The 141840-nt window shown below is 45.9% G+C and overlaps 7 protein-coding genes and 2 pseudogenes across 23 annotated transcripts; 3 read left to right on the plus strand and 6 right to left on the minus strand.

Annotated features, from left to right (window-relative positions):
* Positions 1 to 7879: 7879 nt before the first annotated feature.
* LOC127678876 (N-acetyltransferase family 8 member 2-like) lies at positions 7880 to 12939 on the minus strand. The gene is made up of 3 exons (XM_052174201.1): positions 12605 to 12939; positions 10254 to 10394; positions 7880 to 9907 (listed from the first exon to the last, which is right to left on the minus strand). Exon 3 carries the CDS (start codon positions 9831 to 9833, stop codon positions 9153 to 9155), a length of 681 nt encoding a protein of 226 aa, XP_052030161.1. The 5' UTR covers positions 9834 to 9907; positions 10254 to 10394; positions 12605 to 12939; the 3' UTR covers positions 7880 to 9152.
* Positions 12940 to 17915: 4976 nt separating this feature from the next.
* LOC127678870 (probable N-acetyltransferase CML1) lies at positions 17916 to 75166 on the minus strand. 13 transcript variants are annotated; one of them, XM_052174182.1, is made up of 4 exons: positions 74949 to 75166; positions 23567 to 23603; positions 22830 to 23378; positions 17916 to 18777 (listed from the first exon to the last, which is right to left on the minus strand). In XM_052174182.1, exons 3-4 carry the CDS (start codon positions 23165 to 23167, stop codon positions 18036 to 18038), a joined length of 1080 nt encoding a protein of 359 aa, XP_052030142.1. In that variant the 5' UTR covers positions 23168 to 23378; positions 23567 to 23603; positions 74949 to 75166; the 3' UTR covers positions 17916 to 18035. The 13 variants fall into 13 exon arrangements, 11 of the variants coding, with proteins under 11 accessions (XP_052030142.1, XP_052030153.1, XP_052030149.1 ...); XR_007976634.1 differs by lacking the exons at positions 17916 to 18777; positions 74949 to 75166 and adding exons at positions 22342 to 22419; positions 49290 to 49414 and having other exon boundaries at positions 22841 to 23378; XR_007976633.1 differs by lacking the exons at positions 17916 to 18777; positions 74949 to 75166 and adding exons at positions 22342 to 22419; positions 49290 to 49414.
* On the plus strand, positions 23726 to 37984 carry Tprkb (TP53RK binding protein). Its single transcript, XM_052174202.1, has 5 exons — positions 23726 to 23822; positions 30838 to 30997; positions 34578 to 34700; positions 36089 to 36265; positions 37483 to 37984. Exons 2-5 carry the CDS (start codon positions 30857 to 30859, stop codon positions 37567 to 37569), a joined length of 528 nt encoding a protein of 175 aa, XP_052030162.1. The 5' UTR covers positions 23726 to 23822; positions 30838 to 30856; the 3' UTR covers positions 37570 to 37984.
* Positions 23750 to 64974, plus strand: LOC127678878 (EKC/KEOPS complex subunit Tprkb). Of its 2 annotated transcripts, none has more exons than XM_052174203.1 (5): positions 23750 to 23822; positions 56465 to 56624; positions 60188 to 60310; positions 61727 to 61903; positions 63131 to 64974. In XM_052174203.1, exons 2-5 carry the CDS (start codon positions 56484 to 56486, stop codon positions 63215 to 63217), a joined length of 528 nt encoding a protein of 175 aa, XP_052030163.1. In that variant the 5' UTR covers positions 23750 to 23822; positions 56465 to 56483; the 3' UTR covers positions 63218 to 64974. The 2 variants fall into 2 exon arrangements, with proteins under 2 accessions (XP_052030163.1, XP_052030164.1); XM_052174204.1 differs by lacking the exon at positions 23750 to 23822 and adding an exon at positions 49432 to 49511.
* LOC127678874 (probable N-acetyltransferase CML1) lies at positions 42225 to 74996 on the minus strand. 4 transcript variants are annotated; one of them, XM_052174199.1, is made up of 2 exons: positions 74912 to 74996; positions 42225 to 43081 (listed from the first exon to the last, which is right to left on the minus strand). In XM_052174199.1, exon 2 carries the CDS (start codon positions 43036 to 43038, stop codon positions 42340 to 42342), a length of 699 nt encoding a protein of 232 aa, XP_052030159.1. In that variant the 5' UTR covers positions 43039 to 43081; positions 74912 to 74996; the 3' UTR covers positions 42225 to 42339. The 4 variants fall into 4 exon arrangements, with proteins under 4 accessions (XP_052030159.1, XP_052030160.1, XP_052030158.1 ...); XM_052174200.1 differs by lacking the exon at positions 74912 to 74996 and adding an exon at positions 74569 to 74588; XM_052174198.1 differs by lacking the exon at positions 74912 to 74996 and adding an exon at positions 49253 to 49337.
* LOC127678873 (probable N-acetyltransferase CML1) lies at positions 67883 to 68759 on the minus strand. The gene has a single exon (XM_052174195.1). It carries the CDS (start codon positions 68757 to 68759, stop codon positions 67998 to 68000), a length of 762 nt encoding a protein of 253 aa, XP_052030155.1. The 3' UTR covers positions 67883 to 67997.
* Positions 75167 to 78840: 3674 nt separating the features above from the next.
* On the minus strand, positions 78841 to 79553 carry LOC127678881 (probable N-acetyltransferase CML1; annotated as a pseudogene).
* Positions 79554 to 83421: 3868 nt separating this feature from the next.
* LOC127678879 (prohibitin 1-like) lies at positions 83422 to 85414 on the plus strand (annotated as a pseudogene).
* A 1362-nt stretch (positions 85415 to 86776) lies between these two features.
* Positions 86777 to 104164, minus strand: Dusp11 (dual specificity phosphatase 11). Its single transcript, XM_052174194.1, has 9 exons — positions 103920 to 104164; positions 101920 to 101995; positions 101277 to 101408; positions 96323 to 96446; positions 95246 to 95306; positions 93659 to 93705; positions 93145 to 93241; positions 92766 to 92945; positions 86777 to 90385 (listed from the first exon to the last, which is right to left on the minus strand). The coding sequence occupies exons 1-9, from the start codon at positions 104015 to 104017 to the stop codon at positions 90214 to 90216; spliced, it is 987 nt and encodes a 328-aa protein (XP_052030154.1). The 5' UTR covers positions 104018 to 104164; the 3' UTR covers positions 86777 to 90213.
* Positions 104165 to 141840: the final 37676 nt, after the last annotated feature.

Consider the following 141840-nt stretch of genomic DNA (forward strand, 5'->3'; position numbering starts at 1 on the left):
AGGGGAGGCCATGGCTGGGGGGAGGCCATGTTTGCAAAACTCCTGGCTTGTCTGTCAGTGCTGCCTTCAGCTTTCTTCCAGGTGGCAAAACAGGAGCTGGAACCCAGGCCCTGGTGGATGCTGCTGTTACCGACTGAAGGCCAAATGTTCCCCATAGGTTTAAGTGTCCAAACATTTGGTCTCCAGATGGCTTCACTGTTTTGGTAGGTTGTAGACTTTTGAGGCCTAGGTAGCACTACGTGGAACCACAGGGGTAAGCTAGAGGTTATAGCCTCCTCAGGTTGGGACCTGAGTTCTGTCCCCTGCTGCACCCAGATATAAGGACACATTCATGCGAAAGACAGTAGCTACTCCTGCTATGTCACTCCCCCACCCACCCCACATCCCACCTACCCTAGCTAAGTCAAACCCCAGGAAAAAAGCCTATTTGTGGTCTCTTGTGCTCCTGGAATTTAGTCCCTGCTGCCGAATAAAGATGCAGAACCTGCAGTGACAGGTCCTTGCTACCTGTCACCCTCTCTGTTCCTCAGTGGCCTCCTTAAGAGCAGTGTCTTCATCTTAAGCCATTCACTGCTTCCACCATGCCAAAAGCACATGAGGTCTCACCTCAGTCCAACATACCATCCTGGAAAACTCAGCACCCCGAGGAATGCTCGGCACGGATGAGGGGGTGATTCTGGCTCCAGGCTTCCAAGCACTCCGGGAGCTCCTTCAAAGAAAAAGCTTCCATCCCCACGGCGATGCCTCCCTAATTCCTCCTGACACCCCATATGATAAGAGTCAGAATGTTCTTGTAATGGACAGTGAATCTTCCCATGGTGAGTATCTCTCTCCACCCCAGGGAGAACCTGAGGTCTCTAAGGAGAGCCATGATGTTGTCTAGAACAAAGGCACGACTCAAAACACCATTTCACTTTCCACCTCTGTTGGAAGAGCACCTGTTTTCCTCTATGTCCACAACCCAGGCTCCGAGGTGAGGAAGATTCATTGGAAGGAAAGGGGGAGGCAGAGGGGACGCCCACCACGTTCTGAAAGTCTTCCTCAGCACCTCAGCAGCCTGCTACCTGGGCGAAACTGGGTTTTCCTGAAGTGGCAGACTTGTTTCCTTGGGGAAGATCTTCCTGGGCTGACTGAGAATGAGGGTGAGCTCTCTTCTCAGGAATTGATGCAGCGAGTGCTTCTCCTGTCATGTGGGCACTTTTATTGTAAGATGGCATGGTGACCCCTGGCCCAAGTTCACTCCAAGGCCTAGGGCAGAGAGCAGGTGAAAGAGAGGCTTGGTCAGTGCTGCTCAGCTCTGGGCCTCACCCCACAGCACCCTCTAGAGGCAGGACCTGAGGCTGAAGCAGGAGGTGAGAGCAGAGGCCACTGAAGATCTTGTGCTTGCTAGAGACTGGGTGGGGGTTCCTGCTGCTCCCCAGGGTTCCTGCTTGCTGGGTATTCAGACTTTCCCTCAATCATATTGCCTTTAACTTAAAACAAAACAAAAACCAAACACTAAATGATTTGAGAGTTTATAATTCTGTGTATACATGTCACTTGAGGTCCTGAAACTATAGTCCTTTAAGAGTCAAAGAAAACAGCCGGGCGGTGGTGGTGCATGCCTGTAATCTCAGCACTCTGGGAGGCAGAGGCAAGTGGATTTCTGAGTTCGAGGCCAGCCTGGTCTACAGAGTGAGTTCCAGGACAGCTAGGGCTACACAGAGAAACCCTGTCTTGAAAAAAACAAAGTCCAAAAAAAAAAAAAAAAAGGGTCAAAGAAAATTAAAACAACTGGATCAGTGTTACCTGCCCTCAAAGCACATATTCCTGTAAATTATGAGTATGCTTCAGGCTCTGAGTAATTCTTATGATTGTTGACCCATGTCAGACCTGGTGGTTACCATCAAATTTCCCACTACAGACTGGAAAATGACAGTGAAAACCACCAAAAGTGTGTTCAACCATTTGAAAGGAAAACTTGTATCTGGAAGACAGGAATCACGTGATTGAGGAAGAAGGCAGTTCAGGAGATGTTTCAGACATAGAAAACACTACTTCCTTGATTTGCTTTGATATCAGGGGTTTTGAAAGATGCCTTAGCAAATGTCACTTCAATTCTGATAACATTGAAGAATGATGGAATAAATGTCCCCTAACATCTCAAATGGAAGGTCACGAGGTTTGTCTAGAAATTCTTCCTGAAATAACAAGTACCTAAGAATCAAACCCGTTAGGGGCTGGGAAGATGGTGCAAGGAGTAATGCTCTTGCTGGACAAGCATGAGCGTCCTGATGGTGAGAACCCCACACCCAGATTCTACAAACCTGGGAGATGGCAGGGGAGCCATGATGTACACATTCAAATCAGAGGAGAGCCTTTAAGAACCGGTTCCTTCCTTCCACTGTGGGATCCTGACACTGAGCTTCCCTTCCCACGATGGAAAGAGTGGGATAAAGAGGTGGCAGGAACTGCTCAGTGGACTGTGGTGTGAGCCTGGTACTGCCCACACTATAATGCCAGTGCACACGTTAGCCAGCTCCACAGCCCCTCTGATGCCTGCACGGGGGAGGCTGCCCCACAGCGCTCTGAATGCCAGTGAAGGGTCGAGCTGCCCCAAAGCAATCTTGCAAGCAGTGCCAGTTACTAAAGACATCCTCCTCTTTGGACTGCACACTGCGGTACAGTTTATTAATTTGTGTGTCCTGAAGATGATTTGTGAAGCTCTTATTTTTCTCCTTGGGATGTGTTTCATCCCTGTGAGCCTCTGACCAAGAAAACGAATAAAATATGCCACCACCCTCAGAAGTTCCCGGAAGTGCCCCTGTGTGAACAGGGTCCTCTACAGTAACCAGTTAAGTCCACAGCCTGTGCTGTGGGGTGGCAAAGCTGCTCACTTTTAGCTGGAATTCAGTGCTGTGAGAAAAGGGGGTGGGGGAGCTAGGGCTGAGGCTCAGTCAGAAAAGCGCTTGCCACACAAGATGGCTAACCTTCCTTGGTCCTTCAGTTAAGATTTGAGTCTGTGTCCATGATTGGAAACTTGCAGTTGAACTCCAAGGGAGCCCAGGACTCACAGAATTGGTACTTCTCAGGCATCAATAAGTGACGTGATGTACATGTGACCAATAGGCTCACTGGCGTTCTCACCCCTGTGGAGGGGACACATTCACTCTGATTTGTTCAAGTGCCTACTTCACCTTCAGGTCCCTCTCAGCCTCTACTGGTTCTTCCAGTGAAGCCTGATGGGTGTGTGAGGTATTCTCCTCAAAGGAATCCAAACCGTTCATGCCTCTGGCTCCACAGACTGAGGTGGATCCTAAGGACAGAGATTCTAGGTGCACATTTTACATTAAACACTCTAGCGTTGCGGCCTCGTTTTGCCTCCATTTGTATCTGTACCTCTGTTCCTGGGCTGGTTGGTAAGGATACATTCAGTAGGACTCAAAGTGGCACCGCCATTGCCTCTGGCCAGAGTCACTCCATGATTACAAAAGCTCCACCCACAGTTTGCTCTTTCCTGCCTTGGAGACCCTAGCTCTTAGAGTTTACACCTTTCCAAACAATTCTCTTTCCTTCATCATTATTTCTGAGACAAAAGGTATGCAACATGAAATTAGCCTATGGTTACATGGTAAGACTGAGCAGTCATTGCTCCATCAAAAAAAGTGTTGTGCATAACCATATTTCTCAAATCACAAACATTTCCAGCAGACTTCCTATATGTGCCTCCCCAAACTCTGGCCACCTCCATTTTCTCAGGTTAAATCTGAGCAGCTTGGCTCAGAGCTCCCAGCACAATTTCCTATTTATCATGAGGACTTCCAAGCTTCCTTCTTGTATTAGCCCCTCGGACTCAGTGATGCCAATCCCATCCACAGATCCAGGCAGCATCAGCACAGCATGGGCTCCATCTCTGCAGCCCTCAGGAGGAGGTGGGGAAGCCTTACTGACTTATGTGGAATTCTTCAAGACAACTGGAGACTTCTGCTCCCCTCCTCCTGGAGATGGCTACATGGTGCCTGCTTAAGGCACTGTTTAGGGTGGATATTTAAGTGCTGGCATTAGCCTTGAGGGTGTGAAAAGCACCATGTCCCCTCTTCCATTCATCAGGCAACATGGGAGCTGGTGTCCCCCTGTGGGAAACACAAGCCATGGAGCACAGACATAACTCTCCATGGCAGACAGAATATCAACAGGACAACAGGTCAGCCTGTCCCCTTAGCTGAAAGCACACTTGCTGAGCTCCTAATGATAATGGCAGGGGGAGCAGAGAGTGAGAGGATGTCAGTGGGTATTAGCCTGGCGTGTTTGGATGCTACTGGCAAACGTTGCTGCCCCTGAGCTGCTGCCATGCCTGTAGAGGAAGGGCAGGGGCAGGGGCTGGGCAAGGAGGTCCAGTGCAGCTCTGAGGCTGTGTCCAGGAGCAAAGTCCCTGAGCAGGAGAGATGCCGGTAAGGAGGTGGGGGTCTCAGAGCTTTCCGGAGGCCAAGGACATGGCAGTCGTCCACCCTGGCCTTGCTTGGCCTCTTTGTTCCTGTCACTTGGCTTCCCTCCCAGGGATGAAATGAGCAAGACCATTGGTTTTGTGCCTGTGTCCGTGTTTTGTGTCTGAATTCTCCTGGGGATGTGCATGAACATCTATTCACAGCATCCAGGCACTATGACAGACCCAAGCAAACAAGCAACCAAACAACTAAACACAAATCCACTCAAGTCAAGTTTGACGAAACAGTTTATTGGAGCTACAGGAACACAGGTGAGGGATCAGTTCTAGGAGCAAGGTCACCCAGGCAGCAATATCACTGCATTGCTAATGAATCACCAAATCTACAACACTGACTTCCTAAGAGGATTCTCCCTGCTGATAGATGTTTACTGCCTGAGTGACTTCAGAGAGGTGCCCTCTCCTGAGGCTTCTGAGGCTCTGTCAGCTCCCTCAGAGGATGTTTCAACTCAGACGAAACAGATACAGGAGAGTCCACCTCTCTAGAGCTTACATCTCCATGTGTCCTCTTCCATAACTCTTCTAAGCCTTGGGGTAGGGGGCATGTACATCTATTTTCTTCCATTTATGACCCAATATCAGGACATCTCAAAGGATCAGTCACCTGTTCTCAGCAACTGGACAAGTTCTGAGTCTCCTGGGTGGCCACCTCCCACTGTGCAAAGGCTACCTTTACAAGTGATGCTGGCACAGCAGTCATTGGGCATAAACACAAATGCTTTGAAGGTGAGCTAACATACTATACTGGTTTAATAAAAACTAAAACAAGAGTAGTTGTCCCTTGTTGAGTACAGCTGCTACATTCTAACAGCGGGTTCCCTGGAAGGAGAGATGGGTATAGGAACAGGTGTCAAGAGAAAACATGTGGAGACAGACATGGCTTCTAGTTCAACTCTCCCCCTTTAATGCCTCTCTCCCAAGATACATGGGAAGGCCAGGCCCCTCCCCTGAAGGCTGGAAACCAGTTTTGCTTGTTCTGCGGGAGGCGGGTGGTCAGGTTGCTGGTTGCTATTCTTGAGAACAGTTTTTTTTTTAATTAATTTTAAGGAAAACCAGTGGATAAATATCCGTCAAAAGATGGAGAGCTTTGACCAGAGGTGTAAAGCATTGACCTTGACCCCCTTAAATATTATACGATGTCTTATGTAGAGGAGGGGAATAGACTTCCTTATTATTATTATAAGGACAGTCTCTCAACGTCAGCCCCTATGCAGTCAGGTGTGCTTTCAGGGAACTCAAGAGCCAGAAAACATGGTCCTTCCCTTGCAGAGCTTTGCCTTGCACCTCCTGCTGGTGCCCATGTTTGTTTAATTAACAAACACGCAAAGATCTGAGTTCTATGGGGCTCCATTTTCGGAGATCCACTGGTAAAGTAAATGCCCTATGAATATGAGCTGGCTGGCTTTCATAGCAGCCCACCTTCGAGTCCTGGAAGCCATTGCTGTAGCAGCCCACCTTCGAGTGCTGTATCTGAGAGATACCTGCTTGAAACACAAAAGAAGAGATTAAAAGGAAAAAACTGCTTGGACTGTTTCTGGAAGGCCCAAGATATTTAATTTGATTGTAAATTAGTAGTTCAGGAACAAATCCTGGCTTATAAATTAACGGCTAGAGGAAAAGGAGCCTTGTAGGAAGCTGCTAAGTGCTGCACCTTAAAGTTTCCGCCTTCTGCCCCCTCGCTGGCAGAAGGCCCCTGAGATGAACAACACATTATTTAGAAAGCCTGCTGCTTCTTGTCCCTTCCACATAGAGACAGCCTACCAGCAGTTCCCACGGGGCTTAACCTGATTTGATCTTGGGACAGCATAAAAAGGGTTGGTGGGCACTCCCCAGAAGAAGAAGAAGCTTTGTTCAAGGTTCCCAAATAAACTGTTTGAGGAAGGAAACTCCCTGGTGTCGCGTTATCTCTTGCTGGACAAGGGTGGTCACGACAGAGCCTACCTTCCTGGTAAGAGAGAAATGGCTTTAAGAACACTATTGAATTAGTCATACTTACCAGCTGATTCAGGGTCTCTATTTACCTGCCATACCAATCTTTCTGGCAGCCATCGGGCTCCATCTTCTTTTTGTGAGAAAATATAAATAGAACATCTTCTCCATATTAAAACAGGGTCTGGACTGTTCCATGTATTGGTTAAAGAGTCCTGCCATTTAACCATGGCATAGGAATTAGAAATGGCAAAATGCCAATAGCGATTTGCTGCAGACTGACCTTTAAGCATCAGTTTGCAAGAAATTCAAAACAAAACAAAAGCAAGGTGTGCTTTGGGTGGTCTAGAAAGGTATAGTTTCCCCTTCTTTGTTTTAAAAAGCCAATTTTTAAAAGTGCGATGTGCACATTTAACAATTCCTTGGCCCATTGGGTTATAAGGAATTCCAGTTTTATGTTTAATGCCAAATTCTTTACAAAACGAGATAAAGTTATTGCCAATGTAGGCTGGCCCATTGTCCGTCTTAATGACTTTGGGTAATCCATATGTAGAGTCCAGCTCCCAGCACCTATGGCTGTCTCTCTAACCTTTGGGTTAGCTTTCAAATATCTAAAGGACAGTCATTTAGAGAACATATCCTTTGAAATTTGAATTACATTTGCATAAACAATTGTAAAATTTAAGAATCAGCAGTATTAAAAAGGGAACAATTTTAGGCAATTGTAAACCAGGAGCTATATATTTACTATTATTAAAAGCTTGAATTTTAACATTTTAAAAATACCTGCTATAGCACCCAAGTCAGTTATTTGTGCTGAAGCAGGGAGAAACTTAAAGGAATAACATGTGATCTAATTATATAAACTTTACTCCCATAGTTGATATAATCTTCATGGGAAGTATGTATAGAAATATAAAGCAAATTGCAACAACTTATTTTTTGGATAACAATTATTAAATTTGCCTAAAAAGGCTTGCCATGTAATAGATCAGCCATTGATAATAATTAATTTGATTGCTGCTTGAAGCAGGGAACAAATGTTTTATTATGTTCTTAAAACAGCTAGGAGTTCTCCAGTTCCACCATGCAACCAAAAGGAGTGGAAACCACATTTGTGATTCATTGGCCCTCAGGGCCTTTGCTTAACTATTCAGGAAGGCTGCATGTGCCTCATGTTAATCTACACCCAACAACCTCATTAGTTCTAAGACTGCTTCTTTCTACTCTACAGTGTCCATTCCAACTCCTGAACTACCATTTTAATGTTTTACAGAGGAAAACCTGGAGTATTGGAAGCCCACTGCTGTCCAACCCAAACAAGTGCCAACTGGTCCTGGGGTTCTCTCTAGGGTGACATATTCATGATAATTCCTGATCCTGTAAGCCCCGAAAAAACGAGGGCACCCTAGCACCCCACGTCTCAGAAGGTAACACCCATATCACTCGCAAGAAACGGTCTTGATGTAATAAGCAAGAGGATTTTTATTCCAGAGGCTCTGGAATCCACAGTCATACACTGCGCAGGGGTAGAGGACTGTGGGACCCCAGTGCAGAATTGGGACAGCTTTGATAAGTTTACAACAAAGCCCTTGAATCACAAACCAATCATTCCTCAGCATCGAGAGCCCACGTAGTGCGAGCCAATCAATTTGTACCACTCCACAGTTTTTAGGCCACTCAGTTTAAATTATCCAAGCCAATTAGTTTCCAATTTTCTCGGAGGTCTATAGAAGCACGAACTCCTGGGTGGGGGTGATGGCATAAGCAGTTTACAGAAGCAAGATAAGCAACTAATTAGGTCATTTCCCTTTACCTTATAGGGTCAGGATCACCTACCCAAAGCCCTTTTGCTTAGCTCCTAACAAAGGGCAAGCTCTGGAATGCAACCTTTCACCTAGTTTCTAACAATGAGCGGGCTCAAGGAATGTGACCTTTCTAACATGGCTCTGGAATATGAGGTGTTTGGGACTCCTTAGAAAGCTGGCTTTAGAGCTTCTTTGGAGCGAGATAGCATTTTAAACTTCTGACTTCTTGGGATCATTAGACAGTTAGGCTGTATCCTTTCAATCCCATATTGTCTTCCTGCATCCCCAAGAATGTCTCATCTTTGGCATCCATTTAATTCTGCTTTTCCATAAGACTGGGACCAAAGCAAGGCCAGGGAGTCACTCCCCGCAGGAGAGGCCATTCACAATTGCTCTCACTGCATCACAGAGGTCTCCTTCCTCCCTGTGCACAAAGCTGACTTAGGAGTAAGTCCTAAGCGTCCTTGCTCCAGCTCTCGTGGGGCGCCCACCCTGACCTATGACTGCTCTGTCTCCACCAGTGGAGGCTCCACTTCGCCAAAAGACTTAGGTTTTTCAGTAATCAACAAGTTAAGTGTGTCAGAAAAGTCTTTGTTCTGAATTCACTTTAGCTTCTCTGCATAGATCCTAAATCCTATGCCTTGAGGTCTTGAGACCACCTAGCAGAAACTGCTAACTAACAGACTTCTAAGTGACATGTGTGCGGGGTGGACTCAGTTGGGTTTTGTGCTATCTTATCATGGCACTAGAAAGATGAAAGAGAGACACTTAAAAAAGCAGAAGGGAGCCAACACCCGCAGGTGACCACCAGCATGGCTGCCTGAAAGGAATGGTAAGGGAGCCCTTGGGATTGGCAGCAGGAAACTGCCAGGGAGGGCTTGTTCCTACAGCACAGTGAACTGCAGCCTCCCAGACAAGCAAATCAAGAAAGGTCAAATCCCTCGTCCCCAAGAAAATGGGAGAGAGTAGGTGAAATGAAGGATAGAGAGACCCATTAACCTCGTGGCTATGTTGACAAAATACTGGCCTGTCTTCTGGAAGCCCATGGCCTGGTAGAGCGCAAGAGCGCTATACTGCACAATGCTGGTCTCAAGGACAACATCACTGTAGCCCTGGTCCCGTGCAAACTGGAGGACAGTTCTGACCAGTGCCTTCGCTATCCCCTGTCCTCGGTGCTGTGATGACACAGACAGGCGAAAGAGCTGCAGCTGCTTCCTCCTTAATGGAGGGTCCTTGACTGGACAAGCACCCACCATGCCCACTACCTGTTCTCCAGACTCAGCCACCCAGAAGGAGCCATGGACATCCAGGTAAGACTTGGTGATATCAGCCAGGTCTGCCTGCAAACTTGTAGCCACATAATTTCTCCAAGAAAACCAGATAAGGAGCCACAGGCAAAGGAGAAAGAGCAAGCTGCTTACTGTGGCCAGGAGCCAGGAGCCAGACACCAGCACCATGGTCACAGGCACCCCGGGTAAGAACAGGAGAGAATGAGGCAGTGTTAGCATATGGTAGAAGGCGGCAGGGACATGCTCCTTCATGCCCCTGGAGAACAATTCCAGGACCCTTTTGTGGTCCCTCTCCTGGTACTGTCGAATGTGATAAGGAGCCATGAGGAGACTTCCAGCTCTCAAATATCAGTGATCACAAGGGACATCCAGACCTTCCTGCACAGCTTCCCTGAGCCCTGCAGGAAATAGAGGAAGCCAGGTCAGCCCCCAATTCCCTCCCAGACTCTCAGAAGCCAAGGAGAGGGCACTCACAGGTGTGCCTCTGTTGACACCCATGAGGAAGCAGGACCGTAGTGCTGGGAGAAGTGTCAGGTCATCCTCACCTAATGACCCCATTTCCTCCCTCTTCTAGCCGTCTGTTCCTGGGACATGTCCCATGACTTCTCTGAGCCTGTGTGTCGTCCCCCTTTAGCCCATGGTACAACAACACCCAATTTCTAGGTGGCTTTGTAGATTTAATAAAGGCACCTGTGTGTAGAGCCCTCCCTGTGATCCTTCTTCCCCAGTTACAAGTTCTCTGACCTTTGGGCACTGAGGTGGCACACTGTGGGAAGATGTGCTCTTCTGAGATCTTCTGCTTCCTCTTCAGGGTCCAGACACTGAAAACTTCTGTGTTCCAGGTGCAAGTGTCAGCAAACTTTCCAGCAACTGGACAGATTCAGTCTACAGAAAAGCAAAGGATCAATGCAAAACCTCTCCATCCACAGGTCTTCAAGAAGGTTGTGGGAATCCAGATCTACAGAGAACCAAGTCTCAGCTCTCTGTCCTCTTGCCTAGTACCAAAAACCCAAGTGTCCAGGATGGCCTTTGTCTCTGATGGCATCCAGGAGAACCTACCAGGGCCTGGTGAATCTCTATGTCACAGGCCTGGCCTAGCATTTCATTGGCTGACTCCTGGACAATCATAAACCAAGAGTCAAGAGCTGACATGTGCCATGGGAGGGAAGCCTTGTCTATTTATCTCTGGATCACCACAGGATTAGCCTGGAGGGAAGCTGGTTCTGGCTGGCCCTGAGCGCCTCATCACTACAGAAGCTGCTCCTTCCTTTCCATCCCTTTCATAACATAACCTCTCACTCCCAGGGTACTTTACCACCTCTGCTTTCCCGCCTAGGTATTGCCATTGGCACATACTTCCTGGGAGAGGTCAGAAAGACAGGGATGACAGGTACAGCAAAAGATCATGATGGTGCTGTTACATTTGTAGCATTTAGCCTGGGCCTATGGTCCCCTAGGGGTGCACAAGAGGTCTAAGGAGAAAGGGAGAAGGCAGACTTTGTGGGGTCTTATACTGAAAAAGATTCTCAGAAGTTTGTGGGATTGAGGGACAGGGAGAAGCCTTTAGAAGTTTCCAAAAATTAATAATAAAGACCAGAGGATGTGAGGGAGATGAGAGGTAGTGAGGGTTTCCAGGGAAGACTTTGGATCAAGGCTCTAGGAGAGCTTAGTTAGCCTCTTGCCATTCGTGAGGGAGCTCTCAGGATGAAGGTAAAAAACAGAGATTCCCGGGAGCACTACTAAGGAGAAGAATACGGTCAATAATTGAAGATAATATGGTTGTAGTTTTGTAGGAAAGACACCCGGCATAGAGCAGGGAACATTAGGATGGTGGAGATTCGTGGGAGGGAGAGAAGAGAGAACTTCAAGTGCATGAAGCATGGAGTCTTACAAGGAGCAGAGAGATGTCCTTTTAATTAGTGGGATGCATGTACTGTGTGTATGTTTATATGACTTCATCCACATGTGAGAATCAATCAGGACAGAGAGAAAGATGGCAGCAGACTTCACCAAAGGCAGGTGTAGCCTCTGAGCTAGAGAAGGCCCAGGGGCCAGGGTACAAACTGCTCACAAAGCAGCTGGGCAAGGACAGCAACCTTGCTTCGAAGAAACCAGGCTGCCTGCCTGCAAACAACACTTGAGGTCAGGCTCTGAAGAGAGTTTGGCTGAAACAAAAGGCATGACTCATGGTGAATTCACTCAGAGGTGTGATTTGCTACCATCTTGCACTCCATGGTCTGTCTGGCATCTCATGCTTGTATGGTCTGAAGAAGAGTCTTGTCTGAGTTGACAAATTAATTGTTTAGATTGGCAGAGAACCAAGAGACACAGGGTAGCTGAAACCTGAGTGAAGCCATCAAGACCTCTGAGCCTCCACCATGTGGACATACATTTTGGAGCCAAGGTGACAGTAGTTTTGACACAATTCAGGTGGGGATGGGCAACCCAAGCACACGCCTATGGCAGAGCAACTAAGATCCTGCTGGGGGGAGGCCATGGCTGGGGGGAGGCCATGTTTGCAAAACTCCTGGCTTGTCTGTCAGTGCTGCCTTCAGCTTTCTTCCAGGTGGCAAAACAGGAGCTGGAACCCAGGTCCTGGTGGATGCTGCTGTTACCGACTGAAGGCCAAATGTTCCCCATAGGTTTAAGTGTCCAAACACTTGGTCTCCAGATGGCTTCACTGTTTTTGTAGGTTGTAGACTTTTGAGGCCTAGGTAGCATTACGTGGGACCACAGGGGTAAGCTAGAGGTTATAGCCTCCTCAGGTTGGGACCTGAGTTCTGTCCCCTGCTGCACCCAGATATAAGGACACATTCATGCGAAAGACAGTAGCTACTCCTGCTATGTCACTCCCCCACCCACCCCACATCCCACCTACCCTAGCTAAGTCAAACCCCAGGAAAAAAGCCTATTTGTGGTCTCTTGTGCTCCTGGAATTTAGTCCCTGCTGCCTAATAAGGATGCAGATGTCACCTGCAGTGACAGGTCCTTGCTACCTGTCACCCTCTCTGTTCCTCAGTGGCCTCCTTAAGAGCAGTGTCTTCATCTTAAGCCATTCACTGCTTCCACAATGCCAAAAGCACATGAGGTCTCACCTCAGTCCAACATACCATCCTGGAAAACTCAGTACCCCGAGGAATGCTCGGCACGGATGAGGGGGTGAATCTGGCTCCAGGCTTCCAAGCACTCCGGGAGCTCCTTCAAAGAAAAAGCTTCCATCCCCACGGCGATGCCTCTCTAATTCCTCCTGACACCCCATATGATAAGAGTCAGAATGTTCTTGTAATGGACAGTGAATCTTCCCATGGTGAGTATCTCTCTCCACCCCAGGGAGAACCTGAGGTCTCTAAGGAGAGCCATGATGTTGTCTAGAACAAAGGCACGACTCAAAACACCATTTCACTTTCCACCTCTGTTGGAAGGGCACCTGTTTTCCTCTATGTCAGCAAGCAACCCAGGCTCCGAGGTGAGGAAGACTCCTGGCCAGGAAGGTGAGGGAGACACCCACAAGAATCTGAAAGACTCCCTTAACAGCAGCTCTCTTCCTGGGCAGGAAGTGTGTCTTCCGGAAGTGGCGGACTTGTTTCCGTGGGGAAGATTTTCCTGGGCGGACCGAATCTGAAGCTGAGCTCCGCTGGCTCGCAGGAACTGATTCAGCAAGTGCCTCTCCTGCGCTGCGGACACTTGTGAGCGCGGACTCCGGGCTCCGACTCCTGTGCGCCCTCCAAGGCGGAGCTGGGGCTGAGAGCAGGTGAAAGAGAGCGGTGCGCGCCTCAGCCCCGCTCAGTCCGCCCTGCGCCCCCTGGAGGCAGTGCTCGAGGCCTAAGCAGGACGAGAACCGAGGCGAGTGAAGAGCTGGTGCGTGCGTGCGTGCGTGCGTGCGTGCGTGCGTGCGTGTGTGTGTGTGTTGGTGCTTGTGTGTGTGTGTGTGTGTGTGTGTGTGTGTGTGTGTGTGTCTTGGTCTCTAGGGCTTCATGCTCAGGCGGTACTCAGACTTGTGTGTGTGTGTGTGTGTCTTGGTCTCTAGGGCTTCATGCTCAGGCGGTACTCAGACTTGCCCTCAGTCACGTTGTTTTTAATTTAAAAAAATCACGCATGTCACGCCTTTAAGAATGTATAATTCTGTGTATACAGTATCCCTGGAGGGCTGTAGTCCTTTAAGAATCAAAGAAAATTAAAACAACTAGGTCAGTGTTACCCACCCTCAAAGCACATATTCCTGTGAATTCATGAGAATGCTTCAGGCTGTGAGTAACTCTTATATTGTTGACCCATGTCAGACCTAGTGGCTACCATCAGATTTCCCACTACAGACTGGAAAATGACAGTTAAAACCACTAAAAGTGTGTTCAACCATTTGAAAGGAAAACTTGTATCTGAAAGACAGGAATCATGTGATTGAGGAAGAAGGCAGGTCAGGAGATGTTTCAGACATAGAAAACACTACTTCCTTGATTTGTTTTGATATCAGGGGTTTTGAAAGATGCCTTAGCAAATGTCACTTCAATTCTGATAACATTGAAGAAGGATGGAATAAATGTCCCCTAACATCTCAAATGGAAGGTCACGAGGTTTGTCTAGAAATTCTTCCTGAAATAACAAGAATCTAAGAATCAAACCCGTTAGGGGCTGGGAAGACGGTGCAAGGAGTAATGCGCTTGCTGGACAAGCATGAGCATCCTGATGGTGAGAACCCCACACCCAGATTCTACAAACCTGGGAGGGGTATCAGGGGAGCCATGATCTACACATTCAAATCAGAGGAGAGCCTTTAAGAACCGGTTCCTTCCTTCCACTGTGGGATCCTGACACAGAGCTTCCCTTCCCCAGGATGGAAAGAGTGGGATAAAGAGGTGGCAGGAACTGCTCAGTGGACTGTGGTGTGAGCCTGGTACTGCCCACACTACTAAAGCCAGTGCACACGTTAGCCAGCTCCACAGCCCCTCTGATGCCTGCACGGGGGAGGCTGCCCCACAGCGCTCTGAATGCCAGTGAAGGGTCGAGCTGCCCCAAAGCAATCTTGCAAGCAGTGCCAGTTACTAAAGATATCCTGCACTTTGGACTGTGCACTGCGGTACAGTTCATTAATTTGTGTGTCCCGAAGATGATTTGTGAAGAAAGGGGGTGGGGGAGCTAGGGCTGAGTCAGAAAAGCGCTTGCCACACAAACATTAGGACCTGAGTGTGATCTGTAGCATCCACATTTAAAACTGCGGCATGGTGGCTAGATCTTGTAATTCTGGTTCTGAAGAGGCAGAAACCAGAAAATCATTAGGACTCTTTGCAGCCAGTGTAACCTAATAGATGAGTCCCAGGTTCCAGTGAGAGACTTTCAAAAAGAGGGTGGTGGGCTCCTAACCTCTAAAACAGTGCACCAACCCCCATGGGGTGAGGGGTGGAGAAGAGAGAGAGAAGATGTGTTTTTGCAGGTCACACACATTTACCTCCTTGGATAAGAAGCCAGCAGGGACAAGGCAGAGGAGGGGCTGTGTAAACCAGGGTCACTCTTGCTCCGGGATTGGCAATGACAAGCAGGGCTTTGGGTCAGTATGGAGGAGGTGGCTTCGGCACCGCCCATCCTCCATCCAGAGCCCAGGCCCTCAGCCTCCAGCTGCATTTAGGACCCAGTGTCTCTCAGGCTCTGTGGCTCCCCTGCTGCCCACCTCCTCCTTGCCCATCCCAAGCTGTCTGCTCAGCAGCCAGGAGCTGTGCTGGCTCATGGCCACCCTGGCTTTGTTGTTCTGTTTGTCCTGGCTTTGCTGCAACTCTGTTCAGTCACCCCAGAGAGTGAAGCATGGCCTTCAGAATTTAGATGCATCACAACTGGCTGTCCTAGATGCTTTCACAGCCCTTGTGCCCAGGTCAGCACTTTCCCTCCCTCCTGCCCTCCGCCCTAGAGGCTGGCCCTCTGTACTGCCACAGCCAGGGTTTGGCACTGGGGAAGGGGTGGGAGGCCTGGGAGAGTTTGGAAGATGGCGGGATAGGGAGTGAGCTGGTGCTTTGTCTGGGGCCTCTTTGAGGACAGGTTCCCCAAGCCTTCCTCCCTTCCTGTCCAGAACAGGCAGCCTTGATGACTTCAAACTTGTACTCATCCTGTTCAGGCCCTTAGTCACAGCATGCTGGCTTTAGAGCGTCCTGGGCGTGCGTCCTGCCTGTCCCCGTGGTGCTCCACTCCACACCACTGTCACTCAGTCTCTGAGGTCATCTACTGGCAAATTGAAAAAGGCTGTTGTGGCTCAGAGGTTCGGAGGGTCTAGCCTAGGGTAGACCTGGCTGCCCTGAGAAGGCTCCGAGGGAGGGAGCCCTGCAGGCTCACAGGCGGCTCAGACACTGGTCAGGAGAGTGTCTCTAAGTCCTTGGCCTGGATGGGCAGGGAAGAGATGAGTCCTGGGTAGGTGGCCTCTGGGTTTCTCTCAGCAGAGCCCCAAACTAAGTCCATCCCAGCATCACAGCAAGGGCTGAGCAGTGCAGAGCTGCCTCAAGGGCAGTGGCTATAGCAGGTGTTCTGTCCCTGCAGTTGGGATGGACACCTTGGCAAGGAGAACCTAGCATGCTGTTCTTTGTGCCCTAGAGTAGAGTGGGTGGAAGAACCTACCTGAGAAGTCTGGGGTTTAGGTGCAGAGGCAGATCCTATATGGAGGCTTTTCTCAGGCATAGCTCTGTGTGTGTGTGGCCACATAGACCAGAGCCTTCTTTGTCCCAGAGGCCCAGTGAGACACATGGTTTTGGCTATCTGGAACATCTGTTAATTTGTATTCTAGCAGTGCGTGGCCATCCTTAATGAGACTTAACTGTCACACCTCCTGTAGCTACACCCACCCCATGCTTCTGCAAACAACAGACTGTGGTGGAGGGTAGCATTCACCTTGATTTATCCACGGCACCCACCAAACTGTGTGAAGCAAAGCAGCAAGAGACTGGAATCTTTACAAGTGAGTTTTCAGAGTCCTACTTAAGAGCCTGAAGTAGGCTTCCAAGGTCCCCACAGTCTGGGAGATAGGCACTGACCCTCTTGGTGACTGCATCTCAAGAGGGTGCCACGGATCTTGAGAAGAGTGCTAGTGTGCAGCTTGTGAGTTCTGTTAACTCTTAAGGATTATACGCATCTTCAAAGAGGAGAGGGGGCATTTACAACGACAAGCTTCATGAGGCTTTTCTTGCAGAAACATGAACAGATCAGATAAATTATACCGCCCAAGTCTAGCTTAGTTGAATTGGAGAGTTTATTACGATATGTATAGGAATGCGAGCAAGGAGCTACTTATAGGATGATTCAAAGGCAACTTCATCACTGAAAAGCAACAAGCATGACTCAAAAACCGTTGGGTCAGGAGGCCTGCACCACTTGTAAGCACCTCTGAAGGTGAGTCTCTTCTCACCAGCAGTTGCTGGTAAGAGAACCTTGGGGTGGGCCTCAGTGGATGCTTTACGTTTTGGGTGCTTCCTGATCTTGTAAGTTGTCTCACCTCTTGGGCTGTTTCACTTATTGCACAAGTCTCATGAGCTTTCAGAAAGTAGCTGTTTCCTAGGAGATATGTAGCTGTTTCCTAGGAGATGACGCTCTACTTTCTGAAAGGCCTTTACTACAGAGAGTACCACTGTAAGAGAAAGTGATAGAGGCACATTTCCCCCTAATTTCCAAATAAGAAGACTATAGTGACTGTGCACAGGTGTGTGCACACCTATACTCTGCTTGTGAGGAGTCAGAGCTCTCCTATGGGAAGATAACAGGGCTTCTGGCTCCCAAACAGAAGCAGCAGTTAGAAATGTACTTTGACTGAAGTTTCAGGGGTAAATGAGCTCTTTTAGTATTTTGTATAATTCACATGTCTCTTTAATGAAAGTCTCTACTCTGAGGATGTGAACACGATCTAAAACAACTCAGGGCCCTCAGATGCTGATACTTTCCCCCAATGACCTTCTGATACTTGCATCAGTATCCAGCACTGGGGAGCTCCTATCTTGTTTGTGGGCTGGGCTTAGTTGTAATGATAACCTGGGTGAGTGAAGATAAGTACAATAAGAAACTCAGTGTATACATGTGTGAAGTTGTGAAAGAATTAAAAAAAAGTGGACTCAAGTTATCATTCACTAAAGTTTGAGACGGTCAGTGGCCACAGGTCAAAGCTCATGGCTTCCTGGGACACAGGAACAGAGAGAAAAACTATATGTTCACTTCCCATGTTCATATTTAACCAACTAGGTGTCCTGGGGCTAGGTGAGCTGCCCTCTCCCGCCCTACAGAAACTTCTGGTCCACTCAAAAGTGAAACACATGCATTAGTATTTTGCACAGTTTCTAATACAACAGTAATATGGGACTAGGTATATGAAACTGAGACACCTCAAACACCTAGAATGTAGCACAGCCCCCAAAATGCCACTCAGCCATCACATGCATTAAAATCTTGTGTGCACCAGCAAGCTTTTATTGTTAATCACAGGGACATGACAGGGTTCACTGGTTCCTGTAGCAGAGTACAGAGAAGCCCGCCTGCTGCACAGGTGCATTAGGTCACAGCCCCCTTCTAGGCAGAAGGGAAGGAGTACTTTAATTGAATTGAGTAAATATCCACTAACCTCCAGAACACACTGATGAAGTACTGGCCTGTCTTCTGGAAGCCCATGGCCAGGTAGAGGGCCAAAGCTCCTTGCTGCAAGATGCTGGTGTCAAGGACAACATCAGTGTAGCCCTGGTCCCGAGCAAACTGGAGGACAGTTCTGACTAGTGCCTTCGCTATCCCCTGTCCTCGGTGCTGTGAGGACACAGACAGGTGAAAGAGCTGCAGCTGCTTCCTCCCCATTGGAGGATCACTGACTGGAAGACCACCCACTGTGCCCACCACCTGCCCCCCAGACTCAGCCACCCAGAAGCAGGCGCCATGTCTATTCACGTAAGACTTGGTGATGTCAGCCATGTCTGTCTGCAAAGACTTGGCCACATACTCCTTCCATGGCTGTCTGACAAGGAGCCGCAGGAGTAGGAGCAGAAAGAAGACGCACACAATAGCCAGCAGCCAGGAGCCAGATGTCAGGAGCAGGGCAAGGGCCACCCCAAGTAAGAGGAGGAGGGTTCGGGGCAGCAGCAGCATGTGGCGAAAGGTGTCAGGGATGTACTCTTCCATGCCCTTGGTGAACAGGTCCACGACAGTTTCACGGTCACTGTCCTGGTACTGGCGGATATGATAAGGAACCATGGGAGACTTCTGCGTCTCAAATCTTGGCATCCAGGAGAGACAGATATACCTGCCTGCACACCTTCCCTGTACCCTACAGAAGAGAGAAATCATGTGAGTCTCCTGAACTTCCCCCTCCCAACCTCCCAGGACCCATGCAGGCTCTGATTAAAGGTGTATTTTTCTGCTGTCACTAACACTGAAAAGAAGTATCGTGTTAGCAGGACCTGTGTCCTTCCCCTTTAGCCTCTAGCCACTGGGTGCTGTATCTCTCTTATCCTCTCTGAGCAGGTGTCTTCATCAGTAGATTAGGAAGGAGGGACATTTGGTTTTAATGCTCTGGCCTGAATGCAGCAGGCATAGCCACTGCTCCCTCGTTACCCAGTGACAGGATCTTTGGTCTTTGGTACACAGATGGCAAGAAGATGTGTCCCAAGTACTGTTTCCTAGTCACGGTCCCTGCACCACAGAGTGTGTTTCAAAGCTCAAGTTCCATCCACAAAGCCTCTTTCCCCTGACTAGAAAGACTTGATGTGGTGAAAGGCCAAGGGTTAACCCCAAGCACCCACCCTTAGCTATTGTGTAATACAAGCCCCAACCTCGCCTCTCTTCCTCTCACCTGGTACCACAGAGCCAAAGGATCTGGAATGGCTCCCAGTCCTAAGTAGCATTAAGAAGGAACTGCTGGCGCCTGCCCTCCCTCTGGGCAGTAGACTCAGGGAGGGAATTCCATACATGGGTCCAGAGTAATTGCAAACCAAAGTCCAAGACCTGGCCTGAGGCTGGCACACATCCATGTCCTCGTGACCCCATGGCACTCACAGGGACAAGCAAGCTCTGGACCCGTACAAGGAGTCCCACCCTTAGGACGCCCACCATCTCCTTCCTGCTTCCTTCACCTCTTAGTGCTTGCTTTTCTCAGTTCCCAGCCTGCTATCTGAATGCACTGCTCAGACAGAGGTTCTTAACCTGGGGGCCAAAGAACCTTTACAGGTTCCACCCAAGACCCTCAGACATGGCAGGTATTACATTATGATTAATAACAGTAGCAAACTTACAGTTTGGGGGTCACTACAACTGGAGGAACTGTATTAAAGTGAGAGCCACTGTGTTAGGGTGATCTTGTGGTCAGGTCACTAGCTATGCGCTCACACCTTCTGCCTCAGTACGGGCCTTTAGAGCACTGTTCCTCCCTGCCTCGGCTGTAGCTCCTTCTAAAATGGATCTGCAGTCCACACTGACCTCCCCCTCCTTAGCCATAGTGGTAAGGGCACAACTGTTGTGTCTCCTGGGCCCCTTTCCATCCCAGTAGATCTGCTTTCCAAAGAACAGGCCGCAGGTAGGGCAGCCGCTGGAGCTGAGCCATGCTCACATCCAGGGACCTGCTCACACCAGCTAACACCAGCACAGCTCTACCATGTGGGCAACAGTGGCGGAACTGCCTCTCTTCTCCACATAAACATGAGGGATTTTATTTAAAGAAAGTATGAAAATATTTTTAAAGGACAAAATAGGGTGTATTTTATTTTTATTATTTATTTTTTAACACAGGATTTCTGCCTATAATTACCTAGCTTTCCTGGAACTCATTATCTAGACCAGGTGGCCTAAAACTCAGATCTACCTGCTTCTGCTTCCCAGGTGCTGCAATTAAAGGCACTGCCACCATGCCCAGTGAAAGGGAGTGTTTTAGATAATGAGGGATTTTTGTTCAGTAAAATAGGATTTTTGTCTTGGAGAAGATGACTACATTTTTTTTCCCAAATGAAAACAAAACAAAAAATGAAGGTAAAACCAGTAGGTTGAAGTGAGTGGGAAACGGTAGTGCACAAAGTCTTTTGGAACAACCCATTATGATGTACTCCCGAGCTGGTACATCGAAAAGCTGGCAGGTTAGAACAGTGAGTTCTTCTAAGACTCGAAGATATCAATGTGCTCTCAGCATTTGCAAAAATACTTAAAAATACAAAACATTTGAACTGATTACTTATGCTTTCTGTTAAGTTTGTCAGAATTTCAACTACTTAGGAAACCCAGTCTTAAAGCTGATGTTCATTAAGTTCATTATGTTAACATCTTTAAATAACCACTTTTAGAAATAATTTTTTGGCCGGGCAGTGGTGGTGGATGCCTTTAATCCCAACACTTGGGAGGCAGAGGCAGGCAGATTTCTGAGTTCGAGGCCAGCCTGGTCTACAGAGTGAGTTCCAGGACAGCCATGGCTACACAGAGAAACCCTGTCTGGAAAAACAAAAAAACAAAAATAAATAAATAAATAAATAAATAATTTTTCCCAGGTAAATGTAATAACCCTATGTATCTGTGTGAGGCAATCTATGACTGAACTTGTTTGCAGTTAAAGACATTTTATTCATATAGAATTACTGTCACATGCTCTCTTTTATACAGAAATCATTATGGCCAATATAACTCTTTTAATATCTCTACTATTTCTAAGCAGTACCATTCAGAATTAAAAAACAAAACCAAATCACAATTGGTACTGTTATTGAAAATCCTGGTCTATATGTCTTCACCTTGACAAAATCATTCCTTGTTGCTGTGTATATATAATTCACTTATTACATCTGTGTATGATCATTAACACTGTTCCCCATTATGGGTCTAAAGGCTATTTTTAAAGAATTAATGCTGTAGACCTTTTACCCTACTCAACCAAAGAATATACATTTTGCTTCAAAAATAAACCTAGGCAGATTGATAAATAATGGGGGGTCTTTAGTTTTGTGTTATTCATCCATATGGTGACACAAACTATTGTTGGGTGCGTGTGTGTGTGTTTGTGTGTGTGTGTGCCTCTTGTTCTAAAATACAGCAGCTAGAAAGCACTTGGAAAACTGCTTTTCTCCAAATCAGAACTGTTAATACTACACACTTTTCCTAGACATGTATTCACGAGCTCGTAACTCTTCACTATTGTCTTAAGCAATGATAATTCAAGATGCTCTAATAGTGTACATTCTGAGCAATGCTTCCTAATGAGAAAAGGTATTACATATTGAGATGTAAAAACATAAGTAGGTAATTAGATTTAAAAGCATTTATAGCTAACTGATTAATTTTTAATTTGTATTACTATCGTGTGTGGCCTGGCCAGAGAGTGGAGGTTAGGAGGCAGCTGGTGCAGTTAGTTCTCTCCACCCCCACCCCGGGTGTGTCCAGGGGACTGGATTCGGGTCTCAGGCTTGCTGGGCTTCCTGGATGGACTGCACACTTAATTTTAACACTAGCTTTCCTTAAGCATTTGCTCATTGGTTCTGTTTTGTGTTCCTCCTTTAAGAATTATATGGCTATTGCCTACAGATATTCTAACAGACATCCCCATAGTGATTTTAGAGCTGCCAGGACATCACCAACTGGATAAACAAAATGTAAAAAAGAGACAAGGTAGGCTCTAGGGTTTATTTGCATTAATTCCTTGACATCTGTCACTCATTCACACCTTCAACACAGAATCAGATCTGTTGGGACAGATCTCATCCCAGGGATGAGGGACAAGCTCAAATCTCCACAGCCAAGCAATAGTATCTTCAGAGAACATTCTTCAGGGATGTGGAAAGGTGTCAGAATCAAGTCACACTGTCATGATGTTGCTTGTCTGCAATTCCAGCACTGGGGAAGCTGAGGCAGAAAGGCTGACAAGTGCCAGGCGGTCCAGCCCTCATGTGTAAGACTGGCCTCACTGTGATGGGCTTCCCGAAAGTAAAGTCAAGACCTTGAAGAGAAACGGTCTTTACACATGGTTTCCTGACATTGTTTTCTAACTTTGGTCCAGACTTTTACTGTTTATATTTGTTTCAGAACAAAGCAACTTTCAGAAATTCTCTCTCCAAGTCACAGCTGCTCCTGCTACATATGGTGTGTCCTGACATAAATTCTTTCTGTGCCAGAGAATTCACTTACAAGTAAAGAAGTCATTCTGACAACCAACCAGGTGCATGGTATCAGGATGTCCTCTTTCCTATGACACAGATCTCAGAGTTGCTACTGACAGTGAGCAATGATTGGGGACAGATAGGGACACAATCATTCATATTCTGTATTATGAAGACAAACTTGTACTTTACACCAAGGACAGGAAACAAAATGGACATATTGCTAGCTTAGCATTTGTTTTCAGCTAACCTTCCAAGTACCTCTGAAGAAGTATAAGGTTGATGTTGGTAGAAACGAATTAGACTCTGAGTTTCACGTGCCTGAGTCCAAACATCTGCAGAGGAGGACAGAGCGAAGAAAGTAACAAAACAAGCAAACACCATTACATGAGAAGTGTAGTCATGCTGACCGCCTGACCAGAGAGGCAACGGAGCTCCAGGATTATTGGCTATCTTTGCTTGTGGCCCTGTCTGCACCTTATATATCCTGCCGGGTTGAGATGGTATGGAACACATGTCTTTTCGGTGATTAACCTGCTTTCTCAGCCTGCTGGCCCTCTCTGGATAAACTGTAATTTTAAGATTCATGCCCTTTATTCCTTGGGTCCTCTTGCAAGGTGGCAAGAACCAAAATCCTCTCTCACCATCTTGGAGGCCATCCTTCCCCAGGAGCAGTACCTGGTCTTGCACGCCTGAGGCAGATGGCTTCTGGGGACTTGATCTCAGGGTCTGCTCAAGGAATTTGCCTCTTTCCTCTGTCACAGCTGTGAGCGTCCACTTGTCTCTAGATCTCCAAGCACTGGAAGAGTTCCTTCAATGTAAGACCCAACCACGACACATCCCCGTTTCCACCCGAGAGCACACTCGGTAAACTGAGTCTCAAAAGCTCTGATAAACTGTGACCCTCATCCTGGTGAATATTTTTCTTTTCACAGGAAAAGGGTGTTGAACACAGGCTAAGAACAAAGCTGACACCCAACCCAGTACCTTAACTTCTAGGCCAGACCCGTGGGGTCCCTTCCACCTCCGAAGCCGGGACAAAATAGAAGCTCTCCTTGGCTTCTGCCAGCAGCTCCTAGCAGTAATGGGAGCATGCTGAAGTTCATATAAACTTAGCCTGGAGCACGCCCACCGGAAACAGAGAGCGTGGGAGCCTGTCCACCTGATCAAACATTCTGCACTCCCGGAAGTTGAGGGCTTCGGTTCCTAGGGGACGATTTTCTGAACGGACTCGGGACTGGGGGTGAGTTCTACCCTGTAGCCCTTTCCCTGAGAATAGTTTTGTGGACGAAGTGTGCGTGTCTTTGCCAGTGTTTGTCGCGAGCCCCCGCAGACCTCGGGTGGAGACCGCCGCGGGCTCCAGAGCTGTGCGCGCCGGCGCGCCCCCTGCAGGCGATCCCGACGCTGAGCAGGAGGAGCCGCGTGCGGACCTCACAGCCACAGCCAGGCCCAGCGCTGGGAGGGGGGCGCGTCGGAGAGTCGGCCCCACCCCGGGCTTTACCCAGGCCAGCCGCCTCGCGGGAGGGACCCGGGCAGGAAGCCCTGAGGACAGGGACGCCCTGTTGGAAAGCCTGACCTGCCTAAGCTGAGGGCAGGCCCTGCCATCCGGGCTGGATCGGAGTCAGGCAGGGTCCGGACTCTCTGTGCTGGTCCCAGTGACATAAAGTTAGTGCTCTAGCTTCAGCTCTGACTTCCTCCAGAAGGACCCTGTGACCATCGGATTGGTTAGAATGGCATCACTGGTGACCAGCACCTGGATGAGGATGCTGTTTGGGTGTCATTGATGGCAGTGCCTGTGACAAGGATGAATCAGGATAGCTGTGGATGTAGAGTCCATGAGAAGCCATCTGCCTTAGACCACCTCCTGTTGCTAATACCACAATACCTCATGGGATGGGTGTGTGTGTGTGTGAGGTGTTTTGTTCTGTTTCCTAGACAGGGTTTCTCTGTTTAGTACTGGAAGTCCTGAACTCACTCTGTAGACCAGCCTGGCTTCAAACTCAGATCTGCCTGCCTCTGCCTCAAGCCAGGGAGCAGGTTAAGGGGCCAGGCAAACTTGCATTCATAATAGAATCGTTTTGGAGATATGATTTTATTAATAAAATTTTGAGTTCAAGGCCCTAATTGTCCCAGAGGCAAACTATTAACTTTATAGTCACAAGAATGGATTCATGATTTTTTTTTTTATCACAAAGTCCTAATCACCTTAATTTCCTACTTGACCTCACCTTTTAACATCTCACACTGGGAACTAAATCTCAACATGACTCTTACAGGTATCAAAAGAGATCAGTACAAGTGATGATTCCAAAGTTTCTGATTGAAGCAACTCTTTCACTAAACCAGAACAAACTGTACTGAGGCATTCTAAAGCCCTTTTTCCTACTATCAAATATCAGGCCAGAGCTTTGATTCCAAGAACCCACATTGCATTTCACAAAAGTCTGTAACTCCAGTTCCATGGAATCCAGCCCTCTCTTCTGGTTGCCACAGGTACCGGGCAAGAATGTAGTACGCAGACATACATGCAGGCAAACACTCAGAAATGACTTTTTAAAAGAAGCTTAACACACACACAGACAGACACACACACACACAGAGACACACACACACACACACACACACAGAGACACACACACACATGGAACATCATTTTCTTTCCTTGTAAGTACTTAAATTTTGTTTGATGTCTGTAGAAGTCCAGACCATGCACTGTAGAATAGTTTAAGAGTAAAATAAAAGTCACCAGATGATGTCAGTATTCAGGATTTCTGCATTCTGTTCTGTTTTCTCCTTTTGTTGTATGCATGCTTTTACATGAGAGCTTACTGATCATGCCTAGCATATTCTTTATCAATTAGATGCTAACCTGAAAAAGACTGTCAGGACATCATTTATAAAACTCTTGTTTTTCTGTAGCAGAAATCCTCAGACATAATTCTACAATTCAGAGGTAACTTTCTGTTTTGTTTAAGTTTTGTGGGTTTTTAAAGTTTTTAATATTTATTATTTTATGTGTATGGATTTTTTTTTTGCCTGTATACATGTGTGTATGTGCCCCTCGTGTGCCTGGACCCGTGGAGGTCAGAGGGCACTGGATCACTGGGACTGGAGTTACAGATGGTTGTGAGCCACCTTGTGAATCCTTGGTCCTTGTTGTGTGCAAGAGCAGCAAATGTTCTTAATGTCTGAGCCAACTCTCTAGTCAGGTGCTTTTTGTCTTGTTTCCTGAGGCAGGGTCTCATAAACCCAGGCTAGCCTGGGACTGGAGTCTTGTAGTTGATCCTGGTCTTTGATCTCTTTTCAGAAGAAAATGTAGCTTTACACACATTTAATAGGATAAATTAGACTAGTCAAAACCAAAGAAGAAACCCAGAATAAAGGGTCAGTGCCATTTTGTGAGCAGGGAGGAAGGCTTAAGGAACTGGAACAAACCAGGGTGCTGAGGTAAACATCCCAGGCCAGCCTCCCCAGGATCCAGGGAGCAGGAAGCCAGGATTCTGGTGCCAGAGTTAAGCAGTGACTGAAGCACACGTGTAACAGAGAGAGTCCAAAATTCTGTTTGTATAAAAAGATTTTCATTAAATATAACAGTTTGTTTTTCAGAAAGTAATAGGTCAACCTTTAGAAGTGGTTTCAATTATGCAAGGACTAGGAAATCTCAAGTACAAATAACCAGATATGCTGATTTAGGCAAATGTAACACAGAACCAATCTTTTAGATCTTCTTCTCTGGGTTATAAGCCATCTCTCCAGCCAACATTTTGGACTTATAAACGGCAGAAGTTACTATATTTTGGGTTTTATTGTATATGTCACTATACCTTTTTTGTTTTTGTTTATCTTTGAGACAGGGTCTCACTGTGTAGCTCTGGCTATTCTGAAATTCACTATGTAGACCAGGCTAACTTCAGTCCCACATATACCCACCTGCTTCTGCCTTTTGTAGGATGGAATTAAGGGCATGTGCCACTATGCCCAGCTGGTGTTCACCACAGTTAAGACAGCAGTTGACACACATTAAGTGAGGATAGTTGAATTTTAATGATAATCATAGTAATTCTTGAAATAGTGCTTATATAGAATGAACTAGTATTGATTACACGCCCCAACTGAGAAAATTTAAAACAACCACCTAAGCAGTCTATACTAAGTAGACTATGGTAATTTCTACCATTACATATTTAAAAACGGATGCTAAAATAATACAAAGAGCACTATAGTTCACTTGGAGTAAAAATAGCCTGTCAGTCATCCTAATCAGGATCTTACAAAAGCATCAGGTTTCCAGGAGCAACATTATTCTAGAGTAGTCAGTAAATCTTTTGATAGTTTTACATCTGTAAAATCAGGAACAGGCTACATCTTCGAATCTGCAGAAAATAGCCAATCACACCATGACAGGATTCCAGCCATAGTGTAAGATGCAAAGGCCTCCCTTCAGCCATGTTTCCTGGCTCTACAGGAGCTACATGTGTACAGAGTAGAGCTGTATCCGAGCCCTAGAAATAGTTCTTTGTAAAGTTTAGTAATTTGCACAAAGATAAAGAAGGTAGGTGTAAATGTGATTGTCACCACACTTCTGGGTGTGCCTTTGAGTCCACCTGTCCACTTAGGGCTTATCTTTGATTTCAAAGAAGTTATGTTGAATGAGGAGGAATGGTTCTGTCAGCAGGACTGTTTTTCTTTCACTGAGGATGATTTTTTTTTTAACTCTTTTAAAGATAAAACTAACACATACACTAGTATCCTTAGACTTAATGATTATGTTTGAAGGATCTGTCTCAAATAGCCATCTTTTTGTTTTTGTTTTTATTTTTCTAGACAGGGTTTCTCTGTAGAGTCCTGGCTGTCCTGGAATTCACTCTGTAGACCAGGCTGGCCTTGAACTCAGAAATCTGCCTGCCTCTGCTTCCCAAGTGCTAGGATTACTGGCATGTGCCACCACCGCCCGGCTTCAAATAGCCTTCTCATTTATCTTCTCTCTAAAGCCTGCTTTGAGCATCTTTTGTGCTTTATCAGACCTCCAGCCTAGAGAGGTTTCACCGTGTATCTGGATCACCTCTCTTCCCAAATCTCATACCAGCAGTGAAGTGTTCGCCCAGACTAGTTGAACAGAAAGACCATCATTGTTTGATTTCAGCCTGAGCCCAATTTTTCTGTCTTGATCTTTAGAGACAAGGACTTTTGGGATCCCTCCTTTAATTCCTGCTCTATGGGTCCCCACACCATTATCTGATGTGGGTGTCACTGCATAGTTCAAACAGAAGATCCTGCTTCTAGCCACGTCTGGGTGGGTGATCCAGGAACCAGTGCTAGAAGTGCACAAATCTCTTTTTCATAGAAGCTCAGCCTCATGTATTTGGAAGTACTTTGGATATGGATTAAAATAAAGATTTCCAGATTGAATAATGGATGCAGAAGCCTCTGTCAAAATTGCTGGACTGGCAGGGTTGGTGGAGAGGGTAGTTTGGGCTTGGATCACCTATGGTCAAGAGGTGAAATACACCTTTTGTTTTGTTTTCAGACATTTTCTAGACTGTGAAGACCCATGCTCCCAATCTCCTCCAACCCTGAACTTCTTTTTTTTTTTTTAAAGATTTATTTATTTATTATGTTTAAGTACACTGTAGCTGTCTTCAGACACCCCATAAGAGGATGTCACATTTCATTACGGATGGTTGTAGGCCACCATGTGGTTGCTGGGATTTGAACTCAGGACCTTTGGAAGAGCAGAGAGTGCTCTTAACAGCTGAGCCACCTCACCAGCCCCAACCCTGAACTTCTGACCCTCCTCTTCTGAGCTCCCCTGGCCTGGACTCTAGGTGTACACTATCACATCTGGGTTTCTACACTGCTCGGGACTGAATTCACGGTTTTGTGCATTCTACTTGAGCACTCTACCAACCCAACTGTCCGCTCTGCCCCTTTCACTATCTTTTCTTTGTGAGCAGCCTTTATATTCAGACTTTTCTTTTCATTTTGTGTGTAAATGTGTGCCTGCAGATACATGTGCGCACGTTGCTGGGTGTCCATGAGGCCAGAAGCAAGTGTCTGATCCCTGGGGATTGGAGGTAGACGTGGTTGTGGGCCTCCTGATATCAGTGTTGAGACCCAAACTCAGGTCAAGAACAGCAAATAATCAAGAGTGCTCAGCCGCCTCTTCAATCCCAGGAGGAGCTTTTCCAAAAACTCCTCAGTTAGGCCGAGCATAGGCTGAGCATGGGGAACAGGCTGTGACCGCACTGCTGGTGTGGGCAGCCGTGGGACCGGGAGTTCCAGGCCAGCCGGGCTCAGAGCGTGGGAATCGCACCAGATTCAAGTGACACATGGAGCCACATTTTGTTTGTTTTTCATCCCTGTGTTTTTACTTAGTGTTATTACTGCTTTGACAGATCAACACTACAGCACTGATTCTGTGTTGTTCGGGGGCTGAGGCTGTGGTGCTGAAAAGTGACCACACCCATCACTAAGCCATTATCCCTGCCAACATGAGAACTTTTTAAAAAGTTTTTTTAGTTTATTCTTCTCTCATACAATATATCGTGATGTAAGTTTCCACTCCTTCTGGTCCCCCTACCTCCCCTCTACCCTAGATCCATTCCCTCCCATTTCCCCCTAGAAAAGAGCAGGCTTCCCAAGGATCATCTGAACATGACACAGCAAGATACAATAAGACTAGGCTGAAACTCTCACATCAAGGCTGGGCAAGGCAACCAGTAGGACCCAGTAAGAGGAAGGGGGTCCCAAGAGCAGCCAAAGAGTCAGACACGCCCACTCCCACTGAACTTGAGGGCTTTTAGCCCTATTTAGTTACACCAAACATTGCCATGGGTTGGATATGTTGTTCTCCAGCTTTTAAGATGATAAAAACAGCATCTTAGTTTATCATCATCAAAGTTCCAATTAGTTCCTCAAGAAAGAAAACTAGAAATGGATCGAACAGATAAAAAAGATGACTAGAGCCTTGATTGGCCACACCTAAGAGTCAGTGAGATGGCGGTGCTGGAGCTGTTGCTCACTAGTAGCGTGTGAAAGCCTTGGAAAGGCCCTGACTTCAGTGTCCAACATTAAAAAGAAAATTGGTGGTTGAAATTTTTCTTAAAATATATTTATTTTTTTGTAATGTATAGCATGTCTGCTATACCAGGACATCATTCACAATAGGTGTGGCCTCGAGCTGAGCACAACCGTACAGTTCCTTTACATTACATTGTAGATGTGAGCCAGCACAGCTGGGGAGAATTACTCCACCAATTGTATGCTCTTGGTCAATTCCATGTTGAAATATATGTCTGAGTAAGGTATGATATTTGAGTATTATAAATTATTTTTCTTAATATTTGTGGCCAGGCCTTGTTAAAGAATAAATATAATAAATTAATAATCTAGGAAGGATATGGTAAATTAAGGTCTCATTACTGCTCTAGGTAATCTATGATCTGTCATTTCCTGGCATCCTGCATCTGGTTGTCTGTGAGGAGAATAGTCTCTTGACCATGGACAGAGGCTGCCATCTTTCCAAACAGGGCAGCAGCCACTTCCTTTGGCCTTTCCCCGGAAATGGGAGAACTAGAAACAGCTCAGCACAGTTAGAAACACACCTTATAAAGATGCCAAAGATGCTCTGGAAATGGACTTTTCTACTTTAGGAACTACGAGATTAATTTGTTAGCTCCAACTGTCAGCCTGACATAGTCTTCAGAATTTTCTGAGAAGGGACTCTCAACTGAGGGATTGTGTAGATCCTACTGACCCATTAACTTATATGTGATGGGCTGCCTTGACTCTTAATTGTTGTGATGTAGAAGGCTTAGCCTGCTGTGGGCAGCGTCATTCCCTGGGCAAGTGGCCCTGGACTATTTTAAAAATCTAGATAGTTAAGCAGAAGCCAGCACCTGAGTGAGCAAACAGTGTTCCTTTGTGGTTTTGAGATCCTGGAATTATAAGTCAAGGAAGCCCTTTCTTCCCCTAAGGTTTTCCTTCTGGTCAGAATGTTTCATCACAGCAATAGAAATAAGGCTAGAGCAGAAGCAGGAAAGTAGACTGCAAGGATTGTGTTAAGATGGTTACATCTGAGTGTGTTTTCATATGCAATTCTAGGGCTGGCAGGTGCAGAGGCAGGAGGATAGAAGTACAGAGCAAGTTATAGGACAGTAAGACTGACAGATGAGAAAGACAGACGAGGAGAAACTGGGTGGGAAAAATGGAGACAATCTTTTGTATATAAAACCTGTTGATGTTTTGTTTCTGTCCAGGAGAGTCCTTGTCTATGAAATGCAGTTATCTCAGCAGCTGGACTTGTTTCCGGAGTGCAGGGTGACCCTTTTGTTGTTTAAGGATGTGAAAAATGCAGGAGACTTGAGAAAAAAGGCCATGGAAGGATGTATTGATGGTTCTCTGATAAACCCCAGTGTGGTAAGTACAAACTATGGGAAGGAATTAACCAAGGCAGACATGTAAGGATATGCTCATTTTACCTTCTAATTCTTTTATATTCAGGTAAAAAGTATTTGTCCGAGTCTCACTTGGGTGTTTTAAAATAACACATGGAGTGCGAAGTGCTGTATCCTGAGGAAGGGCTGTGGCCTAGCGGTGAGCACATGAGTGTTCAGGCAGATGCTGGAGTTTGTGCTTCTCGAGTTTGAGGTGTGAGTCTGCAGAAGAAGCATAGTGTCTTAGTTACTCTTCTGATGCTATAAAGAGACGCCATAACCAAGCGGCTTACGACAGAAAGCATGTAATTGGAAGCTGCTTACAGTTTCAGAGGCTAGCCCATCACCACCAGTGGGGAGTGTGGCAGGCAGGCAGCAGGCAGGCAACAGGCAAGCAGGCAGGCAGCAGGCAGGCAGGTAGGCAGCAGGCAGGCAGCAGGCAGGCAGGCAGCAGGCAGGCGGGCAGCAGGCAGGCAGGCAGGCAGGAAGGCAGGCAGGCAGGCCGATCACTAGGGCAGTAGTAAGAGCTTACATCTGACCCACGAGATGGAGGTAGAGAACACAACTGGACCTTTTGTGGCCTTTGAGGTTTCAAAAACCCAACCCCAGTGGCATCAGTGAATCCTCAAAGCCTATTCCAACACGGCCACAGCTCCTACGATGGCTCATCTTAGTTCTCAACCTGACTTCACCTGGAATGAAGTGGCTGGGCATACCTGTGAGGGGATCTTTGCTTAAGTGAGTCATTTGAAGTAGGAAGATTCACTTCTAAGCCAGATCTTTGAGGTGGGACAACACACCTTTAATCTAGATCTTTTGAGATCATAAAATCCACCTCTAATCTGAGCCACACCTTCTTCTTGGAAGCCTATATAAAGAACATGGAAAAGGGAAGCTCTTTCAACTTCCTATAAAATAGGTCTCCTATAAAATAAAATAAAAGAAATACTTTCTTACTTCAAGAGATAAGAACCAAGACACAGTCACAGTCAAAGCAAAATCAAATTCCAACTGTGTAAACAACAGAATGTCCCGTACCTGGGCTCCGCTCCTGATCTGGGCTCCTTAAGAGGGCTTGCGTTACCGCTCCAGCTCTGCCTTCTGTAGCACGCACGCTTGCCTTCTACGTTCAGGCAGCCTCTGTTCCACTGCTGCTGCCACCCTTGGCAATCATACTGGCGTCTCCGAAATGCTGGGATCTCCTCCAGCTCCGTCACACCTTCACCAATGGCCTTTTCTGGCCTCAATGCCAAACCTCAGGTACTCCATGCCCTCCTCATGCCTCCAAAACCATCTTGGTGCCTCTTACACTTGCCAAGTTCAACTGCCAGCATAAGTACAACCTTGACTACCTCTGGAACACAGCTTCTGTGTGTTCTCAGGAAACACTCTAAGAAGATTGCACCTCAGTGATACTGGAGTCTTCTTAATCACTGCTAATGTCTCAGTTCCAGCTAACCAGCATCAGTTATCCCTGTAACTCAGATTTCTTTTCATTGGTGCTGGCCTCTTGTTAATTATGGCTGACTCTTCAATCCCACCTAATCAGATACAACAGATTCTTTATATAAAAAGTGCTGTGGAGTCTGCTTTTTCTCTCTGAAACTTCACAAACCAGGCCTCCATTGTCTGCCCTGCTTTTTCCAAGCTTCTACAGAACAGCTCCCTGACCTCTCAATACTCTGTGTGTGACTTCTATCCGAAAAGTCATTCCACAATCCTCCCCAAAAGAACATGGCCAACTCCTTCACAACAGTATTCCACTATACTAATACCAACTTCTTAGTTAGGATACAATTGCTGTGAAACACCACAACTTAGGCAACTTAGGGCTTATTTATTTGGCTTACATTTCCAATATCATTGTTCATCAAATGAATCAAAGTAAGTGAGAACAGGAACCCAAGCAGGGCAGGAACCTGAAGGCAGGAGCTGATGGCCATGGAGAACAGTGTTTACTCACTTGCTTCCTGTGGCTTGCTCAGCCTGCTTTCTTATCCAACCCAGGACCACCAGCCCAGGGGTAGTCCCACCCATACTGGCCTGGACCTTGTCACATCAAACACTAGTTCAGAAAATGCTCTACAAGCCTGCCTATATCTAGCCTGATCTTATTAAGGCATTTTCTCAATTGAGGCTTCCTCCTCTCCAATGACTCTGTACTGGCTGATTTTCTGTGTCAACCTGACACAGGCTGGAGTTATCACAGAGAAAGGAGCTTCAGTTGGGGAAGTGCCTTCATGAGATCCAGCTGTGGGGCATTTTCTCAATTGGTGATCAAGGAGGGAGGGCCCCTTGTGGGTGGTGCCATCCCTGGGCTGGTAGTCCTGGGTTCTATAAGAAGCAAGCCAATAAGGAACATCCCTCCATGGCCTCTGCATCAGCTCCTGCTTCCTGACCTGCTTGAGTTCCAGTCCTGACTTCCTTTGGTGATAAATAGCAATGTGGAAGTGTAAGCTGAATAAACCCTTTCCTCCCCAACTTGCTTCTTGGTCATGATATTTGTGGAGAATAGAAACCCTGACTAAGACAGATTCTTAGCTTGTATCAAGTTGACATAAAGTGTTCTAAACAACCCACCAACTGAGAACCAAACATAGAAGTACATGAGCCTGTGGGGGCCATTCTCATTCAAACCAACATACATGGCAGAGTGGTTAAGAGCGTGCATTAAGGCATGGTTTCCCACTTACTGTGACTTAGGAAGAAGAGCCCTATTGTTCTTCGCATTGTACATTTCCCAGCAGTCCTGCGAGGGGTGTACTGTGCATTGACTCCCTCTGATAGGGAAGAGAGCAACTTGCCTGGTTCCCACATGGTAAGCAACAGGGCTGGGATTGAAACCCCACCATCTTTATCCTGGTTACTTTCATCTGTTCTGTGAGTAACTGATTTCATTGAGTATATGGGGATTTAAGAAAACAATGCTGTTGGCTGGGCGGTGGTGGCGCACGCCTGTAATCCCAGCACTCTGGGAGGCAGAGGCAGGTGGATTTCTGAGTTCGAGGCCAGCCTGGTCTACAGAGTGAGTTCCAGGACAGCCAGGACTACACAGAGAAACCCTGTCTCGAAAAAACCAAATCCAAAAAACCAAAAAAAAAAAAAAAAAAAAAAAAAAAAAAAAAAAAAAAAGAAAACAATGCTGTTGAAGTTTAGGTTGTGGCCTATTCTGTATTAGCCTACAAGAATCATGAAGTTTGGGCTGGAGAGATGGCTCAGTGGTTAAGAGCACTGACTACTCTTCTGAAGGTACTGAGTTCAAATCCCAGCAACCACATGGAGGCTCACAAGATCTGACTCCTTCTTCTGGAGTGTCTGAAGATAGCTACAGTATACTTAGATATAATAAATAATTAACTCTAAAAAAGAAAAAAGAATCATGCAGTTTTAAAGTTATGCAATTTTTTTGTGTGTGTTGCAATAGCCCTTGAGGTCATAGTTTTTAAAAACAGACCATAAGAATTGTGATCAAATAAACAGCTGGACTAAAGTTACCTCAGGAAGGCACAGATTTAGGGACACTGCTGATTTTTCTTTGCTAACCTTTGTATTCTCCCTGGTAGATTGTCGATCCATTTCAGATACTTGTGGCAGCGAACAAAGCCGTTCATCTCCACAAACTGGGGAAAATGAAGACAAGAACTCTGTCTACTGAGATCATCTTCAACCTCTCCCCAAACAATAATGTAATGTGGTGATTGACTTTATTTCTGTTGAGCTTGTAATCTGCCCCCCATTCCCTCCCCGGACACCCACCCTACTCCTGTGTGACACTGAGGGCTAGGTTTCTCCATGTAAGCTGTTAGTACTAAGCTGAAGTAGTTACGTAGAGAGGTCTGGGCAGAGATGCTTAGCACTGCAAACAGCTGTGGAGTTGGTTTTTTGATCAAAGGTTAAACCATGTGGGGCTAGTATCATCTGCACTTCAATGTTGTCTTAAGTAGATCTTGAGCATTTTTGTTTAAGAAATTGACCGAAACCCACATGATAAAACGTGAGATATAGATACATTTTGTGTCACTCTCCATATAAATTTCTTGAGGTGGAATCTATTTTTTTTCATAGTCAGTACTAGGAACTTTGTCTGACCTGTTAGAGTCATTAACACCTGCTTGATCACACAGTACAGCACACCACAGCATAGAATTATTCATGGCTTCCATTCCTGAGTGTGTGTGTGTGTGTGTGTGTGTGTGTGTGTGTGTGTGTGTGTGTGTGTGAAGGGTTCCCGAGTGCCATGATATGCTTGTGGAGGTCTAGAGAATGACCTCAGGTGTCGGTCCTCGCCTTGTACCTTGTTCTAGATAAGGTCCCCTGTCTTTTTGCCATGGTACACAGCAAGTTATCTGGCCTGTAGCTTCCTGGGTTCTTCTGTCTCCACCCCTCTCTTGCTGTATGAGGAACACTGGGCTTACAGATGATTGCTTCTGTGCCTGACTATACACGGGTGCTAGGGGCCCTCCCTCCTCAACACTATATACTTGTGTAGCAAGTGCTTTACCCACTGAGCCATCTCCCCAGCCCAAGAGTTCTGTGTAAATGAAAGCTATTGAGGTAATGACATTCTGTGTGTGCCACATGGAAATGATGTCTGTACTCTGGTGATGAAATTTTGGTATTATTGCTGTTAATAACCAGCTACTAATATCAAAGGGAAAACTTATGAAATCTTTGCTATGAATTAAACCACAATTGGTTACAAAGTTTATAAAATCAGTCAGTATGGCTTCATAACTCATTAATAGAATGATTGGAAATAGTTGAAAACATTCTTATTTGAGTCACAGCTCTGGGGACAGAAAAACCAAATACAATCTTTATAATGAATAAGACAGTGCTTAGTACCCTAAGATAAATGACAAGTCACCTGGAGACAGAGGCAGGGGTGTTTGTGTGCAAACCCACAATGTCTGGGCTTGATCCCGAGGAGCAAAGTGGAAGTGTTAGCAACAGTAGGTGCTGGAAAGGGGTGGTGGAAGGGGAAGGTACACTGAGACCAGGGAGGCTGATCGAGCAGGCCAGGATGTCCTCCAGACATGACGCTGGCTCATTGTCTTTTGTTTCTTTCTCATAGATTTCAGAGGCTTTGAAGAAATTTGGCATCTCAGAAAGTAACACTTCAGTTCTGATTGTTTACATTGACGATGGAAGCAAACAAGTGGACCAGGAACACCTCATATCTCAAGTGGAAGGCCAGCAGGTGCCTTTGGAAAGTCTTCCAGAAATAACAAGGCTCTCAGAAGTCAAGAAGGTTTGTGGTACACGTTTGAAGAGTTCAGTAGATGCAGTCTGCTGATGCTGTGTGCTCAGTGCTGTTGTATGAATTTTGAACAATTAACATTTTAGTTAGCATACAAGATAATGGGATTCATCACATTTATACCAATCCTGTCACTGCTCTTTCTCTTGCCTCCTGTCATTCCCAATACCTTTTGAACTTTAAGTACTAGTGCAGGGCTGGAAAGATGACTCAGCAGTTAGGAGCACTTGCTGTTCCTACCCAGTACCCAGGGCAGACTCCTGGCATGCTCATAGCGATCTGCCTCCACACTCCGGCTGTGACTGCCCGCAGTTCCATCCAGCGGGTCACCAAGTCACCTGGAAGGAAAGCTGGGGATAGCACGGGATTTCGAGAGAAATATGAAGCCAAGACAAAAGAATTTCTGACCAAGGCTCAAAGTTTAATGGGGGTCTCCAAATATATATAGTTGTGTGTGTGTGTGTGTGTGTGTGTGTGTGTGTGAGTGAGAGAGAGACCCTTCCCCCAAAGGCTGGAAACTTCGCTCTCAGCAGGTGGCTAGTGCCTCTCAGGAAATTGCTGGTCCTTGAAGAACAATGGGCTTCTCCTTGGTCTGAGTGCTCCACCCTAGGTGGAGGGGATTATGGCTAACCCAAAAATTCCCACTCAAAGGCTGGGAGAGTAACTTCACCTTGGTCAATGTCAAGTTCCTGCCAGGTGGCATGGCACCCCAATAAGTTTCTCTACACCTGGGGAATCCGATATCTTCTGGCCTTCATAGGAACTGCACACGTGTAGTATACATACTACAGGCAAAACACCCATACAGTAAAATTTTAAAAAGCTTTAGAAATAGTAACATAATTTTACAAAATCTTGGAAAGTATTTATAAATGAAATTTATAATTCCACACTCAGATGTGGAATGAAAACTGTAAGAAAAGTGATCTCTTTCAATATTAAATAAATATTTATGAAGTTAATTGCTAGATTGATACAAATTGATACAAATATGGTTTATATGTTCAGGCAACTTGTTTTTTTATGTTAATAACTACACCTCAAAAGAATATTTGACAGTAGTGACAAATTGCCAACAACTTTGAATACTTTTGTATTTGTGATTTCAAGTCATTAATGCCAAAATGAAATGATAAAGCCACATGGCTGAGCTTATGTAGGAACCGCAGGTGGGCATGGTACTCATAGACTGCCCTTCTCCTTTACAGATATATAAACTCTCATCCCAAGAAGAGAGGATTGGAACGTTGTTGGATGGTATCATTTGTAGAATGTCAACAAAGGATGTTTTATAAGATGTTTAAAATGTCAACAGAAGCCAGGCAGTGGTGGCGCACGCCTTTAATCCCAGCACTTGGGAGGCAGAGGCAGGTGGATTGAGGCCAGCCTGGTCTACAGAGTGAGTTCCAGGACAGCCAAGACTACACTGAGAAACCCTGTCTTGAAGAAAGAAAAAAAAAACAAAAAACAAAAAAAATTTTTTTAAATGTCAACAGAAAATTGCACAGTTAACCACTAGCTTTTCTTTCCTGGTTATAAAATTAACATATCCATCACAGGAAAATGGAAGAAGATGCCACTACCAGCCCCACTTTCTTGCTTCTTAAGTTCACCACTGTTACTGGTTTTGTCATTGTCGTCTAGTCTTCTGCTTGCATTTCAAGACAATTCATTTTTATACAATTGGAATAAAAAGCACAAGCACCGAGAGTAGGCTGTGGTGTTCAAGGCTCTTCCTCAGGGGTCCTTGTCCCTCACCTGTACTTCCTCTGGCTTCTCCACATTGCCCTTCTAAGCTCTGGATCCTTAGCATTTTGTGCATAAAAATTTCTTTAACTCTAAGCCAGGTGTGGTGAGTCATTACAGTCCACTACTCAGGAGGCTGAGGCAGGAGGAAGACACAAGTTTGAGGTCAGCTTGGGATATGCTGCAAGTTCCAGATCAGCCTAAAGTACTAGGTCAAATACTGTCTCAATAAATAAATAGCAATTCATTTAACTCTCTTAGCCACTTATTAGGTGGCTCTATCTTTGTGCCCACTTTATACAAGAGGCAGCTAAGAGTATAGCAATGTTAACTGACTAGCACAGGGTCATGTAACTAGTATAAAGCCATTTTTGATGCTTCCTTTCCCCTTCACTTTATCTTGTTTTTGATTGTATCCATCATGATAGGCTTGGTCAAGGGCTAGCAAAGCTCTGTGAAAAGCTACATAAGTACTTTGCTCCTCAAAGGCCATCTGATTCCTGCTGTAGTTACTCAATACCACCTTTGCAGTCTGAAAGCAGCTACAGAGGGCAGGGACATAGTGAGTGGCCTCTGTCCAGTACGCCCTGATGTGGGTAAGCAGTGGGCAGCTCTGGAGTTGAGGCTGTGGACTCCAGAGTTGGTTAGGATACAGTGACAGTCAGGCCCTAAGGCTCACCGGCTGAGTACTGCAGAAGGAAACATTTTGTTGGCTTTAAGGCAATAGGGGTCAGAGGGCTTCAGGGGCCCTCCCTCTGCTGGTCCTTCCCAGCCTGGGCTTTGAGGTTACTGCGCAGCTGGACAGAAACTCTGGGGAGGGCAGAGAAGCATAGAAGCATTCACATGGGAGTCAACTCTTCATTCGTACAAGTTCAAAAATGGTGACTCTTATGTACTTCCCACAAGCACAGTCAGTTCTGCCCCTTCAGTTCTAGAGGGGTCTAGAGCTCCTAGTTTTCAAAGCCAGGTGCCCTCTCATAGTGCAGTTCTGGGATTGTTTGCTAGGTTCCCAGTGTTAGTTTGAATATGCTTGACCCAGGGAATGGCACTGTTAGGAGGTGTGGCCTTGTTGGACTAGGTATGGCCTTGGCAGAAGTGTGTCGCTATGGGCATGGGTTTTAAGAGCCCCTCCTCCTAGCCACACTGGAGCCAGTCTTCTCTTAAAGGCCTTCAGATGAAGATGTAGAACTCACAGCTCCTCCTGCACCATGCCTGCCTGGACATTGCCATGTTCCTGCCTTGATGATAATGAACTAAACCTCTGAATCTATAAACTAGCCCCAATGAAATGTTATCATTATAAGAGTTGCCTTGGTCATTGTGTCTGTTTGCAGTAGTCAAATCCTAACTAAGACGTACCCATACCCAGAATTCCTTTCTGAGTCGTACCTCTTGAGTGTTCAGACACGCCTGCTACATGGAGGGCGCACAGGATGATGCAGAACAAAGGATAAGTGCCTCTTGTACACTTGGCCAAGATCGTCCAAACGAAAGAAATCTTGGCCGGGTGGTGGTGGCACACGCCTTATTCCCAGCACTCTGGGAGGCACAGGCAGGTGGGATTTCTGAGTTCGAGGCCAGCCTGGTCTACAGAGTGCGTTTCAGGACAGCCAGGACTACACAGAGAAACCCTGTCTAGAAAGAAAGAAAAGGGAGGAAGGAAGGAAGGAAGGAAGGAAGGAAGGAAGGAAGGAAGGAAGGAAGGAAGGAAGGAAGACTTGATTCCTCTCCTCACAATTGTGGGGAGGGGGTGCATGGTCTCTGTCCCTGCCTCATGCATAAGGACTGTCACTCATGTTAGCTCAGGGGATGCAGACTCCTTGGGTGGACACTGCTGCCTTAGTGTGATGGAGAAGCTCTCAGAAAGAAGCACAAGGAGGCTGACCATGGTGACAACAGACAGAATCAGACTAGACTTCAGTGACCGTCAAGAAGAGCCACATGGCAAGAGAGGGTGAAGTATATAGTCCTGGTAACCAAGTCACCTGTGTTTGGCGTGGCATAGCAAGGGGTCTCTGTGTAGTTGACATTGATCAGTGGCAAGGTTTGTCAGCAGGCCAGGGCAAGGTTTGGCTTGACTGACCCTTCTGGAGTTAAACTGTATCAGAGGTGATCCCAGGATGAAACAGGACCCCCCAGTGTTGGGCCTTATTTGGCCAGATGCTGAGGCCTAGTGAGGGAGCCTGAGCCTTTGCTGGAGTTTAGAGACTTGTCTCGGTCACTTCCATACTGGAGTGACTCAGTATGACCTGCTTAAGCTTGCCTTTGCCTAGCGACTGCTGAGGCAGAATAACTTTGTTGGCTCTGTCAGTCACCCCATACCCTCCATCATCCTTCCCCGCCCCCATGTCATCTCACCTCAGCAGAAAAGCCCACCTCCTCTCTCAGTCCTAGGCAAACAAAAGGCTGATACAGTAAAATGACTTCTTGCTTCCATGACTCTTGCTCCAGGTCGTTATTCTCTGGAGGCAAGAGATCTGAGCTGTGGCACTCACCATCTTGCTCTGCCCCAGAGAGACTGGGCTAGACCAGGTTGTCTCCTCTCAGCACACACCTGCCGGCAGAGAGCCAACACCCCAGTAATGCCCAAGTGTCACAAATTACTGACTTAGGGGTGCCTGAATCTCTGTGATCAGCAGTCTCTAGCCTAGGGTGGGAGAGAGCAAAACACCCAAAATACCCTACATCTCTAATAGTATCCCAGATTACAGAGTGAGAAGGAGGGGCAGCCTTGCATACATAAGCACAGCACCATGAGCCATCACAGCCTTGTGTCAGAGGTTTGCAAGATAGCACAGTCTTGTACCAAAGCACCTGAATTTTGGAGTTTTGTTTTTTTGTTTTGTTTTTTGTTTTGTTTTCTGGTTTTTCGAGAGAAGGTTTCTGTGTATAGACCTGGCTGTCCTGGAACTCACTCTGTAGACCAGGCTGGCCTCGAACTCAGAAATCCGTCTGCCTCTGCCTCCCAAATGCTGGGATTAAAGGCTTGTGCCACCACCGCCGCCCGGCTCTAATTTCTGGAGTTCCTAAGCCTTTGAACTCAGGCTACATCCAGCCTGAATTCCAGGAGTGCCAGCTTGTACTGGCTAGTTTCGTGTGTCAACTTAACACAGGCTGGAGTTATCACAGAGAAAGGAGTTTCAGTTGGGGAAGTGCCTCCATGAGATCCAGCTGTGGGGCATTTTTCTCAATTAGTGATCAAGTGGTGAGGGCCCCTTGTGGGTGGTTCCACCTTTGGGCTGGTGCTCTTGGGTTCTATAAGAGAGCAGGCTGAGCAAGCCAGGGACAGCAAGCCAGTAAGTAACATCCCTCCATGGCCTCTGCATCAGCTCCTGCTTCCTGACCTGCTTGAGTTTCAGTCCTGACTTCCTTTAGTGATGAACTGCATCGTGGAAGTGTAAGCTCAATAAACCCTTTTCTCCCCAACTTGCTTCTTGGTCATGATGTTTGTGCAGGAATAGAAACCCTGACTAAGACACAGCTGTAGGGTGCTTCTAGCCACATATCCTTTTTTTTTTTAGCCCCCAGAGCTGAGGACTGAACCCAGGCCCTTGTGCTCTACCACTGAGCTAAGTCCCCAACCCCAACACCCCGCCCCCCATATCCTTTTAGAAATATAGAGCTGTATGTCAGGCCTACTTAAAGTGATGCTGGCCTGTGAGATAGCCCACAATGGCTTTACAAGATTGGCCATTGTGAGTCATCTTCCCCATAGAATCGGGCCTCACTCTATTCTCAGCAACTTCCTGCTTCTCTGCCATGACAAACCTACCTCTGCTGGTTCTCTTCTCAGTTCTGCACCCAGCTCTGGTCTATGACGCTTCAAACCTTGCAAGCACAATCTACATTGGACAAGTCTTGTATGTTCTGCAGGTGACACCTTTGTTTCTTTCTCCTTTGCCTTAATTTTGGCTGCTCTCAAAGCTCTTGTTCCTTGTCCAGCTGGCCTGCTAGAACTACCAGGCACACAGACATCTGGCACTTCAGCCATTATAGATGTTTGCACAGGTGAGCTGGGTGAGCTGTTCACTCCAGCCATGCAGAAACTTCTGGTCCACAGACTCTTAAGTGAAATACCGGCAGTAGTATTTTGCATTTTTCATAATGCAACAGTGTTGTTGGGCTCAGTAAAACAAAGGCCTGCCAGAAACCCAGAGTGTGGCAGAGCCCATAAACCCCGACACAGGCATCACATGCATTAGAATCTGGTGTGCACCAACAAGCTTTTATTTCACTTGACAGGGTTCACTGGTTCCTGTAGCGGAGTGCAGAGAAGCCCGCCTGCTGCACAGGCGAATTAGGTCACAGACGACACCTTCCTAGGCAGAAGGGAAGGAGTAATTCAGTTGAATAAAACAAATACCCACTAACCTCCAGAACACACTCGGGAAGTACTGGCCTGTCTTCTGGAAGCCCAGGCCCCCATAGAGAGTCACAGCACCAGGTCGCAAGTCGCTGGTGTCAAGGACAACATCAGTGTAGCCCTGGTCCCGAGCAAACTGGAGGACAGTTCTGACCAGTGCCTTCGCTATCCCCTGTCCTCGGTGCTGTGATGACACAGACAGGTGAAAGAGCTGCAGCTGCTTCCTCCCCAATGGAGGATCATTGACTGGAAGACCACCCACTGTGCCCACCACCTGCCCCCCAGACTCAGCCACCCAGAAGCAGGCGCCATGTCTATTCACGTAAGACTTGGTGATGTCAGCCATGTCTGTCTGCAAACACTTTTCCACGTACTCCTTCCATGGCTGTCTGGCAAGGAGCCACAGAAGTAGGAACAGAAAGAAGACGCACACAACAGCCAGCAGCCAGGAGCCAGATGTCAGGATGACAGCAAGAGGGACCCCAAGTAAGAGGAGGACGGTTCGGGGCAGCAGCAGCATGTGGCAAAAGGTGTCGGGGATGTACTCTAACATGCCCTTGGTGAACAGGTCCACGACAGTTTCACGGTCGCTGTCCTGGTATTGGCGGATGTGATAAGGAACCATGGGAGACTTCTGCGTCTCAAATCTTGGCATCCAGGAAAGACAGCTATACCTGCCTGCACACCTTCCCTGTACCCTGCAGAAGAGATAAATCATGTGAGTCTCCTGAACTTCCCCTTCCCAACCTCCCAGGACCCATGCAGGCCTTGTTCAAAGGTGTATTTTTCTACTGTCACTAACACTGAAAGGAAGTATCGTGTTAGCAGGACCTGTGTCCTCCCCTTTTAGCCTCTAGCCACTGGGTGCTGTATCTCTCTTATCCTCTCTGAGCAGGTGTCTTCATCAGTAGATTAGGAAGGAGGGACATTTGGTTTTAATGCTCTGGCCTGAATGCAGCAGGCATAGCCACTGCTCCCTCGTTACCCAGTGACAGGATCTTTGGTCTTTGGTACACAGATGGCAAGAAGATGTGTCCCAAGTACTGTTTCCTAGTCACAGTCCCTGCACCACAGAGTGTGTTTCAAAGCTCAAGTTCCATCCACAAAGCCTCTTTCCCCTGACTAGAAAGACTTGACATGGTGAAAGGCCAAGGGTTAACCCCAAGCACCCACCCTTAGCTATTGTGTAACACAAGCCTGGCTCCCAGTCCTAAGTAGCATTAAGAAGGAACTGCTGGTGCCTGCCCTCCCTCTGGGCAGTAGACTCAGGGAGGGAATTCCATACATGGGTCCAGAATAATTGCAAACCAAAGTCCAAGACCTGGCCTGAAGCTGGTACACATCCACGTCCTCGTGACCCCATGGCACTCACAGGGACAAGCAAGCTCTGGACCCGTACAAGGAGTCCCACCCTTAGGAAGCCCACCATCTCCTTCCTGCTTCCTTCACCTCTTAGTGCTTGCTTTTCTCAGTTCCCAGCCTGCTATCGGAATGCCCCTGCTCAGACAGAGGTTCTTAACCTGGGGGCCAAAGAACCTTTACAGGGTCCACCCAAGACCCTCAGACATGGCAGGTATTACATTATGATTAATAACAGTAGCAAACTTACAGTTCTGTTTGGGGAACTAACAGAATAACTAAATTTCTTTTATTTAAAGAAAGTAGGAAAATATTTTTGAAAGGATAAAAAAGAGAGTATTTCATTTTTATTATTTATTTTTTAACACAGGATCTCTGCCTATAACTCCCTAGCTCTCCTGGAACTCATTATCTAGACCAGGGTGGCCTCAAACTCAGATCTACCTGCTTCTGCTTCCCAGGTGCTGCAATTAAAGGCACTGCCACCATGCCCAGTGAAAGGGAGTGTTTTAGATAATGAAGGATTTTTGTTCAGTAAAATAGGATTTTGTCTTGGAGAAGATGACTACATTTTTTTTCCCAAATGAAAACAAAACAAAAAATGAAGGTAAAGCCAGCAGGTTGAAGTGAGTGGGAAACGGGAGTGCACAAAGTCTTCTGGAACAACCCATGATGATGTACTCCCGAGCTGGTACATCGAAAAGCTGGCAGGTTAGAACAGTGAGTTCTTCTAAGACTGGAAGATATCAATGTGCTCTCAGCATTTGCAAAAATACTTAAAAATACAAAACATTTGAACTGATTACTTATGCTTTCTGTTAAGTTTGTCAGAATTTTAACTACTTAGGAAACCCAGTCTTAAAGCTGATGTTCATTAAGTTCATTATGTTAACATCTTTATTTTTTTTTTGAATTGGAAAAAAACTTTATTTTTAATTTTCTGAGCAAAAATATATTTAATGAGAAATCTGTTGATGAAAGTGAATAAATGTATCATATAGACCAACAGAAAAAATATTCTTGAAACACCAAAAGATTTGCAAATAAAATAATGTTCCCATCAACTACTTATATCTCTAAATTAAGTCTATATCTCTAATAAGTCACTTATATCTCTAAGTTAGAATCTTGAATTGCCACTAAAGTCTGTTTATAGGATCCAAAGTTGAAGCTCAGAGGCCTAATATGGTATTACACACCAGGGTCCAAGCTCTATGGGGTTGTAAGTCAGGAGTTGTAAGTCAGGAGTTGTGTGAATTTAACGCCCTGTCTAGGCCATATAGTAAGATCCTATCTCAAAACAGACAAAACCATGAGACCTCAGGCCTACACACAGAACTACAGGCAACGAAGACAAACACAAACTCGGAGAAATGATATTGCTCAGGGACAAGCATACCAACAGGTTATCCAGTGCGCGATGGTCCTTTAAAACATATTCATGTAACGTTACATAGACTGAGTAAGTAATATTTGGGAATATACACATATACATATATATGTATGTAACAGCAATTAATGAAAAATATAGGCCATGAATTTGAAAGGACACTACAAGAGGTATATGGAAAAATTTAGAAAGAACGAGTGGACAGGGAAATGATATAATTATGTAATCTCAAAGATAAAAGAAAAACAAGAAAGAAGAATTTAAAAACAGAAATTTAAAGCATAATTATTGGTGGCTATAATTTTACACATTTATAGCTTTCTTTCATAACTTCTATAAAATATGTATATATCCTAAATTTAAAAAATAATCTTCATATTTAACTTACTAATAAAATCACAACAATGTATTACATTGTTGTGGGAATCTTTTTTTTTTCCATTTTTCCAACTATCTTTTTTTTTTTATTCGATATAATTTATTTACATTTCAAATGATTTCCCCTTTTCTAGCCCCTGACTCCCTGAAAGTCCCGTAAGTCCCCTTCTCTTCCCCTGTCCTCCCTCCCACCCCTTCCCACTTCCCGTTCTGGTTTTGCCGAATACTGTTTCACTGAGTCTTTCCAGAACCAGGGGCCACTCCTCCTTTCTTCTTGTATCTCATTTGATGTGTGGATTATGTTTTGGGTATTCCAGTCTGGCGGTTAAACTGGGCATGACACTTCCTGAGGACCCTGCTATACCACTCCTGGGCATATACCCAGAGGATTCTTCAGCATGCAATAAGGACACATGCTCCACTATGTTCATAGCAGCCCTATTTGTAGTAGCCAGAAGCTAGAAAGAACCCAGGTGTCCCTCAATGGAGGAATGGATACAAAAAATGTGGTATATTTACACAATGGAGTACTATTCAGCCATTAGAAACAATGAATTCATGAAATTCTTAGGCAAATGGATGGAGCTAGAGAACATCATACTAAGTGAGGTAACCCAGACTCAAAAGATGAATCATGGTATGCACTCACTAATAAGTGGTTATTAACCTAGATGTTAACATCTTTAAATAACCACTTTTAGAAATAATTTTTTGGCCGGGCAGTGGTGGTGGATGCCTTTAATCCCAGCACTTGGGAGCCAGAGGCAGGCACATTTCTGAGTTCGAGGCCAGCCTGGTCTACAGAGTAAGTTCCAGGACAGCCAGGGCTACACAGAGAAACCCTGTCTGGGTTAAAAAAAAAAAAAAAAAAAAAAGAAAAGAAAAAAAAATAAATAATTTTTCCCAGGTAAATGTAATAACCCTATGTATCTGTGTGAGGCAATCTATGACTGAACTTGTTTGCAGTTAAAGACATTTTATTCATATAGAATTACTGTCACATGCTCTCTTTTATACAGAAGTCATTATGGCCAATATAACTCTTTTAATATCTCTACTATTTCTAAGCAGTACCATTCAGAATTAAAAAACAAAACCAAATCACAATTGGTACTGTTATTGAAAATCCTGGTCTATATGTCTTCACCTTGACAAAATCATTCCTTGTTGCTGTGTATATATAATTCACTTATTACATCTATGTATGATCATTCACACTGTTCCCCATTATGGGTCTAAAGGTTATTTTTAAAGAATTAATGCTGTAGACCTTTTACCCTACTCAACCAAAGAACATACATTTTGCTTCAAAAACAAAACTAGGCAGATTGATAAATAATGGGGGAGGCTCTTTAGTTTTGTGTTATTCATCCATATGGTGACACAAACTATTGTTGGGTGTGTGTGTACCTCTTGTTCTAAAATACAGCAGCTAGGAAGCACTTTGAAAACTGCTTTTCTCCAAATCAGAACTGTTAATACTACACACTTTTCCTAGACATGAATTCATGTGCTCATAACTCTTCACTATTGTCTTAAGCAATGATAATTCAAGATGCTCTAATAGTGTACATTCTGAGCAATGCTTCCTAATGAGAAAAGGTATTACATATTGAGAATGAAAAACATAAGTAGATAATTAGATTTAAAAGCATCTGTAGACAGTTGCTTAATTTTTCCTTTTTTTTTTTTGTGGTTTTTTTGAAACAGGGTTTCCCTGTGTAGCCCTGGCTGTCTGCTTAATTTTTAATTTTTATATTTTTTATTACTATCTTGTGTGTCCCATGGCTTGTGAGTGGAGGTTAGAAGGCAAGCTTGTGGGGCTGGAGAGATGGTTCAGAGGTTAAGAGCACTGACTGCTCTTCCTGAGGTCCTGAGTTCAATTCCCAGCAACCACATGGTAGCTCACAACCATCTGTAATGGGATCCGATGCGCTCTTCTGGTGTGTCTGTACTCCCATACATTAAATAAATAAACATTAAAAAAATGAAGGGGGAGGCAGCTGGTGCAGTTAGGTTCCCCCCGCCCCCAAGGTGTGTCGGGGGACTGGATTCAGGTCTCAGGCTTGCTGGGCTTCCTGGATGGACTGCACACTTAATTTTAACACTAGCTTTCCTTAAACATTTGCTCATTGGTTCTGTTTTGTGTTCCTCCTTTAAGAATCATATGGCTATTGCCTACAGATATTCTAACAGACATCCCCATAGTGATTTTAGAGCTGCCAGGACATCACCAACTGGATAAACAAAATGTAAAAAAGAGACAAGGTAGGCTCTAGGGTTTATTCACATTAATTCCTTGACATCTGTCACTCATTCACACCTTCAATGCAGAATCAGATCGGTTGGGACAGATATCATCCCAGGGATGAGAGACAAGCTCAAATCACCACAGCCAAGCAATAGTATCTTCAGAGAACATTCTTCAGGGATGTGGAAAGGTGTCAGAATCAAGTCACACTGTCATGATGTTGCTGTCTGCAATTCCAGCACTGGGGAAGCTGAGGCAGAAAGGCTGACAAGTGCCAGGCGGTCCAGCCCTCATGTGTAAGACTGGCCTCACTGTGATGGGCTTCCCGAAAGTAAAGTCAAGACCTTGAAGAGAAACGGTCTTTACACATGGTTTCCTGACATTGTTTTCTAACTTTGGGCCAGACTTTTACTGCTTATATTTGTTTCAGAACAAAGCAACTTTCAGAAATTCTCTCTCCAAGTCACAGCTGCTCCTGCTACATATGGTGTGTCCTGACATAAATTCTTTCTGTGCCAGAGAATTCACTTACAAGTAAAGAAGTCATTCTGACAACCAACCAGGTGCATGGTGTCAGGATGTCCTCTTTCCTATGACACAGATCTCAGAGTCGCTACTGACAGTGAGCAATGATTGGGGACAGATAGGGACACAATCATTCATATTCTGTATTATGAAGACAAACTTGTACTTTACACCAAGGACAGGAAACAAAATGGACGTATTGCTAGCTTAGCATTTGTTTTGAGCTAACCTCCCAAGTACCTCTGAGGGAGTGTAAAGTTGATGTCCTTAGAAACGAATTAGACTGAGTTTCACGTGCCTGAGTCCAAACATCTGCAGAGGAGGACAGAACGAAGAAAGTAACAAAACAAGCAAACACCATTACATGAGAAGTGTAGTCATGCTGACCGCCTGACCAGAGAGGCAAAACAGAGCTCCAGGATTATTGGCTGTCTTTGCCTGTGGCCCTGTCTGCACCTTATATATCCTGCCGGGTAGAGATGGTATGGAACACATGTCTTTACGGTGATTAACCTGCTTTCTCAGCCTGCTGGCCCTCTCTGGATAAACTGTAATTTTAAGATTCAAGCCCTTTATTCATTGGGTCCTCTTGCAAGGTGGCAAGAACCAAAATCCTCTCTCACCATCTTGGAGGCCATCCTTCCCCAGGAGCAGTACCTGGTCTTGCACGCCTGAGGCAGATGGCTTCTGGGGACTTGATCTCAGGGTCTGCTCAAGGAATTTGCCTCTTTCCTCTGTCACAGCTGTGAGCGTCCACTTGTCTCTAGATCTCCAAGCACTGGAAGAGTTCCTTCAATGTAAGACCCAACCACGACACATTCCAGTTTCCACCAGAGAGCACACTCGGTAAACTGAGTCTCAAAAGCTCTGATAAACTGTGACCCTCATCCTGGTGAATATTTTTCTTTTCACAGGAAAAGGGTGTTGAACACAGGCTAAGAACAAAGCTGACACCCAACCCAGTACCTCAACTTCTAGGCCCGACCCGTGGGGTCCCTTCCACCTCCGAAGCCGGGACAAAATAGAAGAAGCTCTCCTTGGCTTCTGCCAGCAGCTCCTAGCAGTAATGGGAGCATGCTGAAGTTCATATAAACTTAGCCTGGAGCACGCCCACCGGAAACAGGGAGCCTAGGAGCCCGTCCACCTGATCAAACATTCTGCACTCCCGGAAGTTGAGGGCTTCGGTTCCTAGGGGACGATTTTCTGAACGGACTCGGGACTGGGGGTGAGTTCTACCCTGTAGCCCTTTCCCTGAGAATAGTTTTGTGGACGAAGTGTGCGTGTCTTTGCCAGTGTTTGTCGCGAGCCCACAGAGACCTCGGGTGGAGACCGCCGCGGGCTCCGGAGCTGCGCGCGCCCCCTGCAGGCGATCCCGACGCTGAGCAGGAGGAGCCGCGTGCGGACCTCACAGCCACAGCCAGGCCCAGCGCTGGGAGGGGGGCGCGTCGGAGAGTCGGCCCCACCCCGGGCTTTACCCAGGCCAGCCGCCTCGCGGGAGGGACCCGGGCAGGAAGCCCTGAGGACAGGGACGCCCTGTTGGAAAGCCTGACCTGCCTAAGCTGAGGGCAGGCCCTGCCATCCAGGCTGGATCGGAGTCAGGCAGGGTCCGGACTCTCTGTGCTGGTCCCAGTGACATAAAGTTAGTGCTCTAGCTTCAGCTCTGACTTCCTCCAGAAGGACCCCGTGACCATCGGATTGGTTAGAATGGCATCACTGGTGACCAGCACCTGGATGAGGATGCTGTTTGGGTGTCATTGATGGCAGTGCCTGTGACAAGGATGAATCAGGATAGCTGTGGATGTAGAGTCCATGAGAAGCCATCTGCCTTAGACCACCTCCTGTTGCTAATACCACAATACCTCATGGGATGGGTGTGTGTGTGTGTGAGGTGTTTTGTTCTGTTTCCTAGACAGGGTTTCTCTGTGTAGTACTGGAAGTCTTGAACTCACTCTGTAGACCAGGCTGGCCTCAGACTCATAGATCTGCCTGCCTCTGCCTCAAGCCAGGGAGCAGGTTAAGGGGCCAGGCAAACTTGCATTCATAATAGAATTGCTCTGGAGATATGATTTTATTAACAAAATTTTGAGTTCAAGTCTCTAATTGCCCCAGAGGCAAACTATTAACTTTATAGTGGCAAGAATGGATTCATGATTTTTTTTTTTAATCACAAAGTCCTAAACACCTTAATTTCCTACTTGACCTCACCTTTTAATATCTCACACTGGGAACTAAATCTCAACATGACTCTTACAGGTATCAAAAGAGATCAATACAAGTGATGATTCCCAAGTTTCTGATTGAAGCAACTCTTTCACTAAACCAGAACAAACTGTACTGGGGCTTCCTAAAGCCCCCTTTCTTACTATCAAATATCAGGCCAAAGTTTTAATTCCAAGAACCCACATTGCATTTCACAAAAGTCTGTAACTCCAATTCCATGGAATCCAACCCTCTCTTTTGGTTGCCACAGGTACCAGGCAAGAATGTAGTACGAAGACATACATGCAGGCAAACACTCAGAAATGACTTTCTAAAAGAAGCTTAACACACACACACACACAAACACGGAGCATCGTTTTCCTTCCTTGTAAGTACTTAAATTTTGTTTGATGTCTGTAGAAGTCCAGACCATGCACTGTAGAATAGTTTAAGAGTAAAATAAAAGTCACCAGATGATCTCAGTACTCAGGATTTCTGCATTCTGTTCTGTTTTCTCCTTTTTGTTGTATGCATGCTTTTACATGAGAGCTTACTGAGCATGCCTAGCATATTCTTTATCAAGTAGATGTTAACCTGAAAAAGACTGTGTCAGGATATCATTTATAAAACTCTTGTTTTTCTGTAGCAGAAATCCTCAGACATAATTCTACAATTCAGAGGTAACTTTCTGTTATGTTTAAGTTTTGTGGGTTTTTAAAGTTTTTAATATTTATTATTTTATATGTATGGATTTTTTTTGTCTGTATACATGTGTGTATGGGCCACTTGTGTGCCTGGACCCGTGGAGGTCAGAGGGCACTGGATCACTGGGACTGGAGTTACAGATGCTTGTGAGCCACCTTGTGAATCCTTGGTCCTTGTTGTCTGCAAGAGCAGCAAATGTTCTTAATGTCTGAGCCAACTCTCTAGTCAGGTGCTTTTTGTCTTGTTTCCTGAGGCAGGGTCTCATAAACCCAGGCTAGCCTGGGACTGGAGTCTTGTAGTTGATCCTGGTCTTTGATCTCTTTTCAGAAGAAAATGTAGCTTTACACACATTTAATAGGATAAATTAGACTAGGCAAAACCAAAGAAGAAACCCAGAATAAAGGGTCAGTGCCATTTTGTGAGTAGGGAGGAAGGCTTAAGGAACTGGAACAAACCAGGGTGCTGAGGTAAACATCCCAGGCCAGCCTCCCCAGGATCCAGGGAGCAGGAAGCCAGGATTCTGGTGCCAGAGTTAAGCAGTGACTGAAGCACACGTGTAACAGAGAGAGTCCAAAATTCTGTTTGTATAAAAAGATTTTCATTAAATATAACAGTTTGTTTTTCAGAAAGTAATAGGTCAACCTTTAGAAGTGGTTTCAATTATGCAAGGACTAGGAAATCTCAAGTACAAATAACCAGATATGCTGATTTAGGCAAATGTAACACAGAACCAATCTTTTAGATCTTCTTCTCTGGGTTATAAGCCATCTCTCCAGCCAACATTTTGGACTTATAAACGGCAGAAGTTACTATATTTTGGGTTTTATTGTATATGTCACTATACCTTTTTTGTTTTTGTTTATCTTTGAGACAGGGTCTCACTGTGTAGCTCTGGCTATTCTGAAATTCACTATGTAGACCAGGCTAACTTCAGTCCCACATATACCCACCTGCTTCTGCCTTTTGTAGGATGGAATTAAGGGCATGTGCCACTATGCCCAGCTGGTGTTCACCACAGTTAAGACAGCAGTTGACACACATTAAGTGAGGATAGTTGAATTTTAATGATAATCATAGTAATTCTTGAAATAGTGCTTATATAGAATGAACTAGTATTGATTACACGCCCCAACTGAGAAAATTTAAAACAACCACCTAAGCAGTCTATACTAAGTAGACTATGGTAATTTCTACCATTACATATTTAAAAACGGATGCTAAAATAATACAAAGAGCACTATAGTTCACTTGGAGTAAAAATAGCCTGTCAGTCATCCTAATCAGGATCTTACAAAAGCATCAGGTTTCCAGGAGCAACATTATTCTAGAGTAGTCAGTAAATCTTTTGATAGTTTTACATCTGTAAAATCAGGAACAGGCTACATCTTCGAATCTGCAGAAAATAGCCAATCACACCATGACAGGATTCCAGCCATAGTGTAAGATGCAAAGGCCTCCCTTCAGCCATGTTTCCTGGCTCTACAGGAGCTACATGTGTACAGAGTAGAGCTGTATCCGAGCCCTAGAAATAGTTCTTTGTAAAGTTTAGTAATTTGCACAAAGATAAAGAAGGTAGGTGTGAATGTGATTGTCACCACACTTCTGGGTGTGCCTTTGAGTCTACCAGTCCATTTAGGGCTTATCTTTGATTTCAAAGAAGTTATGTTGAATGAGGAGGAATGGTTCTGTCAGCAGGACTGTTTTTCTTTCACTGAGGATGATTTTTTTTTTTAACTCTTTTAAAGATAAAACTAACACATACACTAGTATCCTTAGACTTAATGATTATGTTTGAAGGATCTGTCTCAAATAGCCATCTTTTTGTTTTTGTTTTTATTTTTCTAGACAGGGTTTCTCTGTAGAGTCCTGGCTGTCCTGGAATTCACTCTGTAGACCAGGCTGGCCTTGAACTCAGAAATCTGCCTGCCTCTGCTTCCCAACTGCTAGGATTACTGGCATGTGCCACCACCGCCCGGCTTCAAATAGCCATCTCATTTATCTTCTCTCTAAAGCCTGCTTTGAGCATCTTTTGTGCTTTATCAGACCTCCAGCCTAGAGAGGTTTCACCGTGTATCTGGATCACCTCTCTTCCCAAATCTTATACCAGCAGTGAAGTGTTCGCCCAGACTAGTTGAACAGAAAGACCATCATTGTTTGATTTCAGCCTAAGCCCAATTTTTCTGTCTTGATCTTTAGAGACAAGGACTTTTGGGATCCCTCCTTTAATTCCTGCTCTATGGGTCCCCACACCATTATCTGATGTGGGTGTCACTGCATAGTTCAAACAGAAGATCCTGCTTCTAGCCACGTCTGGGTGGGTGATCCAGGAACCAGTACTAGAAGTGCACAAATCTCTTTTTCATAGAAGCTCAGCCTCATGTATTTGGAAGTACTTTGGATATGGATTAAAATAAAGATTTCCAGATTGAATAATGGATGCAGAAGCCTCTGTCAAAATTGCTGGACTGGCAGGGTTGGTGGAGAGGGTAGTTTGGGCTTGGATCACCTATGATCAAGAGGTGAAATACACCTTTTGTTTTGTTTTCAGACATTTTCTAGACTGTGAAGACCCATGCTCCCAATCTCCTCCAACCCTGAACTTCTTTTTTTTTTTTTTTAAGATTTATTTATTTATTATGTTTAAGTACACTGTAGCTGTCTTCAGACACCCCATAAGAGGATGTCACATTTCATTACGGATGGTTGTAGGCCACCATGTGGTTGCTGGGATTTGAACTCAGGACCTTTGGAAGAGCAGAGAGTGCTCTTAACAGCTGAGCCACCTCACCAGCTCCAACCCTGAACTTCTGACCCTCCTCTTCTGAGCTCCCCTGGCCTGGACTCTAGGTGCACACAATCACACCTGGGTTTCTCCACTGCTCAGGACTGAATTCACGGTTTTGTGCATTCTACTTGAGCACTCTACCAACCCAACTGTCCGCTCAGCCCCTTTCACTATCTTTTCTTTGTGAGCAGCCTTTATATTCAGACTTTTCTTTTCATTTTGTGTGTAAATGTGTGCCTGCAGATACATGTGCGCACGTTGCTGGGTGTCTATGAGGCCAGAAGCAAGTGTCTGATCCCTGGGGATTGGAGGTAGACGTGGTTGTGGGCCTCCTGAAATCAGTGCTGAGACCCAAACTCAGGTCAAGAACAGCAAATAATCAAGAGTGCTCAGCCGCCTCTTCAATCCCAGGAGGAGCATTTCCAAAAACTCCTCAGTTAGGCCGAGCATAGGCTGAGCATGGGGAACAGGCTGTGACCGCACTGCTGGTGTGGGCAGCCGTGGGACCGGGAGTTCCAGGCCAGCCGGGCTCAGAGCGTGGGAATCGCACCAGATTCAAGTGACACATGGAGCTACATTTTGTTTGTTTTTCATCCCTGTGTTTTTACTTAGTGTTATTACTGCTTTGACAGATCAACACTACAGCACTGATTCTGTGTTGTTTGGGGGCTGAGGCTGTGGTGCTGAAAAGTGACCACACCCATCACTAAGCCATTATCCCTGCCAACATGAGAACTTTTTAAAAAGTTTTTTTAGTTTATTCTTCTCTCATACAATATATCGTGATGTAAGTTTCCACTCCTTCTGGTCCCCCTACCTCCCCTCTACCCTAGATCCATTCCCTCCCATCTCCCCCTAGAAAAGAGCAGGCTTCCCAAAGATATCATCTGAACATGACACAACAAGATACAATAAGACTAGGCTGAAACTCTCACATCAAGGCTGGGCAAGGCAACCAGTAGGACCCAGTAAGAGGAAGGGGGTCCCAAGAGCAGCCAAAGAGTCAGACACGCCCACTCCCACTGAACTTGAGGGCTTTTAGCCCTATTTAGTTACACCAAACATTGCCATGGGTTGGATATGTTGTTCTCCAGCTTTTAAGATGATAAAAACAGCATCTTAGTTTATCATCATCAAAGTTCCAATTAGTTCCTCAAGAAAGAAAACTAGTAATGGATTGAAAGATGACTAGAGCCTTGATTGGCCACACCTAAGAGTCAGTGAGATGGTGGTGCTGGAGCTGTCGCTCACTAGTAGCGTGTGATTAGCCTTGGAAAGGCCCTGACTTCAGTGTCCAACATTAAAAAGAAAATTGGTGGTTGAAATTTTTCTTAAAATAAATTTATTTTTTTTTAATGTATAGCATGTCTGCTATACCAGGACATCATTCACAATAGGTGTGGCCCCGAGCTGAGCACAACCGTACAGTTCCTTTACATTACATTGTAGATGTGAGCCAGCACAGCTGGGGAGAATTACTCCACCAAATTGTATGCTCTTGGTCAATTCCATGTTGAAATATATGTTTAAGTAAGGTATGATATTTGAGTATTATAAATTATTTTTCTTAATATTTGTGGCCAGGCCTTGTTAAAGAATAAATATAATAAATTAATAATCTAGGAAGGATATGGTAAATTAAGGTCTCATTACTGCTCTAGGTAATCTGTGATCTGTCATTTCCTGGCATCCTGCATCTGGTTATCTGTGAGGAGAATAGTCTCTTGACCATGGACAGAGGCTGCCATCTTTCCAAACAGGGCAGCAGCCACTTCCTTTGGCCTTTCCCCGGAAATGGGAGAACTAGAAACAGCTCAGCACAGTTAGAAACACACCTTATAAAGATGCCAAAGATGCTCTGGAAATGGACTTTTCTACTTTAGGAAGTATGAGATTAATTTGTTAGCTCCAACTGTCAGCCTGACATAGTCTTCAGAATTTTCTGAGAAGGGACTCTCAACTGAGGGATTGTGTAGATCCTACTGACCCATTAACTTATATGTGATGGGCTGCCTTGACTCTTAATTGTTGTGATGTAGAAGGCTTAGCCTGCTGTGGGCAGCGCCATTCCCTGGGCAAGTGGCCCTGGACTATTTTAAAAATCTAGATAGTTAAGCAGAAGCCAGCACCTGAGTGAGCAAACAGTGTTCCTTTGTGGTTTTGAGATCCTGGAATTATAAGTCAAGGAAGCCCTTTCTTCCCCTAAGGTTTTCCTTCTGGTCAGAATGTTTCATCACAGCAATAGAAATAAGGCTAGAGCAGAAGCAGGAAAGTAGACTGCAAGGATTGTGTTAAGATGGTTACATCTGAGTGTGTTTTCATATGCAATTCTAGGGCTGGCAGGTGCAGAGGCAGGAGGATAGAAGTACAGAGCAAGTTATAGGACAGTAAGACTGACAGATGAGAAAGACAGACGAGGAGAAACTGGGTGGGAAAGATGGAGACAATCTTTTGTATATAAAACCTGTTGATGTTTTGTTTCTGTCCAGGAGAGTCCTTGTCTATGAAATGCAGTTATCTCAACAGCTGGACTTGTTTCCGGAGTGCAGGGTGACCCTTTTGTTGTTTAAGGATGTGAAAAATGCAGGAGACTTGAGAAAAAAGGCCATGGAAGGATGTATTGATGGTTCTCTGATAAACCCCAGTGTGGTAAGTACAAACTATGGGAAGGAGTTAACCAAGGCAGACATGTAAGAATATGCTCATTTTACCTTCTAATTCTTTTATATTCAGGTAAAAAGTATTTGTCCGAGTCTCACTTGGGTGTTTTAAAATAACACATGGAGTGCGAAGTGCTATATCCTGAGGAAGGGCTGTGGCCTAGCGGTGAGCACATGAGTGTTCAGGCAGATGCTGGAGTTTGTGCTTCTCGAGTTTGAGGTGTGAGTCTGCAGAAGAAGCATAGTGACTTAGTTACTCTTCTAATGCTATAAAGAGACGCCATAACCAAGCGGCTTACGACAGAAAGCATGTAATTGGAAGCTGCTTACAGATTCAGAGGCAGCCAATCACCACCAGTGGGGAGTGTGGCAGGCAGGCAGCAGGCAAGCAGGCAGGCAGACAGCAGGCAGGCAGCAGGCAGGCAGGCAGGCAGACAGCAGGCAGGCAGACAGCAGGCAGGCAGGAAGCAGGCAGGCAGGCAGGAAGACAGCAGGCAGGCAGGAAGCAGGCAGGCAGGCAGGCAGGAAGCAGGCAGGCAGGAAGCAGGCAGGCAGGAAGCAGGCAGGCAGACAGCAGGCAGGCAGGCAGGCAGACAGCAGGCAGGCAGACAGTAGGCAGGCTGGCAGGCAGGCAGGAAGCAGGCAGGCAGGCAGGCAGGAAGCAGGCAGGCAGGCAGGCAGGCAGATCACTAGGGCAGGCAGTAGTAAGAGCTTACATCTGACCCACGAGATGGAGGTAGAGAACACAACTGGACCTTTTGTGGCCTTTGAGGTTTCAAAAACCCACCCCCAGTGGCATCAGTGAATCCTCAAAGCCTATTTCCAGTGACACACCTCCTCCAACATGGGCCACAGCTCCTACGATGGCTCTTCTTAGTTCTCAACCTGACTTCACCTGGAATGAACTAAACCTGGCCAAGTGGCTGGGCATATCAGTGAGGGGATCTTTGCTTAAGTGAGTCATTTGAAGTGGGAAGATTCACTTCTAAGCCAGATCTTAGAGGTGGGACAACACACCTTTAATCTAGATCTTTTGAGATCATAAAATCCACCTCTAATCTGAGCCACACCTTCTTCTTGGAAGCCTATATAAAGAACTTGGAAAAGGGAAGCTCTTTCAACTTCCTATAAAATAGGTCTCCTATAAAATGAAAAAAAAAACTTTCTTACTTCAAGAGATAAGAACCAAGACACAGTCACAGTCAAAGCAAAATCAAATTCCAACTGTGTAAACAACAGAATGTCCCGTACCTGGGCTCCGCTCCTGATCTGGGCTCCTTCAGAGGGCTTGCGTTACCGCTCCAGCTCTGCCTTCTGTAGCACGCACGCTTGCCTTCTACGTTCAGGCAGCCTCTGTTCCACTGCTGCTGCCACCCTTGGCAATCATACTGGCGTCTCCAAAATGCTGGGATCTCCTCCAGCTCGGCCACACCTTCACCAATGGCCTTTTCTGGCCTCAATGCCAAACCTTAGGTACTCTCCATGACCTCTTCATGCCTCCAAAACCATCTTGGTGCCTCTTACACTTGCCAAGTTCAACTGCCAGCATAAGGTACAACCTTGTCTACCTCTGGAACACATCTTCTGTGTGTTCTCAGGAAACAATTCTAAGAAGATTGCACCTCAGTGATACTGGAGTCTTCTTAATCACTGCTAATGTCTCAGTTCCAGCTAACCAGCATCAGTTATCCCTGTAACTCAAAGATTTCTTTTCATTGGTGCTGGTCTCTTGTTAATTATGGCTGACTCTTCAATCCCACCTAATCTGATACAACAGATTCTTTATATAAAAAGTGCTGTGGAGTCTGCTTTTTCTCTCTGAAACTTCACAAACCAGGCCTCCATTGTCTGCCCTGCTTTTTCCAAGCTTCTACAGAACAGCTCCCTGACCTCTCAATACTCTGTGTGTGACTTCTATCCGAAAAATCATTCCACAATCCTCCCCAAAAGAACATGGCCAACTCCTTCACAACAGTATTCCACTATACTAATACCAACTTCTTAGTTAGGATACAATTGCTGTGAAACACCACAACTTAGGCAACTTAGGGCTTATTTATTTGGCTTACATTTCCAATATCATTGTTCATCAAATGAATCAAAGTAAGTGAGAACAGGAACCCAAGCAGGGCAGGAACCTGAAGGCAGGAGCTGATGGCCATGGAGAACAGTGTTTACTCACTTGCTTCCTGTGGCTTGCTCAGCCTGCTTTCTTATCCAACCCAGGACCACCAGCCCAGGGGTAGTCCCACCCATACTGGCCTGGACCTTGTCACATCAAACACTAGTTCAGAAAATGCTCTACAAGCCTGCCTATATCTAGCCTGATCTTATTAAGGCATTTTCTCAATTGAGGCTTCCTCCTCTCCAATGACTCTGTACTAGCTGATTTTGTGTGTCAACCTGACACAGGCTGGAGTTATCACAGAGAAAGGAGCTTCAGTTGGGGAAGTGCCTTCATGAGATCCAGCTGTGGGGCATTTTCTCAATTGTTGATCAAGGGGGGAGGGCCCCTTGTGGGTGGTGCCATCCCTGGGCTGGTAGTCCTGGGTTCTATAAGAAGCAAGCCAATAAGGAACATCCTTCCATGGCCTCTGTATCAGCTCCTGCTTCCTGACCTGCCTGAGTTCCAGTCCTGACTTCCTTTGGTGATAAACAGCAATGTGGAAGTGTAAGCTGAATAAACCCTTTCCTCCCCAACTTGCTTCTTGGTCATGATATTTGTGGAGAATAGAAACCCTGACTAAGACAGACTCTTAGCTTGTATCAAGTTGACATAAAGTGTTCTAAACAACCCACCAACTGAGAACCAAACATAGAAGTACATGAGCCTGTGGGGGCCATTCTCATTCAAACCAACATACATGGCAGAGTGGTTAAGAGCGTGCATTAAGGCATGGTTTCCCACTTACTGTGACTTAGGAAGAAGAGCCCTATTCTTCGCATTGTACATTTCCCAGCAGTCCTGCAAGGGGAGTACTGTGCATTGACTCCCTCTGATAGGGAAGAGAGCAACTTGCCTGGTTCCCACATGGTAAGCAACAGGGCTGGGATTGAAACCCCACCATCTTTATCCTGGTTATTTCATCTGTTCTGTGAGTAACTGATTTCATTGAGTATATGGGGATTTAAGAAAACAATGCTGTTGAAGTTTAGGTTGTGGCCTATTCTGTATTAGCCTACAAGAATCATGAAGTTTGGGCTGGAGAGATGGCTTAGTGGTTAAGAGCACTGACTACTCTTCTGAAGGTACTGAGTTCAAATCCCAGCAACCACATGGAGGCTCACAAGATCTGACTCCTTCTTCTGGAGTGTCTGAAGATAGCTACAGTATACTTAGATATAACTCTAAAAAAGAAAAAAGAATCATGCAGTTTTAAAGTTATGCAATTTTTTTGTATGTGTTGCAATAGCCCTTGAGGTCATAGTTTTTAAAAACAGACCATAAGAATTGTGATCAAATAAATAGCTGGACTAAAGTTACCTCAGGAAGGCACAGATTTAGGGACACTGCTGATTTTTCTTTGCTAACCTTTGTATTCTCCCTGGTAGATTGTCGATCCATTTCAGATACTTGTGGCAGCGAACAAAGCCGTTCATCTCCACAAACTGGGGAAAATGAAGACAAGAACTCTGTCTACTGAGATCATCTTCAACCTCTCCCCAAACAATAATGTAATGTGGTGATTGACTTTATTTCTGTTGAGCTTGTAATCTGCCCCCCATTCCCTCCCCGGACACCCACCCTACTCCTGTGTGACACTGAGGGCTAGGTTTCTCCATGTAAGCTGTTAGTACTAAGCTGAAGTAGTTACGTAGAGAGGTCTGGGCAGAGATGCTTAGCACTGCAAACAGCTGTGGAGTTGGTTTTTTGATCAAAGGTTAAACCATGTGGGGCTAGTATCATCTGCACTTTCAATGTTGTCTTAAGTAGATCTTGAGCATTTTTGTTTAAGAAATTGACCGAAACCCACATGATAAAACGTGAGGTATAGATACATTTTGTGTCACTCTCCATATAAATTTCTTGAGGTGGAATCTATTTTTTTTTCATAGTCAGTACTAGGAACTTTGTCTGACCTGTTAGAGTCATTAACACCTGCTTGATCACACAGTACAGCACACCACAGCATAGAATTATTCATGGCTTCCATTCCCGAGTGTGTGTGTGTGTGTGTGTGTGTGTGTGTGTGTGTGTGTGTGTGTGAAGGGTTCCCGAGTGCCATGATATGCTTGTGGAGGTCTAGAGAATGACCTCAGGTGTCGTGGAGGTCTAGAGAATGAACTCAGGTGTCGGTCCTCGCCTTGTACCTTGTTCTAGATAAGGTCCCTTGTCTTTTTGCCATGGTACACAGCAAGTTATCTGGCCTGTAGCTTCCTGGGTTCTTCTGTCTCCACCCCTCTCTTGCTGTATGAGGAACACTGGGCTTACAGATGATTGCTGCTGTGCCTGACTATACACGGGTGCTAGGGGCCCTCCCTCCTCGACACTATATACTTGTGTAGCAAGTGCTTTACCCACTGAGCCATCTCCCCAGCCCAAGAGTTCTGTGTAAATGAAAGCTATTGAGGTAATGACATTCTGTGTGTGCCACATGGAAATGATGTCTGTACTCTGGTGATGAAATTTTGGTATTATTGCTGTTAATAACCAGCTACTAATATCAAAGGGAAAACTTATGAAATCTTTGCTATGAATTAAACCACACTTGGTTACAAAGTTTATAAAATCAGTCAGTATGGCTTCATAACTCATTAATAGAATGATTGGAAATAGTTGAAAACATTCTTATTTGAGTCACAGCTCTGGGGACAGAAAAACCAAATACAATCTTTATAATGAATAAGACAGTGCTTAGTACCCTAAGATAAATGACAAGTCACCTGGAGACAGAGGCAGGGGTGTTTGTGTGCAAACCCACAATGTCTGGGCTTGATCCCGAGGAACAAAGTGGAAGTGTTAGCAACAGTAGGTGCTGGAAAGGGGTGGTGGAAGGGGAAGGTACACTGAGACCAGGGAGGCTGATCGAGCAGGCCAGGATGTCCTACAGACATGACGCTGGCTCATTGTCTTTTGTTTCTTTCTCATAGATTTCAGAGGCTTTGAAGAAATTTGGCATCTCAGAAAGTAACACTTCAGTTCTGATTGTTTACATTGACGATGGAAGCAAACAAGTGGACCAGGAACACCTCATATCTCAAGTGGAAGGCCAGCAGGTGCCTTTGGAAAGTCTTCCAGAAATAACAAGGCTCTCAGAAGTCAAGAAGGTTTGTGGTACACGTTTGAAGAGTTCAGTAGATGCAGTCTGCTGATGCTGTGTGCTCAGTGCTGTTGTATGAATTTTGAACAATTAACATTTTAGTTAGCATACAAGATAATGGGATTCATCACATTTATACCAATCCTGTCACTGCTCTTTCTCTTGCCTCCTGTCATTCCCAATACCTTTTGAACTTTAAGTACTAGTGCAGGGCTGGAAAGATGACTCAGCAGTTAGGAGCACTTGCTGTTCCTATCCAGTACCCAGGGCAGACTCCTGGCATGCTCATAGCGATCTGCCTCCACACTCCGGCTGTGACTGCCCGCAGTTCCATCCAGCGGGTCACCGAGTCACCTGGAAGGAAAGCTGGGGATAGCACGGGATTTCGAGAGAAATATGAAGCCAAGACAAAAGAATTTCTGACCAAGGCTCAAAGTTTAATGGGGGTCTCCAAATATATATAGTTGTGTGTGTGTGTGTGTGTGTGTGTGTGTGTGTGTGTGTGTGTGTGTGAGAGAGAGACCCTTCCCCCAAAGGCTGGAAACTTCGCTCTCAGCAGGTGGCTAGTGCCTCTCAGGAAATTGCTGGTCCTTGAAGAACAATGGGCTTCACCTTGGTCTGAGTGCTCCACCCTAGGTGGAGGGGATTATGGCTAACCCAAAAATTCCCACTCAAAGGCTGGGAGAGTAACTTCACCTTGGTCAATGTCAAGTTCCTGCCAGGTGGCATGGCACCCCAATAAGTTTCTCTACACCTGGGGAATCCGATATCTTCTGGCCTTCATAGGAACTGCACATGTGTAGTATACATACTACAGGCAAAACACCCATACAGTAAAATTTTAAAAAGCTTTAGAAATAGTAACATAATTTTACAAAATCTTGGAAAGTATTTATAAATGAAATTTATAATTCCACACTCAGATGTGGAATGAAAACTGTAAGAAAAGTGATCTCTTTCAATATTAAATAAATATTTATGAAGTTAATTGCTAGATTGATACAAATTGATACAAATATGGTTTATATGTTCAGGCAACTTGTTTTTTTATGTTAATAACTACACCTCAAAAGAATATTTGACAGTAGTGACAAATTGCCAACAACTTTGAATACTTTTGTATTTGTGATTTCAAGTCATTAATGCCAAAATGAAATGATAAAGCCACATGGCTGAGCTTATGTAGGAACCGCAGGTGGGCATGGTACTCATAGACTGCCCTTCTCCTTTACAGATATATAAACTCTCATCCCAAGAAGAGAGGATTGGAACGTTGTTGGATGGTATCATTTGTAGAATGTCAACAAAGGATGTTTTATAAGATGTTTAAAATGTCAACAGAAGCCAGGCAGTGGTGACGCACGCCTTTAATCCCAGCACTTGGGAGGCAGAGGCAGGTGGATTGAGGCTAGCCTGGTCTACAGAGTGAGTTCCAGGACAGCCAAGACTACACTGAGAAACCCTGTCTTGAAGAAAGAAAAAAAAAAACAAAAAACAAAAAAAAATTTTTTAAATGTCAACAGAAAATTGCACAGTTAACCACTAGCTTTTCTTTCCTGGTTATAAAATTAACATATCCATCACAGGAAAATGGAAGAAGATACCACTACCAGCCCCACTTTCTTGCTTCTTAAGTTCACCACTGTTACTGGTTTTGTCATTGTCGTCTAGTCTTCTGCTTGCATTTCAAGACAATTCATTTTTATACAATTGGAATAAAAAGCACAAGCACCGAGAGTAGGCTGTGGTGTTCAAGGCTCTTCCTCAGGGGTCCTTGTCCCTCACCTGTACTTCCTCTGGCTTCTCCACATTGCCCTTCTAAGCTCTGGATCCTGAGCATTTTGTGCATAAAAATTTCTTTAACTCTAAGCCAGGTGTGGTGAGTCATTACAGTCCACTACTCAGGAGGCTGAGGCAGGAGGAAGACACAAGTTTGAGGTCAGCTTGGGATATGCTGCAAGTTCCAGATCAGCCTAAAGTACTAGGTCAAATACTGTCTCAATAAATAAATAGCAATTCATTTAACTCTCTTAGCCACTTATTAGGTGGCTCTATCTTTGTGCCCACTTTATACAAGAGGCAGCTAAGAGTATAGCAATGTTAACTGACTAGCACAGGGTCATGTAACTAGTATAAAGCCATTTTTGATGCTTCCTTTCCCCTTCACTTTATCTTGTTTTTGATTGTATCCATCATGATAGGCTTGGTCAAGGGCTAGCAAAGCTCTGTGAAAAGCTACATAAGTACTTTGCTCCTCAAAGGCCATCTGATTCCTGCTGTAGTTACTCAATACCACCTTTGCAGTCTGAAAGCAGCTACAGAGGGCAGGGACATAGTGAGTGGCCTCTGTCCAGTACGCCCTGATGTGGGTAAGCAGTGGGCAGCTCTGGAGTTGAGGCTGTGGACTCCAGAGTTGGTTAGGATACAGTGACAGTCAGGCCCTAAGGCTCACCGGCTGAGTACTGCAGAAGGAAACATTTTGTTGGCTTTAAGGCAATAGGGGTCAGAGGGCTTCAGGGGCCCTCCCTCTGCTGGTCCTTCCCAGCCTGGGCTTTGAGGTTACTGCGCAGCTGGACAGAAACTCTGGGGAGGGCAGAGAAGCATAGAAGCATTCACATGGGAGTCAACTCTTCATTCATACAAGTTCAAAAATGGTGACTCTTATGTACTTCCCACAAGCACAGTCAGTTCTGCCCCTTCAGTTCTAGAGGGGTCTAGAGCTCCTAGTTTTCAAAGCCAGGTGCCCTCTCATAGTGCAGTTCTGGGATTGTTTGCTAGGTTCCCAGTATTAGTTTGAATATGCTTGACCCAGGGAATGGCACTGTTAGGAGGTGTGGCCTTGTTGGACTAGGTATGGCCTTGGCAGAAGTGTGTCGCTGTGGGCATGGGTTTTAAGAGCCCCTCCTCCTAGCCACACTGGAGCCAGTCTTCTCTTAAAGGCCTTCAGATGAAGATGTAGAACTCACAGCTCCTCCTGCACCATGCCTGCCTGGACATTGCCATGTTCCTGCCTTGATGATAATGAACTAAACCTCTGCATCTATAAACTAGCCCCAATTAAATGTTATCATTATAAGAGTTGCCTTGGTCATTGTGTCTGTTTGCAGTAGTCAAAGCCTAACTAAGACGTACCCATACCCAGAATTCCTTTCTGAGTCGTACCTCTTGAGTGTTCAGACACGCCTGCTACATGGAGGGCGCACAGGATGATGCAGAACAAAGGATAAGTACCTCTTGTACACTTGGCCAAGATCGTCCAAACGAAAGAAATCTGGGCCGGGCGGTGGTGGCACACGCCTTATTCCCAGCACTCTGGGAGGCACAGGCAGGTGGGATTTCTGAGTTCGAGGCCAGCCTGGTCTACAGAGTGCGTTTCAGGACAGCCAGGACTACAAAGAGAAACCCTGTCTAGAAAGAAAGAAAAGGGAGGAAGGAAGGAAGGAAGGAAGGAAGGAAGGAAGGAAGGAAGGAAGGAAGGAAGGAAGGAAGGAAGACTTGATTCCTCTCCTCACAATTGTGGGGAGGGGGTGCATGGTCTCTGTCCCTGCCTCATGCGTAAGGACTGTCACTCATGTTAGCTCAGGGGATGCAGACTCCTTGGGTGGACACTGCTGCCTTAGTGTGATGGAGAAGCTCTCAGAAAGAAGCACAAGGAGGCTGACCATGGTGACAACAGACAGAATCAGACTAGACTTCAGTGACCGTCAAGAAGAGCCACATGGCAAGAGAGGGTGAAGTATATAGTCCTGGTAACCAAGTCACCTGTGTTTGGCGTGGCATAGCAAGGGGTCTCTGTGTAGTTGACATTGATCAGTGGCAAGGTTTGTCAGCAGGCCAGGGCAAGGTTTGGCTTGACTGACCCTTCTGGAGTTAAACTGTATCAGAGGTGATCCCAGGATGAAACAGGACCCCCCAGTGTTGGGCCTTATTTGGCCAGATGCTGAGGTCTAGTGAGGGAGCCTGAGCCTTTGCTGGAGTTTAGAGACTTGTCTCGGTCACTTCCATACTGGAGTGACTCAGTATGACTTGCTTAAGCCTGCCTTTGCCTAGCGACTGCTGAGGCAGAATAACTTTGTTGGCTCTGTCAGTCACCCATACCCTCCATCATTCTTCCCCGCCCCCATGTCATCTCACCTCAGCAGAAAAGCCCACCTCCTCTCTCAGTCCTAGGTAAACAAAAGGCTGATACAGTAAAATGACTTCTTGCTTCCATGACTCTTGCTCCAGGTCGTTATTCTCTGGAGGCAGGAGATCTGAGCTGTGGCACTCACCATCTTGCTCTGCCCCAGAGAGTCTGGGCTAGACCAGGTTGTCTCCTCTCAGCACACACCTGCCGGCAGAGAGCCAACACCCCAGTAATGCCCAAGTGTCACAAATTACTGACTTGGGGGTGCCTGAATCTCTGTGATCAGCAGTCTCTAGCCTAGGGTGGGAGAGAGCAAAACACCCAAAATACCCTACATCTCTAATAGTATCCCAGATTACAGAGTGAGAAGGAGGGGCAGCCTTGCATACATAAGCACAGCACCATGAGCCATCACAGCCTGTGTCAGAGGTTTGCAAGATAGCACAGTCTTGTACCAAAGCACCTGAATTTTGGAGTTTTGTTTTTTTGTTTTGTTTTTTGTTTTGTTTTCTGGTTTTTCGAGAGAAAGTTTCTGTGTATAGACCTGGCTGTCCTGGAACTCACTCTGTAGACCAGGCTGGCCTCGAACTCAGAAATCCGTCTGCCTCTGCCTCCCAAATGCTGGGATTAAAGGCTTGTGCCACCACCGCCGCCCGGCTCTAATTTCTGGAGTTCCTAAGCCTTTGAACTCAGGCTACATCCAGCCTGAATTCCAGGAGTGCCAGCTTGTACTGGCTAGTTTCGTGTGTGTCAACTTGACACAGGCTGGAGTTATCACAGAGAAAGGAGTTTCAGTTGGGGAAGTGCCTCCATGAGATCCAGCTGTGGGGCATTTTTCTCAATTAGTGATCGAGTGGTGAGGGCCCCTTGTGGGTGGTTCCACCTTTGGGCTGGTGCTCTTGGGTTCTATAAGAGAGCAGGCTGAGCAAGCCAGGGACAGCAAGCCAGTAAGTAACATCCCTCCATGGCCTCTGCATCAGCTCCTGCTTCCTGACCTGCTTGAGTTTCAGTCCTGACTTCCTTTAGTGATGAACTGCATCGTGGAAGTGTAAGCTCAATAAACCCTTTTCTCCCCAACTTGCTTCTTGGTCATGATGTTTGTGCAGGAATAGAAACCCTGACAAAGACACAGCTGTAGGGTGCTTCTAGCCACATATCCTTTTTTTTTTTTTTTTAGCCCCCAGAGCTGAGGACTGAACCCAGGCCCTTGTGCTCTACCACTGAGCTAAGTCCCCAACCCCAACACCCCGCCCCCCATATCCTTTTAGAAATATAGAGCTGCATGTCAGGCCTACTTAAAGTGATGCTGGCCTGTGAGATAGCCCACAATGGCTTTACAAGATTGGCCATTGTGAGTCATCTTCCCCATAGAATCAGGCCTCACTCTATTCTCAGCAACTTCCTGCTTCTCTGCCATGACAAACCTACCTCTGCTGGTTCTCTTCTCAGTTCTGCACCCAGCTCTGGTCTATGACGCTTCAAACCTTGCAAGCACAATCTACATTGGACAAGTCTTGTATGTTCTGCAGGTGACACCTTTGTTTCTTTCTCCTTTGCCTTAATTTTGGCTGCTCTCAAAGCTCTTGTTCCTTGTCCAGCTGGCCTGCTAGAACTACCAGGCACACAGACATCTGGCACTTCAGCCATTATAGATGTTTGCACAGGTGAGCTGGGTGAGCTGTTCACTCCAGCCATGCAGAAACTTCTGGTCCACAGACTCTTAAGTGAAATACCGGCAGTAGTATTTTGCATTTTTCATAATGCAACAGTGTTGTTGGGCTCAGTAAAACAAAGGCCTGCCAGAAACCCAGAGTGTGGCAGAGCCCATAAACCCTGACACAGGCATCACATGCATTAGAATCTGGTGTGCACCAACAAGCTTTTATTTCACTTGACAGGGTTCACTGGTTCCTGTAGCGGAGTGCAGAGAAGCCCGCCTGCTGCACAGGCGAATTAGGTCACAGACGACCCCTTCCTAGGCAGAAGGGAAGGAGTAATTCAGTTGAATAAAACAAATACCCACTAACCTCCAGAACACACTCGGGAAGTACTGGCCTGTCTTCTGGAAGCCCAGGCCCCCATAGAGAGTCACAGCACCAGGTCGCAAGTCGCTGGTGTCAAGGACAACATCAGTGTAGCCCTGGTCCCGAGCAAACTGGAGGACAGTTCTGACCAGTGCCTTCGCTATCCCCTGTCCTCGGTGCTGTGATGACACAGACAGGTGAAAGAGCTGCAGCTGCTTCCTCCCCAATGGAGGATCATTGACTGGAAGACCACCCACTGTGCCCACCACCTGCCCCCCAGACTCAGCCACCCAGAAGCAGGCGCCATGTCTATTCACGTAAGACTTGGTGATGTCAGCCATGTCTGTCTGCAAACACTTTTCCACGTACTCCTTCCATGGCTGTCTGGCAAGGAGCCACAGAAGTAGGAACAGAAAGAAGACGCACAGAACAGCCAGCAGCCAGGAGCCAGATGTCAGGATGACAGCAAGAGGGACCCCAAGTAAGAGGAGGAGGGTTCGGGGCAGCAGCAGCATGTGGCAAAAGGTGTCGGGGATGTACTCTTCCATGCCCTTGGTGAACAGGTCCACGACAGTTTCACGGTCACTGTCCTGGTATTGGCGGATGTGATAAGGAACCATGGGAGACTTCTGCGTCTCAAATCTTGGCATCCAGGAAAGACAGCTATACCTGCCTGCACACCTTCCCTGTACCCTGCAGAAGAGATAAATCATGTGAGTCTCCTGAACTTCCCCTTCCCAACCTCCCAGGACCCATGCAGGCCTTGTTCAAAGGTGTATTTTTCTACTGTCACTAACACTGAAAGGAAGTATCGTGTTAGCAGGACCTGTGTCCTCCCCTTTTAGCCTCTAGCCACTGGGTGCTGTATCTCTCTTATCCTCTCTGAGCAGGTGTCTTCATCAGTAGATTAGGAAGGAGGGACATTTGGTTTTAATGCTCTGGCCTGAATGCAGCAGGCATAGCCACTGCTCCCTCGTTACACAGTGACAGGATCTTTGGTCTTTGGTACACAGATGGCAAGAAGATGTGTCCCAAGTACTGTTTCCTAGTCACAGTCCCTGCACCACAGAGTGTGTTTCAAAGCTCAAGTTCCATCCACAAAGCCTCTTTTCCCTGACTAGAAAGACTTGACATGGTGAAAGGCCAAGGGTTAACCCCAAGCACCCACCCTTAGCTATTGTGTAACACAAGCCTGGCTCCCAGTCCTAAGTAGCATTAAGAAGGAACTGCTGGCGCCTGCCCTCCCTCTGGGCAGTAGACTCAGGGAGGGAATTCCATACATGGGTCCAGAATAATTGCAAACCAAAGTCCAAGACCTGGCCTGAAGCTGGCACACATCCATGTCCTCGTGACCCCATGGCACTCACAGGGACAAGCAAGCTCTGGACCGGTACATGGAGCCCCACCCTTAGGAAGCCCACCATCTCCTTCCTGCTTCCTTCACCTCTTAGTGCTTGCTTTTCTCAGTTCCCAGCCTGCTATCGGAATGCCCCTGCTCAGACAGAGGTTCTTAACCTGGGGGCCAAAGAACCTTTACAGGGTCCACCCAAGACCCTCAGACATGGCAGGTATTACATTATGATTAATAACAGTAGCAAACTTACAGTTCTGTTTGGGGAACTAACAGAATAACGAAATTTCTTTTATTTAAAGAAAGTAGGAAAATATTTTTGAAAGGATAAAAAAGAGAGTATTTCATTTTTATTATTATTTTTTAACACAGGATCTCTGCCTATAACTCCCTAGCTCTCCTGGAACTCATTATCTAGACCAGGGTGGCCTCAAACTCAGATCTACCTGCTTCTGCTTCCCAGGTGCTGCAATTAAAGGCACTGCCACCATGCCCAGTGAAAGGGAGTGTTTTAGATAATGAAGGATTTTTGTTCAGTAAAATAGGATTTTGTCTTGGAGAAGATGACTACATTTTTTTTTCCCAAATGAAAACAAAACAAAAAATGAAGGTAAAACCAGCAGGTTGAAGTGAGTGGGAAACGGGAGTGCACAAAGTCTTCTGGAACAACCCATGATGATGTACTCCCGAGCTGGTACATCGAAAAGCCGGCAGGTTAGAACAGTGAGTTCTTCTAAGACTGGAAGATATCAATGTGCTCTCAGCATTTGCAAAAATACTTAAAAATACAAAACATTTGAACTGATTACTTATGCTTTCTGTTAAGTTTGTCAGAATTTTAACTACTTAGGAAACCCAGTCTTAAAGCTGATGTTCATTAAGTTCATTATGTTAACATCTTTATTTTTTTTTTTTGAATTGGAAAAAAACTTTATTTTTAATTTTCTGAGCAAAAATATATTTAATGAGAAATCTGTTGATGAAAGTGAATAAATGTATCATATAGACCAACAGAAAAAATATTCTTGAAACACCAAAAGATTTGCAAATAAAATAATGTTCCCATCAACTACTTATATCTCTAAATTAAGTCTATATCTCTAATAAGTCACTTATATCTCTAAGTTAGAATCTTGAATTGCCACTACAGTCTGTTTATAGGATTCAAAGTTGAAGACCAGAGGCCTAATATGGTATTACACACCAGGGTCCAAGCTCTATGGGGTTGTAAGTCAGGAGTTGTAAGTCAGGAGTTGTGTGAATTTAACGCCCTGTCTAGGCCATATAGTAAGATCCTATCTCAAAACAGACAAAACCATGAGACCTCAGGCCTACACACAGAACTACAGGCAACGAAGACAAACACAAACTCGGAGAAATGATATTGCTCAGGGACAAGCATACCAACAGGTTATCCAGTGCGCGATGGTCCTTTAAAACATCTTCATGTAACGTTACATAGACTGAGTAAGTAATATTTGGGAATATACACATATACATATATATGTATGTAACAGCAATTAATGAAAAATATAGGCCATGAATTTGAAAGGACACTACAAGAGGTATATGGAAAAATTTAGAGGGAACGAGTGGACAGGGAAATGATATAATTATGTAATCTCAAAGATAAAAGAAAAACAAGAAAGAATAATTTAAAAACAAAAATTTAAAACATAATTATTGGTGGCTATAATTTTACACATTTATAACTTTCTTTCATAACTTCTATAAAATATGTATATATCCTAAATTTAAAAAATAATCTTCATATTTAACTTACTAATAAAATCACAACAATGTATTACATTGTTGTGGGAATCTTTTTTTTTTCCATTTTTCCAACTATCTTTTTTTTTTTATTCGATATAATTTATTTACATTTCAAATGATTTCCACTTTTCTAGCCCCTGACTCCCTGAAAGTCCCGTAAGTCCCCTTCTCTTCCCCTGTCCTCCCTCCCACCCCTTCCCACTTCCCGTTCTGGTTTTGCTGAATACTGTTTCACTGAGTCTTTCCAGAACCAGGGGCCACTCCTCCTTTCTTCTTGTATCTCATTTGATGTGTGGATTATGTTTTGGGTATTCCAGTCTGGCGGTTAAACTGGGCATGACACTTCCTGAGGACCCTGCTATACCACTCCTGGGCATATACCCAGAGGATTCCCCACCATGTAATAAGGACACATGCTCCACTATGTTCATAGCAGCCCTATTTGTAATTGCCAGATGCTGGAAAGAACCCAGGTCTCCCTCAACAGAAGAGTGGATGCAAAAAATGTGGTATATCTACACAATGGAGTACTATTCAGCCATTAGAAACAATGAATTCATGAAATTCTTAGGCAAATGGATGGAGCTAGAGAACATCATACTAAGTGAGGTAACCCAGACTCAAAAGGTGAATCATGGTATGCACTCACTAATAAGTGGTTATTAACCTAGATGTTAACATCTTTAAATAACCACTTTTAGAAATAATTTTTTGGCCGGGCAGTGGTGGTGGATGCCTTTAATCCCAGCACTTGGGAGCCAGAGGCAGGCGGATTTCTGAGTTCGAGGCCAGCCTGGTCTACAGAGTAAGTTCCAGGACAGCCAGGGCTACACAGAGAAACCCTGTCTGGGTTAAAAAAAAAAAAAAGAAAAGAAAAGAAAAAAAAAGAAATAATTTTTCCCAGGTAAATGTAATAACCCTATGTATCTGTGTGAGGCAATCTATGACTGAACTTGTTTGCAGTTAAAGACATTTTATTCATATAGAATTACTGTCACATGCTCTCTTTTATACAGAAGTCATTATGGCCAATATAACTCTTTTAATATCTCTACTATTTCTAAGCAGTACCATTCAGAATTAAAAAACAAAACCAAATCACAATTGGTACTGTTATTGAAAATCCTGGTCTATATGTCTTCACCTTGACAAAATCATTCCTTGTTGCTGTGTATATATAATTCACTTATTACATCTATGTATGATCATTCACACTGTTTCCCATTATGGGTCTAAAGGTTATTTTTAAAGAATTAATGCTGTAGACCTTTTACCCTACTCAACCAAAGAACATACATTTTGCTTCAAAAATAAAACTAGGCAGATTGATAAATAATGGGGGGGGTCTTTAGTTTTGTGTTATTCATCCATATGGTGACACAAACTATTGTTGGGTGTGTGTGTACCTCTTGTTCTAAAATACAGCAGCTAGGAAGCACTTTGAAAACTGCTTTTCTCCAAATCAGAACTGTTAATACTACACACTTTTCTTAGACATGGATTCATGTGCTCGTAACTCTTCACTATTGTCTTAAGCAATGATAATTCAAGATGCTCTAATAGTGTACATTCTGAGCAATGCTTCCTAATGAGAAAAGGTATTACATATTGAGAATGAAGAACATAACTAGATAATTAGATTTAAAAGCATCTGTAGACAGTTGCTTAATTTTTCCTTTTTTTTTTTTTTGTGGTTTTTTTGAAACAGGGTTTCCCTGTGTAGCCCTGGCTGTCTGCTTAATTTTTAATTTTTATATTTTTTATTACTATCTTGTGTGTCCCATGGTTTGTGAGTGGAGGTTAGAAGGCAAGCTTGTGGGGCTGGAGAGATGGTTCAGAGGTTAAGAGCACTGACTGCTCTTCCTGAGGTCCTGAGTTCAGTTCCCAGCAACCACATGGTAGCTCACAACCATCTGTAATGGGATCCGATGCGCTCTTCTGGTGTGTCTGTACTCCCATACATTAAATAAATAAACATTAAAAAAATAAAGGGGGAGGCAGCTGGTGCAGTTAGGTTCCCCCCGCCCCCAAGGTGTGTCCGGGGGACTGGATTCAGGTCTCAGGCTTGCTGGGCTTCCTGGATGGACTGCACACTTAATTTTAACACTAGCTTTCCTTAAACATTTGCTCATTGGTTCTGTTTTGTGTTCCTCCTTTAAGAATCATATGGCTATTGCCTACAGATATTCTAACAGACATCCCCATAGTGATTTTAGAGCTGCCAGGACATCACCAACTGGATAACCAAAATGTAAAAAAGAGACAAGGTAGGCTCTAGGGTTTATTCACATTAATTCCTTGACATCTGTCACTCATTCACACCTTCAATGCAGAATCAGATCAGTTGGAACAGATATCATCCCAGGGATGAGAGACAAGCTCAAATCACCACAGCCAAGCAATAGTATCTTCAGAGAACATTCTTCAGGGATGTGGAAAGGTGTCAGAATCAAGTCACACTGTCATGATGTTGCTGTCTGCAATTCCAGCACTGGGGAAGCTGAGGCAGAAAGGCTGACAAGTGCCAGGCGGTCCAGCCCTCATGTGTAAGACTGGCCTCACTGTGATGGGCTTCCCAAAAGTAAAGTCAAGACCTTGAAGAGAAACGGTCTTTACACATGGTTTCCTGACATTGTTTTCTAACTTTGGTCCAGACTTTTACTGCTTATATTTGTTTCAGAACAAAGCAACTTTCAGAAATTCTCTCTCCAAGTCACAGCTGCTCCTGCTACATATGGTGTGTCCTGACATAAATTCTTTCTGTGCCAGAGAATTCACTTACAAGTAAAGAAGTCATTCTGACAACCAACCAGGTGCATGGTGTCAGGATGTCCTCTTTCCTATGACACAGATCTCAGAGTCGCTACTGACAGTGAACAATGATTGGGGACAGATAGGGACACAATCATTCATATTCTGTATTATGAAGACAAACTTGTACTTTACACCGAGGACAGGAAACAAAATGGACGTATTGCTAGCTTAGCATTTGTTTTGAGCTAACCTCCCAAGTACCTCTGAGGGAGTGTAAAGTTGATGTCCTTAGAAACGAATTAGACTGAGTTTCACGTGCCTGAGTCCAAACATCTGCAGAGGAGGACAGAACGAAGAAAGTAACAAAACAAGCAAACACCATTACATGAGAAGTGTAGTCATGCTGACCGCCTGACCAGAGAGGCAAAACTGAGCTCCAGGATTATTGGCTGTCTTTGCCTGTGGCCCTGTCTGCACCTTATATATCCTGCCGGGTAGAGATGGTATGGAACACATGTCTTTTCGGTGATTAACCTGCTTTCTCAGCCTGCTGGCCCTCTCTGGATAAACTGTAATTTTAAGATTCATGCCCTTTATTCATTGGGTCCTCTTGCAAGGTGGCAAGAACCAAAATCCTCTCTCACCATCTTGGAGGCCATCCTTCCCCAGGAGCAGTACCTGGTCTTGCACACCTGAGGCAGATGGCTTCTGGGGACTTGATCTCAGGGTCTGCTCAAGGAATTTGCCTCTTTCCTCTGTCACAGCTGTGAGCGTCCACTTGTCTCTAGATCTCCAAGCACTGGAAGAGTTCCTTCAATGTAAGACCCAACCACGACACATTCCAGTTTCCACCCGAGAGCACACTCGGTAAACTGAGTCTCAAAAGCTCTGATAAACTGTGACCCTCGTCCTGGTGAATATTTTTCTTTTCACAGGAAAAGGGTGTTGAACACAGGCTAAGAACAAAGCTGACACCCAACCCAGTACCTCAACTTCTAGGCCCGACCCGTGGGGTCCCTTCCACCTCCGAAGCCGGGACAAAATAGAAGAAGCTCTCCTTGGCTTCTGCCAGCAGCTCCTAGCAGTAATGGGAGCATGCTGAAGTTCATATAAACTTAGCCTGGAGCACGCCCACCGGAAACAGGGAGCCTAGGAGCCCGTCCACCTGATCAAACATTCTGCACTCCCGGAAGTTGAGGGCTTCGGTTCCTAGGGGACGATTTTCTGAACGGACTCGGGACTGGGGGTGAGTTCTACCCTGTAGCCCTTTCCCTGAGAATAGTTTTGTGGACGAAGTGTGCGTGTCTTTGCCAGTGTTTGTCGCGAGCCCACAGAGACCTCGGGTGGAGACCGCCGCGGGCTCCGGAGCTGTGCGCGCCGGCGCGCCCCCTGCAGGCGATCCCGACGCTGAGCAGGAGGAGCCGCGTGCGGACCTCACAGCCACAGCCAGGCCCAGCGCTGGGAGGGGGGCGCGTCGGAGAGTCGGCCCCACCCCGGGCTTTACCCAGGCCAGCCGCCTCGCGGGAGGGACCCGGGCAGGAAGCCCTGAGGACAGGGACGCCCTGTTGGAAAGCCTGACCTGCCTAAGCTGAGGGCAGGCCCTGCCATCCGGGCTGGATCGGAGTCAGGCAGGGTCCGGACTCTCTGTGCTGGTCCCAGTGACATAAAGTTAGTGCTCTAGCTTCAGCTCTGACTTCCTCCAGAAGGACCCCGTGACCATAGGATTGGTTAGAATGGCATCACTGGTGAGCAGCACCTGGATGAGGATGCTGTTTGGGTGTCATTGATGGCAGTGCCTGTGACAAGGATGAATCAGGATAGCTGTGGATGTAGAGTCCATGAGAAGCCATCTGCCTTAGACCACCTCCTGTTGCTAATACCACAATACCTCATGGGATGGGTGTGTGTGTGTGTGAGGTGTTTTGTTCTGTTTCCTAGACAGGGTTTCTCTGTGTAGTACTGGAAGTCTTGAACTCACTCTGTAGACCAGGCTGGCCTCAGACTCATAGATCTGCCTGCCTCTACCTCAAGCCAGGGAGCAGGTTAGGGGGGCCAGGCAAACTTGCATTCATAATAGAATTGCTCTGGAGATATGATTTTATTAACAAAATTTTGAGTTCAAGTCTCTAATTGCCCCAGAGGCAAACTATTAACTTTATAGTGGCAAGAATGGATTCATGATTTTTTTTTTTATCACAAAGTCCTAAACACCTTAATTTCCTACTTGATCTCACCTTTTAATATCTCACACTGGGAACTAAATCTCAACATGACTCTGACAGGTATCAAAAGAGATCAGTACAAGTGATGATTCCCAAGTTTCTGATTGAAGCAACTCTTTCACTAAACCAGAACAAACTGTACTGGGGCTTCCTAAAGCCCCCTTTCTTACTATCAAATATCAGGCCAAAGTTTTAATTCCAAGAACCCACATTGCATTTCACAAAAGTCTGTAACTCCAATTCCATGGAATCCAACCCTCTCTTTTGGTTGCCACAGGTACCAGGCAAGAATGTAGTACGAAGACATACATGCAGGCAAACACTCAGAAATGACTTTCTAAAAGAAGCTTAACACACACACACACACAAACACGGAGCATCGTTTTCCTTCCTTGTAAGTACTTAAATTTTGTTTGATGTCTGTAGAAGTCCAGACCATGCACTGTAGAATAGTTTAAGAGTAAAATAAAAGTCACCAGATGATCTCAGTACTCAGGATTTCTGCATTCTGTTCTGTTTTCTCCTTTTTGTTGTATGCATGCTTTTACATGAGAGCTTACTGAGCATGCCTAGCATATTCTTTATCAAGTAGATGTTAACCTGAAAAAGACTGTGTCAGGATATCATTTATAAAACTCTTGTTTTTCTGTAGCAGAAATCCTCAGACATAATTCTACAATTCAGAGGTAACTTTCTGTTATGTTTAAGTTTTGTGGGTTTTTAAAGTTTTTAATATTTATTATTTTATATGTATGGATTTTTTTTGTCTGTATACATGTGTGTATGGGCCACTTGTGTGCCTGGACCCGTGGAGGTCAGAGGGCACTGGATCACTGGGACTGGAGTTACAGATGCTTGTGAGCCACCTTGTGAATCCTTGGTCCTTGTTGTCTGCAAGAGCAGCAAATGTTCTTAATGTCTGAGCCAACTCTCTAGTCAGGTGCTTTTTGTCTTGTTTCCTGAGGCAGGGTCTCATAAACCCAGGCTAGCCTGGGACTGGAGTCTTGTAGTTGATCCTGGTCTTTGATCTCTTTTCAGAAGAAAATGTAGCTTTACACACATTTAATAGGATAAATTAGACTAGGCAAAACCAAAGAAGAAACCCAGAATAAAGGGTCAGTGCCATTTTGTGAGTAGGGAGGAAGGCTTAAGGAACTGGAACAAACCAGGGTGCTGAGGTAAACATCCCAGGCCAGCCTCCCCAGGATCCAGGGAGCAGGAAGCCAGGATTCTGGTGCCAGAGTTAAGCAGTGACTGAAGCACACGTGTAACAGAGAGAGTCCAAAATTCTGTTTGTATAAAAAGATTTTCATTAAATATAACAGTTTGTTTTTCAGAAAGTAATAGGTCAACCTTTAGAAGTGGTTTCAATTATGCAAGGACTAGGAAATCTCAAGTACAAATAACCAGATATGCTGATTTAGGCAAATGTAACACAGAACCAATCTTTTAGATCTTCTTCTCTGGGTTATAAGCCATCTCTCCAGCCAACATTTTGGACTTATAAACGGCAGAAGTTACTATATTTTGGGTTTTATTGTATATGTCACTATACCTTTTTTGTTTTTGTTTATCTTTGAGACAGGGTCTCACTGTGTAGCTCTGGCTATTCTGAAACTCACTATGTAGACCAGGCTAGCTTCAGTCCCACATAGACCCGCCTGCTTCTGCCTTCTGTGGGCTGGAATTAAGGGCAGGTGCCACTATGCCCAGCTGAGCTCCCCTGGCCTGGACTCTAGGTGCACACAATCACACCTGGGTTTCTCCACTGCTCAGGACTGAATTCACGGTTTTGTGCATTCTACTTGAGCACTCTACCACCCAACTGTCAGCTCTGCCCCTTTCACTATCTTTTCTTTGTGAGCAGCCTTTATATTCAGACTTTTCTTTTCAATTTGTGTGTAAATGTGTGCCTGCAGATACATGTGTGCACGTTGCTGGGTGTCCATGAGGCCAGAAGCAAGTGTCTGATCTTTGGGGATTGGAGGTAGACGTGGTTGTGGGCCTCCTGATATCAGTGTTGAGACCCAAACTCAGGTCAAGAACAGCAAATAGTCAAGAGTGCTCAGCCGCCTCTTCAATCCCAGGAGGAGCTTTTCCAAAAACTCCTCAGTTAGGCCGAGCATAGGCTGAGCATGGGGAACAGGCTGTGACCGCACTGCTGGTGTGGGCAGCCGTGGGACCGGGAGTTCCAGGCCAGCCGGGCTCAGAGCGTGGGAATCGCACCAGATTCCAGTGACACATGGAGCCATTTTGTTTGTTTTTCATCCCTGTGTTTTTACTTAGTGTTATTACTGCTTTGACAGATCAACACTACAGCACTGATTCTGTGTTGTTCGGGGGCTGAGGCTGTGGTGCTGAAAAGTGACCACACCCTCATACAATACATCCTCATGTTTGCACGGGTGAGCTAGGTGAGCTGTTTCCTCCAGCCATGCAGAAACTTTTGGTTCACAGAAGTGTAAATGAAATAAATGTAGTAGTATTTTGCATTTTTCATAATGCAACAGTGTTGTTGGGCTCAGTAAAACAAAGGCCTGCCAGAAACCCAGAGTGTGGCAGAGCCCATAACCCCTGACTCAGCCATCACATGCATTAGAATCTTGTGTGCACCAGCAAGCTTTTATTGTTAATCACAGGGACATGACAGGGCTCACTGGTTCCTGTAGCCGAGTGCAGAGAAGCCGGCCTGCTGCACAGGCGCATTAGGTCACAGCCCCCTTCTAGGCAGAGGGGAAGGAGTACTTTAATTGAATTGAGTAAATATCCACTAACCTCCAGAACACACTGATGAAGTACTGGCCTGTCTTCTGGAAGCCCATGGCCAGGTAGAGGGCCAAAGCTCCTTGCTGCAAGACGCTGGTGTCAAGGACATCAGTGTAGCCCTGGTCCCGTGCAAACTGGAGGACAGTTCTGACCAGTGCCTTCGCTATCCCCTGTCCTCGATGCTGTGAGGACACAGACAGGTGAAAGAGCTGCAGCTGCTTCCTCCCCAATGGAGGATCACTGACTGGAAGACCACCCACTGTGCCCACCACCTGCCCCCCAGACTCAGCCACCCAGAAGCAGGCGCCATGTCTATTCACGTAAGACTTGGTGATGTCAACCATGTCTGTCTGCAAACACTTTTCCACATACTCCTTCCATGGCTGTCTGACAAGGAGCCGCAGGAGTAGGAGCAGAAAGAAGGCTGACACAACAGCCAGCAGCCAGGAGCCAGATGTCAGGAGCAGGGCAAGGGCCACCCCAAGTAAGAGGAGGAGGGTTCGGGGCAGCAGCAGCATGTGGCGAAAGGTGTCGGGGATGTACTCTTCCATGCCCTTGGTGAACAGGTCCACGACAGTTTCACGGTCACTGTTCTGCTACTGGCGGATGTGATAAGGAACCATGGGAGACTTATGTGTCTCAAATCTCATCTCGGCATTCACTTGCACACACTCTTTCCCTGAGTCCTACAGAAGAGAGAAGCTATGTGAGTCCCCTGACCTCCTCCCAAGTTCCCCAGACCCTTGTAGGCCCTGGTCAAAGGTGTGACTTTCTGCTGTCACCAGAGGGTAAGCAGGATGCTAACATTGGGAGACTGTTTGGTGACACCTGACTACATCTGTCTTCACCCTCGGAGAAGCTTTCTACACCTTTTGACCCATAAACCCAGCACAATGGTGCAGGTAGACTCCACGGACCAAGCTATTGTTTATTGTCTATGGACTATATAGTGCAGGAATTCTGTGTTTCCACGTGTGTAATTCTGCAAAATCTCCTTCCCAAGGCTTATAAAAGTTTAGAGTACAAAGTTGGTCAAAACAAAACAAAACAAAAAGATCCCCCCCCCTCCAACATTTTCTACAGCCCTTCTGCCCTCCCTCCCCCCATTTTTGAAGCCCCAGGTAGGTTCTAGGACTGCAGGCCCACACTGGGACCCTTCCCACAGTACTGTATGTGTGTCTTCTTACCCGCTACTATACTACCCAGAGCGTCTGGAATGACATCAGCTTCTGGTGTCACTCAGGAGAGATAGTCCAGGACTGCCTCCCAAGGTGAGCAGACCTGAGTTAGCACTTCATCAGCTGACTCCTGGATATTTATTAATCATAAAGCACAGGTCATGGGAGACACAGAAGTCTCCCATGATTCCTTATCACATGGTTCCATAGCACCGATGACAGGTCGGTCATCACCATTCACCTCTGAACTCTGGGCTAATAATTTGTAGAGGAAAGTAGGATGTGGTTGGCCATCAGCTTCTCCCTTAGGGGAGGTCTGTCACCCTGCTTATTACTTTCCTCAGGCTGCAGCATCTCTCTGCCCGTTTTTGGAAGTCAGTCTGGTCCCTGCACATAACTGCTCAGAGTGACCTGATGTCAGCTCCTCCATAGCAACGCGTTCCATGCTGAGGGACTTTTCTCTGTCTGTGCAGTTCCTGGTCCTGATAGAATGGATCCTAAGGTTCCCCTCATTGCCCTACTGCTCCTGCTCTTCCTCCTCCCCATGAGCTGTCACTCAGCCATAGTCCCCTTTTCCTCCCTAGACTTTCTCCAGATGGTGGGCCCTGGACAGGGGACAGCTCCCTCAGCCCTAGGTGCTGTTCAGAGTTTGCACATCATGCTTCTCCCATGGGTTAGCTGAGCTGTTGCTTCCCTAAGACATGCAGGAAGGACATCTTTCTTGACTGACTGTCCTTGTGGAATGGATGCTGTCTGCCTTTGCCGCACACCCTGACCTGAAGGCCAGTGAGAACTGTGCTATCCCCATTTTTTTACCCAGCCCTCTGTAGCCTGGCAAGCAGGTTCTCTGAAAGGGGTAGAGACGCTACAACATGTTGTTTGAGGGAGTTCTGAAGCCAGAGGAGAATGGGACACCCTCACAGCTGTAAGAAGGACCAGAGAAGATGCTGAGACGTCGGGATGGAAGTAGTGAGGCTTTTTAGAAAGGTCCCCTAGAACCAACACCTCAGAAAATTTGGTCTCCTGAGCAGTGACAGAGAGAAGCACCAATGCTCTTGAGGGTGGACTGTCCTTGGGAAAGGATTGTCTAGCTTTACAGGAGTGACTGACACCAGCGGGACGCGGTTATACAGGACCCCACACAGGTAAGTAGTCAGATAGCCCATTCCAGATGCACATGACGCCATGTTGCCTTTAGCTGGGAAGCTGATTGCCAGGTGTGATAGAGGAGACATGTGGATGGCCCTGGCACAACAAGGGTCCCAGATGTGCAGGCTGCATGCAGGAAAAGTCCCTGGCCACCAAGGTGTGCAGGCTGCATGCAGGAAAAGTCCCTGGCCACCAAAGTGTCCTTAGCACTCAGGCCATGCTGGCTCCCAAGAGGAACCCTGTCATATAGCTAAGTTAGACATAAGAACAAACATGTTTCTTAATTACTCAAGGGCTTTTCTGTCCAAAACACTGTGGGCCTTGTAGGTTTATTATTTGCAAGGGGAACCTTTTTCAGTATCGACCATCAGCACTAGCAGTGTGCCTAAGATTTGTGTGGCCTGTGCATTTTGACACAGCCCAGACAGTGACATCTAAATCACCTTGAGGTGCATTTAGGTAGAAATGACAAGGAGTCAGTCCCATTCAGCTAGGGATAAGCAGGAGGACAGTGTCACAGACAGGCGCCATCCTGCAGCCAAGCATCTAATCCACAGTTTCCCAACCTTCCTAATGCTGCGACCCTTTCATTCTTCATGTTGTGGTAACCCACAACCATAAAAATATTTTGATGGCCCGACATGGTGGCTCATACCTTTAATCCCAGCACTTGGGAGGCAGAGGCAGGCGGATTTCTGAGTTTGAGGCCAGCCTGGTCTACAGAGTGAGTTCCAGGATAGCCAGGGCTATGCAGAGAAACCCTGCCTCGAAAAACAAAACAAAAAAAAATTGATACTACTCCATGACTGTAATTATCCTATTGTTATGAACTGAAATGTTAATATGTGTTTCCTCATAGTCTTAGGTGGGCCCTGTGAAAGGATCTTTCAACCCAAGAGGGATCACAACCCACAGGATTGACATAGACCCACTGTTAGCTCTGAAGATGTGTACTTACACAAAGCCCTGGGTCCGATCACCAGCACTGCCTTCCCACCCCAACCCCACCCCACCCCACCCCAGATCTGTAGTGTTGATAGCCATGGAAACAGCAAAGACATCAAATCAAATCGCATGATTGCAAAATGCATGAAACACAAAAGTACAGCCAAACCGTAGAATTTTTCTTTCATTTATTTGAGCAAAACAGAGAGGACTTATTAAGCAAAAGAGAAAGCTTTTGATCGCTGAAAGGTGATCCAAAAGTGTCAACTATCTTATCGTTGTAATTCTTTGGATATTTTGAAGGTCAACTATCATATCGTTGTAATTTTTTGGATATTTTGAAGGTTTTATCATGTCCCTCGGGCTGTCCTGGAATACACAAGACTCCTCCTCCCAAGTGCTCGAGACTACAGCCATGGAACACTAACTATAGTGCAAAATATTGAAGAGAACAAATACCAACGTTAAATGTTTATTTCTGATTTGCTATAATTGTCTAAGGTTTTTTAACACAAAAGGGGCAAGGGTGATTTGTAAATAGTTTCCTGATACACAATATCAGGCCACCAATATGCAATTCTAACCAATCCGATGGTCACGGGGTCCTTCTGGAGGAAGTCAGAGCTGAAGCTAGAGCACTAACTTTATGTCACTGGGACCAGCACAGAGTCCGGACCCTGCCTGACTCCGATCCAGCCCGGATGGCAGGGCCTGCCCTCAGCTTAGGCAGCTCAGGCTTTCCAACAGGGCGTCCCTGTCCTCAGGGCTTCCTGCCCGGGTCCCTCCCGCGAGGCGGCTGGCCTGGGTAAAGCCCGGGGTGGGGCCGACTCTCCGACGCGCCCCCCTCCCAGCGCTGGGCCTGGCTGTGGCTGTGAGGTCCGCACGCGGCTCCTCCTGCCGCGCCGGCGCGCACAGCTCCGGAGCCCGCGGAGGTCTCCACCCGCGGTCTGCGGGGGCTCGCGACAAACACTGGCAAAGACACGCACACTTCGTCCACAAAAAAGGGACGCTTTTCGCAGGGAAAGGGCTGTGGCTCGGGCTGGGCGGAAGCCACTATCGTCTTGTCACGCGGCTTAGATGATGGTCCCCCGGAAGCAAATCCCTTCACTTCCAGAAGCTCGGTCACCGCCCAAGTGGAGGTCAACATCCTGAATGTGTTGGCGAAGTAAATAGTCCTGTCGGAACCTTCCTGTGGGAGGGATCTTGGGTGGACGCTGGAAGTTGAGGTCAGGTTGTAAAGTCTGAATTTATTCTAGAGATGTTAATCACTTTCTTACTGTGATAAAAGACTACTAACCTAAATAAAGTGAGCATAGTTTTTCTACTACTAGAGACCCCACAATCAGTTTTCACTTTGCTTCGCGTTGTCCCACCAGTCACTGGGAGCATCCCTGGACCCCAGAGCCCTCCTCACCGACTTCTTCCGGGACTTATCTAACATTAAGTATGGTTTTATATGTAGAGTGGGTTAGGAAGGTCGCGTGTGATCCCTGAGCCTCCCAGTCAGACTAAACGTGCCATAACTTGTTTTCTATTTTCCTGGTTAGCGTTTGTCTTTTATCAATACTTGTTTACATGGCACGGAAAGTGTCTGGTAGTATGTGCAATAAAGACAAAGGGAAAAGTGGGGACAGTAGGCTGCCAGCGTTACCCTCCTAATTAGGACAGTGGAGAATGCACACCTGAAAAGGCTACTTTGAATCAGTGACTGGAGGGGGTCAGGAAGTAAGTCTTGCTTGTATCTGGGAGAGCAGCACTTCCGCAAGAGCTTAAGAATTGTGAGAAAACTGGCTTGCAGTCTTACAAACTGTGTGTGGAACCCCGAATTTTATGCTAGTAGGCAAACACTATCACTGAGCTACAATCTCATATTGCTTTTAATTTTTAAATTTATTATGACATAATAAATTCTGACATCCAAGGTCTGGCACGATGGTGCAATCTAACCACTTATACATCTATTCAGTAACCATCTATATGGACTGACATCCAGACAGTGGTGAAGAAAACCCAGTTAAATATACATTATAAACACTTAACAAAAAAATGAAACAAGACATATGAAAAGAGACTCAACCTTAGTCATGGATGAAGTAAAAATTCATTCTACACAAATAGATTCACCTCAACAGATATAAAACTAATGTCAAAAGACACAGTTTCATATATTAAAAGTTTCTGTGTGAAAAATGCCAAAAGCACCTTACAAAAGTTTACTGCTTTAAACATTTGAAGTGAGAATTCATGTGGAGGTCAGAGTGAGAGCAGGTGTGAGCTGAAGCAACAGGAGTCATGGCTGCCAAAGTGTGAGTCCATCGGAAGTTCAGCCTGGGGTTAGCAGTGTAGGTGTGGTGAACTCTGCTTTATATAATGTGGATGCTGGACACAGCTGTCATCTTTGACTGATTCTGTGGCACACGGGACATTGTGGTAGGGGAAGGCACTCACTTTCTCATCCCTTGCAGAATGTCAACATCACACTATCTCCCGGGCGGTGGCCAGCCAGCTTCCTCCTATCTACACCAACATCAGTGAGGACGCCACAGAGATCCTAAAGTCCATGGTGGCTTGATTTGATGCCGGAGAATTGATTTCCCACCGAGAGCTGGTCTCCAGGCAGGTGAGTGATGACCTCACAGAGGGAGCAGTAACATTTGGGCTCAGTGTGGATGATGAGTCCCTGACACATCTGACCTTCAGCACGGAGTTCACAGAGGCAGTAGGAGCCAAACAGGCGGCTCATCGGGAAGCAGAGAGAGCCAGGTTTGTGGTGGAAAAGGCTGAGCAGCAGCAGGAGGCCGCCACCATCTCTGCTGAGTACCTGTTCTCCCACTCTGGGAACATCACCTACCTCCCAGCAGGCAGGACCTCCTCCAGGTTCCCCAGAGAGGCCAACCGGGTCATGGCCTCCCCAACTCTAAATGTCACTTTCCTTCTGCCCTGCCCCAGAAATAACTGTGAAATGTAATGATTTGCTTAAAGTGAAGGAAATAAAATTAAAGTGAACCCTGGGAACTGATAGTGTTTGCAAGTCAGATACCTGAGTTGGATCCCTAAAACCCACATTAAAAAAAAAAAAGGCTGAGTGGAGTCTTGGGGTGGGTCCTGTTACTTGCTGGTGTAGAGCCTTATTGGGGTGCCATGCCACCTGGCAGAAACTTGACTTTGATCAAGGTGAAATTCCTCTCCCAGTCTTTGAACGGGAATTCCTGTGGTAGCCATAAACTCCTCCACCTAGGGTGAAGGTCATTGTTCCTCCAGATCTACAAATTCCTGAATTAAGCAGGTGACCTGCCCAGCCCGAGCAGTGGAGGCAAAGCCCTATGAACAACCGGACCAGTTCCCCAGAACACACCCTGGAATTTGGGGGAAGGGTCTTGCCTGAAACCTTAAAATTCTGAGTCCTCCATTAAACGTTGAGACTTTGAGCAGCTGGTGTTGTCTTGGTTTCCATCTCTTTTTGCCGCCTTCCCATACATCCCCAGCTTCCCTTCCAGGTACCCCATTCGATGTAACTGAGGGCAGTCACATGCTTGTAATCCCAGCTCTAGTAAGGCAGAAGCAATGGGGCCCTGAGGTCACTGGCCAGCCAGCCTAGTTTACGGGGTAAGTTCCAAGGACAAGACCTGTCTCAAAAATAGATATGGGATAGTTTGGAGTTGGGTATATACACCTTTAATTCCTGCAATTGGAGGAAGAGACACCGTGACCATGGCAAGTCTTATAGAGAGAAACATTTACTTGGAACTGTCTTACAGGTTCAGAGGTTTAGTTCATTCTCATCATGGTGGGAAGCATGACAGCACTTGCAGACAAGGTGCTGGAGGAGCTGAGAGTGCTACATCTGGATCTGAAGGCAGAAGACACACTGGGTGTAGCTTGGGCATAGGCCTAGGCCTCAAAGCCTGCCGCCACAGTGACAGTTCCTGCAACAAGGAGGGACACATCCTAATAGTGACACTCCCTATGGGCCAAACATTCAACACATGAGGCTAAGGGAGCCATACCGATTCACACCACCACATATATATACCAAAGCAACTTTAAATACCTATAATGCATATCAATTACATCTTTAAAAATCATTTCAACAGCACAGTTCAACAACATATCTTTTAAATTCAAAACAGCTAAAATTTGAGTGTGAGAGACAGCTTAGGTGGTGAGAGATGGAGAGGTGGGGACAAGTGGATCTCTGACTCTGGCTGGCCAGTCAACTTACTCAGGCTAGCTCTGTGCCAGTAAAACACCCTGTCCCCAACACAAAACAAACAACTCCTATCCCCTGCACAACGATGTGGAGCTGGGTATGGTGGTACATGCTTTAATCCGAGCACTCCAGAGACAGGCAGGCAGATCTACACAGAGAAAACCCTGTCTCAACCAAAACCAAACAACCACAAACAAACAAACAAAGACCCCAACCCAAGCAACCAACTAAAACAAAAATAGTCCCAAGGTGGACAGTGACTTCTGAGGATACCTTTTACACACACACACACACACACACACACACCACTACTAACTGCTAGTGAGGTGTAACTGGAACACTCATTTCTTGTTGGTAGAATACAAAATAGTACACATTTGGGAAACTTTGATAATTTATTATAAAGTTAAACATACATGGCAGCATTCCACTCCAAGGGGAAGACATTTACATTTACACAAAATGTTATATATAAAAGTCTTATATTTAAAATTTAAAAAAAAAAAACAAACCTCTACAGACAACCTAAATACCCTTTAACTGGTTGATGATTTGTTTTTTTGTGTTTTGTTTGTCTGTTGTTTTTTTTTTTGGAGACAGGGTTTCTCTGTGTAGCCCTGGCTGTCCTGGGACTCACTCTGTAGACCAGGCTGGCCTCGAAATCAGAAATCCGCCTGCCTCTGCCTCCCGAGTGCTGGGATTACAGGCGTGCGCCACCACCGCCTGGCATAACTGGTTGATGATTAAGCAAAGTGCAAGACATAGACTAGAGCAACTCAGCAGCAGAGGGGGCAGGAGGGCCCAGTGGGCCCATTCTGTGACACAGACCGTAAAGCCAGTCGACAAATGGGAAACCTCCTTCAGAAGTCTCCATCCTAATTTCACCTGCACAACATCTTAGAAAATGAGCTAGCTCTTACCTCAGGAGAGCCTGAAAGCTCGGACCTGAAGCCCCGCTTGCTCAGGAGCCTGGGGCAGATGGGCCATTGGAGCTGCAATTCAATGCTGGTCTGCACAACATTCTGAACCCCTGTGTCTTTTTTTTTTTAAATCATATATGTAATATATTTAAATATCAGAAAATGCTTTATCGTTTGTATTTTTATTATGCTTATATAAATCACATCTATAGGTCAGAAGGCGGCTGGAGGTATAGCTCAATTACAGAGATCATGTCTAGCATGCTCAGGGCCCTGGTCAATCCCAGCATCTACAGTCCCAATGTAGAAGAAAAATGCTGGAAATTAACATGAATAGCTTAAACAGAAACAAAATATGTAATTAAATCAGAGGAAAGAAGTCCAACATTCTACTAGAAGCTGCGCTAGGGCTAGGGATTAATCTAACACAATAGCATTAAAGAAAAACGTCTTGCAATTTACCATTTTGAAAGGTCTCAGTTGGTATATGTCATCGTGGATAGAAAACACAGTGACATGTGAAGTAAAGACATGTTCCAACAGCCAGCAGTGCCAGCCTGAACACCATAAACACCTGGAACTGTAGCTAATCAAAGGGCAGGAGCAGAGAATAACACAGATTCTGTGGAATAGCAGTCACATCCCACCCAGCCCCGAGAGCTGCGGGAGGGCACAATGATCACATGGGAAATTATCATCATGAAAGATGAACCCTGGGACCCAGGACACATATGTGAGTTCCAAGAAATGACAAGTGGGAAGCCAGCTCAGGCCAGCTCTGTGCCAGTAAAGCCAGCCATGTCCTGTGTGTACGGAATAGCCAGTGTGCCTCCTATGGACTTGGTGTGTCCTCAAATTGCTGGTAAAGGTCTGAGTCCCAGGATCTGAAATATCACTGGGGCAGTCTTTAGAGAGGTCTCCACCTGAGTCTTAATCTAATGGCTCGGCATCTTTGAGGAGAGAGAGCGGAGGATGCACCTCAGCGTATCATAAGAGGAAAAAGGAGAGGGAGGGAGGGCTGACTGAGAGAGATGTTAAGACACAGAAGACCACAAGAAGACGGTGAAGAACCAGTCACCTATGAAAACACATTCTCGCCGACTTCATCCTTCCCAGCTTCTAGAACTATGAGGAACAAACATTTCCTACAGATTACATCCCTCAAGTCTATCATTCTCTACCAACTGGACTTGGCACCTAACTGGGACACTTTAAGAAGCTTCAGAAATGGAGTCAGATCAAAAGGGCACATATCACTTATCGAGGCTGTTTATAACGCTATCAGATTCGGAGGATGAATCTGTGACACAATCAACAGAAAACGGCTAAATGAATGAGACAAAAACATTAAGGAGAAGGCAGAAAAGAACCTACCGCTATGGAACACAACAGCTCCTGACTAACACTTATCTAGTAATTTCATCAAAGTGGACTTTATCAAAAACTGCAAACAACTGTGGAGTGAGTGGGTAGGCTGAGAGCCAAATCCTCATTTGCCAAAGGAAAAATTCATCAACACATATTATCATAAATTGGAAAATCAAGCAAAGGAAAGAAGAGGAAATACACAGAATAAGGCAGAACTCCTTTGGCTGGCTGCCTGAGACCAGACAATGACGTAACAGGGAGGCTGCCTTTCCACGGTAATTTCAGGAACGCTGCCTGATATAATATTCATGTGCGTTTCTAAAGTAAAAGTTAAAAATGCTAAGTAGACCACTAGAAACTTTAAAATAGAAGTGTCCTTCCACTAGGCCTTTGGATTGTGTGACATGGACAGAAGCCAGACCGGTGTGTGTATCAGTTATGAGTTATCCGAAGATAAAGGTGGTTTTAACTAGGTGTTGGCAATCCAAAGGTAGAGACAGGGCAGGAAGCAGAAACAATTCCTAAAGGTGGCAGAGCTCATGAATGGCCTCTCCTGGCAGTGTCCTCCCGAGGCTGCTTGCCAGGGTGTTCTTTACACCTTCCAGACTGGGTGCACGTCTGCACCTGCCCCAGCTTTGTCCTCTTTTGGTTCCTAACAGTCTGCTCCAGTTTCTCGCATTGGACAATACACTGCCCCAGTATATTCTGGGGAGGAATTCTGCAGAGGAACAAGAAGCACTTTCAATCTGTTAATGTGGTGGACAGAGAAAAACTTTAAGAGCCATCACTAGAAGGCAGAGCTACTTGACTAAAGTTTGAGCAAAATTAGCTGCAGGCCAGAATAGATGAACTACTGGGACTTCCTTAGCGAGAGGCTCCCGCCACATGCTCACACATGGTCAGTTTTACAATCCTTAAGATTAGAGGCTTAAAAGATAGAAGCCAGCCTGCCTAGTCCTTCACCAAACCCTTGCTGTGGATTGTGATGTGTTCTGAGGAACAACTTCCTGAGTTCTAAGGAGAAGTAATTAGCACCACCATGTAGCCTGAAGCGTGTTCTAGAGAAAGAGCACCATTCTAACGTGGGAGGCCCATGGACAGAGTAGAAACTGTCAACAGTCATGGAGAACAGACACCCTTGAAGACTGTCAGGAAGAACAGGGTAAAGCACTAGGAATCTCTGCACCTACACAACACATTACAAGCAAGAGTAAAGGAAATACAAAGGGGAACCAAAGGCAATTAAAAATCTGCAAGTTTGTAATCATTCATCTATTCAGAATGCTTCGAGAACAGCTGGACGGAGGTGTCCTGGACTGCAGAGCCACGGTGTCCACCAGCAGGGAGGTAAAAGCTAGGACATTCATCTTCAACTGAACACAGATGAAGGAATAGTAAAACAGTTAAAAAAGTTAAAAATGTTCAAAAATTTTTTAATTCTTTTGACGTGATTTTATTAAAAGTCATCCAGCTGTCTTCTGTCCAGCTCTGATCTCAGTTGGCCCCTATGACAGTCCAGCCACAGTGTGCCTCACAGGTTCCATTCCCAGTAGGCTGGGTAGAAAGGTCTCTGGTAATTACCAGCAGTCCACTTCCTATTTGGCCTCACGCCCCAGAAGAATCTTCTTTGTAAATAGTCCTCTCCAGCTGGACCAGGAGGAAGCAGGCCTCTCTGGTAAACACTCTGATTTTGTGACCATTTTCTTAAATAAGAAGCAATAAATCATTATCAAGATTAACATAATAACAAGCTTCATACAACAATACAGAGATACTCTAATTTCACTCTTTCCTCCCTGGATGACTCAAGTAGATAACCACTCATCTTTCTCTTCATTTTATGAAATGGAGCTAGGACTGAGGAGATGGCTCAGTGAGCACCGCTTGTGCCATACACATGTGAGGACTTGGGCCTGGGTCCCCAGAACCCAGAGAGCTGAGAGCACGTGTCTGTGACCCCTATGATAATACGGGAGGCAGAGACAGGAGGATCCCTGGAAGCTTGGGGGCAGCTGGCCTGGCCTGCCAGTGGAACCTCAGATAAGGTCAAAGTGTGGAGAGCCACACTCGGTTGTCCTCATATAGGCCTGCTCCCCTCCCCCATGTGACTTAGTCACATCTGCTGAGTTGCCTCTTTGGTCTCTATCTCTTTCCATCATTCCAAGGTCATCACTGCTGGTTTGAGCAGCCAAGCGGGTCTGGGAACTGAACCTGAGTTTTCTACAAGAGCAGCCCGTGCCCTAACTGCTGAGCCAACTCCCCAGCTCCTGCTTCTATTTTTACTGTTATAAATAAGTTTCCATTTCAGTGGCTTTATAAAAATGTCACAGTATGGTTATGGTCACTTTGCTGTATTTCTACTCTTAGAATCCTAGGCTACTACCAGTTTTTCTACTACCAATATTTTGGGGATTAGCATCTCATAATACACACTACTGTATACAGAGCACCTAGCTCTGTCTTAGGACAGTAGGATTTGAAAAGTATAGTCTCAGGCTGGAGATGGCTCAGCAGTTAAGAGCACTGACTGCTCTTCCAGAGGTCCTGAGTTCAAATCCCAGCAATCACATGGTGGCTCACAACCATCCATAATGAGACTGGATGCCCTCTTCTGGTGTCTGAAGACAGCTACAGTGTACTCATATATAATAAATAAATCTTTAAAGAAGAAAAAAAAAAGTACAGTCTCAAAATTGAACTGATGAGGTATGAACATCTGTATGGCCATTAAAACTGACTCAAAAGGCTACTACCAGTCTCCTTGATACCAGCAGCATCTTTTTGAAGGTGTTACAATGTACCAACTTGCTTTGTAGCAAGGTAACAACCATTGTTATGGGTTATGCATTTGAAAATCTCTACCTCAGAGAATGGAAATTAAGAGTAGTGGTCTCACCCAGGATTGCACATAGTGTGAATGGCAGAGTAAGGAGACAATTCAAACCCAGGTTGACTGTTACAGCTGTCAAACGCTCATAAAAACTTAAGCTAAACTGATAGCCAAAACATTTTGCAAGCTATGGTTGCTAATTTTATGTAGCATCTTGACTAGAGGAAGGACCAGCTACAGAGCTCATGAGGCTTTATTTGTGCATTTGTCAACAGGAGTGTCTCCAAAGACTGAAGGTGACTGAGTGAGGAAGGCCTGCCTTGCACGTGTGTGGGCACTGATCACCTGGACGGGATCACAGTACCAGCATAAAGAGAGCAAAGGCAAGTCTGCCCTCTCACCTGCCCTGCAACCCCCTATGCGAGGCTTCTCTGGCCTTTCCTCATGACTCCTAGAGAGAATCACCATGCTCCTTTGGTCTAAGCCACACTACTGGCAACCCAGGGTCTCCAACTTACAGAGGACTTGTTGGTGGACTTCTTAGTCTACAGAGTCACCGGAGTCAATCACCCTAATAAAGGCCCATCTCATCTGCCTGTCCACCCTCTCTCCCTTCTCTAACTTTCCTTTCTTCTGGAGAATTCTAACAGATAATTTTGACTGAACAGAGAATTTTCCCATTTCCCAACTGAAATTCTTTTATGACTTAATCTGCCCAAATCATGTGTAAATATCTCTATTACGACTTTACTCTCCAAAATTCTGCCCCCATCCCCCCAAGACAGAGCATCATGTAGTCTATGCTGACCTGGAACTCACTATATGGCCAATGATTCCTGTCTCTACCTCCCAGTGCTGGGACTAGAGGCATACTACCCTTCCTGGCTTTGAATTTGTTCTTTAAATGACAGCCTTCCTTATTCCAAAAACTAGAGTCTTAAAGCCTAGGGATATATATACCAGAGGTAGAATCTTGGGTTTCGTCCCAAGAATGCAAGATTTTATTTTCTGGTAGGCCCATCTAACTCCTCTTAGATTAAGCTAATTTAAAAAAAAAAGAAAAGAAAAGAATAAAGTAACATTTCCTTCCTTCTCTTAGCTGTGTCTGAAGAGCTACACATTCCCCTCCAGTATTTGATTTGCTGACCCTGATCAGGAAGGAAATACCAACTGCTGGTCGTTATCACAATGGACTTTCCCCTGGCTTAAAATACAGTGAGAGTCAGTTCTAGGAAAGGGAGGAGCACAGGTACCTGAATGAGTATGGTGAGCTCTGGGTCTGGGTATGAAAATGCTGGGAAGATGCCAGGTGACCACCACGCCAGTTCTTCCTAGATCTTTTCTTCACAGGTTTGTTAGCGGTGTGGACGTGTTCTGGAAGATCTGCTGAGTCTTCAAGACCACCTGACCTAGATCCACTAACATTCCAGTTCCTGAAAGAGAAGTGTGCCACAGTGTCACTGGATTCCAGTCCCAGTGGCTAGTTTAGTGACTTTGTATTTTGATTCGTGAACATTTGATCTCATTTCCCCACTCCTAGCTGTTTAGGTTTTACTCAGCGAGTGAGCAGGCTGCCAGGGAAACGTGCTGCTTGAATTATATCAAAGAGGCTTTCCACGCCACAAATCTTACCCAGGAAAATGGAAGGCTTCCTTTCTGACACGGCGTTTCTGCAGGTTTTCAATGTAGTTCTGCCTTTCTATGCAATGCCCCCGGCACCTGTTGAATACTGAGGAGTGGATGAAGATGAACCGTTAGAAAGATGTGCACGACAAGGACCCTAGCCCAGAGACCGCAGACCAAGCTCATACTCACTGACTACTCAGAGGCTGACACGTCTCCCTACTACAGACATGTTCCTCATAAGCTTTTAGGCAAGAAGCTGCCTTAGATTCTTATCCTTGCTCTTTGCTCCCTCTGATGCTGGAGACCACACTGAGGCTCCACACACGCTGAGCAGATGTCCTGCCTCTGAGCCACATCCCCAGCCCCACAAGCAGCGTGGTGCCTTCCCCTCGCTCTTCACTTTCTGGTGTCTTATACTGCATCATATACATTATTTTTTCCAAAAACTGAAAAGTGGCTCTACCATTTCCACCTTTTGCTTTTATAGGAAGGGAAAAATAGTGGCACCCCTCATACTTACATTCAATTGCATCATCTGGCCTCATGCCTTCTACATCAATCAAATATCTAACAAAACAACATAATTTGGGTCACTTAAATATACGAAAAGAAAAAAATCAAAACAGGTCCAATTTCACTTACAAGTGGAGACATACAAATCCTAAGAAAATACTATATATCTGATCCAACAGTTATAGAATGACATGCCGTGACCATAGAAAGACTATCCTAAGAGCAACTAATTAGAAATATATTAATAAAGGTACTTATATTAATATAACAATATAATTAATAAAAGAAATGCATAACCAAACTGGCAAGTGTTTAAAAGGCAGATTCAGCAGTCATTTCCATCAAACTGCTCTGTGAACTAAAACACAGGAGGCTTCCTCAATATTACTGTGTATTCATCAGTAACCAACAAACAAAACAACTGGGAAAAATAGTAATGCAGCCAAATGACATGGGCCAGGAACGAGCTACCATCACTGTGACCTACTTTTCCTGATTTTCACCTTCAACCTACTACCCAGGTCCTGACAGTGATGACCGCATTCTTCTTCCAAAAAGACCTTGATATCCTGGCCCAAGTAGCCATCAACACTTCAATTCCTACAAAAACCTATGACTCCTTGCCTCTACCCCTGTGAATTCATTACTCAGAAGATATACATGGGGTTCAACACACCCCCAAAAGGTGCAACAACAAAAAGCCCAAGCAGCTGAAATACCACTTTGCCTGGCCCAGCTCAGCTCAGCTCTGCTTCAATGCCATGCGTACTTACCACATCGCCCACCGCCCCGCCCCGCCCCGCCCCGCCCCACAGTGTATGGGATCCCACTCTAGGCCTTGGCTGAACCTTAGTCTATAGTCTCTTCTGTGCCCTTATTCAGCCAGTACTAGGTCAACCTTCAGATAGTCACTCAAACTCTCCACGGAAATGGACTGTCTTCTTGATGAGATAGGGCAAAGCCTCCCTCACGTCTGCTCTCAGGGCACCATGCTCCTGGGCTCCTCAGCACGTGACAGGGATAGTTCTGTTCTCTTCTTATTATTATTCTAGTCTTATTTAGTTCTTCAGAGGCAGGTTAAATAATTATCTTTGACAGCACTCACACTGCTCACACAAACTATATCTCAGTAAGGATTGTGTGTGTGTGTGTGTGAACATAAAGTCACACAGCTCAGCAATTCCTTAAGAAGCACCGGAATGCATCTGAATTTAGTGCTATCAGTGGACCCAAAGACGCTTATATGCTTATTTTAATGTTTTATCAAACCCCAAAATTCTGACTTTTATGTTCATCAGTATGCAAAGAAAAACAAAAACAAAAAACAGGGTGGCCTTTAAAAAATAAGGTCTCCAAATACTTCTACAGGAAGATTTCTATTGCATATTAAGTTGCAAAACTGAATGTCTACTGTATTTTAAGCTATACGAATGTGCTAACACCTGCATCTGTGAAGTCTACAATGGTATTGATGGCAGTCTCTGGGTAGAGGCAACACTGCGCTGTACTTAACCCATTTCTATGTAAGTTTAGATTACCACTGTAACTACACACACACACTAAACACTAATTGACTTGTGGGTTGGCAACTCACCTGCAAATGAGGTAGCCAGTCCTATTTAAGCCATGGGTGCAGTGGACACCAATAAGTTTGTCTATAAAATAGGAAATGCAGAGGAAAGAAACAAGATATACCAAAAATAAGATACAATTTTCTGAGGAGTAAAACCTACAAGTTGAAAAGTAAGGCGACTTAAAAAACATGTTATCAAGAATAACCTACCAAAAGCTCACCATTGTGGGGATTTTTCAAGTACTGGTTAGATAAAATAATGCATACAATAGTGGTACCACCAGGTCACATTAGACAAAGGAATCTGTCTTAATATGAGGAGGAAACTGCGTGCGCTTGCACGCGCGCGCGCGCGCACACGCGCACACACACACACAATGCTGAAGTTTAAAACTGGGACTCATGTAAGCCATGCAAGTACTCTGCATTTAAGCTACAGACATCAGTCCAGCCTCCACTCATGACAGTAAATACCAACCACAACTATATTCAAAATGGAAAGACAGCAGAGACATCGTTGGCATGTACGACAAAGATGCAAGTCTCCTGGCCCACTTGAGCTATTTGCTAGTCTTTGCCTTCTGCTATCTCTTTATGGAACTTTTGGACCCTGTATTTTTAATCTTCTACCTCTCAGTCGTTAGCCACAGGGAAAGGGAAACACTTCCATTATATCACACAGTTCTCAGTCAAGTTTTGTTTCTGTGTGGCCAACAAGAGGAAAAATACTTTATTACCACCAGCTAACATTTTCAAAGACAACAGACCTAATATTAGGATATTAATAATATCAAACCACCCTGGAGAGATGGCTAGGTGCTTGAGAGCACATCTGCTCTTGACAAGGATCCCAAATTCAGTTTCCAGCACCTGTGTTGGATGGCTCACAACTGCCTGTAACTTCAGCACACGGGAATCTCATGCCTTTGGACTCTGAGCATCTACATTCATCTGTACATAGCTACGAGCACTCACACATAATTAAAAATAAAAAATATTATTTTTTAAAAAAGTCTCTAAATCTATTCAAAATGTACAATAGAGTTCAGACAAAGAAAACAAAACAAAATGAAAAAAAAAAAACCCATAAGGACTTACCATTATTTTTATTTTCCTTTAGAAACTTTTTAACTGCACATTTGAACTGAAAGATAGTGTTATTATCAGGTATCTGGTGACCGACTGTAAAAATTTTTATGTAAGAAATAGTTTCTGGCAAATCCTAGAAAGCAAAACAGAGACGAATACACATTTATTTCATTTGTAAGTAGATAATGAAAGGTGTGAAGAGCCTGAATATAAACTGATAATGACAAACTCACTATGATAGCATTTCTGACTAAAGAGCTACTTCTTAGAAAGCTGTTTCAACTAGGATATAGAACTTGCTTCTCATTAAGACTACAGGACAGTCACTAGGTATACAGAACACACCAAATTCAATGTGAATCAGGGTGCATATATGGTGTGACTAAACATTATGTGAACAGTTCTACCTAATAATTATTTTACTCTTCTATGCCTGCACAAAGTAGTAATATGCTGGGCAAAAGGAGCTATGAAAAACAGAAAGAATCAGGAAGGAAGGGGCTGGAGAGATATGGCTCAGAGCTTAGCAGTGCTTGCTGTTCTTCCAGTGGACGTAGTTTAGTTCTCAACACCCATGTCTGATGGCTCACAACAGCCTGTAACTCCTGCTCCAGAGGATCCGGCGCCCTCTTCTGACCCAGCCGGCACCTACACACATATGGTAGACACTAACACAGAAAGACACAGATACACACACACACACACACACACACACACACACACACACACACACAATAAATCTCAGGGAAAAAAAGAGAGGTTAGGTGAAAATCTGTAACTCTGGGTGTAATTGGAATTTTACAGAGTTCCTGGCTCTGTCTATGAAAAAGCTTCTGAACAATGTCAGACCATTAGCAATAAATATACCCAACACTCATATATATATCTGAAAAACTATCCACACTGAAAGTTGGGTCAGAAGTCAGCTTTTAGTCAGCTTGAGACAGGAATAGCTAAGATGAGCCTGGAACTTCTTTCACGCAGACAAAGTGATCACAAATGATCAGGACATCTTAAAAGGTTAGCACTGAGAATGGTTTACTCAACAGCTGAGGAGTTATTGGCAGCTGACAGCTACTGGGGAGGAGAGGTCAGTTTTCCTCGGAAGTGTGGCCCTGGGCCGTTGGCCATGTTCCAGTAGATAGATGGCTTTAATGCATATGCACTTGAGCAGCACTAATTTTAGACTTGGTAGATTATTTTTAAAAGGCAGAATGCGGGTGGGGTGGAGAAATGGCTCAGAGGGTTAGCACTTAAGACCCGGGTTGAGTTCCCAGCACCCACACCAGGCAGCTCACAACTACCTGTAACTCCAGGTCTAAAGGACCTGACTCCTCCTTCTATCCTCCATGGGTACCATCAAACACGTGGTGAACTTATTACAAAAAACACATAAAAAAAAGAGGACATCCCACTGGAGTGTAAATCAGGAGAAATTAGTATGATATTGGGGTGATTGTGATCAGAAAAGCGTATTATACGTGTATGAAGTTCTTAATAATGTTGTCTAAAAAAGGTTTTAGAAGCCCCAACTATCCGAAGAGAGGCCCTCCACCTGTGCTCCAATTCAAAAAGGCAACTACAAGGGTATTTGTAATGACAGAAAAAAATTTAACCAATTAAATAAAATTTGACTGGTCACTATTGACAGGTATCAGGGAGCCAAGATATTATTTTGAAAGCTGTTACACAGAGGAAAGAATCCTGTGGACATCACTGCATTAAATAAAACATGATGATAAAATTCACCTTGTATAGCCTGGTATGGTGGCATACACCTGTAATCCTAGAACCTGGGAGGCTGAGGCAGGATAATCTTGAGTTTGAAGTCAGCCTGGGCTACACAGCAAGAGCCTGTCTCAAAAAAGAAAAAAGAAAAAGAAGATCAACTTTTTGAAGTCTCCAAGGAATTAACAGATCAGTCATTAATTAACTAGCAATACCATAAGAGACAACTGCTCACTCTCTGCCCTCCTGAGGTACATGAGCACTAGTGCAAACACATCATGCCAGCCATGTAGTGCACCCTTGTAGTGCTGTATCTCAGCAGGCTGAGCACAGGAATTCAAGGTCAGTCAGGGCTACATAACAAGAACCCACCTCGAAATACACAGAAATGCTCAAAATTGCCATGTTAAAAGGAAAATCCATCTCACAGTTAACAGTCTTTATTGTTCTTAAAGAGAATGAGGGTTTAGTTCCCAAGACCCAGACAGCCAGTCACACTGTCTGCAACCCCAGTCCCAGTGGATCTGACACCCTTTTCTACGTTCTATGGGCTCTAGCATGAATGTGTTGCACATAAACTCATGCCAGGACACAAACAAACGTTAAAATAAATAAAGACTATTTAGAAAAGGAAGTCAAGCTGGGTGTGGTGGTCCATGCCTGTAATCACAGCACTTGGGAGGTGGAGGCAGGAGGATCAGGAGTTTCAGGCCATCCTCGGTGACTGAGGATAGCCTGGGCTATATGAGACACTAGCTCAAATTTAAACAAACAAACAAACAAATAAATAAATGTAGCCAGAGTGCTATATAGTTATAATTCCAGCATTAGAGAGACTGAGGAGGAAGATCATGAGTGTTAGGTCAACCAGGGCTACATACTAGGACTGTGTTTCAAAATCTAAACCCCAAACAAAACAATAAAAAAGAGAGGGGAGGAGGGTAGGGAAGGGAAGCCAGGGGCTAGGGGATCAGAAGGAGGAAGGAGGGAGAAAAGGAGGAGGAGAGCAGAATCCTGAATGTGGCTGTGCCAGCCCATTGGCGGAGAACAAACGGGCCGTCCTAGCATGTGGAGGCACACAGCTAACATTTAGATGGTACAGCCTGTCTGTATCTCTCAAAGCAAGAATTCAAGGGAGGACAAATAGAAAGAGACATGGGCAGCAATGTGTGGACTTAAATCACAACAGACAGACAACCAACTGCAAACTAACAATTCTTAGGACAGTTACGAGCTATCAAATTGCTTATCTGATATAAAAGAACTGATGTTAAAGAAAAAGTATCTTACATACACATATCAAAGATGTGGAGATGAATTCTATAATATTTGAGAGTTCCTTTAAAATAAGACAAAGCATGCTGGGTGTGGTGGTGCACACAATGAATCTCTGCACATGGGAGGCAGGAGTAGGCGGCCTCTGTGCGCTGGAGACCAGCTTGGTGTACATAATAGATTTCAGGCCAGCTAGAGCCACACTGAGACTCTTTCTCATGGAAAAAAACAAAACACACACCCCAACATACACAGGGGTAGGGGAATTCAGAAGGCAGCATGGGGTAAAATAGATAGGACCGTATCTATTATAGAGCATATGAGCATAACTTAATATGGAGCCAGAAAAGAAAAAGATTCTGATATGTGCTTTAATAAATGTCAGAGACATAATTAGTTAAATCATCCAGTCACAGAAAGGCAAGTATTACATGATACTGGGGCTGGAGAGGTGGCTTAATGGTTAAGAGCACTGGCTGCTCTTGCAGAAGACTCAGGTTCAATTCTCAGCACACAACAGTTCACAACCATCTGTAATTCCAGTTACCTGGGATATGATACCTACTTCTGTCCTACATGTCCACAACTGGCATATCTGCTGGTGAACATATATGCAAGCAGGCAAATACTCATACAAATAAATAAAAATAAACCTTAAAAAAATTACTCCACAGATAAGTGTAACTCTCCTACCTCATCAAAGATACTTTTTTCCTTCTGCAGCATACAGAGTACAAAAAGCCACAACTAGCCACAATGCAGAAAACAACTGTGAGCTGCTCAGCCCTACCTGATAATCTAAATACAACCCTCACATCTAGGCTCCGAGAACAGCTCAGAAGAGGGAGGCAGAAATATCATAAGACTCAAGGACCAGGAGATCAGCTGCAAGATTACATTTTATACATATGACAGGGAAGGCTACACCAATGAAATTCAACAATATGGGTGCTTAAACAAGATCTGAACAGCAGCCATCAGTTGACATGCCAACATGCATGGAGCGATTGCAGAGGGCCCTACCCCTAGATGAGGAACAACAGGCAACAAAAGCGTCCGAGGGAGGGAGAATTAGTCTTCAGATATGAGTACCTAAAGTGGTCAGCTGAAAAGAGCAGTACATACAAGCAGAGCTACACGGCCTCAGCAACTTGCACTCATATGTTTGCATGTATGTACAGCAATAATAAAGAGTAAGAGGCTATGGATGTGAGGGTTGGGTCAGGAGAGGACAGAGGAAATGACAGAATTGTATTTTAACTAATTTAAGATTTAAATGCAAAAAAAAAAAGAAAAAAGAAAAAAAAAAGCTGGGCGGTGGTGGCGCACGCCTTTAATCCCAGCACTTGGGAGGCAGAGGCAGGCGGATTTCAGAGTTCAAGGCCAGCCTGGTCTACAGAGTGAGTTCCAGGACAACCAGGGCTACACAGAGAAACCCTGCCTCGAAAAAAACCAAAAAAGAAAAAAAAAAAAAGAAAAGATTCAAATGCATGTTACATTACGTTACTGGTATGAGAAACCTAGAACTGGGAAATTCATTGTAATAAAGCAGGTAAGAGATTACTAGGGGTCTGGCATACAGGAGAAGGGAGAATTAATGTTCAATGATTATAGACCCTTTGCTGATTAAAGAGACTCATAATAATTACTACATATTATAGTTTAATTCATATCTCCAATCTACTGTGTGTGTATTTTGCATTGTTGAGGACTTATATAGTCCAAGGTGGCCTTGAACTTGTGATCCTCCTGCCTTAGACTCCTAAGATCTGGGATTATAGCCATTAACTACCATCCATGCCTGGCCTCCAATCTCATTTCAACATGAAATTAGGGAAACTATTGGCTTTCCTTTAAAAGTTATTACTACCCATGAATGAAGTTTAGTTTTTGCATCAGTACAGGATGAACACTATTAAATTACTATGACTTTTTTTTTTTCAGTCAGAGGTCCACTTACCTCTACTTTATAATAGCGCTGAGTATACGTTAAGTCGATTATCAATCCAAGCTCTTCATTTTGTTCTTGAATTTTATTAAAAAGATCCAAAGGAGAAAAGCATTCTTCTGGCATAAGCTTTGCTTCAAATTTCTGTCAGAGAGTGAAAAAAGGGAGAGCAGACCTACTTAAAGTCCTACAGCACAGGATGCATTACTCCAGCCCCAGAGCCGAGCACACAATGATACCAGGGCTGTTCTGCTCTAACGGAGGCTTGCAACAATCCCTCTCCAGTGGTAGGAAGAACAAAAGCTCACTTCATATATACACATTTCTGTGTTTGTGTCTCTCTGCCTGAAAGACTTCAGAATGTCCTAGTCAACATTAAATAGGTAAGAAAAAACCAAAAACAAAAAAACCCCTTGTTCCTATTTGCCTAAGCCTTAAAATCTCAATGCATTTCACAAATGAACACCTCCTCCCATTCTATTAAATTTCTAGCACAGCCCCTACCATATCAAGACAGTGAATAAATACTGAATTATCTAGTCTAGTCAGGCTGACACATATAATATAACACATTATAATTACTCTTGGTTGAGAGCTAGCATTTTCCATGAGGAATTTATATTTCTGGAAAGATCCTGAATTAATTTTCACTTACTTTTTGCAAAGGAACTTTGAAAGCAATGAAACGAGTCCCAGGCATCCGTTGCCCAACTGGGAGATAGTCTTTCCACCTGTGACACAGGGTACTTGTTAGTCAAACCGAATGTCAGCCTTGGCTCCCAGATACTGGGCACCCAACACACACAGAATGCCCCTCGATCTAGTCATTCCGAACAAGTAGCTACCTACTATCCGTCTTTCTGTTTCCCCATCTTGAAAACAGATACCAGACAACAAAACAGCACATACGTCTCCACAAACAATATCTAAAACCAGAACAGAACAGAATTGCCTAACAAACCCAGCCTACATCAAATACTAAGGTGATATCAGACATGAAAACAGAAGGGAGATTGTGTCAGAGGAGAAGGGGGCTAAGGGAGGGAGAGGGCAACAAGAGGCAAAAAACAAAAGACAAATAGTGTATAATCCCCTATGTGCAATCTAGTTTTAAATATATAACGCATATACATATAATACATATTTGACACATGAAAACAGTGGTGAATTATTTAGAGGGAGGAAAGAAACTAGCAAAATGTGGGCTGGACAAAGGGGGAGGTGTATGTGTGTGGGTGAATATGAGCAAACTCGTATTTTGTATGGTAACTAAAAACTATTAAAAACAGCAAGGAGTAATGAACGCCTACACACTGGCCGGCAGAGCTCAAATTCAATACTTAGACTGCACAATTGTTTTTAGTTTCCGCACCAGTGACACCAACTCAATGTGTAGAAATCTCCCAGTTCTAACAACCTGAACTTCAGTTCAGTCAAGTGTCAGTGTGGAGAGTCACAACTGAATTGGCCTATGTCCATGAATTACAAATAAGTATGGTTCATTCATAAACCTGTAGTACAGAGAATGAGGACTGAGTACTTGGTGAGACACTGGAGACATAGTGGGTCCCAGAGCAATGGAACCTCGTGTGACAGGCTATGACAAGAAATTGGCTTTTTATTCTTAAATTCAAGCTTTATCTTACATCCATGAGCAAACAATTATTATTTGATATTTATCTTGCTTTATCTCCACAAATAAGCAATACCTAAAATCAATTTTGTTTTAGTTAATAATTTTTATATACAATAACGATAATTTAATAATGAAATAGTAAAATACAAATTTATTTATAACTTACACTTTAGTTAATAGTTAAATAATGAACTATATAAGGTATGTTAAAAATGGACCGGCCAGTAGATAGACAGCTGTCTTCTGCAATATATCAGGCAAGTTCTGCACTGGGATGATGTTGGAGGATAGCTGACAGACTCTAAAGATATGCAGTCTGGGAAGGGAGAGAGGACATCATGTCCATCCTGAATTTTAGGTATTGCTCATTTGTAGACATAAAAAGAAGTGCTTACTGCATCCGAGGAGGGTTAGGGAGCATTCTGTCCATCCTGAGTTTTAGGTTGTGGAGATAAAACAAAGGACTTGATGAATTCTAGGAAGGGGAGAGGACAACCTGGCCATGTCTAGCTTCAGTTTTTCTGTACTTGAGGAGATAAAACGACCGACTTTTGGAATCGGAGAAGGGAAACAAACAGCCGCAAGTAAAGGGCCCATAGCACCGATGAGAAAAATCGTAAAACTAGCCTTTGGCACAGGCAGGATTAACTCCCTCAAAGGACACCTCCGCTTTCTGCTTCCCGAAAGCAGAAGAAGCTCTGGAGCTGGTCCCGAGCGAAGGGCGTGTACGCGTAGCTCAGACCGATCCCTGGCACAGCGCCTAAACAAGCTGAAGACTGGTTCAGCGAGCAGGGACGCCTCAAGACCGGCAGCCGCGCCCCACTGCGCACTTCCGCCCCGGCCCGAGCTCCGCAGTCCTGCCGGGACCGACCCTAGAGCCCAGAATGCGGGGTGGAGAGGCGTGGAGGGGCTCGGCGCGGAGGACTCTGGGAGGCGGAAGGGCGCGAGGCGGGGAGCACTCCCAGACTCTAGGCCACCGAGGCAGCCGGAACGCCAAGCCCGGAACCAAAGCGCCTTACCTTTCGGGGATGTGGTTTTTGCCCTTCTTCGTATGTGGGGCACGGGCAGCAAAGTCCCGGCCCCGACCGCGACCATATCGGCCATAATGCTGGTTCATGTGGGCGCAGAGATGTCGCCCACCCAACGCCAGGCGTGCCAGAGCGGCCAAAGCGGCGACTTCAGGACGGCCAGGAAACGCTGCCGGATCCGGAGCGCCGGCAAAGGAACGCGACGCGTCGGTGCCTCGCTAGCGTGCATGCGCCTCGCCCCGCCGTGCTGACGTCACACGTCGCGCTGAGAGTAGGGTTTGTCAACCTGCCATTGGTTCCAACCGAGCTGTATTTAGCAAGAGGCCGGTTTTGCAGCTATGTGAATAATTACTTGCACACATAGAACTGCTCAGGACAAGGAAAAGACGATCCAGCCCCACCCCTCCGATCCCTACATTCTTCACGAACCTTGTCAGTTGTTTACATTTTGTATACTCGTGATATTTGATCTCACATATGTGTATCTTTTTTCTGCCAAAAGGAAATATACCAAAAGTTTTATAAATACAACTTATTTCTCCTTAGTTTAACATATCTTTCCATCAATGTATGTATGTGTGGTGGCACAGGCAGGGGAATATATATATGTATATGTGTGTGTGTGTGTGTGTGTGTATTATTCTTCCTAATTTTGCATGACATAAGACATTTACTATAGTCAACTTAATTAAATGTACCAACTTAAGCCGGGCGGTGGTGGCGCACGCCTGTAATCCCAGCACTCTGGGAGGCAGAGGCAGGCGGATTTCTGAGTTCAAGGCCAGCCTGGTCTACAGAGTGAGTTCCAGGACAGCCAGGGCTACACAGAGAAACCCTGTCTCCAAAAAACCAAAAAAATCCCCCCCAAAAACCCCAAAACAAATAAAAGTACCAACTTTTAAAAACCATTCCAATATTGAAATACCTTCACCTGTTTGGAGTTTTTTGTTTGTTTTAAGGTAAGGTCTCACTATGAAATGCTCTGATCTGTAACTTGCTTTGTAGACAGTAACCTAGTCTTGAAATCACAGAGATTGCCCCGCTCCTACTTTTTCAGCTCTAGAATTAAGGGTATGGGCCACCTTAACCTGATTGGAGTTTTTGTTTGTTCGGGCTGTGTTTCTATTCTTCTGTTACAACATACATCCTTATAGGTCTATACTGTATCTGAATCCCTACACAAGGAATTACTGGACTGGACACACTTTTAAAAACAATACACACTTTGCCAAAAATGCTGCCAACTCACCTTTCCGTCCACAGCCCATTTCACTGTTATCACGTGCCAGGAGTCACAATAGCTGTGCACATCATGGCTTTCCTTATATTTTAGCAAGCACCAAAAATAACCCAGAGATAAAAGAGGAGCTCAAGCCCAAATTTTCCACACACTGTCAGGACCCCGTGCTTCCTAGGGAATATCTGGATTACACAAGTGGAAGACCAAAGTCCGCGGCATCTGCAGAGTAATGGCTTAAGTCCCAGATTAGACTATAGACATTTATGAGAGCAAATTTTAAAATAAGCTTAAACTTTTAGTTTGAAATTTCTAATAGTAGCTTATATTCATTTTTCATAATATTTACAATAATTGTAAGCTGCGTATTCTGACAATAACGTTTGATAAGTCAAAGTGTAATTGCAAGATACATACTTTTTTACATCTGGATTCTAATGTCTTCAGGCATATCGACATTCTCCTAAGGAGTTGTAGGATGGGTTTTTACACCAGATAAGCCAGTGGAGGAGGTGAAGAAAGACAAGAGGGGCAAGATAAGGTGACAGTAACACAGTAGCACTCCACAAGGGCAGAGGGCTCCTCTTCACTAAGAAAATATCACAGAGGCAGGATGGAAGATAGGGAGCCGAAACCCAGAGAGCTTGTTGAATGGATGCTTGAAGTCGTCATGGGGGTTCTGAGTCAGCTGTCTCCTGCTGGAGGAAAGCAGAGGTGGTTAGAAGCTGGAGAACAAAGCTTGGAATGGTTTAGATATCAAAAAGAATTAAACACGAGTGAACAAAGAAGCCTTGTTCTCAGTGAGGGCCCCTCGGGGAAGAAACCAGGAGAAGCTCAGCATTTGACCCCCAGCTAGGTGGTAGTGGCACACTCCGTTGATCCCAGCACTTGGGAGGCAGAGGCAGGCAGATTTCTGAGTTCGAGGCCAGCCTGGTCTACACAGTGAGTTCTAGGACAGCCAGGGCTATACAGAGAAACCTTGTCTCCAAAAAACCAGAAACCAAACCAAAACAATCCTCCCCACCACCAAAAAAATAAATAAATAAATAAATAAAAATAAAGCATTTGACCTCCGTGAATCAGGAGGACAAAGCAGACCGTCCCTCTTCCTTCTCCACCTAGCAGACCAGAGTGTTTCCCTGGCAGGATTTGGGGAACCATGGCAGGGCCAGTACATGAAGCTCCTTGGCCTACCTTCCCTGGTGGATCAGGCACGGCTGGCTGGGCTCATTAGGGATTCTTGGCTTCTGTCTTCTCAGACCTATCCAACCCAGATAGCCTTCTTGTCCAGTGTTGAGTTGTACGCCCATATTGGGCATCTAAGGATGATGCCGGAATCAGTCACAGTGATGTGTTCCTCCAAATACAAACAGAGGGTATGTGGGATGTGGTTCTGGGAGATACTGGAGCACAATGGCTCTATGATTGAGACCTGTTTATAAATAAAAGAAAATCCACAGATTGTCTTAACTGGCTCCCAGAAAGGTTTCCTTTAAGCCCAATACTCTGATGAAGAGAATTTACTCTTTTTTGTTTTGTTTTGTCTTTTTTGTTTTGTTTTGTTTTGTTTTGTTTTGTTTTGTTTTTTGAGACAGGGTTTCTCTGTGTAGCCCTGGCTGTCCTGGAACTCACTCTGTAGATCAGGCTGGCCTCAAACTCAGAAATCTGCCTGCCTCTTCCTCCCAAGTGCTGGAATTACAGGCCTGCTCCACCAAGCCCAGCTGAATTTACTCTTTAAAAGACACGAAAACAATGTTGCCTATTTCTAAGAAAAAAACTTCAAGAAGTCTGAATTTAATGTGATGGAAAGTCCTCTAGAGCAAGAGGTTTTAAGAACTCCCACAACAAAAGCAGTATCCATTTGGAGTCATGTCTCATTTCCTCTGCAGAGCTAGTGGGGAATGTGACAAACTTGCCTGTTTTCTTCTCCTTCTTGTTCTTGTTCTTGTTCTTGTTCTTGTTCTTGTTCTTCTTGTTCTTGTTCTTGTTCTCCTCCTCCTCCTCCTCCTCCTCCTCCTCCTCCTCCTCCTCCTCCTCCTTCTTCTTCTTCTCTCTCTCTCTCTCTCTCTCTCTCTCTCTCTCTCTCTCTCTCTCTCTCTTTATGTCTGTCTCTTGGTTTCTTGGATATTATTAGGTCCAATCCAGTCCCAATTCTTTTCTCCTTCTACCGTGTCTGGGGCAGTTTTCATTTACCCAGAATCTTCTACTGATTCTTATTAGGTCCCTATTCACAGTTTCTCAATCCGTTGTCTCCGCTTCATTCACTATAGAAAAGAGCTGAGAGTCTTTTTTTTTTTTTTAAAGCTGTTTCCAAATTACTTCTGTCCAATTGAGTCAATCTGCAAGAAAGAGATTCAGAAGTACAGAGACAGAGGGAGGCACATGGAGAGAAGGGCTAGAAAAAGAGGACGAGGAGATGGAGGAGGAGGTGGAGGAGGAGGTGGAGGAGGAGGTGGAGGCGGAGGAGGTGGAGGCGGAGGAGGAAGTGGAGGAGGAGGAGGAGGTGGAGGAGGAGGTGGAGGAGGAGGAGGAGGAGGTGGAGGAGGAGGTGGAGGTGGAGGAGGAGGTGGAGGAGGAGGTAGAGGAGGAGGAGGACGTGGAGGAGGATGTGGAGGAGGAGGTGGAGGAGGAGCTCACACTAGGAAGAGGAGGAGGAAGAGTGGCAATGTGGAAAAGAATGGAGAGGAAGGGAGTGAGGGGAGGGGAGAAGACTACGGAGAGAGATGGAGAGCAGAAGGGGAGGAGCCTGGGAAATGAAGGAGCCTCTCTACTCGCCTGTGAGGCAGCTTTTTCTCCAATCAGAATTGGAATTGGTTTTGTGAGACAGGGTTTCTCCGTGTAGCCCTGACTGTCCTGGAAGTTGCTCTGTAGACCAGGCTGGTCTTGAACTCACAGAGATCTTGCCTCTGCCTCCTGGGTGCTAGGATTATAAGTGTATAGAATTATAGGATTATAGGCTAGGATTGTATTTGCTGGCTCAGAATTGGAATTTTTAAACTTACAATGTATGGCATTAAGGAAATATCATATCCACGTAAACAGGATCCACCTCTCTTCTGCATACATACTTCTGTACAAGAAATGAAGGCCAGGCCCCCGCCAGGACACAGCTGATGAGGTCTAACATCACACTGGAGTTCAGCCGCATCACTCACCTTGCAGGAATCCATAATGGACCTAGGAGGCAGTGGGCAGTGGGAATGGATGTTCTCGGACCTGCAACCTGACAGTCACTTGCCGTCCGTGAGGGTGCTGACCCTTCCCGCCCAATTTTCCTGGTATCTGGAGTACTGGTGCTATGTCCTTTACAGGGGTGTTGAAAGGACTAAGCAAGCAGGACTGGGGTGTAGCTCAGTGGCAGAGTGTGCGCTCAGCATGCTTGGGGCCCGGGACTCCATTCCCAGTAATGTCGGGGAAAGTAACAAAGTAGCTTCCTCAATGTTGATCAAATGTTACCTTGTTCTTCATTAATGCCACTAAGTTTCAGTCAGCAGTCTGAATGCAAAAGAAAAAGCCATGTCAGATGGGTGACTGAAGCATATTTCATTTTGGAACTTTGCCTAGAGAGTAGGTTCACACCTGCCTAGGTAATGGCTTCTTCTCCTGAGATATCTGTGATAATAGATTTAGCTGACCAGATCTCAGTGGGTCAGAACAGCCTTGGAACAATGAGATTCTGGCACTTTATCCACACCAGCCTGGACTCTTCCACTGAGTTTGGATTCAGAGAAAATGGAGCAACACAGGGAAAGGATCAGAGCACCGTCCCACAAATATATATAAGAGCCAGGGCTGCAGAGACCCAAGAAAGGGTAAGAGCCTGCGTCTGAGCGCCAATACCAAAGGTAAAAGAGTGATTGTGTGTGTGTGTGCGCGCGTGCGTGCGTGTGTGTGCTTGCTCGCGTGTGTGCTTCATACATATCACATTTAATATATGTATATATAATATATATGTTTATATAGATAGTATCACACTACTAAATCTAGCACTAAAAGTAACACCTAATGAAATTTCAGCTTTCTTTTGAAAACATATATACAAGTTATTAATTTTATTTATTTTTGTAATTTCATTTTGTAGGCTTTAAAATTTGATTTTAATTTTTAATTTTAATTTTAATTCTGTGTTCGTGTGGATTTATGGATGTGGGTTCGGTGCTTGTGGATATCAGCAGAGAATGCAAGTCCCCTAGATCTGGAATTGCAGGTGATCGTGCACTGTCTGAGGGGAGATCAAGGGTGGGATTTCCGAGCACTCAGAGGCTCCTGTGCCTGTTAGGAAATCTCTGATTCATGAACAAGTGGAACCGAAGGACAGGACATCTGAAGTCAGAGTAGTGGGCCAAGTCCCAGTGTAGACTGTGAGTAGTTATGGCAGCCACTAAGAAATAAGCTCTACACTAGTTCTTAATTTCTGAAGGTTTCCCACATCCATTTTAGGATATTCACGGCAATGTAGATCAGCATAAGCTGACAGAAAAATCAGAATTTTTGAATCAATGGACAAACTATCAGTAGTTAAGTCTTTTGGGGGATAGTCATTGTAGTTACTTTAAACCCATATGTATTTACCATTCTGAAAATCCTCCCACAATGAAAAACAGATCAATATTAGTATTTTGCTAATTGGAAAAACAAAAGCCATAAGTTAACAGAACAAAGCTTGCTGATTGAAAAGACTGTAAATGTAAATTAGGCACATTCCAAATTGACAGATAATAAAACAGTTTGTTGGAAGCATGCATGGAATGTGAGACTTGGGAAAACTCGGTCCTAGATGGGATGTTTTCATCACACCCTGCTCCGAGGGCTCAGATAGAGGAGAATGAAAGAATGTGAGAGCCAGGGAGCACGAGGGCACCAAGGAAACACTGACTTCCACACACAACAGGCCTGGCACACGCATGAACACACAGACTGGGATAGCATGCACAGGACAGCGCAGGTCCAGTCCAGATGGGGAAAGTGGGTACAATCTCTCATTCCTAACCAAGAAGATACCTCCAACTGAAAACCACTTAGAAAGGTAAAATCAGTTTTATTCAGTGGACAAAAATCCACAGGACCAAGTGACTGTGGACTGAAATTAGCCTTTTCTCTTTATAGCAGCTCCCTGCTGTTTTACACGACAGAAAGCTCACTACCATGACATCTTCTCCCCTCAATTTTACTATATCACCCACCCTAACCTGAAAATGTCACCGCCCCCCAAGGGTTCACGTCTCACCTTCTTGTCTTTTGCATCCCCAGTGGGCTCACAGCACACTGACCAGTGAGTGCTGTGACCAGCTTGTCTTCAGAGGGTATCACACTTCTCACCAGCACCCTGAGTCCCCACGAAGGTCAAGGCAGGCTTGTGCGGTGCTCCGGCACACGGAGATCACAGCTCTCGGAGGTTTATTTCTTCCTTCTGCTGCCTCTCGGCCCTACAGCCCGACATCTTAAACAGCAGGAACCGACTTTTCCTCTCATTGTCCCTCCAGGGCTGAGACAGACTTGGGCATGATAGCTACTGACTGAATTAATGAGGTACCGGCCTGGGTGCCTTTTGCCTTTGGCTCCTATTGCATTGTAGAAGGCACGAGTTGGGATCCTGCCTAGCCAAGTTGCCCACTATGTCCCTTGGTGATATCAGAAGCTGTGTGGGAACTGTCGGGTTTGTTTATACACAGCCCTCTGATAAGTGTCTCACTCTGTGATGATCCAAATATCTAAGCTGTTTAAGTCAACCGCTCCCCAAGAACCACTTTGTATTCTGGTCCCCAGGTAACAGATGTCCCTAGAGCCAGCTCTATCACTTTGCTTCCTTCATGTTGCTGCCTCCTGCTGGACTTGCTCACTGAGTTCATCTGAGTCATCACTGCATTGGTGTTTTCTCTGATATCCTGAGGAGCAGTGTGTGGTGTACACACAATACACACATTCTGTGCTGACCACTGGCAGGGCTGGAACAGGGTTAAATCTCTCTCTCTCTCTCTCTCTCTCTCTCTCTCTCTCTCTCTCTCTCTCCCCCCTCTCTTCCCCCCTCTCCCCCCCTCTCAGAGCAAACCAGTTTTTGTCTCCCATCATGAGAGCAAATGAAGAGTTCACCTGAACTTGGCCACAAACTCGAATTCAGTGCAGATGACAGTGTCAGTTCTGGGAACACTGCCATTTGCATGGTGCCTGCCATTATAAACGGCAGCACAGATGAGGGCTTCCCCTTGTCTAACACGGTTCACTTTATTTACTTGTTTTTAACTCTGTGTTGATTCTTTGTGAGTTTCACATCATGCACCCCATGCACAACATCTCCCCGTCCCCTCGTGTCTGCCTTCCACCCTTGCAACCTCCTTCACTCTGAAAAGCACACAAACAGACCAGTCAGTTAAGCAAGCAAGCAACCAATCAAAACGAAGCATAGAAACCATCTCATTGTCAAGCTGTCACGTGTCACAGTGTGGCCAGCTGTATGCCATTCTGACCACACATCTTCACTTTCAAGTGTAGCTTGCAATGAACCATTGGTTTGAGGTCTCTGGCCTCTGTGAGATAACCAGTATTAGAGCCTCACGAGGATTCCTCCTGCTTCTCCTGTTGTTGAGCTGTGTCATGGAGGTCCTGCAGTTTTGAATCATCAGGATCAGCCCTTTCTCTTAGCCCCACCATTTGCAGACTGTGGATTTTGGGGATGGGCCAACGCAAAGCTCTGGGTCTGGGCTTGGGTAGCAGCAGAGCTGCTCAGCCCACTGGCTCTCCCTGTCCCCAGCACTGCCCTGGCTAGGCCCCCCAGCGCTGCCATCCGCAGCAGGCAAGATCAGCCCTTCTGCTCTCAGGACCCCACACCCCCCTGTGCCTCCAGAGCCTGCTCCACTCTGCTGCTCAGTCAAGGTACCAAGCCAACTCGACCAAGTGCTGCAGTCTGAGAGACTGGGCAAGCTCTCCTATTCTCACAACCTCGAGGCCAGCTTATCTGAGCATTCACCATCAGGGCCACTGTGCTGCCCAGGGGAAGCACAGGGCCCATTCTGGGTGCTGCAGTCAATGAGAGGCAGGGCCAGCTCTCCCATTGTCCGGCTTTGAGGGCCAGCTCTCCTGACTAGCACAAGTGGGGAGGGGCAGAGTGGGGGAGGGCATCACCTTCTCACCCTCTCTACCTCAAGGCAGACAAGTGTGTATGGGCTCTCTCTCTCTCTCTCTCTCTCTCTCTCTCTCTCTCTCTCCCTCCCTTCCTCCCTCCTTCCTTCCCTCCCTGCCCCCTCCCTTCCTCCCTGGACATTCATGTGAGCCCTGGTGGCTACCCAGACCTGGGACACCCCTGTGATCTGGAGCGGTAATATGTGCTACAGACGTTGACAGTGATCTCTACTGCTGCATAGTCATGGACCTAGACATGGGCCCCCAGCCACAGCACAGGTTAGGACTTCACCATGGCCTTGGGTGGGAGGGCTTCCGCTCACAACGGGCTATTCCTCTCCACCCTAGAGTCTCCAGTTCCTTCTCTCTTCACAGTGCTCAATCTGTTCCACTTCTCTTTCTCTCCCATCTGTCCACATACTTGTACATTGTAGTGGCTCCCACGGCAGGAGGGCCATAGGGCCTGGTGGGGTGATGAGTGGCCTCCTCTGTCTGCGGCTGCAGGTGGGTCTGTGGACATCTCCCCCCCCCCCATACTGCATTGCATAGTTTTAGGCGAGGCTCTGTGTGTCTACAGCCCGCCAGTTCCATGCTGGGGTTGGAAGCAGGAATTCAGGAGTCTTTTCTGTGCCATGCAGGGCCTGGTGCTCAGCGGGTCTCTGTCTGCTTTCCTCCTGCTGCACTGGGCTTCATGGTGGGAAGAGGGCTCTGTGTCTATATAACACGTGTTAAATGTGAGAGCCTGCAGCTTCACCTCCCTTCCCGTGACTGACCCCTCACTCACCCTGCTCCTGTCCACGATTCTCACCTTTGCTGACAGCACAGAACTCGACAGTGTGATTGCCTTAACCAGGGTTCTGGCAGCTCACACACATGCTTGTCCTTGCTATTCAAAGACATGGCGGCCTAAGGTGGTGGCGGCATGATTCAGGGATTTCGTGAGTATGAGACTTAGTTCTGCTGGTGCCCACAGGGCCCACCTGGCAGACAGGAGTTAGCAGGGAAGCAGCTGCATAGGCACTGGCGAGTGTCTTGACTGCCCTTCTGCCGCTCAGGCAGCCAGCTGCAGGCTCATCCCAGCACTGGGAAGGAAGAGGCAGGCTGATCCTTGGTGCTTGATGGCCATCAAAAATCAAAACAAGGGTGATTTTAATTTCAAACCAAATTAAAGGCTCTCCCTCCAAAAAACTAAGTTAGACCACAACTGGAGATGGCCACCTAAAGCTGATGGTTATAATCCACACTCACATGCATACACATGCATCTATATCCATGTGCATAAACACACACAAAAGTGCAGTGGGCATGGCATTGGGAATATTAGACTTCATTTTCTCTAAAAACACCTGTGTGGTAAGTCAGTAAGGCTGCAGTGACTCCAGGGCCCAAGGGTATTAGGGGAACATGGATTCTTTGCTGGAAATCAAACTAGAACAAAACTACGCTTTGGACATATCCATGCTAAAAAGATATTTTTCCTAAGAGATGAACTATATAAAGCCTGAATATTTTTCCTCTCTGCACAAGAAGCAGGGAGAGGAGATCGCTCAGTATGTTGCCTTCTGGGGTGAATTGAAAATGTTAATTATCTAAAGATTTCATTGAGGTGGACTCTGATCCAACTGGGCTGGTGGTGACTGATGCAGAAAAACCCCTTTGAAGATGACAGCATGGCCAGTCACTAAGACTGAAGCCTATTAAATAGAAACCCCACCCACCAAGCCACAGCAGGCACATGCCTGAGAAGATGTGACTCATGCTGGGGAATGTAACATTCAAAAATATGTGAACCCATAGATCAGCGTCAGCCATTCCTACTGTAGAAAGTACCACTTAACAAGATGTGACCCCATAGATCAGCAGCAGCCACTCAGGGTGGAGAAGCATCACTCAGGGTGGAGAAGCACCACTCAGGGTGGAGAAGCATCACTCAGGGTGGAGAAGCACCACTCAGGGTGGAGAAGCATCACTCAGGGTGGAGAAGCACCACACAGGGTGGAGAAGCACCACTCAGGGTGGAGAAGCATCACTCAGGGTGGAGAAGCACCACACAGGGTGGAGAAGCACCACTCAGGGTGGAGAAGCATCACTCAGGGTGGAGAAGCATCACTCAGGGTGGAGAAGCATCACTCAGGGTGGAGAAGCATCACTCAGGGTGGAGAAGCATCATTTTAAAATATTTGGCCTCCAGCATATGGGCATCATCTGCTCAGGCAGGGAACATGGGATGCTCACCCGCCAGGAAAGTCACCTCCGGTTCCTGAGTTGGAAAGGCATGTGTAGAGGTAGTTCTCATGTCATCTGCGGTCCGCAATCCACACTCTTCTAGACACAGGGCAACAGTCAGCTGTAGGGGTGCTTTTGTGCACTGTGTATTCAAATGCTGATTCTGTATGCAGAGATCTGGTTGAAGTCCAGGACTTCGGTATTGTCGTGATTATGAAGTATCTGCCGACTTGGTATTTTGTAAAAACATTGTACTCCATCACCTTCTGATTGGTTAAAATAAAGGGCCGAAGAGCCTATAGCTGCTGGACCGGAGAGGAGTGGGGCTTCCTGGCCCAGATAGAGGGAGAGGGTCTCAAGAGGGACCAGAGGAGTCACCATCGGACCTGGATGAGGAAGGAGGTGCCATGTGAGATTAAGATGACGGATCACATGGCTGGGGAGTAGTCTAAGGCCAGCATTGTTGGGTTAGAATAGATGAGAATCTGCCCAGCTCTCGTGCCCGAATCCTATCAGTAAATATAAAGGCCCCTGTGTCTCATTACATAAATCAATAACGGGCATAGAAAAGCCCACACCTTCACAGTCTGCCTTCTCCAGCTGTTTCTTGTGCAGTCAGCTATCCACACATTTCTAAAGAACAGTGGGAAACTGGCATAAGATGTTAAGTTTCATTTGAGAGGGGGGTATAAAAAAACCACAGAACCCAACTATGTCCAGAACCTTGTGCTACTATATCCGAGCTGGGCTCACTGCCCCAGGTGCTCACAGTTGGGATCCCAGAGATGCAGCTTTTCAAGGCTGTAGGTGTTTACTGATCACCCTACAGTTCCAGGTTCTCAAGGGTCATCCTATGCCTACATTTCCATGGAGGGGGGTCTCTCTGTATAGATCTTCCCTAGAAACAAGTCTGCATGGGTTGGTCCATGGGATGACATCTTTTGATAACTAAGTTCAGTTCTTTAGGCCTGCACTTGGAGGATTTGGCCTATATGGATAAGCATTCCCACAACAGGCTTTCTCCAAGGTGGAGACTCTGGAATGCTGGTAGCTTGGTTCAGTCTCCTTCTGAAAACTAGAGGCCAGGAAAGCAACTTATGTGACTATCATTCTGAGGCTAGAGACCAGAGGACTCAGGGAAACACAAGTCCAAAACCTAGAGTCCCGAGGACCTGGAGTTCTACTATCTAAGGACAGATGAGAGCATGCCAGTCCCAGGAGAGACACAGAAGTTTCCTCAGCCTATTTGTCCCGTGCGGTTCAGAGCTGGCTACGCTGTACCCACCCAAGTTGAGAGTGGGCCTTGCATACAACATCCTTGTATCCACATAATTTCCTTAGAAACACTTCATGGTCTCATCCAGAAATAAGGCTCCATCCAGTCAGGTTGACACTAGATTCCACGGTCACAGCTCCCGGTCAGCTGTGGGCAGAGGTTGCAGGAGACCCTGTGTTCCCTTAGTGGTGCCTTCAGGAGAGAATGGCTCACAGAGGGAAATCCCGATGATGACGACCTAACGTTTGACTCTCAGGGTGCCGCCTCTGAGTTCTGCTTGGGGAAACCTGGACCTGTGGCTTCGGGCTTTCTCCTCTGGATCACTGCAGTTCACAGTGCCCGAGGCTTGAGCCCTCCGCTCGTTCCTCATGAACTTGCTCGCATTTCTTCTGCTGCCACAGAAAGCAATGCGACCTCTGGGGAACACAGGTAAAGAAGGGAGAATTCCTTCCTCAGCTGAGATGGTTTCTTCCTTCTTGGCCTCCTTTAACTCTCAGACAAGATATTCAGCATCTGGCTCTACATAGATCACTGGTCACATTGAAATGAATGAACTCATATTTGGATGTTTTCAGATTTAGATAAGCCCCTTGAATTAAGCTATTTGCTATATGGCTATACTTAGGAACATTTCGTTCTGATTCAGACTGGCAGCTCACAACAGTAATGCCAGCCATTGGAAATGTGAGGCAGTGGGTTTCCTGTAAGTCCAAAGGCAGCGTCTGGTGTAGAGGGAGACATCATCTTCAAGGAAAAGCAGACAGTTTGGCTCACTTAATTCCAAACCGAGTAGGAAGACTTAATTCCCTGTATGTAACGTTCTGAGCACCTACTTAGTGGTGAGCCTGGGAATATAAAATAGGTAAAGCCTTGGCATGTGTTCACAAAATGTGTAGTCATTTTCAGAGATGGCAGATGCCCAAGAGGAAAGAGCAATGCTGAGAGACGTGTGAAGGAAGAGTCTAGGAACTGTGATGAAGGCGAGGCCCCTGAACAGAGACCATGAACTCCTTCCTCACTGCCCAATAAACCAGGGAGTGAGGTGGAAAAGATCCAGCCATGACCTTAAGGAGGAGGGCGGGGGCACGAAAGCTGCGACAGGTGTGTGCAGAAGAGGGACGGGCCTTCCCAGACAAAGCATCCCAAGCACTCTGAAAAACCTGTTTGCCTGTTGCAGGGAAGATCAGCTCCGCATGTGCCAAGGGGAGATGTATGGTTCATCTCAGCATCTGTGGCTTTATAGAGCAACCCAGGGAAGCCCACTCGTGCTGTGATTTTATCCTGGATCACAGACCTTTGGGTGTTGCTACCGAGAGGAGCAAAGCCCACAGTGGCTGCTGAAGGCTGAAGTGATGGTTGTGAGGGGCAAGGAAGCCACACAGCAGGGACAGTTGAAGAGGACATGTTGAATGTTCGGGGACATCCAACTCCAGCAGGAAGGGGACTCAGATCTTCAGACGTTGGAGCTGAGTCTGGATGCTGCTTCAGTCAGGGGATAAAGGTTATGGTTGTGGCAGAGACCTCCACCTTGATGCTTGGCTCTCGGGAAGAAGAGCGATAAATCATCTCTTGGTACTGGGCTGACAGACTGATTTGTTTGTTGGGTGTGGGATGACTTGGCCATGTTTTGCTTTGACTTGGCTTTGCTTATTTAAAAGCTTTATATGTTACCATGTGGCCTAATTGTGAGTGTACATGGACCAACTGCAGCTTCAGGAATCACTAAGCAAACATCTCTGTGCATTGTGCATATACTACTTAAGGAAACAGCAGGCTGCTAGGCGCCTGCTCTAGCCCCGCCACGCCCTGCTTGAGAGTGAGCCCTGGAAGAGAGTCTTCTCTTCAGCAGCCACAGGGCTCAAGTTGTGGAAAATCACACTGAAGCCCGCATCATAAGGTTGGCTGAATTACAGTGGAAATTCAAGTTCCAGCCTCAGAGGGTGTCAGCAGTTAAAGGGCATTAATAGTAAAGATGTTGACTTGTTTGGGGAATGTGTGAGAGGACCCTATCGAAGTCGAGAACTTTGAACCCTTGGATTCTCAAGTTTCTCTCACCTGAGAAAGTAGTCTCTTCACCGTCAGCAGAGGATATTATTCCCATCCCCCCCAAAAACGCTGTCTTTTCTGCCTTTTACTGAAGAAATAAATCCTTCATTTATTTCTTCATTTAGGGAACAAAGGTGTCTTTATGATGGGAACCAGGCATGGCCCTTTTGTCGCCTCTGCCTTTCACTGCCCAATCTGTACACCTCCTTCTAATAACCGTGTCTAGTTCCCTTCTTCCCGTTGCCCCATCTTGAAAATAGAAGGTAATAAAGCAGGGCAGTGGCCACCACAAATGTGCAAGGCCCAAACCAAGGATGGACAGCACTTCTGTAGCCCCGCTATAACTCAGCCTGAAATCAAATACTAAGGTGACATGAAGGACATGGGTGCAAAGAGGGGATTTTGTCTGAGGATGGAAGGCTCTAAGAGGAGGGGAGGGGCAACAAGAGATGGTCCTGGGCACAAGCAAGTCAATTTATATTATTCTTCCATGTGAAATATAAATATGTGTATGCATACACTCACACACACACACACACACGAAATGAATGTCTGAGATGAATGATTTGGGGAAGGGAATCAGTTGTGGGTGAAAAGGACAAAGAGGAATCGCAGTGGGGCAGTGAACATAAGCAAATTGTAATGATTGTGTGCATGAAAACACAAGCCCCGTGTTTCGTGTGCAAACTACTAAGAGTGTTAATGAAAACACTAAGGAGTAATGCACACATGCAAACTGAGTGAGAACAGCTCAAGTTCAGTACTTAGACTGTTTCCAGTCTCCACACGTCTGGCATTGGTGCCATCAGGAGAAAGTTCCTAGGTCTTACACGCATCAACAACCTGAACTTCAGGCGTGCTGGGGCTCAGTACAGAGAGTCAGAGCTGAGCTGGTTTCTGTCTACAGATTATAACTGAGAAGAATTCAGTTAAGATTACCCGAAGCAAAAACAGTGAGGACTGAGTTGTAAGAGACTGGGCTGGAGACAGAGGACCCAGAGCAGGGAGCCTGGTGTCAGAGTCCACCGCAAAGTTCACTTTCATTTTTAAAAACATTAAGGTCTTTGAGATGTCTCCCCACTTTATTTCAGTTTTAAAAATCTATGTTTAGGGTGTCTTGTTTAAAAATGCACTGGGGGGAGTGTGAGAGTAGGTAACTGGAAGCACGTAGGACTCTCTGCAACAGGGCAGGCTAATTCTGCGCGAGGGTGCTGAGGAGGAAGTGGCCAGACTGTAAGGACACCCAGGAGATGAAACAAAGTGCTGACTGACGTCTGGGAAAGAGAATTTTAGGTATTTCTTATTTGTGGACATAAAACAAGGGACTTGATAAATTCTGGGATGGGGAGAGGCTATTCTGGCCATGCCTGGCTTCGTCTATTCCTTATTTATAGAGATAAACCCATGGACTTTTGAAATCTGGGAAGGAAAGCAAAGGATGACAAGAAAGGTTCACCAACACCTGTGAGAAAAGGCACTCAACCATCCAGTGACAAGGACAGGGGAAGAAACTCCCTCAAAGGACACTGCTGCCTCCAGAGTCTCAGACATGACAGAACATCTCCATCTGAAACCCAGGGCAGGGTGTCTCCCATTCAGCCCAGACTCCTCCACAATTAGCACCTAAATGACCACTTGGGAACTGGTGGCTGTGGCCTTCCTAGTGCGCAGGCGCCCTACCCTGCAGTGGTGAAGCTGACAGATAACCAATAAGATCAAATGACAAGCTTTTAGAAGGGTTGTCTACATTCAGCCTAGAGGTCTTCTTCTGTCTTCCACTCCCAGGTGGTTTGAGTGATGATGGCCCCCACAGGCTCACGTATTTGCTTAGTCCTCAGTGAGTGCTGTTTGGGAAGGGTTAGGGGGTGTGGCCTTGTTAGAGCAGGTGATCCTTATTGGAGGAGGCATGTCACTGTGATGGGTTTTGAGGCTTTGAGGTTTAAGATCCCATGTCAGGACCAGTCTCTCTCTCTCTCTCTCTCTCTCTCTCTCTCTCTCTCTCTCTCTCTCTCTCTCTCTCTCTCTCTCATGTACTAGGATGGAAAGCTCTCAGCTTTTCTGCAGCACTGTCTTAGTCAGGGTTTCTATTCCTGCACAACATCATGACCAAGAAGCAAGTTGGGGAGGAAAGGGTTTATTCAGCTTAACACTTCCACGTTGCAGTTCATCACCAAAGCAAGTCAGGACTGGAACTCAAGCAGGTCAGGAAGCAGGAGCTGATGCAGAAGCCATGGAGGGATGTTACTGGCTTGCTTCCCCTGGCTTGCTCAGCTTGCTTTCTTATAGAACCCAAGACCACCAGCCCAGGGATGGCACCACCCACAAGGGGCCCTTCACCCTTGATCACCATCTGAGAAAATGCCCCACATCTGGATCTCATGGAGGCATTTTCCCAACTGAAGCTTTTCTGTGACAACTCCAGCCTGTGTCAAGTTGACACACAAAACCAGCCAGTACAAGCACAATGCCTGTCAGCTTCCTGCCATGACGATCATAGACTGACTCTCTAAAATCAAGCCCCCAATTAAAAGTTGCCTGTTGAAAGAGTTGCCTTGGTCATGGTGGCTCTTCACAGCTATAGAACAGCTCACTTGCCAAGGACATAGTCTGTGCATACCAAATTCTAGTGTCATATGTTGGAATGTGAAAATCATGTGCCAATGATAAATGTCTTAATGACCACTTGTAAGACATAAACTAATAGTCTTGAAAACAGGCCATGTCACATCTGGGTTATATGTGTGTTAACCTGACCAGACTGCAGCCACGTAGGGCTGTGTGAGTCTTCCTGCAGGCTGTCCACTCTGTTCCTTTGTATACATGGCATGCGAGATTCCTGTTGGTTTTCACGTGATTTATGACACCATCTTCCCTCTCAGCCAATCATCTTCTGATAGAGTCTTGGGGTTTGTGCTGGCTAGTGTTTTGTTAACTTGACATGAGCTAGAGTCACTGGAAAGGGGAAACCTCAATTGAGGAAATGCTCTCATAAGACCCAGCTGTAGGGCATTTGCTTTTCTTTTCTATAGACTTATTTACTTACTTACTTATTTAATGTATATGAGTATGAGTACACTGAGGCTATACTGATGGTTGTGAGCCATCATGTGGTTGCTGGGAATTTGATTTCAGGACCTCTGTACTCTCACTCTGACCTGCCCCGGTTGCTCAGACTTAAAGATTTATTACTATATCTAAGTACACTGTAGCTGTCTTCAGACACACCAGAAGAGGGAGTAAGATTTCATTATGGATGGATGGATCCCATGTGGTTGCTGGGATTTGAACTCAGGACCTTTGGAAGAGCAGTCAGCGCTCTTTTCAAAGAGCAGGCGTTTTCTTAGTTACTGATTGATTGGGGACAGCCCAGATCACTGTCAGTGGTGCCGTCCTATAAATTAATAAGAATTATGTTTATCCTCATCTAGCTCCAAATGAATGAGACTCCAACTCTTATTTATTAGGCTCTGTGCAATTACTGGGGAATGACCCCCAAATCTCTCTAACACTAATTTGGTTAGTACCGTGACTGTGCTCCCCAAATACTTGCTGTTTGAAACTTATGGGTTATTTCTGCTCCAGCAGTCTAGTGTCCCGGGGACACTAATAGCTGGCATGTGCTACAGGTCCATTATGACTAATGGAGACTTCCTTTTCTGTCTTCTCCTGCTTCTCTCCTTTTTCCTTCTCATGTCCCTTCTTGTGACACCCCCAGCCCTGTCAGCCTGGTAACTCAAATTCCACCTGTCTCTATTCCCAATAATTGGTGTTGCCCATTTTATTTAAGCAATACATTTAAACTGGGGAGCAAGATTTACATAGTATCATGGTGTACTTGAGCATCTCTGCTCATGGGGGTCAGCCAGATCTCGGGGGCCAGTGTTTAGCATTTGAATGCTAACCCCCAACACCATCCCTGGGGAGGTGGTCTATTGTTCTGTAAGGAGGCGGGCTGAGCAAGGCCTGTGTAGCAGGCTGTAAGCAGCCTTCCTCCATCAGCTCCTGCTTCCAGGTTCCTGCCTGGAGATTTTGCCCTCACTGCTCTTGCTGATGAACTGTTGTTATACGGAGTGATGAGTGAAATAAATATTTTCCTTTCCAAGTTTCCTTTATATGATGTTTCATTATGGCAATGCCCTAACTAAGACAGGGCTCCCCTGGAGCTGACAGACCAAGTTTGCTCCAGTGTTCAACACCTCTTGTCTTGGAGATAGATTATTTTATTGTGAAACCCAACAAACCTCTTTTCTCATCCTGTTAGTAGGAAAAAGAGACCTTAATGTTTGTATAATTGGGCAGCTCCCTAAATAGGAAGAGTCAAAACAATGTTGGATAAAGGGAAATGTGCTGAACTACAAGATGGCGGCTCCCAAACTGTGGTCCTGGCTCTGCCATCTCCTAGGGTTGTGACGTTGGACGGAGCGTTTCCTCGCTCTCACATCATGTCTTTTCACTTTCCTTGGTGAGATAACAGGCTGGCAGGGTCCAGGGATCTCAGAGGTGGTGGTTTGAGTAAAAATGGTCCCCATAGGCTCACAGGGAGTGGCATTACTGGAGATGTGGCTGTGTTGGAGTAGGCGTGGCCTTGTTGGAGGAAGTGTGTCACTAGGGATGGGCTTTGAAGTTTCAGAAGCCCAAGCCAGGCCCAGTGTAGCTCTCTCTTCCTGCTGCCTGCTGATCTGGAGAACTCTGAGCTACCTCTTTAGTACCATGTCTGCCTGCGTGTGACCATGCTTCCGGTCATGCCAATAATGGTACTAAAGAGGTAGCTCTCAAACTCCTCAGAAAGATAGGCTTATGCAGTGTGGTGGTCCAAGGAGCTCACGCCTCTCATGTTTATTTCCTTCTGCTGCTTCCTGGCTCTAGTTCCTGAAACCCTTAAGTAGCAGGAACTGAGTTTTCCTTGCTTACCACTGCTCAAATGTTTTTGAAGACCCATGACGTATGCATCATAGAGACTTGTTATGTTACTGAGGGGACCTCATCACAAAGCCCTTTGCTTCTATCTGGGAAGACTTCATCAGGGAAGACTCAAGCAGGGTCTCCTCCAAGCTGAAGTGCTCCTTCATTGCCTTGGCGAGAGCAGGGAAAGCCTATGTGTGCTGACTGCTGGGTTTGTTTACGCACAACCCTCTGGTGTGTGCACAGCCTGTGCACAGTAACTGCTTAAAGTCTTCTAGTGCTAATCCCAATAAGTAGGCTGTTTGCAAGGTCTGCTCCTTAAGTTCAATGTCACTCGAGAGCATTATGTTTTCAAGGAGAACAGACACCCCTAGTCCCCACTCTACCACTTTATTACCGCAGTGAGAGTATCCCAGGCTCGCTCTCTCTCTCTCTCTCTCTCTCTCTCTCTCTCTCTCTCTCTCACACACACACACACACACTACACTATTGGAATGACAGACTAATTTTGATGTTACCTGTCTCTTCTGTCTCAATCTCCATTGTACTCAAGACATTAGTCTCCCACCAAAGCCACTCAGGATTGTAAGTGGTCTTGGCTAAAATATTTGAAATCAATTCAAATATTCCCTGCCCCTCCTACTCTGGCCTAGGAAATAACATCCTAGCTATGGCACCTACAAGAACCTTTCGTCTATACCACAAGTTTCTAAGGTGAGAGCCTGCAGTTTCCACCTCCCTTCCCGTGACTGACCCCTCACTCCTCCTGCTCCTGTCCATGCTTCCCACCTTTGCTGACAGTATGGAACTTGTTATTGTCTTACTAGGGTTCCGGCAGCTCACACACATACGTAACCTTGCTATTCAAAGACACAAGGGCCACAGCTGGTGTCACAACTCAGGAATTTCATGAGTAAGAGACTAAGTTCTTCAGACTGTGCCTAAATGGTCCAGCTGCTAGACAAGAGTTGGCAGGTAAGTGGGGTGTATCCATGTTGGTTTGTTCTCCATCTGGTCTCTTCTATTAGATGCTTTGAGAATAAACAATAAGGACAGGAACTATGGAAACACGGTTGGCTCTGGGACTAGCAAGATGGCGGGTCCTCACTGTCTGTGGCCGACATAAGAGCTCCAGAGCAGCACAGAGCTGTTCAGACAGAGGCCTCAGGTCCTCAGCCCTGGGTGGGACACGAGCTGCTGCCTGTGCAGAGCAGCCGAGAGGAGCGGGATGGCAGGGCCGGGGTGAAGTCACGGGGCACTGCTTCCTCTCCCAGCCTGTCCTCTGTCCCTCTTCTGACATTAGAACTGCTCTAATTTTCCATTTTAGTTCTGTCAGTATCTTCTTTTCCAGGACTGAGAACCTAAAGAGCCACTTCCTACTATTGATGACGGGTTACAGGGGATGGAGAGTGAAGGTCACAGAGACGGAATAGTGTGTCGGCTAGTCAGCACCACTCAGACTGTGCAGTGCTGCACCAATGGACCTGTGACTTTAATGTGCTGGTTCACTTTGGGAACATAAAGACCAGTGACTCAATAAAGTCAGCTTCCAATGGGTAACATGGAAAATCTCACATTTGCTTATGTCCCCAAGAGGGCGACTTGAGGACACACATCTGTGAATTTTCTGCCATATCTACAGTGGGAAATTTGGTCACAGTGAATATTCTCACCAGAACACAAGGCGTTTGAGGTCATAGGCGTGGCAAGTTGGGATTCAGTGCTTGTCCCAAAAGGAGTAGTTCTCAACCTGTGAGTTGAGACCCTTCTGGCAAACATCTACTTCCACAAATATTTATGATTCATAAAAGTAGCAAAATTAATGAAGTAGCAACAAATAATTTTGCGGCTGAGGATCACCACAATGTGAGGGACTGTATTAAAGTGTTGTAGCATTAGGAAGTTTGAGAACCACTGCCTTAAGATCTTTTTGTAGCCACTGATCTTTCCAGGGCTTTGCAGTGGGTCTTGTTGGCTATGGTTTTGGCTCCTGGAGGTGATTCCAGGGCTCTGCAGTGCACTGGTGTTGGGCAGGAATGTACAATGGAGTCACCTAGACATTTCTATGTATCTGTCTGCTGGGCTGTTCCATCTGCTAGGGTTGATGGTCAGAAGGCGTGAGCTGCTGTCATCCAAACTTTTCAAAAGCACTGAGTGAAAATTTATTACATGACATTTAGTGTTTTTTACACGTCACTGAATTCAAGTGACCTTCAGGAGCAAAATTGAAGTCTGTTTCCGATTGGAATTTAGCTGAGACTGCTAAAACCAACTGCGGAGTTGGTTTGACTCTTCAGCCTTGCGTGGGATGCAGAATACACACATCATCACAGCTACAGAATGGAACTATAGATGACAGGTTTCAGGGGACAGTGAAGGTGGACCAAGAATACAGCAAGGATTAAAATGAGGGCTGGAGACCTTCAGCCCATAAAGAGCTAGCCAGGCAAGCATGAGGGCCTGAGCCTCGCCCAAGAGTCCAAGGATTAATAAGGATAATAATAATAAAAATGCACAGAGTTAAGTGCTGGTAGCCACAGCACTAAGGCAACGAGAGATCGACCCCTGGGCTCACTGGCTGGCCAGCCAGGCCAACTGGGAGAGTTTCCAAATTCATTAAAGACCCATTCCCAGAAAAAATAAGGTAGACCATACTGAAAGCACATACCAAAGATCTATGTCTAACCTCCACACTCACTTGCACACATGTGCATATGATTCCACACACAGGCACAGCTTGTACACACAAAGTAAAGTAGATTCCTGAGAAAATTTGAGACTTAGCTGTTACAGAAGACAGCATCTGTGTGCCATGGCTCCATTGCTATGGTTAGAGAGGCAAATGCAGGTTCTGTTGGGATGTCAGGCCTGACCTATGTTTTGGTCATCTCTGTGCTGACTGGGCTTTTTCTTCTGAGATTTCAAGTGTTAGCCTAAATCCATCTCTGTATTCGGCAGGAAGTAGCATAGAATATTGCTTTCTGGGAAGATATCAAAAACTTTCTACAAAACCTTCAGAAGGATTTGCTGAAGGGGGCTCTCATCCAGTTGGGCTAGTGGTTAGGGATGAAGAAAATCACAGCGTGGAGGGGGCCCTCGTACAGCATGGTCACCCACAAAGGCTGGAGCCTCTTCAGGAGGAACCGCACCTTTCAAGCCAGCACTGGGGTGTGGCCCAGAGGGAGACTCTGAGGACTTAGGCCCAGCACATCAGCATCAGCCACTCAGCCTGGGGAAGGTGTGAGGGCAACAAGGCCAGGTAGGTCACCATAGCTTCCTGACTTGGAAACGACTTGTATGGAAGTGGTCCCCATTGCATCTGGGTCAGCCACAGAGGAGTGAGACTGGAGCTCACCGGTAAGGTGGGGCAGTGCTGAAGTCTGGAGCACCGAGCCCCACAGAGAAGGCTGTGTCCCCTTGTCCATGTCCTCGGTCTCGTCTGCTTCCATGGTCCCACTTACTCTGCTGTGGTACAGAACCTCGTGTGAGGAGTGCTGTCCTTCTGTGTCCTGCCACCCCGACTGTCTTGTAAAAATGACCTTTGACTTGAATGAGTCAAAACCTCTTCTTGGATGAGGATGATCTTCAAATTATATTGCTCTGTCTCAATTAGACACAGGTGAGACAGTCAGCACTGCCCTGCTGTACCACCAGGCTTCCTGACAGGGAGTCAGCCTTCTGCAGCTGTGGGCCTGTGGTGCAGTCGGCAATGAGTACACTTCCAGATGCAGGTGAAAGATTCAGAGCCTTCTGTAGCTGTAGGCCTGTGCAGTCCACAGTCCGAAATCCGCACACTTCCAGATGCAGTTGTGAGAGAGGCCTTCTGCAGCTGTGGGCCTCTGCAGTCAGCAATCCAAACACTTGAAATATGTGATGAAGGAACAGAAGTGAGCTATTTAGTTCTTGTTCATCTGAGAGAAATAATCAGGGAAGGCGTGACTGGTTCCGGCTAAGTTGAGGAACTGCCGCTGTGGCTCTGCTGGGCTCAGTGCATGTATGCACACAGTTGGAATCTCGAGCTGCAGCTTTGCCAGGCTGCATGAGCACGCGGATTACCCTGCAGTTCCAGGGCCTCAAGGGGCTACCCCATCCCTACAGCATTGCTCTCCTGGGGACACCCTGTGGCTATACGCCTGAGCATCCCCACAGCAGGCTTTCTGCAAGAGGGAAGCTCTGGAATACAGGTGGTTTGACACAGTCCATGTCTGAAAGGTACAGACCAAGGAAGTCCCTCTTGTGAGTCTCTGTCTGAGAATCTCAAGAGCCTAGCGAAACACCAGCTTCCTCTTCAGAGTCCAGAGGCCGCCTAGTTTGGAAATCTGATGAAGCTAAAGATAAAGAAAGCATGTCTATTCCAGGAGAGACGCAGAGGAAGTGTCTGCTCCGACACTGCTTCTTCCAGTGCAGTTCTCAGATGGCTTCACATTGCCACCTGCGTTGAGGGTGGACCTTGCCTACCAGGTCTGTGAACCCACACATAAGCTCCTTTAGAATCACTTCACAGTCAAATCCAGAAATATTACTCCATCCACTCAAGCTAAGAGCAAAGTCACAGTCACAGCTCCCAGGCAGCCTTGGCCTGACTTGGAGAAGACATTTCCAGCCTTCTTCTGATCAGTGTGACAAAGAAGGGCTCATGCGGGGAATCCCAGTGATACAGCATTTCCATCCCAGGCAGCCTGGTCTCATTCAGTGACACAGGACCCTGTGGCCTCAGACTGCTCTTTTGTCCATTACAGTTCTGAACATCAACATCCTGTTCCCTGTGACCATGATCTATGGACACAGGTCCTCCACTTGCCTGAAGGATGACTCAGAGAAACATGTGGTGTCCTGTGTGAGACACTGGTGATGAATGAGAACTCCTCCCTGATCTGAGACTGCGTCTTCTCCCTTGGCTTCTGGTGACTCTCTGAGAACACATCCAGGGTCAGCGTCTGTCCGTATCACTGCACAGAGGGAACAGTACGTGGGGAGGCCTGGCCACACTGGATTGGATGACTTTGTAGTTAGTTCATTTTCAGAGACTTAGCAATTTTCAAACTAACATCTTGCTTCAATTCGGTAGAAATATCCATTCTAGTGGTGGCTAAGGCCGGGAATCCCAGACATTTGCTAACAGAGCCTGGGGCTTCCTACAAGTTCATGGCCTCACAGGAAAAGAGGGCAGACAGGCAGGCATGAGGCAGGGAGGCAGGCTGGTTCACTAATTCTAAGCAGAGGAGGATTCAGCTCCCTTTGCATTCTGTTCTGAGCTCCTCCTTAGCAGAGATCCTGGGAATATAAATCATCCAAGGTCTTCGTATGCATCCACACAGTGTTCAGTAGAGACAGAAAGAATGCTGGGATAAAGAGTGCAGAGCAGTGTGTCCACTAAGAGATGAGGAAGGGAAGGCCACTGACGAGAGGGCTTGCACCCACTCCTCACTCCCAACAAACCAGGAGTGCTGTGAAGCAAACCGCACCCAGGCCTTCCGTGAGGGGCCTGGGCAGGGAAGCTGCTTTAGGCAGGAGAGCACCGGGCCCTTTCCACCGCACCTCAAGACTCCCAAGCAGACCAGCTGGCTGCTTGCTGCAGGGACAACCCCAGGCTCAGGATGTGCTGAGGGCCATCTCAGGCTCAGCTCAGCATCTGTGCCTTTCTAGGGTACTCAGCAAAGCACAGGAGCAGCCAAGGTTGAGAAACTCTGGGGAAGGGAGAAGGACTAGAATCCTTCACTGAGGTGGGCCGGGCTTCTTATCACCGATGTGTGCTATGAGAGAGTGGGGTTGAGAGCCCCAGGGAATCGTGACAAGTTTTCTCTTGGCAGGTGAGAGAAGTATGCGGCACAATACAAGTGATCATCCCAGAGCAAAACAGAGGCCAGGACTATTGTCACCCCAAGAGTGAGGAGGCTGTCCATCAATCAGGAGGAACTGGGGCTGCTCACCAGAGGCTGGATCTATGTAAGCAAGTGTGACCTCCCCGAGGGCGGGGCTCCCCGGCTCCCCAGCTCGGCCTCTTAGAAGCACACTGGCACAGTCAAGCCATTCAGTCCCTTTGGTCTCTGAGCACATGTGAGTGCGCATGTTCCAATGCTGAGGGCTTTAAAAACATTTGTAAATGTTGTTAAAAGCGATTCTTCAAATGTGCAGTTCCTTTTGAATCTGTGTGGTGAATCTGGATGGACGGATTGGTCATGTGTGAACACGCTATAGAGATCATACCTAAAAGCTGTACATAAGAAACATTTACAAAAGCCCAGGGAGTTGTTCTAATGTCTGCGCGTTGTCTCTATGGAGCACAACCCAATGTGCACACCCAAGAGCTCCGCGTGGGTGTTTGCACGTGCTGCGAATGCTTCTGATGCTCGTCAAGGAAACACCGTTCCTTCCCTAGAGAGTGCTTCTGAATGTTCTTCTTGTCTCGAGACCTGAAACTCTCAGAACAGGCTGCTTTTCTTGGGGTCTGACAGGTGTAAGCCACAACCAGGTGGCGTATTTCTAGATTCAGAGAGATCCCAGACACCGACCGAATTCAGATCTCGGGAAGTGCTGACCTGTGCACCATTCTCCTGTGATTTATTCTTTTCTGTTCAGTTGTGTGAATCATTACTGGTTTGCACGTTGTACCTGGGGACACAAATGGGAGATAACACAGAAATGAGAACCTGTTCACATTGAACAGAAATGAGGCTGAGTGGACTGTGTTCTCCAGGAGGTAAAAGCAGGACACTGTGGGTTCAGAGTAAGAGGGTCACACCTGAGGAGACTTGTGATGACTTGTAAAAGAAGAGTCAAAGAAGAGTTTCATAGGGGAGGGGTCAGTGACAGGACCCATCAGAGCCATGCTCTCTGTTGTCCCATGCGGGCAGGAAGAACAGTGGTGCTTTTGAGGAGAGGGGGAGCTCTGCAGGTATTCAGCAGAACAACGCTGTGACCAAAGCCAGACTGCAGGTGCTGAGATGGAGCTGCAGAGCTGGGTGAGGTGGAGGGGGTCGGCTAAGGTTTGGGAGCTGCACATGGAAAGATGATGAGAGGGTGATGGCCGAGTGTGGGGGATTGTGGGATTTCAGAGAGCCAGGCAGTGAGGCTAGAAGGTGACAGGTCTGAGACAGGGCAGGCTTGGAGCTGGGCTCACAGGGGTGGCAGCGATCCTCTCAGCAGCACGAGTAGGGCGTCCAGAGGAGGACTGCCTCCGGAAGCGGGCTTCAGTCCTACTGTGTGAAACTTAAGGCACTGGTGCGATTGCAGATCTGTGGAGCCATGGCTGGCAGCTGGAAGCAGGTTCTGGGAAGCCGGGTGAAAGTAGGAGAGCGGCCTGGAAGGCTTCTGCATGGAGCAGGCCCAGGGAGCCTCGGAATGGGAAGAGCTGCCTGCAGGAGAAGTGATCCCCTCATCTGAGGAGGAGGTCTCCTGAGGGGAGCAGGGGACAGGCTGGGGTGACAGAGTACCAAGGCTGCAGGAGAACTGGTTATGAGCCTCACAGAAGCCCCACAGCAGGGACCGTGGGGAAGGAACTCAGGATGGGACCCAGGGCCAGGCTCCAGCAGGAAGAGCATTCAGATCTCCTGTTGGAGTTGGGCCTCATTGAAAATGTTGGCTTCCTGAGTTTAAGCCATGGAGACTGCAAGGTTTAAAGAAGTCATAGGATGCTGGGTGCACTGGTGCACTCCTGGAATCCTAGCTCAGGAGGGAGAGACTGCTGGCTGTTGACTTTGTTACCAACCTGTGCTCCACAGGAAGACCCTCCCTCAAGAAGAAAAGGCATTGGATGAGAGCTATGGTTATGCTGGAGTCTGTCCCGACTGCCACTTTGAGGCTGCGGTCTAGGGGTCAGGAGAGCGCTGAGGCTGCTTTGGGCAGAGCTGGGCTCACCATGCTGACATGTGGGCAACTGTGAATGGTTTGATGGTGGTTTTGAGTTGTTCCTTTCCTCGTTTTTTCTTTGAATTGACTTCAGTTATCCAAAAGCATACTGTTTTTAATATAGCCTCCTTGTATAGTGTACACAGACTAACAATGTAGTTTGAAGACGCACTGAGCAACCATGTGCGGACACTGCCTAGGAGGGAAAAGGGACCCCGCCAGGAGCCGGGTCCACCTTTCCCACTCCCTTCCTCGGAGACCGATCCCCTCTCGCTCCTATCATCCTTCCTCACTTTTTTTAAGAGTTCACCCCCAAGTGTGCCTCCCGCCAAGATGTGCTTCAGCACTGCCCGGGTCTCAGCTTCTTGAAATGCAGTGGTCAGGTCGGAACTTTCTATCCGGCTTCCTTGACTTAACATCTGCGAGGTTCGTCCCCACTCAGGCATGCAGCTGTCTCATGGGTAGAACACCTGGGGAGCCAGTGGAGCAGGGGAGGGAAGGCAAGAGGGGTGAGACACCATGACAGCAGTACAGTACCACACCAGAAGGGCGGGGCTCCTCTTCACACAGGGAGAAATCACACAGGTCCACGAGCAAGGCTGAAGGTAGCAGCTGAGGACCCAGCGAGACTGTGGATCTCATGTTTGAAGTAGTCATGGAAACTCATGGTGAAGATGGAGTCAGAGTCAGCTGTTGGAGGAGGGAAGCAGAGGGGTAGAGGTGGAGAAAAAAGCTTGGAATGGTTTAGACATCAGGTAAAACATGGGTGAATCGAGTCCTGTCCTCAGTGAGGGCCCAGCTGGGAAGACACTGAGGCTCAGTTTATTTTGACCTCCGTGAATCAGGAGGACAAAGCAGACCATCCCTCTTCCTTCTCCACCTAGCAGACCAGAGTGTTTCCCTGGCAGGATTTGGGGAATCATGGCGGGGCCAGTTCATGAAGCTCCTTGGCCTACCTTCCCCGGTGGATCAGGCATGGCTGGCTGGGCTCTCTGGGAATCCTTGGCTTCTTTTGTCTTCTCAGAGCCACCCATCAGACAGTCTTCTTGTCCTTGTTGATTTACACACTCGTTTTGGATATCAAAGGATGATGCAGAATCTGTCCCAGTGGTGTGTGCCTCCAAATACAAACAGCGAGTAGGCTGGATTTGGGTCTGGCAAGTACTAGAGTAAAATAGTCTATGGCTTCGAACTGTCTAAAAGCTCAGTAATGCTTTCAGAGCATGTTATCTGGTTGCTATAACAGCTTTCTTATAAGGTGCATAGTCTAACATCATCTGAAAAGATGTGGTGACATCACTGCTGAAATCCCAACTATTTGGTGCAAATGAAGGGACTTTGAATACCAGAAGTGATACACCAGACACACTATGTGGGTGCCACTTCTTTATATAATGAATGCCAAGATTATTCTAGAAGGGCTTTCTAACAGGGTCAAGAATTGCAAACATGGTGCCAACAGGTCTTCCCTCCCCCACTTCCAATTGCTAAAACTAGTCACCAAGGGCCATTTCCTTATTTGGCCACTTCCTTATGCCTAACTCATCCCTGAAGCTGATCACCAAGGTCCGGGAATCAAAATCCATTATCTGCTGCATTGGCTAACATGGCCAATCAGGACTTCCCCTTTTGCTCTTTACAAACCTCTCCTGCAGAGCCACCTGATGCTGCTCTTGCCCAATCTAGAGGCAGCCCCTCCCCACACCTCTGCTTGTCAAAATCTCCTTTGTGCTGAGGATTTTGCGTCAGGGTGTATTCTGTGCCAACTCTCAGGCTCTCAGGCTCCTTCATTGGTACCATAACACAGATGGGTCTACAGGAACCCCACCCCAACCCCCACCAAGTTCATGCACTTTAGGACCACCCGGAGCCTACTCCCTTCATACAGCGGTGGCTAATTGGTGAGTTTCCCCTTTCTAGCCATCCTAAATATTCCCCAGGACATTGGCCGATGACCACTGTTTATCTGGTGTTCCTGCTCTGTCTTGTCGGGGTTAGGAGAATGCACCCTGCCATGGCCTTCTGTGCCAGGGCAGATACCCTCGGATGGCCAGGGGGCACATTTTGTTCAATTTGGCTTGGTTGACAATTTTTCCTTTTTGCCTTTTGGTGGCCTGCCAAAATCCAGTGTCAGTTCTTAATCATCCAAAAAATCCTGTCCACAGGTCCCGATACCTCTTCATACCATGTTATCCTTCTCATGGGGATGTAGTTTGGGTGATAATGAAAGAATAGAAAATACAGCCTAACTCCAGCCTTCTAAGGAGCCCCAAACACTTCATATTCCAGAGCCCACTCTTTGTGCTCTTTGTTAGAAACTAGGTAAAAGGTCACAGTCCAGAGCCCGCCCTTTAAGAGCTAGGCAGAAAGGCCTTGAATAGATGTGATCCTGGCCCCATAAGGTAACTGGAAATGAGCTAAGCTTATCTTGCTTCTAAACTGCTTACGCCATTACTCCTATCCAGGAGTTCATGCAGCTATAGACATCCAAGAAAATAGAAAACTAATTTGGTCCACTGAGCATGGGCGCCGATAATTTAAACTGATTGGCCTAAAAACTATGGAGTGGTACAAATCGATTGGTTTGCATTTTGCGGGGTCTCAGTGCTAAGGAATGATTGGTTGGTGATTCGCTGGTTTTGTTGTGAACTTATAAAAGCTGTCCCAATTCTGCACTCGGGGTCCACAGTCCTCTACCCCTGCTCAGAGTGCAGCTGTGGAACCAAGAATTCTGGAATAAAGAAATCCTTATGCTATTGCATCGAGACTGTTTCTCCCAAGTGATTTGGGTGTCGCCTTCCGAGGCATGGGGTGCTGGGGCACCCTCAGTTTTGAGGGGGTCTTACAGTAACCTTTCCCTCCCAGAGATTTCCCTCTTTACCACTGGACCTGGGCTCCTGGCTGTGGTTTACCAGCCACCATTAGCAATGCGATCCACTCCCCTCTCCCCATCAAGTTGCCTCTGGGATGTCTCTTAAAAAAATTGCAGGTGACTCCAACTCATACCGACATTTCTGGTGCATCTTAGCTCTCAAGAATGGCCCTTATACTCCTAGCTAATCCAAGTGGTAACCTTTTTTTTTTTTTTAATTTTGTGGGCATGGGAAGATGGAAGGGGATCCCCTTTTATTACTCTCTTTGTCTTCCCTCTCTGCAGATTTCCCTCATCTCCTCCTCTTCCTCCTGTCCGGAGCCTTCCCCTTATACTTCCTGTTCCCCCTCACATATTATTGGCCATCAAAACCAAATGCCTGTTATTTAAAAGATTACAGGTCTCTCTCTCTCTCCAGCATAGAGAAGGAGGTAGACAAGGGCTTTCAGGGTGTGTCTCTTCCCACTCAAGCCTCCCTGCAGGCAGAGGTCACGCCTCCTCAGGGCTTCATGCTGATATCTGCACATATTTGTACATTTTAGTCTGGTCTGTTCCCTTGGAGTCCTCATGGAGAAAATGCAAAAGCACAGCAAATATCAGACATCTGGATAGAACTGGGACACGAAAGAATATCCGCCACGTGGGTCTTCGCTGTCTCCGGGACAGCCCAAAGCGGCTGGGACAAAAGCCTCAGCTCAGGCCCAGTCAAGGCGGCACAGGGCTGTAATCCCAGCATTCAGGAGATGGAGCCGTGTAGATGTCTGAGTCCAAGGTCCAGTTTACAGAGCAAGTTACAGGACAGCCAAGATTAAGTGTTAAAAGATGGAATAGTGTGGAGAGCTTTTGGGGACACTTGGCAAGAATTTGACATTGGGCCAGGACAAGGAAGTAGGCTTCAGGCGGGGGTCTGATAATGGGCTATGACAGGGAAGTAGGATTGTTCCTCAACTATTTGTGTTCATTGTCTTGCTTGTTCCTTAACCCAGAACTGACTTTATTACTTGCATGCAATTAAAATGGTATAAAAGCAGTTTGGGGAAAAAATAAATCCACCTCAGAACTGGCTGGGATCATGATACAATGTTGTCTAATTGTCTTTTTTCTTTTTAATACTCACTCCTGCCCTGGAGAACCTGTTGACTGGTCATAATAGAACTGGCTTGGTCATAATAGAACAAGGGGGTCGTGTTCTAGTACCAGGAAATAGCAGAACTTGGCAGCTTTGGCCATGTGACTCTGGCTTTAGAGTCAAGAATAGAAGGGTTTCCTGGGACAACTGATGCTGGTTTGCTGGAGCTAAGAAATTAGCAGTGATTAAGAAGAAATCAGTACCATTGAAGTGAAATCTTCTGGGGAGTGTTTTCTGAGAGTGCAGAGAAAATATTTTCCAGAGATAACTAAGGTTGTACCTCATGTTACAGCTGGACTTGGTAATGTTTTGAAGGCATGAAGAGGTCATGGAGAGCAGCTGAGGCTTGAAATTATGAGAGGTCAAGAAAGGCCATTGGTGAAATTGTAGCCTCAATTGCAGTTGACAGGCCAGGACTGAAGGGGTCATGCAAAGAAGTTGAGGATTGGTACTGTAAGACCCCAGCCCTTGGTCAGTGGTACTTACTTGGAGATGCCCCTGAGTGACACACCGAGAAGCAGATGGATGTAAAAGCAAGAGGTTTATTTTCTGGCACATCAGGGTCAACCCTCAATCAGACCCTCGAGGCGAGTGATGAGAAGGCAGCCCCGAATGGCTGTTAGAAGCAGTTTTTATACTTTTTAGGGGCACAGGTTACATCAGCAAGGTTACAGTTCAAACTTATTGGCTAAGCATATTGACCTTTAAATCTATTGGCTAGCAAGCATGACTCACATTTGAACTCTACCTAGAACTTTCCAGAGGGTCATGTAACTATCAGTCAGGACATCCTGAGAGCTTTTTACTCAAATGTTCCTGTGGGTGGAGAATGGAACTTGGCACAGCCTTGACTCCAGGCAGGAGCAGGAAGCTGTAGGGAGGGTGTAGGACTAGAAAACCCCTTAGGGTCCCTCAGTACCATGAAGAGAGCCTATGAGAGGCTATTGGTGAAGCCTAGCTACAGTGGAAGAGTCCAGTGTATTGGAGATGCCAGTACCATGGGATGGCCACCAAGAACAGCAGCAGCAGTGGAGTGGATCAACCTGAGCTGAGAGAGCTACCGAGGGCAGAGCCAGAGAAGTGACACCAGCCCTATGCTAGGGCCCAAAAGGTCATGTGTGGATCAAGAAACTGTGAAACTGAAGTTGCCTTGGCTCTCCCAGAGCTCTGGGATAATTGTCAAGGAAAGCTGCTAACCAGGAACAAGACCAAGAGAACAAAGCTTGAAGTCAACAAGGATGGAAGGAGTGGCAGAGAGATCTGAGGAGTCCTTTACATCATACATGGAGATTCAGAGTTTGAAGTTTTCCCAGATGTATTTTGGTCTTGCTTTGGTCCATTATTTCCTTGCTATGACATTTTATAACAGTAATGTATATCCTGTGATGTTGGAAGTATGTGATCTGCTTTTGATTTTGATTTTATAGGGAATTGTAGTTAAGAGATTACATGAATCTCAGAAGAGACTTTGAACTTTGTACTTTTAAACATTGTTGAGACTGTTATAGACTATGAAGACTTTAAAAATTGGACTAAATGCATTTTGCATCATGCTATGTCTAGGCACGGCCCCCACAGATTCATGTGTCTGACAAGCCTGTGGGGGTCAGGGAGTGTAATGTGGTGGTTTGAATATGCTTGGCCCATGGGCTGAGGTCCTGTTAGTAGGTGTGGCCTTGTTGGAGAAAGTGTGTCATTGTGGGCATGGGCTTTGAGGTCTCCTATGCTCAGGATCTGCCCTATATGGAAGAGACTCTGCTTCCTACCATGACAATGGACTGATCCTATGAAACTGTAAGCCAGCACCAATGAAATGTATTACTTTTTAAGAGTTGCCATGGTCACAGTGTGTGAAGCAATGAATCCAAACTAAGACACCAGATAAGTCATCACTAGAGCCTGACCTAGACGGCCTTATGTTCAGGTGGTCCTCCTTGCATCCATGAGCCTGTGCAGTCAGTATTCCCATACTTCCAGATGCAAGTGAGAGCCAGTTTTCCCCAGCTCTGAGGCTGTGTACAGGGAAGTATGCTCACTTGTAAAATACAATGGAGGTTCAGGAGAAAATGCTCAGTTCTGCTCAGAATAAGCACAAAAGGAGTGCCTGGTCCCAGTGAAGTCTGGAGCTCCGTTCATTATGACTTTTGTGGGTCACTACCCCAGATGCTCCCCCAGGCCATCTCAGGACTGCAATTCTCCAGGCTACAGGTGCACGTGGAGCACTCTGAGGTTACAGGTTCTCAAGGAGCTGTCATACTCCACGCGTTGCCTTAGAGGAGACCTTCTGTGGAGGCCTGCTCTTGAGAAAAGTCTTTCTGTTAGGCCCCCTGCTGACCACAGCATCCTTTGAATCTATGTGAAGCTCCTCAGGGCCCCACAGCTCTTAGGAGAACTAGCCAATATGGCTGGGCATTCCCACATCTACAGGGTAGAAGTATTGAAATAATGGTGCTTGGCTCAGTTCGTGCCTGAAAAACACAGAGCAGAGGAGCTACTTGTGCAAGTCTTAGACTGAAGCCCGAGGAGACGTGAGGATACAGGAACACAAGTCCACAACCCAGAGTCCTCAGTCTAGCAGGCCTGGACTCTAAAGACAGAGAAAGAACATGCGCATCCCAGGAGACAGACAGAGAAAAATCTCATTTTTCCCCCTGTTTTTCCTATGCAGCAGCTCCTGCTGGCTGCACACTGTCCATCTGTGTTGCATGTGGACCTGGCCCACAGAACCCAGGGTTTTCATAGAAATACCTCATGGTTATATCCAGAAATAATGCTCCATCCAGTCAGGTTGATACTAAATTTCATGATCATGACTTCCAGTCAGTTGTGGCTGGAGGGTTGGAGAAGAGACTTTATGCCATTGGACAAGAGAGGAATCCTGATGACTTAGCATTTTCTCACATTCTTATTTTATAAGTGGACTTTTAAAATTAACAGCCTAATGCTTTAAGGAAATATTGTTCTACCCATGAAGTGTTCTATCAGCATAAGTATGGCATACCTTTCTTCACTGTACATTCAACAGAGAAAAATAAAGGCCATGATTGCAGCCAGGACATAAGGCTGATGGCTGGATTGCCTCTTCACGGTGGGGAAGGAATGATTATGTCTGGGATACAGGGCATCCTTTAGGGCACCTCTTGGTGCTGCCATGCCCCGATATCAAAGTCAACTGGAAACCACAATGATCTAATCTAGGCAAGAGGACAAAGGGCACAGAGGGGTGCTTCAGGAATGAAGGTATGGGTCACTCCTCCAGGAAAAGAACTTGCAGAGGGTGGAGGGAATACAGAATGGGTAATAGAGGAAGGTAGTTACAAATGCCAGTTGGGGGCACTGACCAGTTGCAGAAATGATGATTATAATTGATATGAATGTTTCTACTTTACTTGGTAAAAATGTATTTGTATAACCATTTGTGTTTTCTTTCCTTGATTTCTTTGTCATGTAACATCAATTAAGAGAATATAAGTGATTATCTTATTTAACTTGAGATACTAAAAGAATGTCCCTCAGTGGACTTTGAACCCTATTCTAAATTTATAATGCATCGTGGTTATACAAAATATAGCTATATCATGTTAGGTATAATTATGTCCTGGTTGTTGTTTTCATTTGGAAACTAGGTATAGGAACTAAGGGGATATGATTGTCAGGCTGACACTTGTAATGTCTATTCTTGTTTGTCAACTTGATTACATCTGAAATTAACTAAAACTTAAATATCTGGGCACACTGTTGACAGGCATTTTCTTAATTAAGTACTCTGACAAGGGAACACCCAATTCTAATCCAAATCTTTGAGGTGGGAATATACACCCATAATCTAGTTCTTCTGAGATGCAAAGATACACTTTTCATCTAAGCCACAATGACTGCCATCTATGTAAAGGACATGGAAGGAGGAAGCTCTCTTTCTTCCTGCTCAATCTTGCTCTGACAAGTCCATTCTTTCACAGGCATTAGAGCCTACTTCTTCAAGATTCCAGCGCCCACTGAAGACGACCTGAGACATCCAGCCTGGTGGACTGAACAAGAACTGGATTCTTGGACCTTCTGTTGTAGACAGGCATTATTGGACTAGGTGGACCACAGGCAGAAAGCCATTCTAATAAACCCATTTAGATATAGATACATATATACATACACACACAGATACTGGTTATGTTCTGTTCTTCTAGAGGAACTAGACTAATACAGTGCATGTTGTTTGTATCCCACACCTAATTAAGTTTAGAATGTCAACATTAAAATTTGTTATGTTACTGATGTCTTTCCTAGGTCTACATGGAGATAGATCCTACTGATCTGTGAGTTTCATTTCCAGTTAGTAAAGTAATATCATACAGTCATTTTACTATAAAAGGAGTAAGTGAATAATAGCCTGGTGGAGAACTTTCTACAAGGAGAATTTAGATACCTGAAAGAATTCTGAACTAACTTTCACTTACCTTTCAGAAAAGAATTTCGAAAACAGCAAAGTGAGTTCCAGGCATCTGCTGTCCACTGGAGCTAGGCTTCGCACCTGTTACAGAGGACTGTGGTAAGCCAATTGCACATCACCCTTCTCCTCTTCAGGGAATGAGGGCATCTTCATGATGGGAGCCAAGTCCACAAGCCATGTCCTTTCTCTGCTCTGCCTCTTGCTGTTCAGCCTTTATAATAACTACCTCTTATTTTCTTTCTCCCCATTTCCATAACCTGAAATAGACACAAGGTGGCAGTCTCCACCAGTAAGCAATGCCTCAAACTGGGAGTGGACAGAACTTCTGTATCCCTGGTAAAACTCAGGAGTGGACAGAACTTCTGTATCCCTGGTAAAACTCAGGAGTGGACAGAACTTCTGTATCCCTGGTAAAACTCAACCTGGCTTCAAATACTAAGGCGACATGACTGGCAAGGAAGCAGAACGGGGATTATATCCCAGGAAGAATGGGTCTGCTGGGCTGGAGGGGGTCTCAAGAGATAGTACTGTGGGCAGAAAAAACTCAAGTGGGATCTAAATTTAAATGTACATGCATACACACATATATCTATATGCACACACATATATGTGCATGAACACATATATCTATATGCACACACATACAAGTGCATGAACATATATCTATATGTACACACATTCATGTGCATGAACACATCTGTATGCACATCTATATGCACACACCTACATATGCATGAACACATATCTATATGCACACATACACGTGCACACACATTTATATACACATACATGCACGTGCACATACATCTATATGCACATGCATGTGCATGAACACATATAGCTATATGTACACACATACATATGCATGAACATGTAAGATAGAAATTTGGGGGGGGGGGAATGAACCAGTGGGAGGAGCAAAGGATGAAACGCTGAGCAGTGTGGGAAAGAACATGAGAACGTGGATGATTCTGTGCATGAAATCGTGAGGGAAGCCGTGTTTTCTATGCTAGCCATTAATACTAAGGAGACAGCATGTCACTGCTAAGGCACGCTAAAGTGCTGGCATTCAGTGCTTTCACCACACAGTGGTTTCAGTCTTCACACAGCTGAATCAGCTCCGCCAGGAGAAAGCCCCACGGCCTTCCGTGATTAGACAGCCTGAGGGTCAGTCTCGCCAGGCGCAGGCTGGGGAGGCAGAGCTGAACTTTTTGCTTTTACTAGTTTTTAAGATCTTTGGGCTGTCTCCTCATTCTATTCCAGGTTTTAAGAATGCACTATATTTAGGGTTTCTTGTATAAAAAATGCGTTGGAGGAAAAAAGAGAGCAGATAATTGGACAAACGTCGGACTCCTCCGCGCTAGGGTCCGGCGAGCTCTGAACTGGGATCCTGAAGTCCGAGGGACGCTGCCAGGCCCCAAGGATGCGCAGGAGAGAAAACGCAGGATCGGCTGAAGTCGGGAAGGAAGAGAGGGCAGTCCTGCTGTGCCTGCTTCTAGCTATTGCTCATCTGAGAGTTAACAGAAGTGCTAACCGAACGAAGCCTGGGAGGGGGTTTAGGTATTGCTTGTTTAGACAGAAAACTAAGGACTTGGGTTCTGGGACCGGGAGAGTCCAGACTGGCCACACCAGCTTCAGCGACTCCTTGTTTGTGGAGATAAAACCACGGACTTTTGAAATCTGGGAGAGGGAGCGGACAGTTGGAAGAAGTAGAGCGGTCACCAACACCTGCAAGCAAAGTAGCAAAATCATCCAGTGGCGAGGACAGCAGGAACTCCCTCAAGTGACTCCCTCCGCCTCCAGCGTCCTGGAAGTGACAGAACATCTCCCGCTGGTACCTAGGGCAGGGTGTCGTCAACTCGGGCCAGACCCCTCACACCTTCCGCACCCGAATAACGACCTGAGGACTGTTGGGCGCGAGCCTTCCTTGTGCGCATGCGCACTGCACTGCTCTGAGGACCTTGAAAAACCGGCGCAAGGGCTTCGCTCTGCATCTGGAGTGTGTGCCCGCCGCGCCCTCTGCAGCACGAGGCAAGTAGTGCGGACGTGCTAGGTGGCGCTCCCACCTGCAGAACCTCAATTTCTCAGACCAGGAGCAGAAAAAGTTCAATTCTCCTCCCACGCTGCCCCACATGCCTCTGGGTTCTTTATGTACATTTTGTCATTGTTCATAATTTTTACTTTCACACATGTATATTCTGTTCCTTAACAAAAGCAAACATTATACAGTTGAACCATGTCCCCAAATAATGTATGTATGTATATATATATATATATATGTATATGTATGTATGTATATATATATATATATGTATTCATATACATTCATGTTATAAAAGCCTCAGAGAAGTCCCCCGATTATAGTCAGTGTAACTAAAAGTGACACCATTTATTTAACTGTTTAATTTTGCAGATATTCCTGCTTGGGAGATGTTTATGTTTGGTTGGGGTTATCATCTTCTCTTACAGAAAATGCCTTGCCTTGAACATCATGAGATGTGAACATGTCTTTCTTATGAAGTGATCTCTCTCGGGTAGAGGAGAGGTTGGGTCTCACAGCACTAATCCTTCACTTTCATTAAAGAGTCCCAGTGTTATCACCCAGCCTTACAGTCTCACCTTCCGTGACATTTACACGGTGCAATCTTCTCTCCCCGGAGCACAGGTCGGCCTCTGAATCCACCTATTGTGGAGCTAAAGGACAGAACATCTGAAGTCAGAGTAGTGGACTAAGTCCCAGGGTAGACGGTAGAGAATCATGGAAGCCAAAGATAAAGACCTTTGACTTAGCTTGTAATTCTGAAAGTATCTCACAA

Source organism: Apodemus sylvaticus, chromosome 2 (genome assembly GCF_947179515.1).
Source record: "Apodemus sylvaticus chromosome 2, mApoSyl1.1, whole genome shotgun sequence".
Lineage (NCBI taxonomy): Eukaryota > Metazoa > Chordata > Mammalia > Rodentia > Muridae > Apodemus > Apodemus sylvaticus.

Coding starts and splice junctions, on each gene's coding strand:
- LOC127678870 (XM_052174182.1), bottom strand. CDS start 23,167: ATGAATCTTAAAATTACAGTTTATCCAGAGAGGGCCAGCAGGCTGAGA. Junction 18,778..22,829: donor TCTTCAGAGGTACTTGGAAG/GTTAGCTGAAAA, acceptor TCTCTTCTGTAG/GGTACAGGGAAGGTGTGCAG.
- LOC127678874 (XM_052174199.1), bottom strand. CDS start 43,038: ATGCCAAGATTTGAGACGCAGAAGTCTCCCATGGTTCCTTATCACATC.
- LOC127678876 (XM_052174201.1), bottom strand. CDS start 9,833: ATGGCTCCTTATCACATTCGACAGTACCAGGAGAGGGACCACAAAAGG.
- Tprkb (XM_052174202.1), top strand. CDS start 30,857: ATGCAGTTATCTCAGCAGCTGGACTTGTTTCCGGAGTGCAGGGTGACC. Junction 30,998..34,577: donor CTCTGATAAACCCCAGTGTG/GTAAGTACAAAC, acceptor TCTCCCTGGTAG/ATTGTCGATCCATTTCAGAT. Junction 36,266..37,482: donor GGCTCTCAGAAGTCAAGAAG/GTTTGTGGTACA, acceptor TCTCCTTTACAG/ATATATAAACTCTCATCCCA.
- Dusp11 (XM_052174194.1), bottom strand. CDS start 104,017: ATGAACCAGCATTATGGCCGATATGGTCGCGGTCGGGGCCGGGACTTT. Junction 101,409..101,919: donor TCAAAGTTCCTTTGCAAAAA/GTAAGTGAAAAT, acceptor ACTCTCTGACAG/AAATTTGAAGCAAAGCTTAT. Junction 92,946..93,144: donor GAAGCCTTCCATTTTCCTGG/GTAAGATTTGTG, acceptor CTTCTCTTTCAG/GAACTGGAATGTTAGTGGAT.
- LOC127678873 (XM_052174195.1), bottom strand. CDS start 68,759: ATGATTTATCTCTTCTGCAGGGTACAGGGAAGGTGTGCAGGCAGGTAT.
- LOC127678878 (XM_052174203.1), top strand. CDS start 56,484: ATGCAGTTATCTCAACAGCTGGACTTGTTTCCGGAGTGCAGGGTGACC. Junction 60,311..61,726: donor ACCTCTCCCCAAACAATAAT/GTAATGTGGTGA, acceptor TCTTTCTCATAG/ATTTCAGAGGCTTTGAAGAA. Junction 61,904..63,130: donor GGCTCTCAGAAGTCAAGAAG/GTTTGTGGTACA, acceptor TCTCCTTTACAG/ATATATAAACTCTCATCCCA.